Raw genomic sequence first — 127,500 nt, forward strand, 5'->3', positions numbered from 1 at the left:
GGAGACCTTGAGGGAGACGAGAGGGAGACCGAGAGGGAGACGAGAGGGAGACCTTGAGGGAGACGAGAGGGAGACGAGAGGGAGACGAGAGGGAGAGAGGAAGAGACAGATAGGGAGAATCTTAAGCACGTCATCATGTAACAATGTACAAATGTGCATTGAAGACAACAGTATATATATCACGTTGTAGTGACAACAAGTATCACAACATGCCAAGGCAGTAGAGAGGGTATACTCTTTAGTTTTCCTCACTCATAGTAACCTCACTTCTAAACTGCTCTCCTGAACGTGATGAGTATTATACATGGAACTGGGGAATGGGAGTTTCTAGCCACCCCTCTCCTCAACATGTCTGGAGGAAAGTATGTTTCTACTGTTTTTTAGTCCTAATTTAACATGACTGTTCCCTTTTCTTTTCCCTGTAGTCCAGAGTGATGGATGAAGGCCGGTCCTGAGTTTCACGCTGACAATAGTGGGCCTGAGAGACATGGTGTGTGTCACGAATGGCACCCTATTCCCTACATAGTGCACTACTTTGGTGAAACGTAGTGCTCTGTGCATGGAATAGGGTGTCATTTGGGAGCTGAGGATCATGTTCTGTTCAAACACGGTTTATTCATGGATGCCAGGCTTCCCCAAGTATTTCACCAATAAAAAAATACAAATTCTAAAATAATTTATCTTTCGTCTCTCTCTGTGTTTTCATAATTTTCCATCAATTCGCAAGTGGCTTAATTGCACCGGAGAAATCATCCGAGCAAGGGAAACAGCTCCTCTCTGTCTCAGTATGTGTCCTATGTATCTGATGCTGTCTGGACCAAAAGAGTATGACATGATGCCGCCGTAGCATTTGATTGATTGAGGCCAGCAAGAATTTGGCCTCCTTTGACAACAAAAAGTATAAAATAATTAGCCCATCAGCGCTGATCTGAGCTCAACTGTGGTTTGTCCTGGTGCAACAAAAACGACCCCCAAGGGAGGCCAGTTTGATTTGGCTTCAGACCAATCAAATCACTTCCTAAGCAAAACGTAATTTTCAGAAAAACTTGTTTGTTTCTGGTCTGCTTGAGTTGATGGCCTGCAGTAGCTAGCTTGTTAAATCAGCCATGGATGGAGATGGGGATTTGGACTTCTCTGTACAGGCCAGTGATTACGGCGGGGATTCTGATCTAACCATGAATTCATCTTTTTTATTTTATTATTTTACCAGGTAAGTTGACTGAGAACACATTCTCATGTACAGCAACGACCTGGGGAATATTTACAGGGGAGAGGAGGGGGAACACTATAAACCCTATAAACACTATAAACCCTATAAACACTATAAACACTATAAACAATATAAACACTATAAACACTATAAACCCTATAAACACTATAAACACTATAAACCCTATAAACACTATAAACACTATAAACACTATAAACCCTATAAACCCTATAAACCCTATAAACCCTATAAACCCTATAAACCCTATAAACACTATAAACCTTATAACCCCTATAAACCTATAAACACTATAAACCTTATAACCCCTATAACCCCTATAAACACTATAAACCCTATAAACACTATAAACCCTATAAACACTATAAACACTATAAACAATATAAACACTATAAACACTATAAACCCTATAAACACTATAAACCTTATAAACCCTATAAACCTTATAACCCCTATAAACCCTATAAACCTTATAACCCCTATAAACCCTATAAACCTTATAACCCCTATAACCCCTATAAACACTATAAACACTATAACCCCTATAAACACTATAAACCCTATAAACACTATAAACACTATAAACACAATGCACCCTACTCACCCAACTCTGACTGCCCTAGAAAAAGCTTTTCCAACATGAATAGTGTGGATGATATAGACTCACAGAGGGGACCCGGGCGTGTGTGCTGGGCCCACGAAGAACCACAGAGAAGTTATTATTACGTATGTACCAGCCGGCTGCACAAAAACAACAACTATCACTCCATCTCGTTCGGCTTGGGTGACACAAATGATTTAGCAGGTTGAGAAAACACACTGGTGTTACGGGATCCCAAAGCCTTCGTGTGCGTGTTTTCCCAGAAAACGAGTACAGTATAACAACAGAACGGGGCTGGGGGACAAGGGAATGAGGGACAGTTAAAGACACATGGGTGGGAGACGGGTCAGAGGTCACACAAAGATGTTATAAGAGATTACATAACAGAGCAATAATGCAGATCAGGAGGTGGAGGAGGAGGGGAGGAGGTGGAGGTGGAGGAGAGGGAGGTGGAGGTGGAGGAGGTGGAGGTGGAGGAGGTAGAGGTGGAGGGGGAGGTGGAGGAGGTAGAGGTGGAGGAGGAGGTGGAGAAGGAGGGGGAGGAGGAGGAGGTGGAGGTGGAGGAGAATGGGGAGGAGGAGGTGGAGGAGGTGGAGGAGGTGGGGGAGGTGGAGGAGGAGGGGGAGGAGGAGGTGGAGTAGGTGGAGGTGGAGGAGGAGGTGGAGGAGGAGGAGAATGGGGAGGTGGAGGAGGAGGGGGAGGTGGAGGAGGAGGTGGAGGAGGAGGTGGTGGAGGAGGTGGAGGTGGAGGAGGGGAGGAGATGGAGGAGGTGGAGGTGGAGGAGGTGGAGGAGGAGGTGGAGGGGGAGGAGGTGGAGGAGGTGGAGGGGAGGAGGAGGAGGTGGAGGAGGAGGGGGAGGTGGTGGAGGAGGTGGAGGTGGAGGAGGGGAGGAGATGGAGGAGGTGGAGGTGGAGGAGGGGAGGAGGACGTGGTGGGGAGGAGAGGAGGAGGTGGAGGGGAGGAGGAGATGGAGGAGGAGGAGGAGGTGGTGGTGGAGGAGGTGGAGGAGGGGAGGAGATGGAGGAGGTGGACGAGGTGGAGGAGGAGGTGGGGGGGGAGGTGGTGGAGGAGGTGGAGGGGAGGAGAGGAGGAGGTGGAGGAGGTGGAGGAGGAGGGAGAGAAGGAGGAGGAGGAGGAGGAGGGGGAGAAGGAGGAGGAGGAGGTGGAGGAGGTGGAGGAGGTGGAGGGGAGGAGGACGAGGAGGTGGTGGAGGAGTAGGTGGGGGGAGGAGGGGAGGAGATGGAGGAGGTGGAGGTGGAGAAGGAGGGGGGGAGGAGGAGGAGAAGGTGGTGGAGGTGGAGGAGGTGGAGGTGGAGAAGGAGGGGGAGGAGGAGGTGGTGGAGGTGGAGGAGGTGGAGGAGGAGGTGGGTGGAGGGGAGGAGGAGGTGGAGGAGGTGGAGGGGAGGAGGACGTGGTGGGGAGGAGAGGAGGAGGTGGAGGAGGAGGAGGAGGTGTGGAGGAGGAGGTGGAGGAGGAGGTGGAGGGGGAGGGGGAGTAGGAGGTGGAGGAGGTGGTGGTGGATGTGGAGGAGGAGGTGGGGGAGGAGAGGAGGAGGTGGAGGAGGTGGAAGAGGAGGAATGAAGAAAGGCCCTGTGATTCTCTAGCCTCAGCTTCCCACTCGTTTCCTCTCAGCTCTGGGTTCCCATCAGGCCCTGGCTGCCATGACAGAGACAGAGACAGACAGAGACAGACAGAGACAGACAAAGAGACAGAGAGAGAGAGAGAGAGAGAGAGAGAGAGAGAGAGAGAGAGAGAGAGAGAGAGAGAGAGAGAGAGATTTGCTTCCTCAAGGGAGAATCCTGGCATCTGGATCACGTTAGAAGGAATCTGTGTTGATCTGGCGTAGAGAACGAGGTGGAAAAAACAGGCCAACTGACTGAGCGCAAGGCGAGCTGGTGCTGATGGACCAGGGTCTGGGATGGGAGGCCACAGGGGTGAGGGGGTGGAGGGTTAGGAGGGATAACAGCGTCGGGGGAATCCGTCTCTTCTCCGTCTCTTCTGCCAATTGTTCATAAAAAGCTAGACATTGTTTCCAGGCTGGTGTGAGAAAGCGGGTTCAGGCAGGGCTTGCCAGCGGGTCAAAACAACGGCACCACCACTCCGTGTAGGAGGAGCTAGGGAAAATTGGGCCTAAGCCGGGTACAGTTGATCTCTCCCCAGAGTCACTGGAAACACTGACGAAGCTGCCGCCGGCTCGCTCCCAGGAACATGAGAGCGCCTGATAGTGGGAGATGGTGACAGATCACATTTATCATCCTCAATGTTTTGGTAACCTATTTCATCGGGTTAGCCAACGACAAAAGCTTTGTTATTACTGTTTCCATTGTTTATGTATATAAATACATAAATCAAGTTCATAAATTCACTGCCCACAATAGCATCTACATCAATGTAGGTTTGTCTTTTGTATAATTTAGCTAGCTAGTTGCTCAATATTAATCCCGGCTATGGAACCCAGACCTGTTCGCCGGACGTGCTACCTGTCCCAGACCTGCTGTTTTCAACTCTCTAGAGACAGCAGGAGAAGGAAATAGATACTCTGAATGATCGGCTATGAAAAGCCAACTGACATTTACTCCTGAGGTGCTGACCTGTTGCACCCTCGACAACCACTGTGGTTATTATTATTTGACCATGCTGGTCATTTATGAACATTTGAACATCTTGGCCATGTTCTGTTATAATCTCCACCCGGCACAGCCAGAATAGGACTGGCCACCCCTCATAGCCTGGTTCCTCTCTAGGTTTCTTCCTAGGTTTTGGCCTTTCTAGGGAGTTTTTCCTAGCCACCGTGCTTCTACACCTGCATTGCTTACTGTTTGGGGTTTTAGGCTAGGTTTCTGTACAGCACTTTGAGATATCAGCTGATGTAAGAAGGGCTATATAAATACATTTGATTTGATTTTGATTTGATTAACATTTGTCATGACCTGATTAGGTCAGGCTACCTGATTTGGTCGGGGTGCATTGTGGTTAAGCCTTACTCTGACTCTTTTCCTAACCTTAACCTAATTCTCCTAACCTGCCACGTGAATTCACCTGACCTGCTACGTTACTTACCTTAACCTGCCAATTTAGTCATCCTAACCTGTAATTCACCTAACCTGCGACTGGGGCAGACAGAACCGTTGCTAACAGTGGAGTCCAACCAAATCGGGTAGCTCGATCTGATTGGGTAGTCACACATTAATCCCTAATTCTTCCTGACTTGTGTGGAATTTTTCACTGACTCTCTGTCACATTATTCTCAGAGTAACTGTCAACTTATTTAAATACCTTATTTTCAAATACAGATGATAAGTGCACAGAGGTAATTTGTACATTTTGTTTTCTACAATCTACATACACTATCCCATAATAACGAAAACAGGTTTTAGAACATTTTGCAAATATATTAAAAATAAAAAACAGAAATACCTTATTTAGATACAGTTGAAGTCAGAGGTTTACATACACTTAGGTTGGAGTCATTAAAACCCTTTTTTCAACCACTCCACAAATTTCTTGTTAACAAACTATAGTTTTGGCAAGTCAGTTAGGACATCTACTTTTTGCATGACACAAGTAATTTTTCCAACAATTGTTTACAGACAGATTATTTCACTTATAATTCACTGTATCACAATTCCAGGGGGTCAGAAGTTTACATACACTAAGTTGATTGTGCCTTTAAACAGCTTGGAAAATTCCTGAAAATTATGTCATGGCTTTAGAAGCTTCTGATAGGCTAATTGACATCATTTGAGTCAATTGGAGGTGTACCTGTGGATGTATTTCAAGGCCTACCTTCAAACTCAGTGCCTCTTTGCTTGACATCATGGAAAAATCTAAAGAAATCAGTCAAGACCTCAGAAAAAGAATTGTAGACCTCCACAAGTCAGGTTCATCCTTGGGAGCAATTTACAAACGCCTGAAGGTACCTCGTTCATCTGTACAAACAATAGTAAACACCATGGGACCACACAGCCGTCATACTGCTCAGGAAGGAGACGCGTTCTGTCTCCTAGAGATTAACGTACTTTGGTGTGAAAAGTGCAAATCAATCCCAGAACAACAGCAAAGGACCTTGTGAAGATGCTGGAGGAAACAGGTACAAGGTATCCATATCCACAGTAAAACGAGTCCTATATCCACATAACCTGAAAGGCCCCTCAGCAAGGAAGAAGCCACTGCTCCAAAACCTCCATAAAAAAGCCAGACTACGGTTTGCAACTGCACATGGGGACAAAGATTGTACTTTTTGAAGAAATGTCCTCTGGTCTGATGAAACAAAAATAGAGCAGTTTGGCCATAATGACCATCGCTATGTTTGGAGGAAAAAGGGGGAGGCTTGCAAGCCGAAGAGCACCATCAGCAGCATCATGTTGTGGAGGTGCTTTGCTGCAGGAGGACTGGTGCACTGCACAAAATATCATGAAGAAGGAAAATTGTGTGCATATATTGAAGCAACATCTCAATACATCAGTCAGGAAGTTAAAGCTTGGTCGCAAATGGGTCTTCCAAATGGACAATGACCCCAAGCATACATCCAAAATTGTGGCAAAATTGCCCCCTCCTGCTGTTCAAAGACCATTCACTGGCATTTTCTACAAGAAATCTGCCTCCAGAAATAAAATCTTCTTCCAAGTGGGTGTGACACACACCTAGTCCCATTGCTTGCTGCACTGCTGCTTGGATTCCACCTGGCAATCTGTTCACCGTCTGCCCTGGCCTGTCTCCCCCTGTCTGGTACAGGTACCTTCACCACACTCACCCCTCTCTGTTCACTGTCTGCCCTGGCCTGTCTCCCCCTGTCTGGTACAGGTACCTCCACCACACTCACCCCTCTCTGTTCACCGTCTGCCCTGGCCTGTCTCCCCCTGACTGGTACAGGTACCTCCACCACACTCACCCCTCTCTGTTCACCGTCTGCCCTGGCCTGTCTCCTCCTGACTGGTACAGGTACCCCCACCACACTCATCCCTCTCTGTTCACCGTCTGCCCTGGCCTGTCTCCCCCTGTCTGGTACAGGTACCTCCACCACACTCACCCCTCTCTGTTCACCGTCTGCCCTGGCCTGTCTCCCCCTGACTGGTACAGGTACCTTCACCACACTCACCCCTCTCTCCCGAGCTTTCACTCGCCTCCAGCACGCACTCCATGTTGGGGCAAGTGAATCTGAACTTACAATGGCTAGGCCCTAGTCGTTTTATATATATATATATATTTATTATTATTATTATTATTATTATTTATTTATTTTTTTTTGCATTTTGCTATTTGTCTCATGACTCCTGCATACTTTGTTGACTACAAACGTTCTTTACCCAATCGTGGGACAGAATGTGTTTGTTCCCACACTCGGGACTCTGACTCTCTATAGTTACACAGACTCCTATTCTAACCACCTCTCGCCAGCTTTGTATTCATGTTACTTAAAACCTGGGTTTTCTGCATGTTAACACTAGAAGCTTATTATCTAAAATGGATCAATTGAAAATGTGGGTTCACAGCTCCAATCCAGATGTGTTGGTCATTACTGAGACGTGGTTAAGGAAGAGTGTTTTGAATACTGATGTTAACCTTTCTGGTTATAACCTTTTTCGACAAGACAGATCTTCCAAAGTTAGGGGAGTGGCAATCTTTACCCAGGATCACCTTCAGTGCTCGGTTGTCTCCACCAAGTCTGTCCCCAAACAATTTGATTTGCTGTTTTTTATTTATTTATTTACCTTTATTTAACTAGGCAAGTCAGTTAAGAACAAATTCTTATTTTCAATGACGGCCTAGGAACAGTGGGTTAACTGCCTTGTTCAGGGGCAGAACGACAGATTTTTACCTTGTCAGCTCAGGGATTTGATCTTGCAACCTTTCGGTTTCTAGTCCAACACTCTAACCACTAGGCTACCTGCTGCCCCAAATAGCTCTTTGTTGACTGTTGCTGGGTGTTATCGTCCTCCATCAGCACCGGCCTGTACCCTACCTGCCTTAAGCTCTCCTGGCCCCTTACACTAAGTCTGAATTTGTCCTGCTAGGTGACCTAAACTGGGACATGCTTAATCCACCTGACCAAGTCCTAAAGCAATAGGACTCCCTAAATATTTCTCAGATTATTACCAATCCCACAAGGTATGACTTCAAACACCCAGAAAAGGCTACTCTCCTCGATGTTATCCTCACAAATAATCCTGATAGGAATCAGTCTGGTGTTTTCTGTAATGACCTTAGTGATCACTGTTTTACAGCCTGTGTTCATAATGGCTGCTCAGTGAAACGACCTGTCTTGATTTGTCATAGACGCTTGCTAAAAAACTTTAATGAGCAAGCCTTCCTTCCTGAACTGGCCTCTGTAAAATGGTATAGAATCAGTTTGATCCCCTCTGTAAAATGGTATAGAATCAGTTTGATCCCCTCTGTAAAATGGTATAGAATCAGCTTGATCCCCTCTGTAAAATGGTATAGAATCAGCTTGATCCCCTCTGTTAAATGGTATAGAATCAGTTTGATCCCCTCTGTAAAATGGTAAAGAATCAGCTTGATCCCCTCTGTTAAATGGTATAGAATCAGCTTGATCCCCTCTGTTAAATGGTATAGAATCAGTTTGATCCCCTCTGTAAAATGGTAAAGAATCAGCTTGATCCCCTCTGTTAAATGGTATAGAATCAGTTTGATCCCCTCTGTAAAATGGTATAGAATCAGCTTGATCCCCTCTGTTAAATGGTATAGAATCAGCTGGATCCCCTCTGTTAAATGGTATAGAATCAGCTTGATCCCCTCTGTTAAATGGTATAGAATCAGTTTGATCCCCTCTGTTAAATGGTATAGAATCAGCTTGATCCCCTCTGTTAAATGGTATAGAATCAGCTGGATCCCCTCTGTTAAATGGTATAGAATCAGTTTGATCCCCTCTGTAAAATGGTATAGAATCAGCTTGATCCCCTCTGTCGAAGACGCTTGGACCTTCTTCTTTGATATTTTCAGTGGTATTGTTAACAAACACTCCCCCATAAAGAAAATGAGAATTAAAAACAGGTTCAGCCCCTGGTTCGACCGTGATCTGGCAGAGTTACTCCACCTCAAGAATTGCATGTGGCGAAAGGCTCGGCACACGCATAGGCAAGCTGATTGGCTATCGTTCAGGCAAATGAGAAATAAGTGTACTCAGGCTATCCGGAAGGCCAAAGTTAGTTACTTTAAGGAGCAGTTCTCTCTCTGTGGGTCTAACCCCAAGAAGTTCTGGAAAACGGTTAAAGACCTGGAGAATAAACCCTCCTCCTCACAGCTGTCCATGTCCTTAATGTTGATGATGTGGTTGTTACTGACAAGAAGCACATGGCTGAGCTCTTTAATCACCACTTCATTAAGTCAGGATTCCTATTTGACTCAGCCATGCCTTCTTGCCCGTCCAACATTTCCTCATCTCCCACCCCTTTTAATGCGACTATCCCAAATGTTTCTCCCTGCAGGCAGTTACTGAGTCTGAGGTGCTAAAGGAGCTCCTTAAACTTTACCCCAAAAAACCATCTGGGTCAGATAGTTTAGACCCTTTCTTCTTTAAGGTTGCTGCCCCTATCATCGCCAAGCCTATCTCCAACCTTTTTAACCTGCCTCTCCTTTCTGGGGAGGTTCCCATTGCTTGGAAGGCAGCCATGGTTCATCCTTTATTTAAAGGGGGAGATCAAGCTGATCCTAACTGTTATAGGCCTATTTCTATTTTGCCCTGTTTATCAAAAGTGTTGGAAAAACTTGTCAATAATTAACTGACTGGCTTTCTTGATGTCTATAGTATTCTCTCTGGTCTGCAATCTGGTTTCCGCTCAGGTTATGGATGTGTCACCGCAACCTAAAGGTCCTCAATGATGTCACCAATGCCTTTGATTCTAAGCAATGTTGTGCTGCTATTTTTATTGACTTGGCCAAAGCTTTTGATACAATAGACCATTCCATTCTCATGGGCCGGCTAAGGAGTATTGGTGTCTCTGAGGGGTCTTTGGCCTGGTTTGCTAGCTACCTCTCTCAAAGAGTGCAGTGTATAAAGTCAGAAAATCTGCTGTCTCAGCCACTGCCTGTCACCAAGGGAGTACCCCAAGGCTCAATCCTAGGCCCAACGCTCTTCTCAATTTACATCAACAACATAGCTCAGGCAGTAGGAAGTTCTCTCATCCATTTATATGCAGATGATACGGTCTTATACTCAGCTGGCCCCTCCCCGGATTTTGTGTTGTAATTTTGTTGTCTCTCTTGTTATGATGTGTTTTGTCCTGTATTTATATTGTATTTATTTTATATATTTTTTTAATCCCAGGCCCATGTCCCCGCAGGAGGCCTTTTGCTTTTTGGTAGGTCGTCACTGTAAATAAGAATTTGTTCTTAACTGACTTGCCTAGTTAAATAAATAAAAATATTCAAAAATAACCAATAAGATATGAGGCTGTAATCGCTGCCAAAGGTGCTTCAACAAAGTACTGAGTATAGAGTCTGAATACTTATGTAAATTTGACATTTGTCATTATGAGGTATTGTGTGTAGATTGATTAATATATATTTTTTAATCTATTTTTAAAAAATGTGGGAAAAGTCAAAGGGTCTGAATACTTTCCAAATGCGCTGTATGTCAATATATTACATTTCGGTATGGGAATAGCAACTTGTGATAAGTTATTTCACAAGGTTTACAGTTGAAACTTCATACTTCATAGTTGGAGGAGTTAAGTATTGATGTTGTAATTGTATGAGATTTACAGATCTGCTGATATCCCAGCTGAAAGATGCAGTGACCGTTTGGATGGAGCAGAAAAGCCAAAAAGCTGCATTGAGAAGTGACAAAGTGCTAGCTATTACAACAGTAAGGGAGTTGAGGGAAAAGAAGGGGACAAGTCTCACCGAGCTGGATGAATATCAACCCACTCTGGGTACGTCCCCAATGACACACTATAGCCTTATAGGCCCTGGACAAAAATAGTCCACTAAACAAGGAATAGGGTGCCATTTGGGACGAGGTTGATATTTATCCAGCTTTGTCAAATTTCTCCTGAGACCCTGGGTGGAGCTGATGACAGAATTTCTAGCTGAACGTAAAATGAAAAATGTATCCCTTATTCCCACACAACTAAAAACTAAATCCATACTTATTGTCATCTAGAAAGTAGCCAGAGAGACTAGAGACCTATACAGAACTACCTAGGGATGGTGTTGACTGTATTATATCAGCAGTGAAGTAAAGAAAAGGAGGAGGATGTTGAGTTTAGAGTTGAGGGGGTTTTAAGGCTTGATCTGTGTCCCAAATGGCACCCTATTCCCTGTGTAGTGCATTACTTTTAAACAGAGCCTTATGCGCTCTGGTCAGAAGTAGTGCCCTATATAGGGAATAGGGTGCAATTTAGGACACACACTTGATCTGAGGTTCCAGGCGGGAACAAGAGATAGCAGAGCCAGAGTGCAGTTAACTAGTGGAGCCAGCTAGGGCGTTGTCCCATTCACTAGGGATGTGTCCTAAATAGCACCCTATTCCCTATGTAGTGCACAACTCTGTTAAGAGGTTTGAAGACAAGCCTGTACTGAGACTCTTAGCCCTGACATGGGGCCTTCAGAGACTGAGCCAGGCCCTTAGCCTTGACATGGGGCCTTCAGAGACTGAGCCAGGCTCTTAGCCCTGACATGGAACACCCAGACTGAGCCAGGCCCTTAGCCTTGACATGGGGCCTTCAGAGACTGAGCCAGGCTCTTAGCCTTGACATGGGGCCTTCAGAGACTGAGCCAGGCTCTTAGCCTTGACATGGGGCATCCAGAGACTGAACCAGGCTCTTAGCCTTGACATGGGGCCTTCAGAGACTGAACCAGGCTCTTAGCCTTGACATGGGGCATCCAGACTGAGCCAGGCTCTTAGCCTTGACATGGGGCATCCAGAGACTGAACCAGGCTCTTAGCCTTGACATGGGGCATCCAGAGACTGAACCAGGCTCTTAGCCCTGACATGGAACACCCAGACTGAGCCAGGCTCTTAGCCTTGACATGGGGCCTCCAGAGACTGAACCAGGCTCTTAGCCTTGACTTGGGACACCCAGAGACTGAGCCAGGCTCTTAGCCTTGACATGGGGCCTCCAGAGACTGAGCCAGGCTCTTAGCCTTGACATGGGGCCTTCAGAGACTGAACCAGGCTCTTAGCCTTGACTTGGGACACCCAGAGGCCCTAGCCGGTCTGTACGGGCCAATGCTCCATCATCACCAACCGTGACCGACATCTGCAACCCATTACACCCCTTAATTATCCTCAGGTGAACCTCATGGAAAATGTGACACAAGCCATTGGAATGTAAATACATAACCCAATGGAACGCCCATTGATGTTCATTCTTTTGTATATATGCAGTAGAGGCATTAGAAGCTGTTCTGGCTCTTGTTGGCCCAATGCCGTATTAAGACACTTTATGTTGGTGTTTCCTTTATTTTGGCAGTTACCTGTAGATCTTTTCAGTTGGCATGTCTCTCTGTTATTAAACATGTTTAAAGTTGACATTTTAGTCATTTAGTAGACGCTCTTATCCCAGAGAGACTTACAGTTAGTGCGTCCATCTAAACACATCTAGGTGGGACAACCACATACCACAGTCATAGTAAATACATTTTTCCTCAAAGTTTCTATCAGCAAGGTGGGGGGGGGGGGATCCAGTGTGAGTGTTAGTTCACAAAATTCTTTTTTGGGGTGGTGCGAGGTGGTGTGCTGTGGGATTATCTACAATACTCTTTGAAGAGGTAGGGTTTCAGATGTTTTCAGAAGATGGACGGGGACTCTGCTGTTCTAGCTTCAGGGGGAGGTTGGTTGCACCATTGGGGTGCCAGGACAGAGAAGAGCTTGGACTGGGCTGAGCTGGAGCTCCACTCCCATAGGGGTGGGAGAGCCAAGACCAGAGGTGGCAGAACAGAGTACTCAGGTTGGGGTGTAGGGTTTCAGCATAGCCTGAAGGTAGGGAGGGGCAGTTCCTCTTGCTGCTCCGTAGGCAGGTACCATGGTCTCGCAGTAAATGCAATCTTCAACTGGAAGCTAGTGGAGTGTACGGAGGAGCGGTGTGAGATGGGAGAAGTTAGGAAAACACCTGGATTAGGACTTGCGCCGCTTCCTGTGTGAGGTAGGGTCGTACTCTACGAATGTTGTAGAGTATGAACAAGTCACTGCTTTGATGTTTTCCGTGAACAACAGGGTGATGTCCAGTGTCACACCAAGGTTCTTGGAAACGTGGAGTTTTCAACAATGCTGGAGAGGTTTTGGAGCGGTCAGGCCTTCCCGGTAGGAAGAGCAGCTCCGAATTGTTGAGCTGGTAGGCCAACATCCAAGCTGAGATATCTGCCAGGTACGCAGAGATTACATTTTAGTCATTTAGCAGACACTCTTATCCAGAGCAACTTACAGTAGTGAGTGCATACATTTTCATACTTTTTTTTTCATACTGGGCCCCAGTGGGACTACAAGTGTCGCCACCTGGGTGTCGTCCACATAGCAATGATAGGAGAGACCATGTGAGGATATCACGGGCAGAGTGACTTGGTGTATAGAGAGAAGAGGAGAGGGCCTAGAACCGAGCCCTGGGGGACATCAGTAGTGAGAGTACGTGGTGCAGACACAGATCCTCTCCACGTCACCTGGAGCAACCTGCCAGATAGGAAGAGATCCAAGAGTGTGCAGAGCCTGAGACGCCCACCCCTGAGAGGGTGGAGAGGAGAATCTAATGGTTCACAGGCAGCAGACAGATCTATGAGGATGAGAAAAGAAGAAAGAGAGTCAGCTTTGGTAGTGCGGAGAGCCTCCGTGACACAGTGAAGAGCAGTCTTGTTTGAGTGACCCGTCTTGAAGCCTGACTGGTTAGGGTCCAGAAAATCGTTCTGAGAGAAATAGCGAGAGAGTCGGTCAGAGACAGAATGCTCAAGTGTTTAGGAAAGAAAAGAAAGAAGGGATACAGGTCTGTAGTTTTTGACGTCAGAGGAGTCGAGTGTTAGTTTCTTGAAGAGTGGAGTGACTCTGGCCATTTTGAAGTCAACTTGATTTTTGCAAGCGTCACATTTCGGTGTGTGGCGCTGCCTTGTCATGCAAAACAGACATAAGGAGCATATTCCACTCTGATTTTGTGGCCTGTTTGTTCATGGTACACCAACTGTAAAATAATAAGGCAACCACAAAAGCAAACACGTGCATGTGCACACATGGGCACAATAGCAAATTTCACCAAACCTGCAGTACAGCTGTACTGGTCTGTGTCCCAAATGGCACCCTATTCTCTGGTCAGAAGTAACACACTTGGTCTAAAGTAGTGCACTATATAGGGAATAGGATGCATTTGAACGTATCCCTGGTAATGTTGGAACATGGCACATGCCTTCCCCATTGCAAAAAAGCTACTGATTTCCAAACCACTGCCAGAATCTTCCTGGCAGCCAAAAACAAGCCATTCCACTGCCAGAATCTTCCCGGCATCCAAAACAAGCCATTCTAGAGGAATGTGCACAACACAACAATTCCAAATGCTGAAACAATTATGGTGAGTCATCAGAGCCTGCCTGTATACCCAGGCCAGTGATAAAACCTGTTCAAGCGTTCAGACAGACAGGGAAGAGAGTGTACAGTACAGTACAGTGGTGGGCCTCTGCTACACATACCAGGCACGCCAAACACAACATGTGCAAAGAGACTGGTTAAAGACTGAAGTACAGGAGGTGAACAAGTCCTAGTAAGGGCTTCCCATGATTATGGTGTAGGTCTAATGTGTAAGAGCAGAAATCTAACCAGGTAGGGGTCTGATGTGTAAGAGCAGAAATCTAACCAGGTAGGGGTCTGATGTGTAAGAGCAGAAATCTAACCAGGTGGGGGTCTGATGTGTAAGAGCAGAAATCTAACCAGGTAGGGGTCTGATGTGTAAGAGCAGAAACACAACCAGGTAGGGGTCTGATGTGTAAGAGCAGAAACACAACCAGGTAGGGGTCTGATGTGTAAGAGCAGAACCAGGTACTGTAGGTACCTGCACATTTATATAAACTACTGGTCAAAAGTTTTACAAGTTTGGACACACCTACTCATTCAAGGGTTTTTCTTTATTTTTACTCTTTTCTACATTATAGAATAATAATGAAGTCATTAAAACTAGGAAATAACACATACGGAATCATGTAGTAACCAAAAAAGTGTTAAACAAATCCAAATATATTTGAGATTTGAGATTCCATATGTGTGAAAGTGTAACAATTGTCGTCTGGAATGGAGGACCAAAACGCAGCAGGAATGTGGATGCTCATCTTGTAGTTTATTTTAAAATAAAGTGAACACCAAAATAACAAAATGAAGAACGAACGACCGATCAACAAAACAGTCTTGTCATGCTCACACACGCAAAACAAGAAACAATCTCCCACAAACACTAACCCAAACACATACCCATATATAGGACTCCCAATCAGAGGCAACGAGAAAACACCTGCCTCCAATTGAGAGTCCAACCCCAATAAACCAGACATAGAAATACAAAAGACCAGAGACCACATAGAAATACAAACATAGAACATTACCCAAAAACCCGGAAATAATAAATCAAACGCCCTACTAAATAAACCACTACCCCGAACCACATAAAACAAATAACCTCTGCCACGTCCTGACCAAACTACAATAACAAATAACCCTTATACTGGTCAGGACGTGACAGAAAGCTTGCATGATTCCATATGTGTTATTTCATAGTTTTGATGTCTTCACTATTATTCTACAATGTAGAAAATAGTGAAAATAAATAAAAATCCTTGAATGAGTAGGTGTGTCCAAACTTTTGACTGGTACTGTAAATGTGCTCTGTTTTCACTGCCAATTAGTTTGTCTGCTGTTTGATTTGTTGTCCTATTTTCACACATTGAGTCTAACTTTCCTCTTCGTTTTCTTGGCTGACTCACAGAACAGCTGATGGCAGAACAGCTAATGGCAGAACCGCTAATGGCAGAACCGCTAATGGCAGAACCGCTAATAGCAGAACCGCTAATAGCAGAACCGCTAATAGCAGAACAGCTAATGGCAGCTTCTTATTGCTGCCAGCTTGAATCATCCATTTGTCTTTCTGCAGCAACGGGGTGCATGAGAAGGAAGATAAAAAGGGCTCGAGTGTCCTGCTGTATTTAGTCAGTGGACGTCTTGATGTGGATGTTTGTGTGCGTCTGTATGTTGTCGTTTGGATGTGGATGTTTTGTATTGTAAAGAAAAAAAGAAAAAAAAAGTCTACCAACAACATTTTCCGTGATATAGCAACGCCTGATAAACTTGGATAGCTGAAAGGCAGCGAGTGAGTTTCCCGTTTGGAGAAGTTAAGAATTTATCCTACCATTTCTAGCGGTGTAGCAGGTTGTGAATCATGCTTTGAAAAGTTTCCACTCGGAGAATGAGATGGTCAATGACTCTAATTAATACATGCATTAACAGAAATGAATAAAATCAAATGAAATTATATTTGTCACATGCTTACTTACTAGCCCTTAACCAACAATGCAGTTTTAAGAAAATACCCCCCCCAAAAAGTAAGAGATAAGAATAACAAATAATTAATGAGCAGCAGTAAATAACAATAGCGAGGCTATATACAGGGGGTACCGGTACAGAGTCAATGTGCGGGGCCACCGGTGTCAAGGTAATTGAGGTAATATGTACATGTAAGTAGATTTATTAAAGTGACTATGCATAGATCATAACAGAGAGTAATGCAAATTGTCTTGTCTGGGTAGCCATTTGATTAGCTGTTCAGGAGTCTTATGGCTTGGGGGTAGAAGCTGTTTAGAACCCTCTTGAACCTAGACTTGGCGTTCCGGTGCAACTTGCCGTGCGGTAGAAGAGAGAACAATCTATGACTAGGGTGGCTGGAGTCTTTGACAATTTTTAGGGTCTTCCTCTGACACCGCCTGGTATAGAGGTTTTGGACGGCAAGAAGCCTGGCCCCGGTGTTGTACTAGGCCGTACGCACTACCTTTGTAGTGCCTTGTGGTCGGAGGCCGAGCAGTTGCCATTCCAGGACGGTTGCTCTTGATGGTGCAGCTGTAGAACTGTTTTAGGATCTGAGGACCCATGCCAAATCTTTTCAGTCTCCTGAGGGGGAATAGATTTTGTTGTGCCCTCTTCACAACTGTCTTGGTGTGCTTGGACCATGTTAGTTAGTTGGTGATGTGGACACCAAGGAACTTGAAGCTCTCAACCTGTTCCACTACAGCCCCGTCGTTGAGAATGGGGGCGTGCTCGGTCCTCCTTTTCCTGTAGTCCACAATCATCTCCTTTGTCTTGATTACGTTGAGGGAGATGTTGTTGTCCTTGCACCACATGGTCTTGTCTCTGACCTCCTCCCTATAGTCCGTCTCATCGTTGTTGGTGATCAGGCCTACCACTGTTGTGTCATCAGCAAACTTAATGATGGTGTTGGAGTCGTGCTTGGCCGTGCAGTCATGAGTGAACAGGGAGTACAAGAGGGGACTGAGCACGCACCCCTGAGGGGCCCCCGTGTTGAAGATCAGCGTGGCGGATATGTTGTTACCTAACCTTACCACCTGGGGGCGGCCGTCAGGAAGTCCAGGATCCAGTTGCAGAGGGAGGTGTTTAGTCCCAGTGTCCTTAGTGTTTAACGCTGAGCTGTAGTCAATGAATAGCATTCTCACATAGGTGTTCCTTTTGTCCAGGTGTGAAAGGGCAGTGTGGAGTGCAATAGAGATTGTATCTTCTATGGATCTGTTGGTGCGGTATGCAAATTGGAGTGGGTCTAGGGTTTCTAGGATAATGGTGTTGATGTAAGCCATGACCAGCTTTTCAAAGCATTTCATGGCTACAGACGTGAGTGCTACGGGTCGATAGTCATTTAGGCAGGTTACCTTAGTGTTCTTGGGCACAAGGACTATGGTGGCCTTCTTGAATCATGTTGGTATTACAGAGTCAGAGGTTGAAAATGTCAGTGAAGACACTTGCCAGTTGATCAGCGCATGCTCGGGAGTACACGTCCTGGTAATCCGTCTGGCCCTGCGGCCTTGTGAATGTTGAAGTGTTTAAAGGTCAGCGTGGCAGAGGTGATGTTGCGTACCCTCACCATCTGGGTTCGGCCAATCAGGAAGTCCAGGATCTAGTCCTAAACTTGGTGACAAGCTTGGAGGAGACTAGGGTGTTGAACGCTGATCTGTAGTCAATTAACAGCATTCTCACACAGGTATTCTTCTTTTCTAGGTGGGTGTGGAATGGAATTGAAATTGCAGCATCTATGCATGTGTTGGGGCGGTATGCAAATTGGAGTGGCTCTAGAGACAGCAAGAATGGTAGAGATACTCTGAATGATTGACTATGAAAAGCCAACTGACATTTACTCCTGAGGTGCTGACCTGTTGCACCCTCGACAACCACTGTGGTTATTATTATTTGACCCTGCTGGTCATCTATGAACATTTGAACATCTTGGCCATGTTCTGTTATAATCTCCACACGGCACAGCCAGAAGAGGACTGTTTCATTACCAGCCTTTCAACGCGCTTTTTGAAAAATGTTAACCTTTATTTAACAAGGCAAGTCAGTTAAGAACAAATTCTTATTTACAACGACAGCCTACCCGGACGCTGGGCCAATTGTGCACCGCCTTATGGGACTCCCAATTACCGCCGAATGTGATGCAGCCTGGATTCAAACCAGGGACTGCAGTGACGCCTCTTACACTGTGATGCAGTGCCTTAGACCACTGCGCCACTCAGGAGCCCTTAGTAGTCATTGTGGCATGAAGCCTTAGAGTTCTTAAGAACAGGAATGATGGTGGTCAGTTAAAGACGTGAGGATTACAGACTGGGACAAGGAGAGGTTGAAAACGACAGTGATCTGCGCATGCTCTGAGAACGCGCCCTGGAATTTAGTCCGCCTTGCGAGTGTTTACCTGTTTTAAGACCTTACTCATATCGGCCTCGGAGAGCGAGATCACCCAGTCCTCTGGTTCGATGGGGGCCCTCATGCATGGCACGGTATTGTTATTGTTGAAGCGTATATAAAATGCATTGAGTTTGTCTGGTAGAGAGGCATCGTTGGGCAGATCACGGCTGGGTCTTCCTTTGTAAGCCGTAATGGACTGTAGCCCTTTGCCACCATAAAGGGCAATGGGTTCTATAACCGATTCAAGTATTTTTTTGTTGTTGCCAGATCCTAATTGGGATGTCAAATGTTATGTTCCTTTTGATGGCGTAGAAGGCCCTTCTTGCCTTGTCTTTCAGATTGTTCACAGCTTCGTGGAAGTTACCTGTGGTGCTTAAGTCACCCTCAGAGTTTAGTTTAGGAACCCGTGACAACGGAAGGCCCTCTGAGCGAGTTGGTAGAGGCGAGGGGGGGGGGGGGGGGGGGTTGGAATTCACCGCCTGTCTGGTGTTCTGTCTGGAGTGTTGGATGTAAAGGGTCTGAATGTATGGCAAGTGACTCAGCTGGAGGTTTCAGAGCCAGTAGAAGCAGATGTGAGAATCAATTACTTGGGCCATGTTCATCGTCTGTTTTAATGAAACATGCAAACGCCAGGGAATCATCCCACTCTGAAAGGACGGGATCTAACAGAACATACTTGTGACACTGTATAGACAGACTGTGAAGACTGCTTCTGCTGATACAAATGGGTGTCTTACCTACTTGTCAACTAAATGTGCCTGTGCATCCACGCGCAAGCTATAAACCACGGCATAAATTTCAACTTGTTTCATTGGTAATTAAATAATTAAACTCTACTCCATTCTTTTTGCCATTCAGTGTGAATCTACGTAGATGCAGTGCATCTGAACCAGATGGTTGAAATCAGCAGTTTGCAGCTCTTCCATGAACATTACATCTTTACCCTCAGCCTGTATTCAGAGCTGCACTGACACCTGCTGGCCACCATATCCCACCTCCCACATATCCCACCTCCTACAGGACTAGTGTGTTTTGTATTTTACCTTCACCGTACAAAACAAACCAAAGGTGACGCACACACACACTGAAATGTTTGTGTTAATCTTTCATCCCCAGTAAAAAAAAAAAAGAAGTAAAAGAAATCAATAAAAAAAACAAGTAGCTTTAAAACTGTGGTTGCATTTAACTGATTTTTTTTTGTTTTACCTGGAAAACATTCAGAATGATTTATAGTCCAAGATTTTGTTATATATATACACACAGTTGAAGTCGGAAGTTTACATACACTTAGGTTGGAGTCATTAAAACTTTAACCACTCCACATATTTCTTGTTATCAAACTATAGTTCTGGCAAGTCAGTTAGGACATTTACTTTGTGCATGACACAAGTAATTTTTACAACAATTGTTTACAGATTATTTAACTTATAATTCACTGTGTCACAATTCCAGTGGGTCAGAAGTTTACATACAATAAGTTGACCATGCCTTTAAACAGCTCGGAAAATTCCAGAAAATGTCATGGCTTTAGAAGCTTCTGATAGGCTAATTGACATCATTTGAGTCAATTGGAGGTGTACCTGTGGATGTATTTCAAGGCCTACCTTCAAACTCAGTGCCTCTTTGCATGACAGCATGGGAAAATCAAAAGAAATCAGCCAAGACCTCAGAAAAAATTGTAGACCTCCACAAGTCTGGTTCATCCTTGGGAGCAATTTACAAACACTTGAAGGTACCACGTTCATCTGTACAAACAATAGTACGCAAGTATAAACACCATGGGACCACGCAGCCATCATACCTCTCAGGAAGGAGATGCGTTCTGTCTCCTAGAGATGAACGTACTTTGGTGCGAAAAGTGCAAATCAATCCCAGAACAACAGCAAACGCCCTTGTGAAAATGCTGGAGGAAACAGGTACAAAAGTATCTACATCCACAGTAAAACAAGTCTTATATCGACATAACCTGAAAGGCCCCTCAGCAATGAAGAAGCCACTGCTCCAAAACAGCCATAAAAAAGCCAGACTACAGTTTGCAACTGCACATGGGGACAAAGATCGTACTTTCTGGAGAAATGTCCTCTGGTCTGATGAAACAAAAATAGAACTGTTTGGCCATAATGACCATCGTTATGTTTGGAGGAAAAAGGGGGAGGCTTGCAAGCCGAAGAGCACCATCCCAACCGTAAAGCACGGGGGTGGCAGCATCATGTTGTGGGGGTGCTTTGCTGCAGGAGGGACTCGTGCACTTCACAAAATAGATGGCATCATGAGGAAAGAAAATTATGTGGATATATTGAAGCAACATCTCAAGACATCAGTCAGAAAGTTAAAGCTTGGTCGCAAATGGGTCTTCCAAATGGACTATGACCTCAAGCATACTTCCAAAGTTGTGGCAAAATGGCTTAAGGACAACAAAGTAAAGGTATTGGAGTGGCCATCACAAAGCCCTGACCTCAATCCTATAGAGAATTTGTGGGCAGAACTGAAAAAGCATGTGCGAGCAAGGAGGCCTAAAAACCTGACTCAGTTACACCAGCTCTGTCAGGAGGAATGGTCCAAAATTCACCCAACTTATTGTGGGAAGCTTGTGGAAGGCTACCCGAAACGTTTGACCCAAGTTAAACAATTTAAAGGCAATGCTATCAAATACTAATTGACTGTATGTAAACTTCTGACCCACTGAGAATGTGATGAAAGAAATAAAAGCTGAAATAAATAAATCTATTATTCTGACATTTCACATTCTTAAAATAAAGTGGTGATCCTAACTGACCTAAAACAGGTATTTTTTACTAGGATTAAATGTCAGGAATTGTGAAAAACTGAGTTTAAATGTATTTGGCTAAGGTGCATGTAAACTTCCGACTTCAACTGTATACACACACACAGAGTTGCATCATAATGAGAATATCAGTGATAAATACAGTTTAACAGCACATATACAACTATGATTATATCCAGCCCTCACCACTATAATGTCCCTGTTCCTCACCACTATAAAGTCCCTGTTCCTCACCACTATAATGTCCCTGTTCTTCACCACTATAAAGTCCCTGTTCCTCACCACTATAATGTCCCTGTTCTTCACCACTATAAAGTCCCTGTTCCTCACCACTATAATGTCCCTGTTCCTCACCACTATAAAGTCCCTGTTCCTCACTACTATAAAGTCCCTGTTCCTCACCACTATAATGTCCCTGTTCCTCACCACTATAAAGTCCCTGTTCCTCACCACTATAAAGTCCCTGTTCCTCACCACTATAAAGTCCCTGTTCCTCACCACTATAAAGTCCCTGTTCCTCACCACTATAAAGTCCCTGTTCCTCACCACTATAAAGTCCCTGTTCCTCACCACTATAATGTCCCTGTTCCTCACTACTATAATGTCCCTGTTCCTCACCACTATAAAGTCCCTGTTCCTCACCACTATAAAGTCCCTGTTCCTCACCACTATAAAGTCCCTGTTCCTCACCACTATAAAGTCCCTGTTCCTCTAACATGTTCTTAAAACAGGGAGGAACCATAAAGAATAAAAAGTTGCATTACATAATACTACTGCAAGGGCTCGTTGCCCTGACAAAGATTATACCTAGTCCTGTACTAAAAAAATAAACATTCCGGCAACTGGTTTGCTCATGCAACAGTGTTATTGAATGTATTTATTACAACCATAGTTTGTTATTATCATCATGTATACAGTTGGATAAAACAGCGTTTGCATCAGAAAGTCATCTCACCTAAGCAATATAAGAACTATGGTGTGGTTTCCTCAACACAGATTAAGGCTAGTCCTGGACAACAACAACAAAACAAGCTCAATGGAGAATCTCCATGGAAAATATATATTTTAGTCGAGGACCAGGTTTAATGTGTGTTGGGGGAAAACCTCTCCTATAACTTCAATGGAGTGTGACACTAAACTGTTTACACACCGAAAAGGTGCCAGAAATGTACAGGTTACAAAAATCATTGACACCCCTACAATAATAACAATTATTCTGCTTTTGTAAATACAATGAATGTTCGTGTTAGTGCAGTAATATCACAAACAGATAAGAGTCTATTTTTATTAAATCCACGCTCCAATCTTACTCCAAGACTCTCCTTCATTTGAATAGAAATACTACTGCGTTTTCTCAGAGGTTAGCTGGAGGCCTTGAGCTCAGGGGGGGGGGGGGGGGGTCAGGTAACAGGTAAGGTTACATCCCAGACCCAACCCTTTGCCCTGATGCCATGTCCCCTGACCCCTGACAACAGTGAGCTAGCCGGGAATCCCTTTCTCAAACCACTCCAGGGATCCACCCGGGGCTAGTGTTTCAGGTTGGGGGTTAAAACAAATAAAGAAGTGAAAGAGGACGGTTGGGTGCGGTCTCTCTTCTCATTGGGTGGCTTGCCAGATGATGATGCCCAGTATGGTCAGTACTATGGACAGGACCACGGCCAAGATGCACATCTTCTTACGGGACTTTTGCTGAGGGGAGAGACAGAGCAGAGGGATGGGTGGGTTGGTGACAGTTGAGATGCAGAAACAGCATGGAAACAAAACTGTTGCGACCAGACTGTTATACTGCTCAGTTTATACACTTTCAACACCTTGCAGAGTCCATGCCCTGATGAATTGAGACTGTTCGGAGGGCAAAGGGATCAACTGCCAATCCAGTAGTCTGAAAGCTACAGTGACAGGCAGGGGCCCTGTCACTTGGTCAATCGCTCCATGATTTAACAGAATGTTCAGCTTTCCCCAACTTAAATGTAAATTCGGTTCACACTTTGTTCCCCTCGCTCTCACCTGGCTCAGTTTCCCCTCCCACGCTCTCACCTGGCTCAGTTCCCCCTCCCTCCCTCCCTCCCTCGCTCTCACCTGGCTCAGTTCCCACTCCCTCGCTCTCACCTGGCTCAGTTCCCCCTCCCTCCCTCCCTCCCTTGCTCGCTCTCACCTGGCTCAGTTCCCCCTCCCTCCCTCGCTCGCTCTCACCTGGCTCAGTTCCCCCTCCCTCCCTCCCTCCCTCTCACCTGGCTCAGTTCCCCCTCCCTCCCTCCCTCGCTCGCTCTCACCTGGCTCAGTTCCCCCTCCCTCCCTCCCTCCCTCGCTCTCACCTGGCTCAGTTCCCCCTCCCTCCCTCGCTCTCACCTGGCTCAGTTCCCCCTCCCTCCCTCGCTCTCACCTGGCTCAGTTCCCCCTCCCTCCCTCCCTCCCTCTCACCTGGCTCAGTTCCCCCTCCCTCCCTCCCTCGCTCTCACCTGGCTCAGTTCCCCCTCCCTCCCTCCCTCGCTCTCACCTGGCTCAGTTCCCCCTCCCTCCCTCGCTCGCTCTCACCTGGCTCAGTTCCCCCTCCCTCCCTCGCTCGCTCTCACCTGGCTCAGTTCCCCCTCCCTCGCTCTCACCTGGCTCAGTTCCCCCCTCCCTCGCTCTCACCTGGCTCAGTTCCCCCTCCCTCCCTCCCTCCCACACTCTCCCCTGGCTCAGTTTCCCCTCCCACGCTCTCACCTGGCTCAGTTCCCCCTCCCTCCCTCCCTCGCTCTCACCTGGCTCAGTTCCCCTCCCTCTCTCCCTCCCTCGCTCTCACCTGGCTCAGTTCCCCCTCCCTCGCCTCCCTCCGCTCTCACCTGGCTCAGTTCCCCTCCCTCCCTCCCTCCCTCGCTCTCACCTGGCTCAGTTCCCCCTCCCTCCCTCCCTCGCTCTCACCTGGCTCAGTTCCCCCTCCTCCCTCGCTCTCACCTGGCTCAGTTCCCCCTCCCTCCCTCCCTCGCTCTCACCTGGCTCAGTTCCCCCTCCCTCCCTCCCTCGCTCTCACCTGGCTCAGTTCCCCCCCCTCCCTCCCTCGCTCTCACCTGGCTCAGTTCCCCCTCCCTCCCTCCCTCGCTCTCACCTGGCTCAGTTCCCCCTCCCTCCCTCCCTCGCTCTCACCTGGCTCAGTTCCCCCTCCCTCCCTCCCTCGCTCTCACCTGGCTCAGTTCCCCCCTCCCTCCCTCGCTCTCACCTGGCTCAGTTCCCCCTCCCTCCCTCGCTCTCACCTGGCTCAGTTCCCCCTCCCTCCCTCGCTCTCACCTGGCTCAGTTCCCCCTCCCTCCCTCCCTCGCTCTCACCTGGCTCAGTTCCCCCTCCCTCCCTCGCTCTCACCTGGCTCAGTTCCCTCCCTCCCTCCCTCGCTCTCACCTGGCTCAGTTCCCCCTCCCTCCCTCGCTCTCACCTGGCTCAGTTCCCCCTCCCTCCCTCCCTCGCTCTCACCTGGCTCAGTTCCCCCTCCCTCCTCCTCGCTCGCTCTCACCTGGCTCAGTTCCCCCCTCCCTCGCTCGCTCTCACCTGGCTCAGTTCCCCCTCCTCCTCCTCGCTCGCTCTCACCTGGCTCAGTTCCCCCTCCCTCCCACCCTCCCTCGCTCTCACCTGGCTCAGTTCCCCCTCCCTCCCTCCTCGCTCTCACCTGGCTCAGTTCCCCCCCTCGCTCTCACCTGGCTCAGTTCCCCCCTCCCTCCCTCGCTCTCACCTGGCTCAGTTCCCCCTCCCTCCCTCGCTCTCACCTGGCTCAGTTCCCCCTCCCTCCCTCCCTCGCTCTCACCTGGCTCAGTTCCCCCTCCCTCCCTCCCTCGCTCTCACCTGGCTCAGTTCCCCCCTCCCTCGCTCGCTCTCACCTGGCTCAGTTCCCCCCTCCCTCCCTCCCTCGCTCTCACCTGGCTCAGTTCCCCCTCCCTCCCTCCCTCCCTCGCTCTCACCTGGCTCAGTTCCCCCTCCCTCCCTCGCTCTCACCTGGCTCAGTTCCCCCCCCTCGCTCTCACCTGGCTCAGTTCCCCCCTCCCTCCCTCGCTCTCACCTGGCTCAGTTCCCCCCTCCCTCCCTCGCTCTCACCTGGCTCAGTTCCCCCCTCCCTCCCTCGCTCTCACCTGGCTCAGTTCCCCCTCCCTCCCACCCTCCCTCGCTCTCACCTGGCTCAGTTCCCCCCTCCCTCCCTCGCTCTCACCTGGCTCAGTTCCCCCCTCCCTCCCTCGCTCTCACCTGGCTCAGTTCCCCCCTCCCTCCCTCGCTCTCACCTGGCTCAGTTCCCCCCCCCCCTCCCTCCCTCGCTCTCACCTGGCTCAGTTCCCCCTCCCTCCCTCCCTCGCTCTCACCTGGCTCAGTTCCCCCTCCCTCGCTCGCTCTCACCTGGCTCAGTTCCCCCCTCCCTCCCTCGCTCCCACCTGGCTCAGTTCCCCCCTCCCTCCCTCCCTCGCTCTCACCTGGCTCAGTTCCCCCTCCCTCCCTCCCTCCCTCGCTCTCACCTGGCTCAGTTCCCCCTCCCTCCCTCCCTCCCTCGCTCTCACCTGGCTCAGTTCCCCCTCCCTCCCTCCCTCGCTCTCACCTGGCTCAGTTCCCCCTCCCTCCCTCCCTCCCTCCCTCGCTCTCACCTGGCTCAGTTCCCCCTCCCTCCCTCGCTCGCTCTCACCTGGCTCAGTTCCCCCCCCCTCGCTCGCTCTCACCTGGCTCAGTTCCCCCCCCTCCTCGCTCTCACCTGGCTCAGTTCCCCCTCGCTCCCCCCTCCCTCGCTCGCTCTCACCTGGCTCAGTTCCCCCTCCCTCCCTCCCTCCTCTCACCTGGCTCAGTTCCCCCCCTCGCTCTCACCTGGCTCAGTTCCCCCTCCCTCCCTCCCTCCCTCCCTCGCTCTCACCTGGCTCAGTTCCCCCCTCCCTCCCTCGCTCTCACCTGGCTCAGTTCCCCCTCCCTCCCTCGCTCTCACCTGGCTCAGTTCCCCCTCCCTCCCTCCCTCCCTCGCTCTCACCTGGCTCAGTTCCCCTCCCTCCCTCCCTCCCTCGCTCTCACCTGGCTCAGTTCCCCCTCCCTCCCACCCTCCCTCGCTCTCACCTGGCTCAGTTCCCCCTCCCTCCCTCCCTCGCTCGCTCTCACCTGGCTCAGTTCCTCCCTCCCTCCCTCCCTCCCTCGCTCTCACCTGGCTCAGTTCCCCCTCCCTCCCTCCCTCCCTCGCTCTCACCTGGCTCAGTTCCCCCTCCCTCCCTCCCTCGCTCTCACCTGGCTCAGTTCCCCTCCCTCCCTCCCTCCCTCGCTCTCACCTGGCTCAGTTCCCCCTCCCTCCCTCCCTCGCTCTCACCTGGCTCAGTTCCCCCTCCCTCCCTCCCTCCCTCGCTCTCACCTGGCTCAGTTCCCCCTCCCTCCCTCCCTCGCTCTCACCTGGCTCAGTTCCCCCTCCCTCCCTCCCTCGCTCTCACCTGGCTCAGTTCCCCCTCCCTCCCTCGCTCGCTCTCACCTGGCTCAGTTCCCCCTCCCTCCCTCGCTCTCACCTGGCTCAGTTCCCCCTCCCTCTCACCTGGCTCAGTTCCCCCTCCCTCTCACCTGGCTCAGTTCCCCCTCCCTCCCACCTGGCTCAGTTCCCCCTCCCTCCCACCTGGCTCAGTTCCCCCTCCCTCCCACCTGGCTCAGTTCCCCCTCGCTCTCACCTGGCTCAGTTCCCCCTCGCTCTCACCTGGCTCAGTTCCCCCTCCCTCCCTCGCTCTCACCTGGCTCAGTTCCCCCTCCCTCCCTCGCTCTCACCTGGCTCAGTTCCCCCTCCCTCCCTCCCTCCCTCGCTCTCACCTGGCTCAGTTCCCCCTCCCTCCCTCCCTCCCTCCCTCGCTCTCACCTGGCTCAGTTCCCCCTCCCTCCCTCCCTCCCTCCCTCCCTCCCTCGCTCTCACCTGGCTCAGTTCCCCCTCCCTCCCTCTCCTCCCTCGCTCTCACCTGGCTCAGTTCCCCCTCCCTCCCTCCCTCGCTCTCACCTGGCTCAGTTCCCCCTCCCTCCCTCCCTCGCTCTCACCTGGCTCAGTTCCCCCCTCCCTCCCTCGCTCGCTCTCACCTGGCTCAGTTCCCCCTCCCTCCCTCCCTCCCTCGCTCGCTCTCACCTGGCTCAGTTCCCCCTCCCTCCCCCCCCCTCCCTCGCTCTCACCTGGCTCAGTTCCCCCTCCCTCCCTCCCTCGCCCTCTCACCTGGCTCAGTTCCCCCTCCCTCCCTCCCTCCCTCGCTCTCACCTGGCTCAGTTCCCCCTCCCTCCCTCCCTCCCTCGCTCTCACCTGGCTCAGTTCCCCCTCCCTCCCTCCCTCGCTCTCACCTGGCTCAGTTCCCCCTCCCTCCCTCCGCTCGCTCTCACCTGGCTCAGTTCCCCCTCCCTCCCTCCCTCGCTCTCACCTGGCTCAGTTCCCCCTCCCTCCCTCCCTCGCTCTCACCTGGCTCAGTTCCCCCTCCCTCCCTCCCTCCCTCCTCGCTCTCACCTGGCTCAGTTCCCCCTCCCTCCCTCCCTCCCTCGCTCTCACCTGGCTCAGTTCCCCCTCCCTCCCTCCCTCCCTCGCTCTCACCTGGCTCAGTTCCCCCTCCCTCCCTCCCTCCGCTCGCTCTCACCTGGCTCAGTTCCCCCTCCCTCCCTCCCTCGCTCGCTCTCACCTGGCTCAGTTCCCCCTCCCTCCCTCCCTCGCTCGCTCTCACCTGGCTCAGTTCCCCCTCCCTCCCTCCCTCGCTCGCTCTCACCTGGCTCAGTTCCCCTCCTCCCTCCCTCGCTCGCTCTCACCTGGCTCAGTTCCCCCTCCCTCCCTCGCTCGCTCTCACCTGGCTCAGTTCCCCCTCCCTCTCACCTGGCTCAGTTCCCCCTCCCTCCCACCTGGCTCAGTTCCCCCTCCCTCCCACCTGGCTCAGTTCCCCCTCCCTCCCACCTGGCTCAGTTCCCCCTCCCTCCCACCTGGCTCAGTTCCCCCTCCCTCCCACCTGGCTCAGTTCCCCCTCCCTCTCACCTGGCTCAGTTCCCCCTCCCTCCCTCGCTCTCACCTGGCTCAGTTCCCCCTCCCTCTCACCTGGCTCAGTTCCCCCTCCCTCCCACCTGGCTCAGTTCCCCCTCCCTCCCACCTGGCTCAGTTCCCCCTCCCTCCCTCGCTCTCACCTGGCTCAGTTCCCCCTCCCTCCCTCGCTCTCACCTGGCTCAGTTCCCCCTCCCTCCCTCGCTCTCACCTGGCTCAGTTCCCCCTCCCTCCCTCGCTCTCACCTGGCTCAGTTCCCCCCCCTCCCTCCCCCCCTCGCTCTCACCTGGCTCAGTTCCCCCTCCCTCCCTCCCTCCCTCGCTCGCTCTCACCTGGCTCAGTTCCCCCTCCCTCCCTCCCGCCCTCCCTCGCTCTCACCTGGCTCAGTTCCCCCTCCCTCCCTCCCTCCCTCGCTCTCACCTGGCTCAGTTCCCCCTCCCTCCCTCCCTCCCTCCCTCGCTCTCACCTGGCTCAGTTCCCCCTCCCTCCCTCCCTCGCTCTCACCTGGCTCAGTTCCCCCTCCCTCCCTCCCTCGCTCTCACCTGGCTCAGTTCCCCCTCCCTCCCTCGCTCTCACCTGGCTCAGTTCCCCCTCCCTCCCTCCCTCCCTCGCTCTCACCTGGCTCAGTTCCCCCTCCCTCCCTCGCTCTCACCTGGCTCAGTTCCCCCTCCCTCCCTCGCTCTCACCTGGCTCAGTTCCCCCTCCCTCCCTCGCTCTCACCTGGCTCAGTTCCCCCTCCCTCCCTCCCTCCCTCGCTCTCACCTGGCTCAGTTCCCCCTCCCTCCCTCCCTCCCTCGCTCTCACCTGGCTCAGTTCCCCCTCCCTCCCTCCCTCCCTCGCTCTCACCTGGCTCAGTTCCCCCTCCCTCCCTCCCTCCCTCGCTCTCACCTGGCTCAGTTCCCCCTCCCTCCCTCCCTCCCTCGCTCTCACCTGGCTCAGTTCCCCCTCCCTCCCTCCCTCCCTCGCTCTCACCTGGCTCAGTTCCCCCTCCCTCCCTCCCTCGCTCGCTCTCACCTGGCTCAGTTCCCCCTCCCTCCCTCCCTCGCTCGCTCTCACCTGGCTCAGTTCCCCCTCCCTCCCTCCCTCGCTCGCTCTCACCTGGCTCAGTTCCCCCTCCCTCCCTCCCTCGCTCGCTCTCACCTGGCTCAGTTCCCCCTCCCTCCCTCCCTCGCTCGCTCTCACCTGGCTCAGTTCCCCCTCCCTCCCTCCCTCGCTCGCTCTCACCTGGCTCAGTTCCCCCTCCCTCCCTCCCTCGCTCGCTCTCACCTGGCTCAGTTCCCCCTCCCTCCCTCCCTCGCTCGCTCTCACCTGGCTCAGTTCCCCCTCCCTCCCTCCCTCGCTCGCTCTCACCTGGCTCAGTTCCCCCTCCCTCCCTCCCTCGCTCGCTCTCACCTGGCTCAGTTCCCCCTCCCTCCCTCCCTCGCTCGCTCTCACCTGGCTCAGTTCCCCCTCCCTCCCTCCCTCGCTCGCTCTCACCTGGCTCAGTTCCCCCTCCCTCCCTCCCTCGCTCGCTCTCACCTGGCTCAGTTCCCCCTCCCTCCCTCCCTCGCTCGCTCTCACCTGGCTCAGTTCCCCCTCCCTCCCTCGCTCGCTCTCACCTGGCTCAGTTCCCCCTCCCTCCCTCGCTCGCTCTCACCTGGCTCAGTTCCCCCTCCCTCCCTCGCTCGCTCTCACCTGGCTCAGTTCCCCCTCCCTCCCTCGCTCGCTCTCACCTGGCTCAGTTCCCCCTCCCTCCCTCGCTCGCTCTCACCTGGCTCAGTTCCCCCTCCCTCCTCGCTCGCTCTCACCTGGCTCAGTTCCCCCTCCCTCCCTCGCTCGCTCTCACCTGGCTCAGTTCCCCCTCCCTCCCTCGCTCTCACCGGCTCAGTTCCCCCTCCCTCCCCGCTCTGACCTGGCTCAGTTCCCCCTCCCTCCCTCGCTCTGACCTGGCTCAGTTCCCCCTCCCTCCCTCGCTCTCACCTGGCTCAGTTCGGCACGAGACAATCCTACTGAAAATGAATGGGATTCCTCATTTTAAAATCGTCAGCCATCACTAGCTAGCAGGGTCTTACTTGTTTATTTAAAAAAAATATTGAACCTTTATTTAACTAGGCAAGTCAGTTATGAACAAATTCTTATTTACAATGACGGCCTATCCCAGCCTAACCCGGACAACTGTGCGCCGCCCTATGGGACTCCCAATCACGGCCGGTGGCGATACAGCCTGGAATCGAACCAGAGTCTGTAGTGACACCTCAAGCACTGAGATGCAGTGCCTTCGACCGCTGCACCACTCGGGAGTAGAGTCTTACTCTGCAGCAGTGATATTTCCTCTTACCTGGAAGTAGGCGGCTCTCTGAAGCTGTTCTGTCCCTCGGTCTACGTGGACCTCGGCACTCTCCACGTTGGCCTCTATGCTGTCTGTCATGTAAACATACACAGAGAGAGAAGGGTCAGACAACCTGGCTCAGCTTGTCACTGCCTTATGGTGGGTGAGCTTCTCTTTAAAAACACATACACTACCGGTCAAAAGTTTTACAACACCTACTCATTCACATATAGTGTAGATGCATTTTCATTTCAAACAAGACAAATCAGCAGAGTTGTTCCAATAACACACGTGTTGTTGGGTCTGCTGTGTACCTGGAAGCATGTGAGTCGAGGGAAATCTAATCATAGAGAGAGTTAAAACCATGTTTTAGAGTGGTGGGTTTTTATGAAGGAAGTAACAGATTGGGGTTCTGTACTTCAGTACTACAACAGTGATGGGACTCACCAATCATCTCTCCCTGATCATGGATCATCACGGCTAGATCCTTGAAGATCTGGTTCACATCCAAGATGTCCGACTGAAATAACAACACAACTGAATGAGAAAGGTAACGCTGAAATAACAACACAACTGAATGAGAAAGGTAACGCTGAAATAACAACACAACTGAATGAGAAAGGTAACGCTGAAATAACAACACAACTGAATGAGAAAGGTAACGCTGAAATAACAACACAACAGAATGAGAAAGGTAACGCTGAAATAACAACACAACTGAATGAGAAAGGTAACGCTGAAATAACAACACAACTGAATGAGAAAGGTAACGCTGAAATAACAACACAACTGAATGAGAAAGGTAACGCTGAAATAACAACATAACTGAATGAGAAAGGTAACGCTGAAATAACATCATAACAGAATGAGAAAGGTAACGCTGAAATAACAACACAACTGAATGAGAAAGGTAACGCTGAAATAACAACATAACTGAATGAGAAAGGTAACGCTGAAATAACATCATAACAGAATGAGAAAGGTAACGCTGAAATAACATCATAACAGAATGAGAAAGGTAACGCTGAAATAACAACATAACTGAATGAGAAAGGTAACGCTGAAATAACAACACAACTGAATGAGAAAGGTAACGCTGAAATAACAACACAACAGAATGAGAAAGGTAACGCTGAAATAACTCAAGTGAGAAAGATAATGCATTCCTGTTTATACCACGTGATGAACATAGGCATTGGTCTGGTCCCCAGGCGCTGCCTGAATCCTAAAATCAGGATTTCTTTCTGGATCAAAATGGAGGTTAGGTGGTGGATGTGGCAGGGGCGTGGCCCCTTGCTGAACATTGTAGAGGCCCGCCCGTTGGTCTCAGGGACAGAGAGCTATACACTGAGTGTACAAAATATTAGGAACACCTGCTATTTCCATGACATATACTGACCAGGTGAAAGCTATGATCCCTTATTGATGTTACTTGTTAAATCCACTTCAAATCAGTGTAGATGAAGTGGAGGAGACAGGTTAAAGAAGGATTTTTAAGCCTTGAGACATGGATTGTGTATGTGTTGTATTCAGAGGGTGAATGGGCAAGTCAAAATATCTAAGTGCCTTTGAACAGGGTATGGTAGTAGGTGCCAGGCGCACTGGTTTGTGTCAAGAACTGCAACGCTGCTGAGGTTTCACACTCAACAGTTTCCCTGTTTGTATCAAGAATGGTCCACCACCCAAAGGACATCCAGCCAACCTGACACAACTGTGGGAAGCATTGGAGTCAACATGGGCCAGCATCCCTGTAGAACGCTTTCAACACCTTGTAGAGTCCATGACCTGACGAATTGAGGCTGTTCTGAGGGTATAAGGGGGTGCAAGTCCATATGAGGAAGGTGCTCCTAATGTTTTAGAATACAGAGAGATACAGAGATGGAGGGAGTGTGTGAGAGAGTTTTACCTCTAGCTGTCTGATGTTGGTCTCTCTCTCCTTGATAAGCACCAAGTCCTCTTCTGTTATGGCCTCCTCTGTTGTCTGTGTGGTTGTCTGAGCCCAATCATCTTGGCTGGAGAAAAGAAAGGTGAGTGAGAAAACACATTTTGGAGAGAAGGAGATATTTAAGAGACCAGGAACCATATCCTGAAGTAGATGACTATCAAAATACACTCCTTTGAGCGAGAGAGAGAGAGAAGCTTGAACCTACTTATCAAAAGACACCAGCTGTTCCTCAGAGGCGCCATCTTCAGCCTGACAGAGAGGAGCCAGACATTACATAAGCAAAACATCCACTTGAAGGTTTGACAATAGAAAACCTGCCAATGGTAATGAAATTCAGCATTCTATCCATTTTCAGAGCCTTACTGAGAGACGGGAACCAGCTCGGGCTCTGGCTACAGACTGCTTCTCCTTCTGTGCTGCCTGGCGCTGTATGGCCTGGAAGTTGTTGAGGGCAGCGGAGAAATCATTCATCAGTCGGTCTTTCTGGATCTTCTGTTGCCTCTGTGGGTTGAGCAAAGAAGAAATGAGTCATTCAAAACGTATTGTCACGGTCAGTGAGTGGTGTAAGGTGAAGTTACCCCTAGACATTGATCTTGGGTCCGTTTTGCATTTACCCCAGTAATGGTTAAAGTTAGGATTGAGGGGGAGAGGAAGCTGATGCTAGATCAGTATCTATGGGACACTTGAACCTGGAGCTATTCAAAACACAAAGGGTTACCCAATGTCATTGTTGAGGACTCAGTCACACACAAACTCATTGGAAAAGACACTGACCTGCTCTGACGGTGCTGAAGATGGTGAGACGGAGCCCAGGTCTTTCAGGTGCTTGTTGGTCTCCTTGGCCAGCTGGTTGGTAAAGTGCTGTATCTGCTGTCTGAATGAACATGAACCCATGTCCAAAGTCAATAAGGGAGATAGCAGACTCTCAGGGAGTAACAGAAAACACACACACACACACACACACACGGTCTGTTCTGTGTTCGGCGCATTAATACGGTTGTCAGTGTACGTACAAGCGAAACAACGAGAATACTTACAGACTGTCCCTCAGTTCGCTGGTGTCTTGTCCCGTCCCCAGCTGATTCACCATGCTCTTTATCTGGGCAGCTGGGAAGTGTGAAAACATACATCCTCTAATCTATAGGAAACATCTAACATTGTAATAATCTAAGTCTTGACTTTTATGAATGAATCTTAAATGACTAAAATCTTCTACCCTTGGTTTGACCCACTCTCTGCAGCAATACTTACTGTTCTGTGTGATCTTCTGGATGTTGGAACTGCATGTCTGGATGAGGGTGTTGGAGTCCCGTGGCTGGCTGAGATAGCGGTCTGCTTTACCAGAAGACATTGCTTCCTGTGCGGTTTGCTCGTAGGCAGGGTGAAGACTGTTGGGGGCTGGGTGGCAGGTATATTGGGAACGTATGTATACTACCGTTTAAAAGTTTGGGGTCACTTTAAAAAAATGTCCTTGTTTTCCATGAAAACATACATGAAATGAGTTGCAAAATTAATAGGAAATATAGTCAAGACTAGGGTTGCAAAGGGTCGGAAACTTTTCGGTAAATTTCCATGGGAAGTTCAGCCCTGGAATTCTGGGAATTTTGCTTAAATTCATATTTTTTTTTTTATGTTAAGCTAACAGTGAACTTTTTTTGTGGAATACACATGAGGCAATTCTAGGTCTTGTGGTATATTTTGGTTAAACTATCCCCAATTCAATGGAATTGTAACCCTCTGCATGCACAGTGCATTCTTCCATCACATGTACAGCTGATTCTCAAGATCTTTCACACTAATGAGATGCTATTGAGCCCACACTACTACACTGTCTGAGCCAAGGACTACATGCTTTCTGGTAAGTTTTGATTACAATACTGGTTGAGGTGAATATATTTGATATGACACACATGATTTTTTAGTTTACTAGTAAATAGTAGCCTACAGCAAAGTGTGGATAAATTATTTCTAACTTGTTAACAATTTCTGCTAGATAGTTTTAGGTTGCTTGAGCCTGCTAACTGAGGAGTGTAAATTCACCTGTTCCCATACATGTTTCATTTAAAACATTTATCTTACAAAGGAGTTGTTTAATCTGACTGCTTAACTATCTGTACATGGAATTGTATTCGTTTTTTTTTTAAACAAATTTTATTCTAATCTCTACAGGAAAATGCCACGGGCACTATCTGATGTGTGGAGACATTTCACTGCAGCTAATGTAGAAGGAAAAGCTGTGTACATTTATAAATACTGCAAATACTGTGTCAAATCATATGTGAAGAATGCAACAAAGATCCAGAATCATCTGGCCAAGTGCATAAAGTTCCCTCAGCGCTCACAACAAGCAACCTCTGACAAAAGTCCCTCTACTTCTATTTGAGGTGAAATGATGAATCAGACCCCTTATCGATAGCAACAGCGCATTGTCCTCCTGGAATCAGAAGTGTTTTTTTACTCAATGGAAGAACGAACGTAATCACAGAGATGCTGATGAATGTCTTGCTCGAGCTGTGTATGCAACTGGTTCACCTCTGATGCTCACAGGCAATGTGTATTGGAAGACATTTCTGAATGTTCTTCGCCCAGCATACACCCCTCCAACCAGACATGCTTCATCTACTCATTTGCTGGATGCAGAGTTCAACAGAGTTCAAGTGAAGGACAAGCAAATCATAGAGAAAGCAGACTGTATTGCAATCATCTCTGATGGGTGGTCGAATGTTCGTGGGCAAGGAATAATTAACTACATCATCTCCACCCCTCAACCAGTATTCTACAAGAGCACAGACACGAGGGACAACAGACACACCGGTCTCTACATTGCAGATGAGCTGAAGGCAGTCATCCATGACCTTGGACCACAGAAGGTATTTGCACTGGTGACAGACAATGCTGCGAACATGAAGGCTGCTTGGTCTAAAGTGGAGGAGTCCTACCCTCACATCACACCCATTGGCTGTGCTGCTCATGCATTGAATCTAGCCTTCCCTGTAGCTCAGTTGGTAGAGCATGGTGTTTGCAACACCAGGGTTGTGGGTTTGATTCCCACGGGGGGCCAGCACAGGAAAAAAAAAAAAAAAATGTATGAAATTGTATGAAATGTATGCATTCTCTACTGTAAGTCGCTCTGGATAAGAGCGTCTGCTAAATGACTAAAATGTAAAAAATGTAAAAATGAATCTGCTCCTCAAGGACATCATGGCACTGAAAACAATGGACACACTCTACAAGAGAGCTAAGGAAATGGTTAGGCATGGGAAGGGTCATCAAGTTATAGCAGCAATCTACCACACCAAGCAAAGTGAGAAGAATAAGAGCACCACATTGAAGCTGCCCAGCAACACCCGTTGGGGTGGTGTTGTCATCATGTTTGACAGTCTCCTGGAGGGGAAGGAGTCTCTCCAAGAAATGGCCATATCACAGTCTGCCGATATGGACAGCCACATCAAGAGGATCCTCCTGGATTACGTATTTAGGGAGAGGGGGGTAAGCAGCGGCCCTGACCAAGCGTGCCTGCCGGATGGGGGCTGCCATCCTGTCTGATGTTCAGACTTGCAGATGTAAGAGAAGAAATCCGTACCGCCCTGCCCACACTGTTGCTCCAAGCAGAGGAAACTGCAGTTCTGAAATATATCAAAAAGCGTGAAGACTTCTGCCTGAAGCCCATACATGCTGCAGCGTACATGTTGGACCCCAATTACGCTGGCAAGAGCATCCTGTCTGGTGCAGATATCAACAAGGCCTATGGTGTCATCACTACCGTGTCTCGCCACCTTGGCCTGGATGAGGGCAAGGTTCTTGGCAGTCTGGTGAAGTACACTTCCAAGCAAGGGTTTTGGGATGGAGATGCAATATGGCAGTCGTGCCAACATATCTCATCAGCCACCTGGTGGAAGGGACTTTGTGGATCTGAGGCTCTTTCCCCTGTTCTCTCCATCATCCTCCAAATCCCACCAACATCAGCCTCCTCAGAGCACAACTGGTCCTTGTTTGGGACACACACACACACACACACACACACACACACACACACACACACACACACACACACACACACACACACACACACACACACACACACACACACACACACACACACACACCAGGCTGACCAATACAAGGGTTGAACAATTGGTGGCCATCCGGGAAAATTTGAGGCTTTTTGAGCCTGACAATGAGCCATCCTTAACAAGGTTGGAAAGTGACAGTGAAGATGAGGGCTCAGAGTCTGATGTTTAAGAGGTGGACATTGAGGAGGTCCAGGGAGAAGACATGGAAGCCTGAGAGGAAGACAACCAAAGCTTTAGTTTCTAGACTATCATTTTACAGATGTGTTGAAAACGTTTTTGGGAGATGTGATGGATCATTCCAATATTACCTTTATGTTGTTGTTTAGTGAAATCATCCCATGTGAAGAGTCAACTCAGTTAAATTCGTAAAATAATTATTTTTATTTATTTTCTATTGGAAGGATTTAATCATTTGCAATTATGTCTACTTATGATAAAAGGTTTTATGTTTCTGTCTCCATATGATATAGTAAATATATCCAATGCAAAAAACATCTACATTTAAACAGTATTAATATTACATTTGCATATATTTCCGTTAATTCCCATATATTCCTGTTAATTCCCACAAAGTTTCCATCTCTGAATATTCCCCAAAATGTGCAACCCTAGTGAAGACGTTGACAAGGTTATAGATAATGATTTTTAAATGAAATAATAATTGTGTCCTTCAAACTTTGCTTTCGTCAAAGAATCCTCCATTTGCAGCAATTACAGCCTTGCAGACCGTCGGCATTCTAGTTGTCAATTTGTTGAGGTAATCTGAAGAGATTTCACCCCATGCTTCCTGAAGCACATCCCACAAGTTGGATTGGCTTGATGGGCACTTCTTACGTACCATACGGTCAAGCTGCTCCCACAACAGCTCAATAGGGTTGAGATCCGGTGACTGTTCTGGCCACTCCATTATAGACAGAATACCAGCTGACTGATTCTCCCCTAAATAGCTCTTGCATAGTTTGGAGCTATGCTTTGGGTCATTGTCTTGTTGTAGGAGGAAATTGGCTCCAATTAAGCTCTGTCCACAGGGTATGGCATGGTGTTGCAAAATGGTGTGATAGCCTTCCTTCTTCAAGATCCCTTTTACCCTGTACAAATCTCCCACTTTACCACCACCAAAGCACCCCCAGACCATCACATTGCCTCCACCATGCTTGACAGAAGGCGTCAAGCACTCCTCCTGCATCTTTTCATTTTTTCTGCGTCTCACGAATGTTCTTTGTGATCCGAACACCTCAAACTTATATTCGTCTGTCCATAACACTTTTTTCCAATCTTCCTCTGTCCAGTGTCTGTGTTCTTTTGCCCATCTTAATCTTTTATTTTTATTGGCCAGTCTGAGATATGGCTTTTTCTTTACAACTCTGCCTAGAAGGCCAGCATCCCGGAGTCGCCTCTTCACTGTTGACGTTGAGACTGGTGTTTTAAGGGTACTATTTAATGAAGCTGCCAGTTGAGGACCTGTGAGCCGTCTGTTTCTCAAACTAGACACTCTAATGTACTTGTCCTCTTGCTCAGTTGTGCACCGGGGCCTCCCACTCCTGTTTCTGTTCTGGTTTGAGCCAGTTTGCGCTGTTCTGTGAACGGAGTAGTACACAGCGTTGTACGAGATCTTCAGTTTCTTGGCAATTTCTCGCATGGAATAGCCTTCATTTCTCAGAACAAGAATAGACTGACGAGTTTCAGAAGAAAGTTCTTTGTTTCTGGCCATTTTGAGCCTGTAATCGAACCCACAAATGCTGATGCTCCAGATACTCAACTAGTCTAAAGAAGGCCAGTTTTATTGCTTCTTTAAAATCAGCACAACAGTTTTGAGCTGTGCTAACATAATTGCAAAAGTATTTTTTTATGATCAATTAGCCTTTTAAAATGATAAACTTGGATTAGCTAACACAACGTACCATTGGAACACAGGAGTGATGGTTGCTGATAATGGGCCTATGTAGATATTCCATTAAAAAAATCTAAATCTGCCGTTTCCACCTACAATAGTCATTCACAACATTAACAATGTCTACACTGATCAATTTGATGTTATTTTAATGGACAAAAAAAAAACAAGGACGTTTCTAAGTGACCCCAAACTTTTGAACGGTCGTGTAGGTAGGTGGGTGAAAACTCTGGGGGAGGAGAAAGTATAAACTCGTTTTTTGTTTTGCTATCAATACATCACTGTGAGTACAGAGATAATGTTATCAAACAAGTTTATCCTAAAATAGGCCTAATACATATGTCACAAGTTACATAACAGCTAAATAAATGCATAATTCTAACTGGAGAGAAGTGCTGTCATAGATTCATAACGAAGTGTGTAGCATGATTTGACATTAAAATAGCATCTGTTAAAAGTAATGACTACACACACTTTTGCAATCCGTCTGGGTCACTTCAACAAAAGCTTTTCTTAGTAAGGGTATCTAGGATAACGTCAATTAGCTAGTGGTTATGTTCATCACAATCCATTAGACAGGAGAGGGGGGGTCCAAGAAACACAGACGGTGGCAGTGAAGAGCAGATACTCACTCCCAAAATATCAAGACTGCCACATGCCTCCTCAATCTCTGGCTAGCTTGCTCAAAGTGGGACACAAGCAAGAGTTAGCCCTAGTTCCTTCATAATGTAGCTAGTCTAACGTTAGGTAAATCAAATTATTTACAGCTAGCCTTATTAAAACGTTAGATAACTAACCAGATTGAACTAATATAGCAAGCTACCTAACTCAGGTTATCCATAAAACCAAATAACTGTTATGTTTATTAGCACGTAGTTAGCCATCTAAGGATGAGTGCTCTAATATATATAATTTAAATGACTGTGATTGCCGACAGGCATCCGAGTCTGAAACTGCTGTAAATATCAGTTAGTTAGCATCGTTAGTTAGCATCGTTAGTTAGCACAGAAACATCAGGTGAGGAAGATAAACCCCCACAACGAATTGGTGAACGGTGTCAACAAAACTAGCCCTTTTTTTAAATTCACCATGAGCTAGCTATACATTAACGTAGTTGGCTTGAAACGGAAAATAATAATAATAATAATACAGTCATACTTGTTTAGCTGGCTGTAGCAAAGATCCGCTTTGCACCTTCGTCAACAAAAAAACAAAAAAAGCCACCCTCACAACACCAATGATGTGTATAAACCCTGGATAACTGACAAGATAAATGTCTCTCCTCCCCAAAACAATGATGTGTATAAACCCTGGATAACTGACAACAAGATGTTGGATATATAAACTGACAAGATAAATGTCTCTCCTCCCCCAAAACAATGGGAGTCGCTGTCTAGCTCCCGCCTTTCCTTTCACCGGATTGGTGGATACGTCTCATACAGTTTTACATATTCGATCATCGTTAGACGTCGACAGCTTGTATTCAAATTAAGACGTCATGAATATGCATAGCCATCTTCAGACAACGCCCATGTGCTTTTTCCTCAAAGTTGCCCGGGTATTGTAACGTATCATACTTATCAGTTCACTCGTTGTAATTTACGCATTACGAAACTTATATTTGATCAAATAATACCTCACGTAGGAAATAAGCAATTGTTTTGTTTACCAAATGGCGAGAACTGGTTGGGAAAAAATGCCACCTGCTTGAGGGAGACAGATTTCCACCGAGTTGAATCCCCTCTTTTCCTCTCTGTTCAGACAGGGAACGCTTCGTTTAAAGCCACCGCGCAGCCATCTTTTTATTTATTTAACTAGGCAAGTCAGTTAAGAACACTTATTTACAATGACCCCGTCCATACCCGGACGACGCTGGGCCAATTATGCACCGCCCTATAGGACTCCCAATCACGGCCGGTTGTGATACAGCCAGGAATCGAACCAAAGATGCATTGCCTTAGACCGCTGCGGCACTCGGGAGCCCTAAAATCTGTTTGGTACTCCGTTGTAAAACATTTTGTAAGCTGTAGAAATGCCTTTATTAATATCTACATTGGTTTTTGACACGTTTATTCTATTACACCATAATGCATACAAGTTATGAGATCAATGTAAAAAAGGTGTGTATATATATATACACACACACACATACACTTTTTCTTCATGTAACCTTTAACTAGGCAAGTCATTTTTTTAATCCTTCAAATATTTTTGTTGTTGAGAATAAATGTTACTGTCCCCACTACAAAAAAAAACTTCAAATACATGTAATTTTGTCCTTGAAACATTTAATTGAAATACAGTAGAATTCCATTAATTCCTATGGAGGACTTCTTCCACTGGGGAGTGCCAATATGGCCGACCGGTGTCTTCAACGCCTCTCAACTGCCAATACATAGCTTCAGTAATCCAGTGTGTAATGCAGCATTCAAGTGCCAGTCGGAACTAGGAAATGTACGACTTGCTATCTGGTTATAGTTCTACACATGCACCCAGTTACCAAGGCAGATATTTCATAGTTTCCTAGTTCTGACTAGCACATGAACACTGCATTATATACGTCATTGTCCAAAACTCATCTGTTATTGCATACAGGCCTTGGTTGTGAGGTAAGGCGTATGGTAATGAAGTAGATAGTCAATCGAATCAGTTTATAAAAAGGGTTTTAAAAAAAAGGTACCGTAATTTTGTTAAAAACAATATGTACATAGATAAGTCAAATAAAAAGGAGGAAGAAGTCTCTCACAACTGCAGAAGAGGTTTACAAAAAGGAATTCAAACTAAAAACACACAAACTCAGAGTAGACCTAATCATGCAAAATAATCTCAAATCCTGTCCAGCATGGGATTCATTCAATAGAGGTCCCTCTGGCTATGGTAGCCCATGCCTCCCCTTCAGTCACTGGGAAACCTTGCGACTGTCATGTGGTTTTCTGTTGATTGAACCGGCCATGCGGAGCCCTCTCACTCAAGAGGCCGGGGCACATTAAGCAGTGTACAATGTTTTGGAACATTGAGATACATTTTTTTTTTCTTCGAAGAATCACCTCAGTATTTCTACCTGACAACATGATACATATGTTTATTCTTACTTTACAAACACATATGGAAACAGACAGAAGGCAGTGTAACACTGCAGATTACTCAATCACTTACTCCTCAATTGGGAAGGGAAAATACAATAAAAAAAACATTTAAAAACACTGAAATGGCTCTCTAATTCCCTATATAGTGCACTACTTTTGACCAGTGACCTTCGGGCCCTGTCAAAAAAAAGCTATGCTGCACTTAATAGTGAATAGAGGGCCATTTGGGATACGGGCATCTTTGCGGTTTAACAAAGCATAAGACATGTGGTCCCGTGTGGCTCAGTTGGTAGAGTATGGTGTTTGCAACACCAGGGTTGTGGGTTCGATTCCCACGGGGGACCATTACGGGGAAAAAAAAAGAAATGCATGCATTCACTACTGTAAGTCGCTCTGGATAAGAGCATCTGCTAAATGACTAAAATGTAAATGTAAAAATGACATGAAAATGGGATGCTATTCTTCGGTACAGGACAGGCCAGGTGTCCACTGTTTACTTTAAAAAAAGAAATAAAATATGTTAATAGATGCGCAAATGTCAGTTATGGTCAAGGACTGGGGATATGTTTTTAGCCTACAGAATATAATATGAAATGGCAAGAGGATATTGCCTCAACAGTAGACAGGTTCTGGAAGGGTACTCGGGGTTCCAAAGGTTTGTTCCGAGGATTCCAAGGGTTGCCAGTGGCACTCGATAAGGGCGTCATACAATTCCTCACTGTGTTCCATAAACTTCCTGTTGGCTTCCACCACATCCAGCTCTGGGTTAGGATCTACAATGGAGGGAAAGGTTACCACAGTGATTATTTGATCCCTGCTGCTGTCACGGGTGGGATCTGAACCCTAGTCTCTCTAAAGGGGAAACCAATGCCTTTAACCATTAGATCTAGGAGGAAATTCCCCCTTGGGCCGAGGGAGACAAATGATTCTGAAGTTGCAGGCACCTCTACCTCATCACAAAAGCATGAGTCCGACTCACCTCCGCTAAATTACATGTACTGTTAAATCCTCTGAACATGCAGGATATCAATCTATGTCCATTATGAACCACCTAAAATTCCCCAAGAATCTTTTAGCTCATCGTCCACACTAGTCTGGTGAAAAACAAGTAGGGAAAACAAAACTCCACCAACCTTCCAGACCATCATCTTCAAAAGCTTCATTTTCCTGAAATGTTAAGAGTTTAATAAAATAATTACATGAAGAAAAACACAAGGCATGAAGGTGTTAATATTGTATGTCTAAGAACAAGTGACGTCGAGCTACGTAACACATCACCGGTAAAGGGGACGTCGAGCTACGTAACACATCACCGGTAAAGGGGACGTCGAGCTACGTAACACATCACCGGTAAAGGGGACGTCGAGCTACGTAACACATCACCGGTAAAGGGGACGTCGAGCTACGTAACACATCACCGGTAAAGGGGACGTCGAGCTACGTAACACATCACCGGTAAAGGGGACGTCGAGCTACGTAACATCACCGGTAAAGGGGACGTCGAGCTACGTAACACATCACCGGTAAAGGGGACGTTGAGCTACGTAACACATCACCGGTAAAGGTGACGTTGAGCTACGTTACACATCACCGGTAAAGGGGAAGCCAGGCAGAAATCTTACCTGTGCAGGATTCTGTGAGTAATCATACTGGCTGTAGTTGTAGCCACCGTAGTTGCCTCCATTTTGGTCGTAGCCCCAAGAGCCCCAGCCACTACCGTACGGCTGTTGATTGTGCTGATTGTATTGGTTCTGGTTGTGTCTGTAGCCTCCTCCGTGTGACCCCCAGCCCCTGTTGTCTGATTGATTGTGTCGAGTTCTAAAAAGGAGAAGGAGAGCAGAAAGATGTGTGACCTGTTGCCACAAGAAAAGGGCAACCAGTGAAGAACAAACACCATTGTAAATACAACCTATAATTATATTTATTTGTACTTTAATAACTGTTTGCACATCGTTACTACACTGTATGTAGACATAATATGACATTTGTAATGTCTTTATACTTTTGGAACTTTTGTGAGTGTAATGTTTACTGTTTATTATCTACTTCACTTGCTTTGGCAATGTTAACATATGTTTCCCCGTGACAATAAAGCCCTTAAATTGAAATTGAATTGAGAGAGAGAGCACATTATGGGTAACCCGAGGAATCGGACAATGATTAAACCCACATCTTTATGAGTTAAAAAAAAAGATACTCTGCTCAGGTCTTCTTGAGAGCTTTGCAAAAGACTGACGAGGGGAATAGTCAAACAATACGCTGGACATACATACAGACACAGCTAAGCATACACTATATAAACAAGTATGTGGACACCCCTTCAAATGAGTGGATAAAGCCATTTCAGCCACACCCGTTGCTGACAGGTGTATAAAATCTCCATAGATAAACATTGGCAGTAGAATGGCCTTACTGAAGAGCTCAGTGACTTTCAACGTGGCACCGTCATAGGATGCCACCTTTTCAACAAGTCAGTTGGTCAAATTTCTGCCCCGCTAGAGCTGCCCCGGTCAACTGTAAGAGCTGTTATTGTGAAGTGGAAACGTCTAGGAGCAACAACGGCTCAGCCACAAAGTGTTGCAACACTCACTCCCAAGTTCCAAACTGCCTCTGGAAGGAACGTCAGCACAAAAACTGTTCGTTGGGAGCGTCATGAAAATGGGTTTCCATGGCAGAGCAGCCATACACAAGCCTAAGATCACCATGTGCAAACGCCAAGTGTCGGCTGGAGTGGTGTAAAGCTCGCCACCATTGGACTCTGAAGCAGTGGAAACGTGTTCTCTGGAGTGATGAATCACACTTCAGCATCTGGCAGTCCGACAGACGAATCTGGGTTTGGCTGATGCCAGGAGAACACTCACCTGCTCCAATGCATAGTGCCAACTGTAAAGTTCAGTAGAGGAGGAATAATGGTCTGGGGCTGTTCTTCATGGTTTGGGCACCTTAGTTTCAGTGAAGGGAAAGCTCAACGCTACAGCATACAACGACATTCTAGACAGTTCTGTGCTTCCAACATTGTGGCAACAGTTTGAGGAAGGCCCTTTCCTGTTTCAGCATGACAATGTCCCAGTGCACAAAGCAAGGTCCATACTAAACTGGTTTGTTAAGATCAGTGTGGAAGAACTTGACAGCACAGAGCCCTGACCTCAACCCCATCAAGCACCTTTGAGATGGATTGGAACGCTGACTGTGAGCCAGGCCTAATTACGCCACATCAGTGCCCCACCTCACTAATGCTCTTGTGGCTGAATGGAAGCAAATCCCCGCAGCAATGTTCCAACATCTAGCAGAAAGCCTTCCCAGAAGAGTGGAGGCTGTTATAGCAGCAAAGGGTGGACCAACTCAATATTAATGCTCATGATTTTGGAATGAGATGTTTGACGAGAAGGTGTCTTATGGTCATGCAAAGGTGGTTTGGAAAACTAATGGGTTATGCTATACAACCCTGGTTTTACAAATGAAGAACGTGAGTTCTTACTACGCTACGGTATATAAACCATGTCTGGAGACGGCTTATAGAATTTTAACGCAGTAAGAAATGAAGTATAACTCACTTGTTAGCAGCTAGGCTCAGTCGTAAGGGCTTGCTCCCGAGTCCCACTGCTCCCTGACACTCCTCCAGCGCCAGCTTCTGAAGCCTCTGGTCTGGGAACTGGACAAACCCACAACCCCTGGAAACATTCAAACAAAGCAAGTAAATAACTAGAAAGCTTGAGCTGAAGACTTTTTTTGGTACATGTAGTGGAAGAACTTTAGACATTTAAACTGTTAGTGTAGAACAGGGGTGGGCAACTCCAGTCCTCGAGGGCCTGATTGGTGTCTCACTGTTTCTCCATCCCTAGAAAACACAGCCGATTAATCAAACTGCATTCTAAACTAAAGATCGTGATTAGGTGGATTATTGGAGTCAGGTGTGTTAGCTGGGGCAAAACTGTGACACCAATCAGGACCACCAAACAACTGGAACTGCCCAGGCCTGGTGTAGAAGTAGTGACCGTATTATAATATTCTTTAGTGTACTAGCAACAGTAGATGTTGTGGAAATAACCTTGTCATGCCATCTACTTGACGTTATGTATCGTCTTCTCTACTTTGTGCTGTCGTCTATGTCTGTACCCTGTGCTGTCGTCGTGTTGTGTTGCTACCGCGCTGTGTTGTCATGTGTTGCTGCTATGCTGTGTTGTCATCTTAGGTCTCTATGTAGTGTTGTCTCTCTATGTAGTGTTGTCTCTCTATGTAGTGTTGTCTCTCTATGTAGTGTTGTCTCTCTATGTAGTGTTGTCTCTCTATGTAGTGTTGTCTCTCTATGTAGTGTTGTCTTTTGTCCTATAGTTTTATTTGATTCATTTTGGTAGGTCGTCACTGTAAATAAGAATTTGTTCTTAACAGACTTGACTAGTAAAATAAAAGGTTAAATAAATAAAAAATTATCACATAAATCTGGATGTATGGAAACCCAGCATAGTGATTATAACATCCTGCTGGACTCACTTGGAGTTCCCCGTGCCATCCAGCACCACCTTCCCCCCACGACAGGAAGGGTAGCGGTTGTAGAAGAACTCGTACAGCATCCCGTCATCTACTTCAGGTGTGAGATCTCCAACAAACAGAGAATAGAGTGGACTGCAGCAGAGAGAAGGGGGGAAAAAAGGAGTTTTGCCGTTAATTTCCAATGTTTCTATACGGCATCTCATGACATACAGTTTGACTTACAATCAAGCTGGTTGATATACCCGCTTTCTCCTTGCTTCCCAAAGGTGGCCCGGTTTAACTTGAATCTTCTAGGCTGTTAAGTACAAAAAGGCGTCCTTTAAAAAAAAATTGCATTTACGATATGATGACAATATGCATTAACCTATTACAAAATCTAAAATGTGGCTAATTGCATACAGATCTTGTGTTTGACTCAAGTCACCAAAAGGGAGCATTAATAAACTGTTACAATTTAGGTCTGCCTCCCATTGGACTCTGGTCAAAAGTAGTGAACTATATAGGGGATAGGGTGCTTTTCGGGATGCTTACTAGAATCCATAACATCCGAGTAGCCTTGTTAAACGGTATATTTACCGGTGTGGCTCCTGGTAGTGCTTTTCCATTGACTTTACGAAGACACCGCTCAGCTGTGGCTTCATCTGTCAGCTCCACGAAGCAGTAGCCTGCTGCACCCCTACTGATGAGCAACACAGAGAAGGCATATCGGTCCAATGTTGCATTCAAAAGGATGGCTTCTTTTAGCGGGGTTTTGTGTGTAGCTATAGCCTGGGTACCAGTCGGTTTGTGCCATCGTGCCACTCCTTGTAGGGAGGTCAAACATTCAGCCTGCTGCACAGACCCGATGGACGCTCAAGTCTAGAGTACCTGGTTAAATTATGCTCAGGAGCATTTTTAAACTGTTAAAGTAGGAAGAATTAGATGTAATTGTTGTAAAAATGTGTGTGTTTCATTTACTATCATATATTGAATTACTTTGACATTTAAATTATGTTATAGTACGCTAATTTCCCTATGGCAGACAGAACGTCTAATTACATCACACAGACTAATGTTTTCACTACACAAGAATTACAGGAAATACAAATCCTTTTTACCTCAGATCGGTGATGTTAGCATAAAAGGTCATAGTGATCACGATCTCACAAAAATCGATTAGTATTAAAGCAAAGATATTAATCTGTTTATTTTGATCGGTGTTTGTTGTCCCCCCCCCCCCCCCCCAAATACTCAATCCAGTCTGTAGTGGAACTTAAGCCTTATTCATATTACCCATAAACACTCAGTTACACAGAAATGTCATTAACCATCACAATAAAGTAAAACAGGAATGGTACTCACTTAAAGGAATGGGTCATTGTTTACAAGTTACTAGCAATCCAATAGTCAAAAACCACATCTTTTCATCTACTTCTGTAGTTTGGTAACTTCCTGTTCTCTGACAGACAGACCAGTCTGAAGAAGACTGAGTTTGGGAAAAAATTCAAAGTACGCCGCGCCAGTCTCGCAACGGAGCCTTCAATTGCAACGGAGTACTTATGGTAAGGGGGGGGGGGGGGGGGGCTGCTCCTATAAAAGTCTCTGGTCTCACATGAATTCATGGATTTGAGAGTTAAACTATCATTTCAAAGAAACCTAACCCCTGCCTCTATTTAGAAACTGATGTGAGGTGGTTATTCGTTTAAATTATCCAGTCAAAAAAAAAAATGTTGCTTTTCCTATTCCGTATTGTCCATCTACCAAAAATAATCTTCTCAGATATAGAACTTGATAAATGGCTATTACAGGTTGTCATCTATAAACAGATAGATGTAGTACACCCAAGTTCATTGCATTTAGGTCATTTAGCAGAAGCTGTTATCCAGAGCGTCTTACAGCCGACATACAAATCCTTGCTCAAGGGCACAGAGATTTTTAACCTAGTCGCCTCTGGGGTTTGAACCAGAGACCTTTCCGGTTACTGGCCCAATGCTCTTAACCGCTAGAAGAGCACAAAAAGGTACATGTTGCTGCTGTTATTGTCCCAGTTCTATTGACTTCAAGACAATATCGTTGTGAGTGACTCATTTGCATGCGCTATTGATTACAGTAGAACAAGCTAATCAATTCCAGTCTTGAGTGACCACTTCGTAAATAGTGATGGGTGTGCAGTTTAGAAGGTACAAATTTAGCAAAATACAAGTAATCTGAACAAAAAAGTGTGACGTGTGTAGGGAGGAATTGATGTATTGGTAACAATTTATTTCAGCATAGTGATTATGAATTTGTACAGCTAAACCGGTGTTTTGACACTCCGCCAGAAATCAAAAAAAGCCATGACAACAGGAAGCAGCTAAATGATCATTTTCAATGTATATTTAGCAATATAAACATTTTTTCAACAGGAATCTACTTTATCAGGTAAAAATGACTGAATGAGCCATAAACGTGCTCTCGACTAAATCAGTGAAATTGTTCAAATATGTTTGTCCTGGCTACGTCTTGTCACGTCAACAGATTGGTGTGGCTATTTACTGTATTTAACATTACTAGAAAATACTCACCCAGTCATCTTGTTGCGTATAATCCGTACACTCACCACCAACTCCCCCATGGTGCCGAAGGCTCGGGTAATGAACTTCTCGTCCATGTAGGGCTCTAACTACCACAACAAAACACAGTAAAACCTTATCATAACATAACTACCACACGTCACCTGCAAATATTATAAAAATACTGTGTTTAGCTACTAATTAGGTGTCAAAATGTACCATCTGCATCAAGCTTTAGCTTAGCACTAATAAACCAAGTCAGTTAGCTAACGTTAGCCACTTAACGTTATTTATGTAGCCACTAACGTTAGCTAGCTAACCAAATATCCTCAGTATGCTGGCAAATAAGCAGTATTACAAAAAATATCAACTGAAAATGGTTCGATACTCACGTTTCCCATCCATAGTGTGCTCATGTTTTGGATTTCAAATGATAAAAAGCTTTCTTTACATAGATTTACAGTTGTAAACCTTTTAAATGAAACACAAACCCGTTGTACGTGTCGTATCGGAATTACGTTTCTGCGCATGCGCAGAACAACTCCAGCCTGGTCCCAGATCTGGTACCATCTTCTTGTTATGCGCCCCCAAAATATATTTCAATAAATAGCAACTTCAGCACAAATCCATAAACCTCTTACGTGGAATCAAACAAGTGGGGAATAATGTGTTAGTTAACAGTTTAATTTAAATTTAGAGCAAGGTTATTACCTAGTCCTAGGACATTGGGGAAAAGTTAGCCCTTGATCATGATTCAGTTCAGTTACATTCCACATCAGGATCATTGGAGAAAAGGAGTCTTCCGTAGGGGGGAGTTAAGAACCGCGACGCTCGGTCTGAACATTAACGTGGATCACTTGCAATATGGTTTTGGAAGCATAAGGACCTTATCTTTCATATCAGCGAGAAATAATTGTCAAAACAACTAAAACGGTTGAATTGATAGCTTTACAGGATTAGGGTTCATACTGGCCATGTTACAGCTCACATATGGAAGACAGAGTGGACTGTGCTAATTAGCTATCTGCGTTTCCCAACACCTGTGTGTAAACGGAAGACAGACGCCACAAACTTGTCACTGAAAATTACTGTTTGCTGCAACTGTGTTAAAACCGGCTAAAAAACAATCTACAGTACGTGTTAATTTTAAATTTGTTTAAATGATTTTTGATGTGATATGAAAAAGTCGAGTGATTTGTTTCTACAACCGTACCGCAATTGTGAATCGATTCAGGTTTAGAGGGAGTATTTGGCTGTTTTGGCATCCATAGCCAATTCGACCTTTAAAACAGAACATGTTAGGTCCTTGAACTAAGCCTAAGGAGTGATGTTAAGCTCCTTTAGTCCAATATTGGGCTAGGGATAGGTAGGATGGCCTATTCATGATGAAATAGCACAACAGCCAATGACATTGCGAGTTAGATCTTACATCATTCACTATAGTGTTGTTTACTTCATTCAATCTGCTTGGATATAAGTATAATCATTTGACGTCAAGTTTCACAATCAAAATTACTGTAGCAAGCTACTGATCCTGTCATACCCCTAAACCACTCAGTAACATGTCCTTGCCAGTACTTGGATATTTTCATTCAATAGTCGTTTCTATGATCTTTCAGCGCACCTACCGGAAACATGGCCTTTCTGGTAAACCAATCAAGATCGAGAACTAGTTTCATAGTAAAACAGCCCACCACTTATAAAATGTAAAAGTCTACAACTAACCTCAGTCAGTTGATATAGTGGCCAGGGTCTTCGTAGCTATCCTGGGTTCCAGTCTCTCTGTGACATCATGCCAACTCCATGTCACTCATTGATTTGTCATGACAAGGAATGGCATGATGGTACAAACACATCTGAGACCAGGCTACATCACAACCCAGTTACATGTATTATGGTCATATGGGAATGTTCAGGGTTTTGAATACCAACAAAGGAATGGTGATATGGGAGGGGGGGAAAAAAATGGGTTTGAAAAAATTAAATCATCTACTATCAATGCATTCACAAAAACAACCATATTCCAAAATACATCTAATATTCTGAGAACAGTGGAAGCTGCTGAGGGGGAGGTAGGCTCATCATAATGGTTTGGAATGGAGCAAATGGAAAGGCATTAAAACACTTGGAAATGTGTTTTGTACCATTACCCTCATAACAACAAGCCCGTCCTCCCTAATTAAGGTGCTACCAACCTCCAGTGTCTGAGATAAATATTCAAAACATAAGCCCAAGATTCTTTCCAAACCCCATATAAGCAAAACTATTCACAAGGCAAATCATACACCTTTAAATGTGGTTGTTGACTCACAAAAGATCACTAAGTTCTCAACCCGATAAAAACAACAAAAAAAATCACTGCTTGATCTTTACATTTAGTATAGACTCTGCAAATAAGTGCTCAGCATACAATCTCATTGTAAAATATACAGTATATATAATTACAAGGATATGTTCATGGAAACCCATAACAGTCGACAAGCTTGAGTTGGTCCTCCCTCCTTTGTAGTTACCACTGCCCAGCTAGAAGAAATATTAGTTCTAGCATATTAACTAATACATTCTAATTTAGCTTTAAAATGTAGTAAATCACTGGCAGATTACGATACATTCTAAAAAGGAACAATGGAATTGTACTGATGTTATAAAATATTTTAACGCCGTGACCTCTTCTTCTGTATTTAGAATAAGTGCTCAACACTGCAAATGCAAGATGGAAATCCTTAGAACAGGAAAGTAGACACACAAAGGCATAGCAACAAACTGTCCACAAAACAAATCTACTGAATAGAGAAAAATCCTCAAAACCATTAAGACGAGAAATCATATTCACGATAACAAGGAATGGTTATGTTCACTCCCTCAAATCATGGAGAGGAGAGCAAGCTTGTAAGGCAGGTCTAAAGTGTGGTTTTAAATTCAAATTGTAATTAAATTCTGTGTATCTGGAGCATAACAATCCCAAAATACTGTGAGAGGTAAACTAGAAAACACTGACAAGTCAAGGTTATGACAGAACTATGGTATAGAGACTACCCTATAACCAACATCTCCCACCGCTCACAGAACTATGGTATAGAGACTACCCTATAACCAACATCTCCCACCGCTCACAGAACTATGGTATAGAGACTACCCTATAACCAACATCTCCCACCGCTCACATCACATACTATGTGCAACTTATTTCATGTTCACCCAAAATGCAAAACATAAGAGATGGTAAGCTTAAGCAAGAAACCCTTACTGAAAAATAGAATCAACATAAGAGATGGTAAGAGCTGGTAAGCAAGAAACCCTTACTGAAAAATAGAATCAAATATTTTTTCATGATTAATGTTCGTAGTAGGAATACATTCTCCGCCCCAATCCCCACGTCATTCGTCTCCAGGAGAACTAGCTAGTTTATGTATGTATGTATGTATGTATGTATGTATGTATGTATGTATGTATATATATATGTGTGTGTGTTTGTGTGTTCTTTAAACTAGTAGTATAGTAAGGCTTATTACATTCAAGAGAACAACCGAAACGTTATCTTTCTAAACAATGTACCCCAGTCATTCTAGTGCATGTTAAAGTGCCAACCATTTCTCTGTAGTTCCCTATAGTTTAAAAATACATTGCATTCGAATTACAGTAAACAGAAAAGTTAAACCAAAAAGAAACCATTCATTAATGTACAACAAGAATATTGAATATCGTCTTGTTTTAAAAAAAAGTTGCTTTCGTGAAAAATGAAGAATTACACTGCAATTCAATAAAGTGCCATCAAAATGTTTTCTGAGACCTCTGTAATAGCCATTACCGTGTGGTGCCTTTCAAAGTGGTTAAACCATCACCGAGGTTGACCGACTGTACACCAGCCTTGTCCAACACAGAGAAATTAAACACAATAGAAAAAGGTCAGTATACACCATGATCTAAGGAATGTGGGATAGGAAGGAAGAAGGAGGACAGAGTCTGATAGGAGACTGTAGAGTTCAGAGCGGCTTCAGTAGATATGCTGACTGATAAACAAGAGTTCTGGGTCAGAGTAGAAAACCCTATAGAAAAACCCCTGTAGAAACTATAGGGGCTACGTCCCAAATGGAACCCTATTCCAGTGCACTATATAGGGAATAATGTGCCATTTGGGACACACCCTAGGAGGACAGTGTGGAGTGCAGGTCAGTACAGTGTCCGAGCCTCAAGCAGCCGGGAGGAAGAAGAGTTGGATGAAGAGGTATAGGAGTACGCTGGGCCGAGCTGCTTTCCACACACACACGTTCAGTCCATCTTCTCTTTCTGCACCAGTTTGGGGGAGTCCACGAAGTCACGGCCGTTGAAGACGATGACGGCAGCGGTGACGGCAGCAGCAGTGCCCCAGAACAACACATAGGCCAGGGTCTCAGTCCACGTGTCACCTGAGAAAGAGAGAGGGACACCACTCGTCAGAGAACGACAAATATCAAGGATACAAAGATGGAGAGAGAGGGAAACTTGTCAGAGACCATAAATATATACATTTTTTTGTGACCAGAGATCACAACAAATTGTTTAGGACAGAAACAGAACTAGCATGCCCTTGTGTCCTGAGAGCTAAAAGTTAAAAGGCTAGAATGTTCTTTTAGACAAGTGGTCGTCAGATGGGGTTTTCTTACCAGCCATGAGGAGGCAGATGATACACATGGAGAATGCTACCACCATGATGATGGGCAGCTGCAAGACAAAAGACACCAAAAAGACATTACTCATAGTTTGGGGTGGAAAGCAGAACTCAGTATTAGATATTTATTTATTTATTAAAAATGGAGGAGAGGACCAGAGACGTAGTCATGTAAAGTGAATCACAAAACATGACGATCAGTCTGGACATCCTGACTGGTGGCAGGACATCCCAAAAAGGCCCCACTTCTGACCATGAAACATCCCCATTACTCCTGTGAGATGGAGGCAACTGACCGTGATGAACTTCCAGTCTTTCTGGATGCGGAGTGGAGGTGGTCCGTCTGTTTCATCAACAGCGTAGTTTCCAAGGAACAAATCAATGGAATCCTGGCGACAAGAAAACACACATTCCCTTTTATTGCTTAAAAAAGGACTGACAACAAAAACACAGCGAAATAACTACGTGTTTCTCTAAAACACATGGATGAAGAATTATGTTCAGTTTTTGTAAAATTATGATTTGAGGAAAACAATATTGGTCTTAAGCAGGAAATTGATCCAACTACACAGCAGATCTGACAGTAATACATTATTCCTACCTTATGTAGTTCAAAATGTGTGATTTTTCTAGGTCTTTTAAAATTGAAAAAAATCAGACGTACTTGTCTGAAGCCGTCAGAGAAGTTATTCTTGTAGTAGCGGATGGCAGAGTTCACGCCGTCCATCACCAGACCCATCTGGGTCCTCTTCCCTGTCCTGATGAAGGACAGGAACACACACACACACACACACACTGTCAACACATTCAACTCTCCCAACAAGGACGAGTGATACAGTCACCAACAAGCAAGTAGTCAGACTGTCTACCATCATGTCCACGTAACAATACTAATGACAGGTGAAGGAGAAATAACCCCCATTAACATCTCATGGCCATACAGACATTATCTACCAACCAGATAGTACCTAGACAGTTTACAAAGAAATTAAAGAAAAGGTGACCTCAAAATTGAAGCCACACAACCAACAGTTGACCTCCAACTAAACAAGCAGAGTCTCTGGAGACATGCAGGCCTGTATATATTTCAGCAGCACACCGACATGCAGGCCTGTATATATTTCAGCAGCACACCGACATGCAGGCCTGTATATATTTCAGCAGCACACCGACATGCAGGCCTGTATATATTCCAGATGTCAGCAGCACACCGACATGCAGGCCTGTATATATTCCAGATGTCAGCAGCACACCGACATGCAGGCCTGTATATATTCCAGATGTCAGCAGCACACCGACATGCAGGCCTGTATATATTCCAGATGTCAGCAGCACACCGACATGCAGGCCTGTATATATTCCAGATGTCAGCAGCACACCGACATGCAGGCCTGTATATATTCCAGATGTCAGCAGCACACCGACATGCAGGCCTGTATATATTCCAGATGTCAGCAGCACACCGACATGCAGGCCTGTATATATTCCAGATGTCAGCAGCCCACCGACATGCAGGCCTGTATATATTCCAGATGTCAGCAGCACACCGACATGCAGACCTGTATATATTTCAGATGTCAGCAGCAGGCCTGTATATATTCCAGATGTCAGCAGCACACCGACATGCAGGCCTGTATATAGTGCCTTCAGAAAGTATTCATACTCCTTGACTTATTCCACATTTTGTTGCGTTACAGCCTGAATTCTGAAAGGATTAAATATATGTTTTTATCTCACCCATCTACACACACCAGCCCATAAGGACAAAGTGAAAACATGTATTTTTTTATTTATTTTTTATGTTTGCAAATGCATTGAAAATGAAATACAGAAATATCACATTTACATAAGCGTTCACACCCAAGTCAATACTTTGTAGAATCACCTTTGGCAGCAATTACAGCTGTGAGTGTTTCTGGGTAAGTCTAAGAGCTTTCCACACCTGGATTGTGCAACATTTTCTCATTATTTTCAAAATTCTTCAAGCTCTGTTAAATTGGTTGTTGATCATTGCTAGACAACCATTTTCAGGTCTTGCCATAGATTTAAGTCAAAACTGTAACTCGGCCACTCAGGAACATTCCCTGTCTTCTTGGTAAGCAACTCCAGTGTAGATTTGGCTTTGTGTTTTAGGTTATTGACCTGCTGAAAGGTGAATTCATCTCCCAGTGTCTGATAGAAAGCAGACAACCAGGTTTTGCCTGTGCTTAGCTCCATTCCATTTATTTATTATCCTGAAAAACTCCCCAGTCCTTAACGATTACAAGCATTCCCATAACATGATGCAGCCACCAATATGATTGAAAAGAATGGAGTGGTACTCTGTAATGCGTTTTATTAAATTTGCCCCAAACATAATACTTTGTATTCAGGACATAGATGATTTCTTTGCCATATTTTTTGCAGTATTACTTTAGTGCCTAGTTGCAAACAGGATGCATGTTTTGGAATATATTTTTTCTGTACAGGCTTCCTTTTCACTCTGTCCATCCTCAGTTCTCTCATATCACAACCATTCAACTTTGTAACTGTTTTAAATTCACCACTGGCCTCATGTTGAAATCCCTAAGCGGTTTCCTTCCTCTCCAGCAACTGAGTTAGGAAGGACGCCTGTATCTTTGTAGTGACTGGGTGTATTGATACACCATCCAAAGTGTAATTAATAACTTCACCATGCTCAAAGGGATATTCAATGTCTGCTTTTTTCTTTACACATCTACCAATTGGTGCCGAGGGATCTTACAGATAATTGTATGTGTGGGGTACAGAGATGAGGTAGTCATGAAAAAAATCATGTTAACCATTATTGCACACAGAGTGAGTCCATGCAACTTATTATGTGACTTGTTAAGAAAAATGTTGACTCCTGAACCTATTTAGGCTTGCCATAAAAAAGGGGTTGAATACTTGACATTTCAGCTGTTCATTTTTTTTTTTTACAAATTTGTAAAAATTTCAACAAAAAAATCATCAATTTTGACATTATGGGTTACTGTGTGTAGGCTAGTAACACAAAATCTCAATTTAATCAATTTGAAATTCAGGCTGTAACAACAAAATGTGGAAAAAGTCAAAGGGGTGTATAAAATATCTGAAGGCACTGTATAGTTCAGAGGTCAGCAGCTCATCCACACCCATTTCTATACCTGGTGAAGTCAGTCTTCAGGGCTCCTGTACCAGCATACTGTTTGGCGCATGCGTTGGCATTGTCAGCCCAAGCTATCACAGAAAACAGACAAGACATTGTTAGTGAGCAGAGCAGTGTGACAGACTAGACAGATCAACCTCATATGACACTTAAAAGCTGCTTTCACACACTGACAATCCTCCTTAGCCCTGGGCTGAGTTTAACCCAGGGTTAGTGGTAGCCCTGGGCTGAGTTTAACCCAGGGTTAGTGGTAGCCCTGGGCTTAGTTTAACCCAGGGTTACTAGTAGCCCTGGGCAGTGTTTAACCCAGGGTTAGTGGTAGCCCTGGGCTGAGTTTAACCCAGGGTTAGTGGTAGCCCTGGGCTGAGTTTAACCCAGGGTTAGTGGTAGCCCTGGGCTGAGTTTAACCCAGGGTTAGTGGTAGCCCTGGGCTGAGTTTAACCCAGGGTTAGTGGTAGCCCTGGGCTGAGTTTAACCCAGGGTTAGTGGTAGCCCTGGGCTGAGTTTAACCCAGGGTTAGTGGTAGCCCTGGGCTGAGTTTAACCCAGGGTTAGTGGTAGCCCTGGGCTGAGTTTAACCCAGGGTTAGTGGTAGCCCTGGACTGAGTTTAACCCAGGGTTAGTGGTAGCCCTGGACTGAGTTTAACCCAGGGTTAGTGGTAGCCCTGGGCTGAATTTAACCCACGGTTAGTGGTAGCCCTGGGCAGTGTTTAACCCAGGGTTAGTGGTAGCCCTGGGCTGAATTTAACCCAGGGTTAGTGGTAGCCCTGGGCAGTGTTTAACCCAGGGTTAGTGGTAGCCCTGGGCAGTGTTTAACCCAGGGTTAGTGGTAGCCCTGGGCAGTGTTTAACCCAGGGTTAGTGGTAGCCCTGGGCAGTGTTTAACCCAGGGTTAGTGGTAGTGTGAAAAGGCCTAAAGTAGCTGCCACTGATGGCCTATAGAGGGACGGGGACCACTTACCATTCTTGTAGATCTTCTCAAAATCGTCCTGTTCCTCAATCCGCTGGGCTACATGCAGGACACCCATCCTCTGTGGACAACCACCAAACAAGCATAGATAAGTCCATTTAGAAGGGGGTAGGGAACTAGGGCAGTGCTCAGTCATTCAGCTTGTTCTCTAAAATAAAATAAAAACTGTCAATAGTCAAGTTATTCAACTGTGGGAAACAGTAGCTAGTTGTCTTTGTTCAACCCTTGGTTCAACTCTCTGCCTCCTACCTCTAACTTTCTTAAGTTGCTTCTCTTGTGTAACTGTCAGAATGATAACTCCCACAGTTTGAGGTACTCTGCCTGGTCGCTGAGTATCTGTCAAGTGATAATGAGTTGTGAATACTACTGCAGAGCGGTGGGCAGGTTTTTATTTTCTTCAAGTGATAATGAGTGCAACCCTCCTAGTTCCTACCTGTAGCTGGGACTGTATGGCGCGGCGGGCAAGCTCTGGAGGACTTCCTACCTGTAGCTGGGACTGTATGGAGCGGCGGGCCAGCTCTGGAAGACTTCCTACCTGTAGCTGGGACTGTATGGAGCGGCTGGGCAAGCTCTGGAGGACTTCCTACCTGTAGCTGGGACTGTATGGAGCGGCTGGGCCAGCTCTGGAGGACTTCCTACCTGTAGCTGGGACTGTATGGAGCGGCTGGGCCAGCTCTGGAGGACTTCCTACCTGTAGCTGGGACTGTATGGAGCGGCGGGCCAGCTCTGGAGGACTTCCTACCTGTAGCTGGGACTGTATGGAGCGGCGGGCCAGCTCTGGAGGACTTCCTACCTGTAGCTGGGACTGTATGGAGCGGCGGGCAAGCTCTGGAGGACTTCCTACCTGTAGCTGGGACTGTACGGAGCGGCTGGGCCAGCTCAGGAGGACTTCCTACCTGTAGCTGGGACTGTATGGAGCGGCGGGCCAGCATGCTCTGAATGACGTTGGTGCGGTCCAGACAGTCCATGCAGTTACTGCGGAACGTCCCCTTCTGCTGGGACAACACCTTCCCCTCCGTGTCTACCATGAAGTAGCTGCAGAGAGACAACAAAGGAGTCAGGAGAACACATATCCACAGAGCCAGTAACAGCACTGTAATGTTGGGACACCACCTACCCCTCCGCTGCAGGGAGACAGAAGGTTTATCATCATAAGACAAGGTTAGGGGTGAATCCCAAATGCACTACACCGGCTCCGACGCTCGTCGGATGTGGCAGGGCTTGCAAACTATTACAGACTACAAAGGGAAGCACAGCCGCGAGCTGCCCAGTGACACAAGCTAAATTACTTCTGTGCTCGCTTCGAGGCAAGTAACGCTGAAACATGCAGGAGAGCATCAGCTGTTCCGGACGACTGTGTGATGCGAGTAAGACCTTGAAACAGGTCAACATTCACAAAGCCGCAGGGCCAGATGGATTACCAGGACGTGTGCTCCGGGCATGTGCAGACCAACTGGCAAGTGTCTTCACTGACATTTTCAACATGTCCCTGACCGAGTCTGTAATACCAACATGTTTCAAGCAGACCACCATAGTCCCTGTGCCCAAGAACATCAAGGTAACCTGCCTAAATGACTACCGACCCATATGACTCACGTCTGTAGCCATGAAATGTTTTGAAAGGCTGGTCATGGCTCACAACACATACACCCACTCCAATTTGCATACCGCCCCAACAGATCCACAGATGATGCAATCTCTATTGCACTCCACACTGCCCTTTCCCACCTGGACAAAAGGAACACCTATGTGAGAATTCTATTCATTGACTACAGCTCAGCGTTCAACACCATAGTGCCCTCAAAGCTCATCACTTAGCTAAGGATCCTGGGACTAAACACCTCCCTCTGCAACTGGATCCTGGACTTCCTGACGGGCCGCCCCCAGGTGGTGAGGGTAGGTAACATATCCGCCACGCTGATCCTCAACACAGGGGCCCCTCAGGGGTGCGTGCTCAGTCCCCTCCTGTACTCCCTGTTCACTCATGACTGCACAGCCAGGCATGACTCCAACACCACCAATAAGTTTGCTGATGACACAGTGGAGACCGGGCCGTGAGGTGCCAGGACAACAACCTCTCCTTCAACGTGATCAAGACAAAGGAGATGATTGTGGACTACAGGAAAAGGAGGACCGAGCACGTCCCCATTTTCAACGACGGGGCTGTAGTGGAACAGGTTGAGAGCTTCAAGTTCCTTGGTGTCCACATCACCAACTAACTAACATGGTCCAAGCACACCAAGACAGTCATGAAGAGGGCACGACAAAACCTACTCCCCCTCAGGAGACTGAAAAGATTTGGCATGGGTCCTCAGATCCTCAAAAGGTTCTACAGCTGCACCATCGAGGGCATCCTGACTAGATGCATCACTGCCTGGTACGGCAACTGCTCGGCCTCCGACCACAAGGCACTACAAAGGGTAGCGTGTGCGGCCCAGTACATCACTGGGGCCAAGCTTCCTGCCATCCAGGACCTCTACACCAGGCGGTGTCAGAGGAAGGCCCTAAAAATTGTCAAAGACTCCAGCCACCCTAGTCATAGACTGTTCTCTCTGCAACCACACGGCAAGTGGTACCAGAGCGCCAAGTCTAGGTCCAAGAGACTTCTAAACAGCTTCTACCCCCAAGCCATAAGACTCATGAACATCTAATCAAATGGCTACCCAGAATATTTGCATTGCATTGCACTACTCTGTTATTATCTATGCATAGTCACTTTAATAATTAAAGTGGAAACATATTACCTGAATACCGGTGCCCCCGCACATTGACTCTGTAACAGTACCCCCTGTATATAGCCTCCACATTGACTCTGTACCGGTAACCCCTGTATAAAGCCTCCACATTGACTTGGTACCAGTACCCCCTGTATAAAGCCTCCACATTGACTTGGTACCAGTACCCCCTGTATATAGCCTCCACATTGACCCTGTACCGGTACCCCCTGTATATAGCCTCCACATTGACTCTGTACCGGTACCCCCTGTATATAGCCTCCACATTGACTCTGTACCGGTACCCCCCTGTATATAGCCTCCACATTGACTCTGTACCGGTAACCCCTGTATATAGCCTCCACATTAACTCTGTTCCGGTACCCCCTGTATATAGCCTCCACATTGACTCTGTACCGGTACCCCCTGTATATAGCCTCCACATTGACTCTGTACCGGTACCCCCCTGTATATAGCCTCCACATTGACTCTGTACCGTAACACCCTGTATATAGCCTCCACATTGACTCTGTACCGTAACACCCTGTATATAGCCTCCACATTGACTCTGTACCGTAACACCCTGTATATAGCCTCCACATTGACTCTGTACCGTAACACCCTGTATATAGCCTCCACATTGACTCTGTACCGTAACACCCTGTATATAGCCTCCACATTGACTCTGTACCGTAACACCCTGTATATAGCCTCCACATTGACTCTGTACCGTAACACCCTGTATATAGCCTCCACATTGACTCTGTACCGTAACACCCTGTATATAGCCTCCACATTGACTCTGTACCGTAACACCCTGTATATAGCCTCCACATTGACTCTGTACCGTAACACCCTGTATATAGCCTCCACATTGACTCTGTACCGTAACACCCTGTATATAGTCTTGCTATTGTTATTTTACTGCTGCTCTTTAATTATTTGTTGCCTTTATTTCTTTTTGTGAAAGTCAGCATTTCACTGTAAGGTCTACTACACCTGTTGTAATCGGCGCATGTGACGAACACAATTTGATTTGAAATGGCACCCTATATAGTGCACTGTCTACTTGGGCCCTGGTCAAAAGTAGTGCACCATTTGGGATGCAAACCTGAACACATTTGCCCAGAGGTTAATCCAGACGTCACTGACCGACTACTGTAATGTACTCACTGGTATTTTACCCTGAAGACAGACCAGAGATAAAAAGGGTAGAAAGGAAGCAAATTAGCCTCTCTATGTTCGTATGCCTATCCTCTTGCTAAGTGTTAGATTCTGGGTTAACCTTGGAACATTGTTATACTCAGAAGTATAGTATATGGGGTGAAAGAGACTGTTTTTTACATCAGAAGGTAATGGTTATCTGTAGGAGCCAGATGGCTTTGGAATGTGCTGGGTCGACGGGAGGAAGTCACAGGGTTGATATAGTGGAAACGGATGGACATCTGTGGATTAGGCGAATGAGGGGGTTGAGGTCAGGACAGATCCCCCGAAGGGAGAAATTATGGTTTATTCCTTTATTCCCGTCGAAACATAATGATGTAAGGATTGGAGAGGAGGAGGAGTGCCTAAATTGGAGTCAGACAGGACAGGACAGGACAGACAGACAGACAGAGCATGAGACAGACAGACAGACAGACAGACAGACAGACAGACAGACAGACAGACAGACAGACAGACAGACAGACAGACAGACAGACAGACAGACAGACAGACAGACAGACAGACAGACAGACAGACAGACAGACAGACAGACAGACAGACAGACAGACAGACAGACAGACAGACAGACAGACAGACAGACAGACAGACAGACAGACAGACAGACAGACAGACAGACAGACAGACAGACAGACAGACAGACAGACAGACAGACAGACAGACAGACAGACAGACAGACAGACAGACAGACAGACAGACAGACAGACAGACAGACAGACAGACAGACAGACAGACAGACAGACAGACAGACAGACAGACAGACAGACAGACAGACAGACAGACAGACAGACAGAAACTTGTGGTGGAGGAAACATGTGACGTCTGAACGCGCTGTATCGACCATTTGGGAAGAATTAAACGTGGTTAAGCTTATCTAGTGTCCGTTGAGTTATTTACTCTGAGAATTAGAACCTAACGTCTTGTATGGTTGTGGGTGTAGACTAGCAGCTATTCATAAAGGATATGGAGAGTAAAATACCTGTATTCATCTTGTGTCTCAGCCACATTGTCCACCAGGATACACAGACGATCCCATCTCATCCTGCTGCACTCCTTGTGGAAGTCAAATGCTACGTACCTGCAGCCAATAGAAGAAACAGCATGGCTGTGTGAGTGGATGTGCTAGATCCATCTAAAAACAGGCCTGGGTCGTTCCAGTCCTCACCGGGCCTTTTTTTATGTCACCATTATTTAACCAGGTAGGCCAGTTGAGAACAAGTTCTCATTTACAACTGCGACCTGGCCACGATAAAGCAAAGCAGTTCGACACAAACAACAACAGAGTTACACATGGAGTAAACAAACATACAGTCAATAATACAATAGAAAAATCTATATACAGTGTGTGCAAATGTAGTAAGATTAGGGAGGTAAGGCAATAAATAGGCCATAGCGGCGAAATAATTAAAATTTAGCATTAACACTGGAGTGATAGATGTGCAGATGATAAGTATAGATACTGGGGTGCAAAAGAGCAATAAAATAAAATAACAATATGGGGTGTCACAATTTCCCCCCCCCCCATCCCTATCAAACACAGCTGATTTAAAACTAATTACATTCTAAACTGAAGATCGTGATTAGGTGATTATTGGAGTCAGGTGTGTTAACTGAGGCTGAGGCAAAACTGACATCAAATCAGGCCCCCCGAGGACTGGAATCGCCCAGGCCTGGTCTAAAAGGTATAAATCACTGAAATGATAAGCCAGACGGGTGTTCAGGAGAGGAGCGGTTAGTTCTCACTTGATCATGCCGTTCTCCATGTCAGTCACCATCTTGGCAAAGGCTTGTTCCAGTGGCTCCTCTGAACCCTTCTGGTTGACCTAGAAGAACAGCACCATCTTATATCCATCTCTCACAATGCTGTGATGTTGTAGCCATTGTGAGGTTTAAATAATGGAAGGGACCTACCAGGTTCAGAACGGTCTGCTTTCCATAGATGAGGACCTGGGAGTCAAAATGTCTCTGGAAGCCATCCATCTAGGAAGCAGTTGAGAGAACAATTTTTTTTTTGAATTTATTTTATTTAACAAGGCAATTGGTGATTTGGTAAACAAAAGAGCCACAGAGTGGGTTTACCTGACCTTCGACCTGTTGTACTGACAATAGAACAGAAAGGTGGAAAGAGGCAGAAGATGTAAAAGCCCTTACGTGATTGGTGTTGTTGCTGATCAGTGGTTTGGGCTTGTATTTCAGGTTGGGCCTCTGAGACCAGAAGAAGGGCATGGAGCCTCGCGTCTATGGAGGGAAACAGACATTTTCAGGAAAAATATATATTAAATAAATAAATAAAAAAGGCTTGCGCCTAATCAATAACGACTACTACCCTGTCCACCACCACCACCGTCTTCTCCTTTTTCAAACTCACCTGTACGAATGAAGCCCTCCCACCATTGTACAGGACTATTTGCTCCGTCTCCACAAAGTTAGCAGCGTGGCCCTCAGAATCGATACCTGAGGATAAACAAATAATGATGAGGACTACATATGTCCACTGGGCCATTAATGATTCAACATGCCAGTAATGCTGTACAGTACTAGGTCTGCATCCCAAATGGCACCCTATTCCCTATATAGTCCACTACATAGGGAATAGGGTGCCTATATTGTCCACTACATAGGGAATAGGGTGCCTATATAGTTGACTACATAGGGAATAGGGTGCCATTTGAGACGCCTGCCTGTGTCTTACCTCTGACGTAGTATCTGACCCCAGCCCTGAAGCAGCTCCTCCTGGATATGAGGATCCATTCAAAGATCTTCCCGTTGATTCGGCACGGCTTCATCACGACGACTGGATCCGGGACGTCAAGGACCTCACCTAATACACTGCTACAGCACAGGGCCAAGTAGTACCTAAGACTGTGTCCCAAATGGTACCCTAGTCCCTATTTAGAACACTACTTTAGACTAGGACACATAGGGCTCTGGTCAAAAGTAGAGCACTATATAAAGGACAGGGTGCCATTTGAGACGTACACTAAGTAGAGGATGTTGTTGTACTTGTCCTCTAAGTAGAGGATGTTGTTGTACTTGTCCTCTAAGTAGAGGATGTTGTTGTACTTGTCCTCTAAGTAGAGGATGTTGTTGTACTTGTCCTCTAAGTAGAGGATGTTGTTGTACTTGTCCTCTAAGTAGAGGATGTTGTTGTACTTGTCCTCTAAGTAGAGGATGTTGTTGTACTTGTCCTCTAAGTAGAGGATGTTGTTGTACTTGTCCTCTAAGTGGAGGATGTTGTTGTACTTGTCCTCTAAGTGGAGGATGTTGTTGTACTTGTCCTCTAAGTAGAGGATGTTGTTGTACTTGTCCTCTAAGTAGAGGATGTTGTTGTACTTGTCCTCTAAGTAGAGGATGTTGTTGTACTTGTCCTCTAAGTAGAGGATGTTGTTGTACTTGTCCTCTAAGTAGAGGATGTTGTTGTACTTGTCCTCTAAGTGGAGGATGTTGTTGTACTTGTCCTCTAAGTGGAGGATGTTGTTGTACTTGTCCTCTAAGTGGAGGATGTTGTTGTACTTGTCCTCTAAGTGGAGGATGTTGTTGTACTTGTCCTCTAAGTAGAGGATGTTGTTGTACTTGTCCTCTAAGTAGAGGATGTTGTTGTACTTGTCCTCTAAGTAGAGGATGTTGTTGTACTTGTCCTCTAAGTGGAGGATGTTGTTGTACTTGTCCTTGTCCTCTAAGTGGAGGATGTTGTTGTACTTGTCCTTGTCCTCTAAGTGGAGGATGTTGTTGTACTTGTCCTCTAAGTGGAGGATGTTGTTGTACTTGTCCTCTAAGTGGAGGATGTTGTTGTACTTGTCCTCTAAGTAGAGGATGTTGTTGTACTTGTCCTCTAAGTAGAGGATGTTGTTGTACTTGTCCTCTAAGTAGAGGATGTTGTTGTACTTGTCCTCTAAGTAGAGGATGTTGTTGTACTTGTACTCTAAGTAGAGGATGTTGTTGTACTTGTACTCTAAGTGGAGGATGTTGTGATTTCTCTCCTGGTAATGACTTTCTAAAGTGTCCCTGAGGGAATGATTTCAGTTGAAATTGGTTCTTGAGAACACTCAGAGGCCCATTTAAACTCTTGTAGTGATGTTGGCCCACTGATTATTACTACACTCAGATCAGTGTGAGCAAAGCAAAACCATGAAAAAGGATACATCCATGGACAACAGGGATCGCAAACTTGTGGAGCTGAAAAGGAATACAATTATTACATTTAAAACGGGATACATTAGAACAAGAAAGAAAGAAAAAAATACTGTGGTCATCTAGTTACTGTTCAAACATAGTTCATTTCTGAGGGGGGTAAGATTCATGTTATATTGTCCATATTCTAATACCTTTACCTCCGGTACATTAGATTAAGTAACAAAGAACGAAGACTGTGGACATGTGTAATGTGTTGTGATGTCATCTTCATATCACTCACCTCTGGCTGTGCAAGGAACTCTCTCAGAAGGCTTCCGTTCCACACAAACCTCTGATCTGCCTAGAAACAGGAGAACCAACCCATAAATCAAACCCTCAATCTACTGTGCCTTGGGAAAAAGTTTTCACAATCCTTCTGTTGTGCTACAAAGTGGGATTAAAATTTCAATTTGTCAATGATCTACAAAACAAACAAAGTAAAACATTTTTTTTTTTTACAAAAAATAACATTGTGTAATTAATTAATGGGGGAAAAAACCCCCACTAATCTCTTGATTAGATAAGTATTCAACCGCTTGAGTCAATACATGTTAGAATCACCTTTGGCAGTGATTACAGCTGTGAGTCTTCCTGGGTAAGTCTCTAAGAGCTTTCCACACCTGGATTGTGCAACATTTGCCCATTATTCTTAAAAAAAAAAAAAAAAAAAATTCTTCAAGCTCTGTCAAGTTGATTGTTGATCATTGCTAGACAGCCATTTCCAAGTCTTGCCATAGATATTCAAGTAGATTTATGTGGAAACTGTAACTAGGCCACTCAGGAACATTCAATGTCTTCTTGGTAAGTAACTCGTATATAATTGGCCTTGCGTTTTAGGTTGTTGTCCTGCTGGAAGGTGAAATTGTCTCCCAGTGTCTGATAGAAAGCAGACAACCAGGGTTTTCCTCTAGGATTTTGCCTGTGCTTAGCTCTATTCCGTTTCTTTTATCCTAAAGAACTCCCTAGTCCTTGCCGATGACAAGCATACCCATAACATGATGCAACCACCACCATGTTTAAAAATATGAAGAGTGGTACTCAGTGATGTGTTGGATTTGCCCCAAACATAAAGCTTTGTATTCAGGACATACAGTTAATTTCTTTGCCACATGTTCTGCAGTATTACTTTTGTGCCTTATTGCAAACAGAATGCTTGTTTTGGAATATTTTTTTATTTTGTGAAGGCTTCCTTCTGTCACTGTAAATAAGAATAAGTTCTTAACTGACTTGCCTAATTAAATAAATACAAAAATTCAAATAACAAATACAAAAACCAGCCTGCAGTAAATACATCTCCATCAGTTTGTGCAGTGGCACCCTGTTCCCTATACAGAACACTACTTTAGACCAGGGCCAATGGAATGACAGTATGGACACAGCACTACTTTAGACCAGGGCCAATGGAATGACAGTATGGACACAGCACTACTTTAGACCAGGGCCAATGGAATGACAGTATGGACACAGCACTACTTTAGACCAGGGCCAATGGAATGACAGTATGGACACAGCACTACTTTAGACCAGGGCCAATGTAATGACAGTATGGACACAGCACTACTTTAGACCAGGGCCAATGGAATGACAGTATGGACACAGCACTACTTTAGACCAGGGCCAATGTAATGACAGTATGGACAGACAGTTTTGAATTGGAACAGGCGTTAACATGTCACACGTTCTTCTCACCATTAAAACCAGTCAGACAAGGTTTCAGTACAGGAGAAAGTGAAGATATACTGTACATCATGGTACTACATGGTACTACACACACTCAGCACTACAGAGTAATGCCTCAGATGAGACAGCGGGCGAAAAGGTCCATCTGTTTGTGTATGTTTACATGAGTAAATGCATCTGTGTGCGTGCGTGCGTGCGTGCGTGCGTGCGTGCGTGCGTGCGTGCGTACGAGGGCAAGGTGACTAGTGTGGTTTACATGAATGGCAGGAGCCCAAACACCACAGTGACACTCCTCTAATATAGATGAGGGATATCATCCTCATCTAATGGGATGATAATCTCTGAGCTCAGTCTTTATGGTCGACTAGCTCGGTGCGCAATAGGAGAGAACTCTGGCCCTGTCCAGAAACAACTGTTATGCTCCTAAAACCTTCACTTCATGTAGATTTGAAAGATTCCGGTTAGTTATAAGCAATATGGTGGTAGCTCCACCTTGTCCTCTGATAGAGGTAGACAGTTTGCCATACTGCTCAGATCTAATCTTTCCAGGTCTACACAAGAGCCTAGAGGGAGAGGTAGGGTCTAGGATTGGTCTTTATTACAGAGAACAATAGTCATCTCTCCCCTCCCCCACACCCAGTCTCTCCTCCTCTCTTACCCTCTTCCACAGCCCTCTCTCCCCTACCAACTCCCACACCCCCTCTATCCTACCCTCTTCCACACCCCTCTCCCCACTACCAACTCCCACACCCCCTCTATCCTACCCTCTTCCACACCCCTCTCCCCACTACCAACTCCCACACCCCCTCTCTCCTACCCTCTGCCAAACCCCTACCAACTCCCACACCCCCTCTATCCTACCCTCTTCCACACCCCTCTCTCCCCTACCAACTCCCACACCCCCTCTATCCTACCCTCTTCCACACCCCTCTCCCCACTACCAACTCCCACACCCCCTCTCTCCTACCCTCTGCCAAACCCCTACCAACTCCCACACCCCCTCTAGCCTACCCTCTTCCACACCCCTCTCTCCCCTACCAACTCCCACACCCCCTCTATCCTACCCTCTTCCACACCCCTCTCTCCCCTACCAACTCCCACACCCCCTCTATCCTACCCTCTTCCAAACCCCTCTCCCCACTACCAACTCCCACCCCCTCTCTCCTACCCTCTTCCACACCCCCTCTATCCTACCCTCTTCCACACCCTCTCTCTCAAATCCCTCTCCCCCTACCCTCTTCCAAACCCCTCTCTCCCCTACCAACTCCCACCACCCCCCCCCCCCCCCCCTCCTCCTCCTCACCCTCTCCAACAGGCTCATCTCCTGGAAGTCGTGGCTGACGTTGGCCAGTCTCTGGAGGGTGTGGGTCAGGTCATAGTCAGTGCAGAAGTAGAATCCATCTGTTGTCAGCACGTTGTTAATCATGGACAGGAATGTCTTGTTGTCTTGTGTCTGGAGAGAGGGAGGGGAGAGAATTGATTTTAGCTGGCTGGGCACCAATCATGACAGTGCAGTTTTGTAGTAGGAGGTTGTGTGTGTGAAATGTGAGAAAAGAGGCTGTTAAACCAGGGACTTTTCATATGAAATTAAACAGTGAATCTTACTAGGTGACCAATAAACACATTTTTTATTTAATCAGGCAAGTCAGTTAAGAACAAATTATTATTTACAATGACTGCCTACACCGGCCAAACCCGGACGACGCTGGGCCAATTGTGCGCCGCCCTATGGGACTCCCAATCATGGCCGGTTGCGATACAGCCTGGAATCGACCCAGGGTCTATAGTGACGCCTCTAGCGCTGAGATGCAGTGCCTTAGACCGTTGCGCCACTCAGGAGCCCAAAATTAAATACATCTGAATCAGATTGGCAGATGTTCTGAAGTGGTATTACAGCTTCAAGTGACTCCAGTGGTTTCAAAAATGGATGAAATCATCTCTTACATATTACAATAGCCCTCCGAGTCGATGTGTTTCATTCTAAACCTTGTCCACTTCACCTCCCTCCCAGAGTTTACTGCATATAGAGGTCGGGGTGCACAACCTCCAATGATCTGCGTCCCAAATGACAGCATCCCCTTATGATGCATTTTGGGTGTGTGAGAGAGCGAGAGAACGAGAGAAGCTGCATTTCAAACACTTAAAAAAGACACACCCTCATCCACTTATCACCTTATGCCCTTGGGGGAATGAATCCCTGTCGCCATCTTGGCAGGTGGTCCAAACTATTAGCCAAACAAGGGAAGTTCGAAACGTAAGCCCCTCAAGCCCTCGTTTTTGATCAAGTTTGCGAGTGTACAATTATGTTCAGTCCGAGGCCTGAAACTCGCCATAATTCAATTCGCGACGATTGTACATCTGCTAAGAAAAGACGAAAAACTTCCAACATGGTGCAATCAAGTGTAATTAAAAACGAATGCAAATAAGTTAGAAATGTTGCTACTATGTAAAAAGTAAATATGTTTTTGTTTGGTTATCTTTTGGAAATTGTAGAAATAAAACATTTTCCTTCTACAGAAGTTCCAGCTAGGCAGGCTAACGTTAGTTAGCTAATACATTTTCTAGCTATCAAACAGTTGGCGTATATTAATAATTTATATATTTTATATAAGTAGACATGCAATCAGACTGTAGCGCATATAAAGTACCAACAAACTACAGGTGTCTGAAAACACAATCTTCACGGGATGAACGAGTGACGAGTTTCCGGCCAAGGATGGTCCATTTAAAATTCCTCCCTCCCTCCCTCCCTCCCTCCCTCCCTCCCTCTGCAAGTGTATACTCGTCAGAAGTGTCCACTTAATTTGAGGGCTGAGGGGATAGGGTGTGTCTTTTAAGTGTTTGGACCACAGCCAGAGAGAGACAAGACAGACATGAATGACTCTACGTCTAAGTCCACAATTTCTCTTTAATCCTGAAGTGCGCACTTCTCAATGTGTCTTTCTGCTCATCTCTTTCACAACAGTATTGGAGGTTAAGGTTCAAGGTTCCTCCCCTCTTATGTCAGAATTTGCACAGTCTCTCTGCACATTCACACGGCCCTACACACTCACACAAACTCCATTTTCACTCACACAAACTCCATTTTCACTCACACATAATACGCAGATAATCAGTATAAATCTATCTTATATCCTGTTGCCGAGACAACTTACCCCTATACATACAGTGCATTCAGGAAAGTATTCAAACCCTTCGACTTTTTCCACATTTTGTTACGTTACAGCCCCATTCTAAAATGGATTCAAATAATTGTTTTCCTCATCAATCTACACACAATACCCCATAATGACAAAGTGAAAAAAGGTTACAAAATTGTCACGAAATGTATTCAAACTTAAAAACAGAAATACCTTACAGAGGTATTCAAGTGCATCCTGTTTCCATTGATCATCTTTGAGATGTTTCTACAACTTGGAGTCCACCTGTGGTAAATTCAATTGATTTGACATGATTTGGAAAGGCACACACCTGTCTATATAAGGTCCCACAGTTGACAGTGCATGTCAGAGCAAAAACCAAGCCATGAGGTCGAAGGAATTGTCTGTCGAGCTTCGAGACAGGATTGTGTCAAGGCACAGATCTGGGGAAGGGTACCAACACATTTATGTTGCATTTTTAGGTTCCCAAGAACACAGTGGCCTCCATCATTCTTAAATGGAAGAAGTTTGGAACATCCAAGACTCTTCCTAGAGCCTGCCGCCCGGCCAAACTGAGCAATCGGGGGAGAAGGGCCGTGGTCAGGGAGGTGACCAAGAATAAGATGGTCGCTCTGACAGAGCTCCAGAGTTCCTCTGTGGAGATGGGAGAACCTTCCAGAAGGACAACCATCTCTGCAGCATTCCAGCAAATAAGGCCTTTATGGTAGAGTGGCCAGACGGCAGCCCCCTCAATAAAAGGCACATGACAGCACGCTTGGCGTTTGCCAAAAGGCACCTAAAGGACTCTCAGACCATGAGAAACAAGATTCTCTGGTCTGATGAAACCAACATTGAACTATTTGGCCTGAATGCCAAGCATCGCATCTGGAGGAAACCTGGCACCATCCCTATGGTGAAGCATGGTGGTGGCAGCATCATGCTGTGGAGATGTTTTTCAGCAGCAGGGACCGGGAGACTAGTCAGGACCGAGAGAAAGATGAACAGAGCAAAGTACAGACAGATCCTTGATGAAAACCTGCCCCAGAGTGCTCAGGACCTCAGACTGGGGCGAAGGTTTACCTTCCGACAGGACAACGACCCTAAGCACACAGCCAAGACAACGCAGGAGTGGCTTCAGAAACTCCCCAAATACAGGTGTGCCAAGCTTGTAGTGTCATACCCAAGACGACTCGATGCTGTAATCGCTGTCAAAGGTGCCTCAACAAAGTACTGAGTAAAGGGTCTGAAAGTAAAATGTCATAATTCTGTAGTTTTTTTACAAATAAAAATGTTGCTTTATTATTATGGGCTATTGTGTGTACATTGAGGGGGAAAAAAACAATTTAACTAATTTTAGAATAAGGCTGTAACGTAAAATGTGGAAAAAGTCAAGGGGTCTGAATACTTTCCGAATGCACTGCATCTACCTCCATCACTCCAGTATCCCAGTTCCCTTCCCCCTATACATATCTACCTCCATCACTCCAGTATCCCTGTTCCCTTCCCCCTATACATATCTACCTCCATCACTCCAGTATCCCAGTCTCCCTTCCCCCTATACATATCTACCTCCATCACTCCAGTATCCCTGTCCCCTTCCCCCTATACATATCTACCTCCATCACTCCAGTATCCCTGTCCCCTGACCCCTATACATATCTACCTCCATCACTCCAGTATCCCTGTACATTGTTAATATGGTACTGACCCTGTATATAGTCACCTTACCCCTATACATATCTACCTCCATCACTCCAGTATCCCTGTACATTGTTAATATGGTACTGACCCTGTATATAGTCACCTTACCCCTATACATATCTCCCTCCATCACTCCAGTATCCCTGTACATTGTTAATATGGTACTGACCCTGTATATAGTCACCTTCCCCCTATACATATCTACCTCCATCACTCCAGTATCCAAGTTCCCTTCCCCCTATACATATCTACCTCCATCACTCCAGTATCCCTGTCCCCTTCCCCCTATACATATCTACCTCCATCACTCCAGTATCCCTGCACATTGTTAATATGGTACTGACCCTGTATATAGTCACCTTCCCCCTATACATATCTACCTCCATCACTCCAGTTTCCCTGCACATGTAAATATGGTATTGGAACTGACTTTTTAAATATGTCCTATATATAGTATGCTTTCTTACTTAGTCGAGTTAATATTTCTTATTTCTCGTGTTATTTTTTTTCTAGTAATACATTGTTATTAATTGTTGCATTGTTGTGTTTTGAGTTTGCGATTCAGGCCCTTCACTGTACTTGTGACATTACACTTTGAAACTCATGTCTTCTCCAATGTGTTCTGAAGGCAAGGAGAGAGAGGATGCAAGGAATTAAAGGAAAAACAAATGAGATTGACTCTTTACCTCCTCCCTACGAGGCCGCAGCTGCTTCCCTGCATTATGTCAGCACTTTATTTCCCCGTTTTTGCCAATGAACGTAGTCCCTCTCTCTCTGGTTGACTGACGGCCAAATACATTCAATTCAAGCCTCGTGTCCCAAACGGTTCCCTATTTCCTTGGTAGCGCACTACCTTTGGGCTGGTCACTGTATAAGAAATAGGGAGCCATTTTTAAAATTACACATGGTTTCTAAACACCTCCAAGTGAATTTCCGCTGCACCACAGACGCGCCCGCTGCACCACAGACGCGCCCGCTGCACCACAGACGCGCCCGCTGCACCACAGACGCGCCCGCTGAACCACAATAAGTACTTGAAGCATTTAGACCAAAAACCGTCACTAATAATTCTATTAAGAAAAAGTATTTCTTTTTACGTATCAAGTAGAGAGCGTGACAGCTTCCGTTTTCCATAATAAAAGGCAATCCACTGTGACCTTTAGTCAGCCGTGCTGCAAGCCAGCGTTGTTCTGGCTGGGTGCTGTGGTGCATCTCTAAACTCCCTGGGGTCAGTTACAATGACTTTGGCTAAGTCCCAAATGAAACCCTATTCCCTTTATAGTGCACTACTTATGCACATTTGCCAGTTACAGTAAAGCACTTAGTATCAAACATTGACTAGAGGATTTGTTTTTAAATCATTTTAACAATTGGTACATTTCCAGTTTAGCCAGGCTGTCTGAGCAGTCACATGATCAGACTGAACACCTGAAGGAATTGAATTTGGAATTTTTTGAATTGTTGAGGATAATATCGAATTGGGAATTCAATTCCTGGAATTTACCTAAGATTGGATTTGACACTACTTACTGTCTGTTAGCTGTACCATAGTTACTGTAACTAGGTCCCCTCTAGTTCAACACTACTGTCTGTTAGCTGTACCATAGTTACTGTAACTAGGTCCCCTCTAGATCAACACTACTGTCTGTTAGCTGTACCATAGTTACTGTAACTAGGTCCCCTCTAGTTCAACACTACTGTCTGTTAGCTGTACCATAGTTACTGTAACTAGGTCCCCTCTAGTTCAACACTACTGTCTGTTAGCTGTACCATAGTTACTGTAACTAGGTCTCCTCTAGTTCAACACTACTGTCTGTTAGCTGTACCATAGTTACTGTAACTAGGTCCCCTCTAGTTCAACACTACTGTCTGTTAGCTGTACCATAGTTACTGTAACTAGGTCCCCTCTAGTTCAACACTACTGTCTGTTAGCTGTACCATAGTTACTGTAACTAGGTCCCCTCTAGATCAACACTACTGTCTGTTAGCTGTACCATAGTTACTGTAACTAGGTCCCCTCTAGTTCAACACTACTGTCTGTTAGCTGTACCATAGTTACTGTAACTAGGTCCCCTCTAGATCAACACTACTGTCTGTTAGCTGTACCATAGTTACTGTAACTAGGTCCCCTCTAGTTCAACACTACTGTCTGTTAGCTGTACCATAGTTACTGTAACTAGGTCCCCTCTAGTTCAACACTACTGTCTGTTAGCTGTACCATAGTTACTGTAACTAGGTCCCCTCTAGTTCAACACTACTGTCTGTTAGCTGTACCATAGTTACTGTAACTAGGTCCCCTCTAGTTCAACACTACTGTCTGTTAGCTGTACCATAGTTACTGTAACTAGGTCCCCTCTAGTTCAACACTACTGTCTGTTAGCTGTACCATAGTTACTGTAACTAGGTCCCCTCTAGTTCAACACTACTGTCTGTTAGCTGTACCATAGTTACTGTAACTAGGTCCCCTCTAGTTCAACACTACTGTCTGTTAGCTGTACCATAGTTACTGTAACTAGGTCCCCTCTAGTTCAACACTACTGTCTGTTAGCTGTACCATAGTTACTGTAACTAGGTCCCCTCTAGTTCAACACTACTGTCTGTTAGCTGTACCATAGTTACTGTAACTAGGTCCCCTCTAGTTCAACACTACTGTCTGTTAGCTGTACCATAGTTACTGTAACTAGGTCCCCTCTAGTTCAACACTACTGTCTGTTAGCTGTACCATAGTTACTGTAACTAGGTCCCCTCTAGTTCAACACTACTGTCTGTTAGCTGTACCATAGTTACTGTAACTAGGTCCCCTCTAGATCAACACTACTGTCTGTTAGCTGTACCATAGTTACTGTAACTAGGTCCCCTCTAGATCAACACTACTGTCTGTTAGCTGTACCATAGTTACTGTAACTAGGTCCCCTCTAGTTCAACACTACTGTCTGTTAGCTGTACCATAGTTACTGTAACTAGGTCCCCTCTAGTTCAACACTACTGTCTGTTAGCTGTACCATAGTTACTGTAACTAGGTCCCCTCTAGTTCAACACTACTGTCTGTTAGCTGTACCATAGTTACTGTAACTAGGTCCCCTCTAGTTCAACACTACTGTCTGTTAGCTGTACCATAGTTACTGTAACTAGGTCCCCTCTAGTTCAACACTACTGTCTGTTAGCTGTACCATAGTTACTGTAACTAGGTCCCCTCTAGTTCAACACTACTGTCTGTTAGCTGTACCATAGTTACTGTAACTAGGTCCCCTCTAGTTCAACACTACTGTCTGTTAGCTGTACCATAGTTACTGTAACTAGGTCCCCTCTAGTTCAACACTACTGTCTGTTAGCTGTACCATAGTTACTGTAACTAGGTCCCCTCTAGTTCAACACTACTGTCTGTTAGCTGTACCATAGTTACTGTAACTAGGTCCCCTCTAGTTCAACACTACTGTCTGTTAGCTGTACCATAGTTACTGTAACTAGGTCTCCTCTAGTTCAACACTACTGTCTGTTAGCTGTACCATAGTTACTGTAACTAGGTCCCCTCTAGATCAACACTACTGTCTGTTAGCTGTACCATAGTTACTGTAACCAGGAAGAGGTTGAACCAGAACCAGCAGACTGGATTGAGTATTAGAATAGGGAGTGTAAAACTTGTAAGAACACCCCCCTAGTGGAGAACCCGTTGTCGAGTGGCAACGCTCCCGGCTGGTCACATTCCCCACCAGAGACTGGGTTCAAACCCCACATCCACTCTTCCTACTGTTCTCTCATTACATTCCCCACCAGAGACTGGGTTCAAACCCAACATCCACTCTTCCTACTGTTCTCTCATTACATTCCCCACCAGAGACTGGGTTCAAACCCCACATCCACTCTTCCTACTGTTCTCTCATTACATTCCCCACCAGAGACTGGGTTCAAACCCAACATCCACTCTTCCTACTGTTCTCTCATTACATTCCCCACCAGAGACTGGGTTCAATCCCAACATCCACTCTTCCTACTGTTCTCTCATTACATTCCCCACCAGAGACTGGGTTCAAACCCAACATCCACTCTTCCTACTGTTCTCTCATTACATTCCCCACCAGAGACTGGGTTCAAACCCAACATCCACTCTTCCTACTGTTCTCTCATTACATTCCCCACCAGAGACTGGGTTCAAACCCAACATCCACTCTTCCTACTGTTCTCTCATTACATTCCCCACCAGAGACTGGGTTCAAACCCAACATCCACTCTTCCTACTGTTCTCTCATTACATTCCCCACCAGAGACTGGGTTCAAACCCAACATCCACTCTTCCTACTGTTCTCTCATTACATTCCCCACCAGAGACTGGGTTCAAACCCAACATCCACTCTTCCTACTGTTCTCTCATTACATTCCCCACCAGAGACTGGGTTCAATCCCCACATCCACTCTTCTCTCATTTGCCTGTCTCCACCAATGTATTTTTTATATCCCAAAAGAGTATGAGTGTGTTTGTTTGTCACCTGGTCCTCGGTGAGGTGAAGCACAGTCTTTTTGTAGGAAATGACATCAAAATCCACTGCCTTCCACACAGCGTGACCCAGGAGGCTGCCCACATTCCTCTTCTTGGTAATGACAATCAGGTACATCCCTGTGAAAAGGGGGAACCACAGTGAACATGTCAGCACAACATATAAAACAGTAACGTGTTAGTTACAGGGGTACATCCTGAAGGACAAGATAGGGGTTATGTCCAAATAATCTCTCCTTTCTCCCCAAGTGTGCACTTGTTCAATTCCCTTCACTGATCTGAATGTCACTCTGGCTCCACAACATACCTGTACTTTTGGTATCTGATGCTCCCTGACTGTCGAGCTTTCAAGTCTGTGATTATTAGCGCGAGAGAGATAATGAAGTCAACAAACTGTATGAATGTAGGTTTGTTATGATTTATACACAGTTTATTTTTTACTCAAACCTCCCTCAGACCGTATGTTTGACACCCCTGCTCTAGCCCGTACATAAACCAATCCCAATGCTTTTAGATTTGCGGGAATCAGTGAACGAGTCCACACTTCGGGAGAAAGGCGATATTGTCGGGATGCACCGAGTGGTAGGCCTACATCCTGTGATAAGGATCAGTCCAGTGTTGGGTCAGGCTGTGGACCTACCTGCCACCAAGCGGACGGTCCCCATGATGCCACAGATGGGTCTGGTGTTGGCTGACGGAGGAACATCCTTCTTCCCTAAAGAAACAAGATGGAGGACAAACACTCTATAAATCACAATGGTTAACACACAGCCAGCTCCTGTATTGACCCGCACACAGCCGGCTCCTGTATTGACCCGCACACAGCCGGCTCCTGTATTGACCCGCACACAGCCGGCTCCTGTATTGACCCGCACACAGCCGGCTCCTGTATTGACCCGCACACAGCCGGCTCCTGTATTGACCCGCACACAGCCGGCTCCTGTATTGACCCGCACACAGCCGGCTCCTGTATTGACCCGCACACAGCCGGCTCCTGTACTTATCCACATGATTAGGCCAAGCAAATTCTGTAAGTGATCTTCAGTTGTAGACCTAGATATTTTTTCTGCACTTCAGAGTAGTGGGCAAAAACATTGCCAGCATTTTATGCAGTTGTAGGTTTTAAAACCACATGAATTATTCACAACTTACACAGTTCAGTTACTCCATCAGGAAGCTATAAAGCCTCCCTGGGAACATATCTGAATTCATCCAATAACAAATGCTTGTTGTTGTTTCCCGTTACAAAACGTTTTGCTACGGTGTTCACGGAATCTTACCAGTCAGGGTCATCTCATTGGACACCCTGTCGATGGCCAGGACTGCATCGGCCCCATCATCACAGGCCTCAATGTAGAACTTCTCTGGGCTGGTGTGCCTGTGGGGGGGTAGAAAAATAATGGAGAGGTTCAGGTATGTTGTGAAGTAAGGTGAAGTTTCCCTTAGACGCTGATCTTGGGTCACCCCGGAGCATGTCACAGATAACGTCCAGTGACAAGAACAGCAATCTGGGAACACAATGTACAGAAAGGCAAATCTGCCACCTGAGATGCAGCACATTACAGCGATGAGACAATAATCCTGAGGTTTATTACAGGCAGACAATAAAATGTAGATAATGACAACTGTGCCGTTGTGGACTTGAGCAATGCACTTAACCACCCACAACGTACGATATAGCTATATCAATCGTAAAAAGAAATAGATGACAATGGTGGTCACGTCAACAGGTATTTTTTCCCCAAACCGCTATGACTGATTTGTGGCGCTGTCCGCTAAAAACAGTTGCCTCATAGTTTAATGAATGCCAATTCTCATCCCACATCGTGCAGCAGCCTGGTCTCATCGACTAGACGCAACTGCCTCGCCTGGTTCACCAACTACTTCTCTGATAGAGTTCAGTGTGTCAAATCGGAGGGCCTGTTGTCCGGACCTCTGGTAGCTCTATGGGGGTGCCACAGGGTTCAATTCTCGGGCCGACTCTCTTCTCTGTATACATCAATGATGTTGCTCTTGCTGCTGGTGATTCTCTGATCCACCTCTACACAGACGACACCATTCTGTATACTTCTGGCCCTTCTTTGGACACTGTGTTAACAAACCTCCAGACGAGCTTCAATGCCATGCAACTCTCCTTCCGTGGCCTCCAACTGCTCTTAAATACAAGTAAAACTAAATGCATGCTCTTCAACCGATCGCTGCACGCACCCGCCCGGCTAGCAACAAAGCATCCTTCACTCCTGCTGCCACACATACCCTCGTAAAACTGTCTATCCTACCGATCCTTGACTTCGGCGATGTCATTTACAAAATTGCCTCCAACACTCTACTCAGCAAATTGGATGCAGTCTATCACAGTGCCATACGTCTTGTCACCAAAGCCCCATATACTACCCACCACTGCAACCTGTACGCTCTCGTTGGCTGGCCTTCGCTTCATATTTGTTGCCAAACCCACAAGCTCCAGGTCATCTACAAGTCTTTTCTAGGTAAAGCCCCGCCTTATCTCAGCTCACTGGTCACCATAGCAGCACCCACCCGTAGCACACGTTCCAGTAGGTACATTTCACTGGTCACCCCCAAAGCCAATTCTTCCTTCGGCCGCCTTTCCTTCCAGTTCTCCGCTGCCAATGACTGGAACAAAATGCTTTTTTTTTTTTTTTTTTTTAATCACTGAAGCTTGAGACTCATGCCTACGTCACTAACTTTAAGCATCAGCTGTCAGAGCAGCTTGCCGATCATTGCACCTGTACATAGCCCATCTGTAAATATCCCACCCAACTACCTCATCCTCATATTGTTATTTATTTTTTTGCTCCTTTGCACCCCAGTATCTCTATTTGCACATCTATCGCTCCAGTGTTTAATTGCTAAATGGTAATTATTTCGCCACTATGGCCTATTTATTGCCTTACCTCCCTAATCTTACTTCATTTGCACACACTGTATATAGACTTTTCTATTGTGTTATTGACTGTACGTTTGTTTATTTCATGTGTAACTCTGTTGTTGTTTGTGTCGCACTGCTTTGCTCTATCTTGGCCATGTCGAAGTTGTAAATGAGAACTTGTTCTCAAATGGCCTACCTGGTTAAATAAAGGTGAAATAAAATACATTAAAAAAAAAATTGGTTAACATAAATCCAGGCCACTCGAATTAGTATGATGTGTTACATTGGGTATGGTTACATAAGACAGAATGTTACTTAAGGCAAAACCCGAAAGGAAGGTGGTTGGTTAGGGTGGATTGGTAGGCGTATAACACGAACATCTAGCAACCCAAAGGTTGTGTGTTCAAATCTCATCACGGACAACTTCAGTAACTTCACAACTACTTAGGATGTTAGCTAACCCTTCCAACCTAACTACTAACCTTAACCCAGCTAGCTGTTAGCAACAACAAACTGGAATTCATAACATATCATACATTTTTGTCATATAGCTGACGCTCTTATTCAGAGCAACATAAATTAGCAAATAGGGCTAAGTGCCTTGCTTTTTCACCTAGTCGGCTCAGGATTTGAACCAGTGACCTTTCGGTTACTGGTCCAACGCTCTTAACAGCTAGGCTTCCTGCCACACCTAACATATGATACACATTGTAACGTTCACAAATTAACACATACCATACAAAATGTATCATGCTGTATCAAACTAAATGAAGCGTCTGGGATTTATGTACAGAATAATATGAAATGCTTTGAGGACAGGTTGGGGGCAGATTTTTTTACCTTTATTTATAATATTCATCCTGTGCCCACACTTCTAATTCTGAAAAGTGAAAGAATACCTGTGAGAAGGGTCACCCTGATAGTGGTTATAGGTTTTTAATACAGTACCCAATAACAATCTGAGTTAATTTGACCATTGAAAAAAAAGTGCTATTGGGTAATTACTGCACTGCGGGTTGGATTGAATTGAGCCCCTTATCTTCATTTTCAAGGTGATGATTGCACTTTTCTTCCCAACAGAATTACGTAATAAATGCGAGTCCACATTTCAAAGATTTGTTTTGCGCCCAAACTTACACCCCAATGGCAATAGATGTCAAGAACTTGGTGCCTTACCACTGTCAGCCAACTGTCCTGAGCCTGACAGTTTACTTCAGGTAGTATGCTTTAGTAAGAAAGTGTTGGGATAAGGTAGAACTACGTTTAACCACCCCAAAAATTTATATTTATGAGTAACTCTCCCACCCACAACTTCTCACTTGAATGCATTTCACATTTGAAGGGATTGTTGACTTAGCTAACATTCAGCCAGCTTGCTAATGACAACCCGACTTTTGACAATCATTGACAAGATTATGACAAATGTCCATCTCTGCAGTTGAAAACGTCGACTTGATATTCCTTATACTTGATTGGTGTCGTTTAAATACATTTAAAAGTGAAGCGCAATACTTACAAATTGAACCTCTCGTAGGCTATCGCCATCTTCACTTCTTATAGCGACCTGAGCTGCTGCTGCTGCTGCTGCTTCTTCCTTCCTTCTTCTTCTTCTTCTTCTTCTACGACATAATGGCGGTCCGGAAACAAACGTTTAAGAAGCATGCCGCCACCTACCGTGCTGGAGTGTGTGGTCAATCATGGTTTACAACATGAGCTCCACGTTGCTAAATCCTTCTTCTTCTTGGATGAGGTTTAACAGCGGTTGGCATCCAATAAATGTTGCATTACCGCCACCTACTAGACTGGAGTATAACTCAAATCAAATCACATTTTATTTGTCACATGCGCTGAATACAACAGGAGTAATGCTTACTTACAAGCCCTTAACCAACAATGTCGTTTTTAGGGGGGGGGGGGGAAGTGTTAATAAAGTATTTACTCAAATAAACTGAAGTAAAAAATAATAATACTTTGCTTGAAAAAAAAAAACAAGAAATAAATGAAACAAAATACTATCTAACGCTACACTCACAAAAAAATATACATCAAATAAATAAACAGCATACTCCACTATTTAAATCTATTTAGCCCTACTTCAGGCCAACAGTCTGAAAGGATGGGACACCAACACCTAATACACCCTGTAACTCTTCTGACGTCAAATCTCGCACACCCAAATACCTCTCTGCAGCTGCCCAGCACAACCTCTATTTTCTGCGACTTACGTTCCATCCCTGCAGTATTTTTTTAATTTAACTAGGCAAGTCAGTTAAGAACACATGTTTTATTTACAGTGACGGCCTAGGAACTGTGGGTTAACTGCCTTGTTCAGGGGCAGAACAACAGATTTTTATCTTGCCAGCTCAGGGATTCGATATAGCAACCTTTCAGTTACTGGCCCAACACTCTAACCACTAGGCTACCTGCCGGCCCAGTACAGTTGATAACCATTGCTATAAATGCCAAAAATCCAATCTTACTGAAACATATATCACTTGTTGGCCTGTCCCTCTGTTCTGGTACAGATCTACTCCACGCTCACACCACTCCTCCCAGGATCCCTCCCTTTGACCCATCTTCCTCTACTTTATTCACTGCCTCAGCGTATGACAACTACTTCTACTCTAACCCTGGGAGCCTCAACCTGTCCTCTCTCGCACGGGATATTTCTGATTCCCAGCCCCATGGGTACCCCTACATTTAACACACACCACTACTTTCCCCAATGCTATACATTCGTTTGTCTCATGTCCTTCTGCAGACTTCTCACACCTAGGAACCTCCCTCCAACAACACTGCCACATGCCCATAAGCTTGACACATGTAACAACAATGTATTCGGCACAAAAGCTTGTACAGGATAACTTATATATCCTAAACATCACTTTGTCGGGCAAAGACTCAACATCAAAACAAAAAAAAAACAGACAATAACTCTTGTGTTTCACCGCTCACGTCACCCTGTCTGCGTCGCACCAAACGACGAGTATCACAAACACCGGGAATCTTCCCCTTCGGTTGGTCAGCTTTCACATTTACAGTTTACAGTTACCCCAGTTATCATTCCGTTCAATGGCGCCCTTTTCTTGGGAGCAAAACAATTCACATCTCTTTCCCCCATTTGTTTAACACGGAGTGCCTGCTGTCTCTGACCAGCAGAAACACAAACAGTTATCACAAGACCACTTCTGATTACCCTCACCGATTCCACAGCCGCCCAACTCTGTTTTCACCCACCCTGAAACCACAAATGGATCAGCCAAAAGACAACGTTTCACTTTTTTCCAAAAACTTCACTCCTACTGTCACAGAAACATCTTTACCCTGACCCTCGGAGCAAGCCTCGGGCTCTGAGAACTTCACCACAGATACTTCACCCTCATTCACTTCCATTTCTCCTCCTGTCTTCAACTCACTCTGCTTACACTTTCTACCATTCTTCTTTAACAAACCATCTCCCTTTTTATCCGCCATTTTTATCCGACTCTAGCTCACCCATTTCAAACAAGCGCGCTCTCTTTGTCCTGGATTCCTCCTGGCACACCAGCTACCAAGCTAGCATGTCTCATTTCTAAATCCTCTAACCTAACTCAGTAGAACCCTACTAACTCCTAAAGGACCCTCCGCAAAAATCACTTCCAAACCTCACTAACCCCATCCAACCTCAATGGCCCTACACTTCAATCTTTTCCTCTCTTACAACAATATAATTTCCATACTTACAACATCATAACAACACACGCTTCACCGTTTCATCGATCATTCACTCCAGACATAATCCATTCACATGCTTGCAAACCAGATGTAATGACGAGTTCAATGTGCAATGTCCTAGGCACAATCGACCTAATCTGACCTTTGAATGTTGGTCCACTGACCTTTCTTTGGAGGGCATATGCCGGCCCTTGTGCCCTTCTGCTCAGAGTACCATCTCTTCTGCCACACATCTATCAAAATAGCTCTGATCTTACATTTGGCCTCATCTTTATCCAGTGGAACATGAATATCAATTAAATCTCGTTTTTTAAAGCACTTTTTGCTATCTGGTCTACAATTTAATTCCCTTCCACACCCGAATGGGTTTGGACTAGGCCTGTGGCATTCATGACATTTTGTCAGTCGGTGATTGTCAAGCAAATAACTGCCGGTCTCACGGTAATTGACTGTTAATTAACATAAAAACATAAAAACATTCAGCATCTCCTGGCTTCACCGCATAGCCTACAACACACTAATGCAGACATTTGGAACATCTACATTTTGGAACATCTACATTACACACAGGTGTAAAGAAACATGATATGAAGGAAATCTAGTGTATTTCAGAAGAACAGAATAGCATCCTCTGAGTTGTCCTTAGGTTAGTTCCTGATGTGGCTATGCCATATGGCTGTGGGCTACACTAGTTCATTTAGCAGACAAGATTTGCTTAGAATTCCGTGCCATTATTTTATATTATTTTATAGTATGAAGAATACAATTGAACAAAGCTGACTAAAATAGAAAGGATATTTGTTCCAAGTGCGCACATGCGGCTATTCTGTGTTGAGTGGTTAACAAAGAAATAGGTACTCCTATATGCTTCATTTAGAGCTTGTTTATGTAACTTTAGTTGTGACACTCATGTTGGGCTATATGTTTTGATTTTTAATACATTCTGAGGCTGCATGATGCCAAAGCCAAGCTATGAGGCCGAAGGAATTGTCCGTAGAGCTCTGAGAGAGGATTGTGTCGAGGCACAGATCTGGGGAAAGGTACCAAAAAATGTCTGCAGAATTGAAGGTCCCCTAAGAACACATTGGCCTCCATCATTCTAAGAATAAATCCACGATAATTGATAATTTCAGTAAGCATTTTTCTACGGCTGGCCATGCTTTCCACCTGGCTACCCTACCCCGGTCAACAGCCCTGTACCCCCCACCGCAACTCGCACAAGCCTCCCCCATTTCTCCTTCACCCAAATCCAGATAGCTGTGGTTCTGAAAAAGCTGCAAAATCTGGACCCCTACAGATCAGCCGGGCTAGACAATCTGGACCCTCTCTTTCTAAAATGATCTGCCGAAATTGTTGCAACCGCTATTACTAGCCTGTTCAACCTCTCTTTCGTGTCGTCTGAGATTCCCAAAGATTGGAAAGCTGCCGCGGTCATCCCCCTCTTCAAAGGGGGAGACACTCTAGACCCAAACTGCTACAGACCTATATCTATCCTACCCTGCCTTTCTAAGGTCTTCCAAAGCCAAGTCCACAAACAGACTACCGACCATTTCGAATCCCACCGTACCTTCTCCGCTATGCAATCTGGTTTCAGAGCTGGTCATGGGTGCACCTCAGCCACGCTCAAGGTCCTAAATGATATCATAACCGCTATCGATAAGAGACAATACTGTGCAGCTGTATTCATCGACCTGGCCAAGGCTTTCGACTCTGTCAATCACCATATTCTTATCGGCAGACTCAACAGCCTTGGTTTCTCTGATAGAGTTCAGTGTGTCAAATCGGAGGGCCTGTTATCCGGACTTCTGGCAGTCTCTATGGGGGTGCCACAGAGTTCAATTCTCGGGCCGACTCTCTTCTCTGTATACATTAATGATGTCGCTCTTGCTGCTGGTGATTCTCTGATCCACCTCTACACAGACGACACCATTCTGTATACTTCTGGCCCTTCTTTGGACACTGTGTTAACAACCCTCCAGACGAGCTTCAATGCCATACAAATCTCCTTCAGATGCCTCCAACTGCTCTTAAATGCAAGTAAAACTAAATGCATGCTCTTCAACCAATCGCTGCCCGCACCTGCCCGCCCATCCAGCATCACTACTCTGGACGGTTCTGACTTAGAATATGTGGACAACTACAAATACCTAGGTGTGTGGTTAGACTTGTAAACTCTCCTTCCAAACTCACATTAAGCATCTCCAATCCAAAATTAAATCTAGAATCAGCTTCCTATTTCGCAACAAAGCATCCTTCACTCATGCTGCCAAACATAGCCTTGTAAAACTGACCATCCTACCGATCCTTGACTTTGGCGATGTCATTTACAAAATAGCCTCTACTCAACAAAGAGGATGCAGTCTATCACAGTGCCATCCGTTTTGTCACCAAAGCCCTATACACTACCCACCACTGCGACCTGTACGCTCTCGTTGGCTGGCCCTCGCTTCATACTCGTCGCCAAACCCACTGGCTCCAGGTCATCTACAAGTCTTTTCTAGGTAAAGTCCCGCCTTATCTCAGCTCACTGGTCACCATAGCAGCACCCACCCGTAGCACGCACTCCAGCAGGTATATTTCACTGGTCACCCCCAAAGCCAATTCATCCTTTGGCCGCCTTTCCTTCCGGTTCTCTGCTGCCAGTGACTGGTACGAACTGCAAAAATCACTGAAGCTGGAGACTCATATCTCCCTCACTAACTTTAAGCACCAGCTGTCAGAGCAGCTCACAGATCACTGCACCTGTACATAGCCCAACAACTACCTCATCCCCATACTGTATTTATTTATTTATTTTGCTCCTTTGCACCCCAGTATCTCTACTTGCACATTCATCTTCTGCACGTCTATCACTCCAGTGTTTAATTGCTATATTGTAATTACTTCGTCACTATGGCCTATTTATTACCATACCTCCCTTATCTTACCTCATTTGCACACACTGCATATAGACTTTCTACTGTACTATTGACTGTATGTTTGTTTATTCCATGTGCAACTCTGTGTTGTTGTGTGTGTCGAACTGCTTTGCTTTGTCTTGGCCAGGTTGCTTTTGTAAATGAGAACTTGTTCTCAACTAGCCTACCTGGTTAAATAAAGGTGAAATAAATAAAATAAATGAAAAATAAAAATCTTAAATGGAAGAAGTTGGAAACCAGATAGACTCTTCCTAGAGCCTGCCGCCCGGCCAAACTGAGCAATCGGGGGCGAAGGGTCTTGGTCAGGGAGGTGACCAAGAACCCAATGATCACTCTGACAAAGCTCCAGAGTTCCTCTGTGGAGATGGGAGGACCTTCCAGAAGGACAACCATCTCTGCAGCACTCCACCAATCAGGTATTTATGGAAGAGTGGCCAGACGCAAGCCACTCCTCAGTAAAAGGCACACGACAGCCTGCTTGGAGTTTGCCAAAAGGCCCCTAAAGGATTCAGACCATGAGAAACAAGATTCTCTGGTCTGATGAAACCAAGATGGTCTGAATGCCAAGTGTCATGTCTGGAGGAAACCTGACAACATCTGTACGGTGAAGCATGGTGGTAGCAGCATCATGCTGTGGGGGTGTTTTACAGTGGCAGGGACTGGGAGACTAGTCAGGATCGAGGGAAAGATGAACGGAGCAAAGTACAGAGAAATAGTTGATGAAAACCTGCTCCAGAGCACTCAGGACAACGACCCTAATCACACAGCCAAGACAACACAGGAGAGGCTTCGGGACAAGTCTCTGAATGTCCTTGAGTTGCCCAACCAGAGCCCAGACTTGAACCCAATCGATCATCTCTGGAGAGACCTGAAAATAGCTGTGAGGCTATGTTGTTGCTAATGTTAGCGTCTCCCTTTTCAAGAATAACTTTCAAAAATAAGTTAAGTTTCAAATGAGCATCATCTGGTGAGTGGAACAGTGTTTTTATTGCAGCGCCTGCTGTTAGACGTCTCTTTGAAAATAAACACTGTGTGTGAAACATTTTTGGAACTGAAAGCCTTTTAGGAAAACGAAATCTCATTCAAATCTGTTCATATACACCCTCAGGAAGAATATGACACTTCAACAACAAAAACCTTTTTCTGACAAGCGACCACTTAGATATGGTAATTTTCACGTTTTCATAAATTCTTAGAATGTTTGGGAATTACATATTCTAATGCATTTGTGATAATTCTATAGTGATGTAGAGTGGGAAAGTGGCCGTGCGTGTGGACAATTAATATATACTGCAGTAAATAAAACTGAATAAAAACATCTGTCTTGTCCAGGGTTGGAGTCTACACAGACCTATAAAGGGAAAGGGGGGATACCTAGTCAGTTGTACAACTGAATGCATTCAACTGAAACGTGTCTTCCGCATTTAACCCAACCCCTCTGAATCAGAGAGGTGTGGGGGTGGCTGCCTTAATCGACATCCACGTCTTCGGCTCCCGGGGAACAGTGGGTTAACTGCCTTGTTCAGGGGCAGAACGACAGATTTTTACCTTGTCATAGCCAATCAGTAGGCCTCTATACAAACAAGCCATTTGCCAGACGAGCGTGGTGTCATTCACTTTGAACTGGACTGTGTGTTTATAGGCAGTAGCAACGGGACAACTGTAGATCAATAGAACACATTCACCTATCCAGTGGTGTAGTGGTGCCTGGAGAAGTGGGTATACTCTAACTTTGCCATAAAGTTCCCAAACGGCTCGCCCAGCGAAGGAAAGGCTGAAAAAGTATATATATTTTTTCTCTATGTTCTTTTTTTAATTGGGTGGGCCTGGCTCCCCAGTGGGTGGGCCTCTGTCCACCCAGGCCCATGCATGTCTACGCCCCTGATGCAAACTGAGCATGATGACAATTGCTGCATCACAAATAGCCTACTAATCAACACTTCGGACAAAAACGTTTTCAATACCAACTTTGCATTTACTGGTATATCATAAGTTGAAATGTCTTCCCTACCCTACAGGCTACCGATGTCATTCTTCTGTGAGCTGCTCCATGCTAAAACCAGTTGAGAGCTGCACACTCTTGCTGTCTGCAGATGATATTCCACTGAAACTAGACTATGTGTGGAGGTTCACCACTGAAGGTTTATAGGTTCACCACTGAAGGTCTACAGGTTCACCACTGAAGGTCTATAGGTTCACCACTGAAGGTCTATAGGTTCACCACTGAAGGTCTATAGGTTCACCACTGAAGGTCTATATGTTCACCACTGAAGGTCTATAGGTTCACCACTGAAGGTCTACAGGTTCACCACTGAAGGTCTATAGGTTCACCACTGAAGGTCTATAGGTTCACCACTGAAGGTCTATAGGTTCACCACTGAAGGTCTATATGTTCACCACTGAAGGTCTATAGGTTCACCACTGAAGGTCTACAGGTTCACCACTGAAGGTCTATAGGTTCACCACTGAAGGTCTATAGGTTCACCACTGAAGGTCTACAGGTTCACCACTGAAGGTCTATAGGTTCACCACTGAAGGTCTATATGTTCACCACTGAAGGTCTACAGGTTCACCACTGAAGGTTTATAGGTTCACCACTGAAGGTCTATAGGTTCGTCATTGAAGGCCTACAGGTTTGTCACTGCGCAAACATGTCTATAATAGATATAAAGGCTGTTGAGATATTCATGTTTCCAGAAAGGAGTGTGTATATATATATACATATATATATATGTGTGGCCTGGCGAAGTTGTTTTATGCGTTGACTGACTGGAAGCTGATAATTATGCTAAAAAAAAATTACTCTGCTGGTCTCGGGAATAAATTACGAGTCCTCACTGTCCAAGACCGAGTACAAATGTATTTGAAACTCTATACGTGGTCTCGAGACCAAGTACTACAACACTGACTGATACATAATGTATTTTGCAGCAAAATTGTATATTGCAGCAGTCATGTCTTCGGTCACATTGACGTGGGTCGAACAAAAACACTCTAATGATTGGTTGACAATAGAGCCTCCCACAATGCAGGGGATGGCTGCAGGATGAAGTTGTTGAAGAGCAACTGTAGTTGACTTCAGTCAAAACTTCATGACCTTTGATCACATTATTTTTGTAAAGTTCATGTCATCGACCTGTAGGTGCAAATTAAGACAATTTGTGTCCTCATAATAAAACACACTTTGAAAGGCGGGAATGATAGCTTGGGAAAAATACGCGACCTAATGTACGGTCCAAACACTTAAAAGACACACCCTATCACCTCAGCCCTCAAATTAAGTGGACACTTCTGACTAGTATACACTTGCAGGGTGAGGGAGGAAGGAATGGTTTTTACGTGGTCCACCCTTGGCCGGAAATTCGTCACTCGTTCATCACGTGATGATTGTGTTTTCAGACACCTGTAGCTTGTTGATGCTTTATATGCGCTACAGTCTATGATTGCATTGTTTGTTTGGCTAATAGTTTGGACCACCCGCCAAGATGGCAACAGGGATTCCCCCAAGGGCATAAGGCGATAAGTGGATGAGGGTGTGTCTTTTAAGTGTTTGGACCGAAAGTAAATATGTTTATGTTTGATTATTTTTTTTGAAATTGTAGAAATAAAACATTTTCCATCTACAGAAGTTCCAGCTAGGCAGACTAACTTTAGTTAGCTAATTAATTTACAAGCTTTCAAACAGTAAGCGTATATTAATAATTGTATATATTTTAATATAAGTAGACATGCAATCATAATTGACTGAAGCGCATGTAAAGCACCCATAAACTACCGGTGGCTGAAAACACAATCATTTCCGGCCAAGGGCGGCCCATTTAAACTCATTCCTTCCTCGGCCTGCAAGTGTATGATAGGTCATCAGAAGTGTCCACTTAATTTGAGGGCGGAGGGGATAGGGTGTGTCTTTTTTAAGTGTTTGGACCGTGAACTAGTGCCCGTAATGAGTAATTTTGTCGGATGTGTAGAAATCTCAGAAATTGTCTATATTTTCCCGTTTCTTTCTGTCACGTTGTAAATATTTTCCACCAATCCAAACCTGTAAATATAGACAATACTATAAAGACCACAATATTATGTATATAAACATCATTACGGGATATGTATGAAGGGAAATATAAAAACAGGCATTATCTATGCTAGCCATAAAGTTGTAAGGACCCAGCAGTATAAATTGAACGCACCCTCGTTCCTGAGGTCTTTCTCCTGTCAAGACGCTAGCGTGAGCGGGTGAAGAAGATAAGCGCAAGATGAACGGCATTAAATGTTTTATGTCGGTAAAAGTACAACCCAGATGGGCTGGCAATACGTGTTGTAAAGAGCGCGAATGTGGTTGAGAGGTTGCCCAAGTCACAAGAAGTTTGTAAGGTAAGTTTAGCAACTACTTGGCTACCTAGCAGAAATACCATGTGCGCATGCGGTATATATATAAAAAAAATATATATATATATATATATATATTTTTTGCCTGCATAAATCATACCAGGGCAATGCAGTTTATAGATAGATGCACATTACTGCATGTATGGTGCTGGTACACATTAAACTGTTTTGGCATTACATTAATATTACCCCCCCCACACTTCTCTTCCAGACTGATGCATCAGCCAACATTGAAATGCGTCCAGCAAGCAGTCTAGGATCGGGAATTTGGTGTAATCAAGGTGAGATTGTTAACTAGCACTGAAATAATGAAATGAGACGGGCGTGTTTATGATGATTTACTAGACTAGAGTCTCTGATTTACAGTGATGTTCTTTCACAGTGCACTGCACACACACTGCCCCCAATGTTTAATTAACGTTACCTATTACTTTCATTTTATATTAAACGAAACTAATGTAACACGTTGGGGGGGTTTCTCTTTTCAGGAAAATGGAGGGCAGTTCCAAACTGGCGTCTAGCGTTTGGTGAGTTCTTGTGGCATCTGGAGGGAGACAAATAATACAGTCTTGGGAATTTGGTTCCATTAATTCAGTGGATCCCAACCGGGGATACTAGACCCATCCACAGGCTGTACTGGAGGACTCATGAGACCATAGACTTACTGGTAAAATGCACATGATGGGGTACTCTGGGTAGAGCAGAGTTCAGTTGGAACAGTAACTACAAGTTTGACCCCCTGCATTAGGTGGTCATCAGTATGAGTAACGATCAACAGAGTTATGGGTTAAATATGATGATTATGAGAATGGTTTCGCAAACTACGCTGACATTTTGTGATGTCATGTTTCTCTTGGCTATCTGATTTAACCTCTGTTCACACTAGACACATTTTAAGTTTGACTGTTACATTGTTATACAAAAGGTAATGTTAACTCTATCCATGCTCACAGCATGTTCCCGAAGAGGCTTGCTTCCAACGTTCTGCCCTGTGTGAAGAAGAGATGGCAAACTCATGTAAGTATTCAGCTAATTGATGGGAGAAGAGCAGATACAAAGCCGTCATGGAAGCTAGCTCCATCAGTGTGTGCATTAATGATGATTTCCTAGACTAGAGTCTCTGAATATAACATGAAGTTAACTTCACAGTGCACTGAAAATGCATGCTGGGTATCCTACCATTTAGGAAGTGGAAGTTCCTATTGAGTTCTAATGCTTTTCATTACTTTGTAGACTGAGAATGATGGATGGACGATGGGTACATTCTGTTACTAGACTCCAACTCTTCGATGTCAAATGATACTTGGTAAGCATAAATAATCTTAAAATATTTATGCCTGTATGCATCAGCGTACCTGTGGCTGTGAAGCTGCAATGTGATTAGTATCTTCAGTGTCTATGATGATTGCGATTTCGGTTCCTGAATTATACTGATGCTTTCTCGCAGCGCACTGAGACACTTGCATGAGTTGTGAAGAGTTAGCGAGTCAAGTCATTTTTTAAATATTTTTATTCCTGTTCTCATATTGAGAACATAACTAATTAAGAAGGGTGTGTTTTTGTCTCTTTCAGGGTAATGGACAAGATGGCGTCCAAGTGGTGTGCTTCTAAAACCGTCCGTTGATGGTGAGTCCTGACATCTCTGGACGGAGAAGAGTTCCCAGCCATTTACTTCATTAGCCAGCTGGTTACTGGATTTGTACATTGTGGCATTATATCAACAAGGTGCTGAGCGATCAACTGAAATGTCAGTAGTTTTTAAACTAGTTTATCGATGTCTGTTTCATTTCACTTGTTTTTTTTCTGTGCGCTCAATGCTTCCAGTACACTGCAGTTCCTCTAGAGACGTCAGCTCAATCTGTTCTGTGATGTAGCTGGCCAATGTTTTACGTAGTTTAGAGCAAGAAACATGCTAATTAACTACAATGATCATAATCCATTGCACGGTTATTTGTCTGGTCTGTTACTATTTTACACCTGTTACGTAAGATACTGAAGAATGTGATCAAAGGGGGGGGGGGGGGTTACATAGCGGGGAAATTGGTTTTCTGCAGTCATAAGTCTGCCTTTACTTCGAAACAACTACTAAAATAGGACTTATCTGACCGCATGGACAACAGCTCTGTAGAGATGAGATGACTTGGACTGTAAATAGTTGTCATCAAAGAAAACATATGGAATATACAACAGCTGAACAATGTTATTAAAGTGAAGTTAGTAAATGATAAGCGGTCATGGTCAGTCACTACCATCATGGGACTTTGGTTTTATTCTGTTTACAACATTCAATCCACATGATGCGTCGTTTGTTTAATGATTTTTATAAGAAAGCGCTAACCGCTCAGCACTAGTAATGGATGACATTTCCATGTCCGGCTGACTCCTAGCTCAGTAACGGATGACATTTCCATGTCCGGCTGACTCCTAGCTCAGTAACGGATGACATTTCCATGTCCGGCTGACTCCTAGCTCAGTAACGGATGACATTTCCGTGTCCGGCTGACTCCTAGCTCAGTAACGGATGACATTCTCATGTCCGGCTGACTCCTAGCTCAGTAACGGATGACATTCTCATGTCCGGCTGACTCCTAGCTCAGTAACGGATGACATTCCCATGTCCGGCTGACTCCTAGCTCAGTAACGGATGACATTCCCATGTCCGGCTGACTCCTAGCTCAGTAACGGATGACATTCCCATGTCCGGCTGACTCCTAGCTCAGATGCATTAGGTGGTCATCAGTATGACTAACGATCAACAGAGTTATGGGTTAAATATGATGATTCTGAGAATGGTTTCGCAAACTACGCTGACATTTGTGATGTCATGTTTCTCTTGGCTATCTGATTTAACCTCTGTTCACACTAGACATTCAAGTTCAACTTCACAGTGCACTGAAAATGCATGCTGGGTATCCTACCATTTAGAAAGTCGAAGTTCCTATTGAGTTCTAATGCTTTTCATTACTTTGCAGACTGAGAATGATGGATATATTCTGTCGTAAGACTCCAACCCATTGACGACCAAAGGTATACTTGGTGAGCATTAAATTATTTAGCTGTTTGTGACAATATGCTTCAGATTATAAGTGGCTGTGATGCAATAATGCCATTAGTATCTTCAGTGTCTATGATGATTGCGATTTCGGTTCCTGAATTAAACTGATGCTTTCTCGCAGCGCACTGAGACACTGACGTGAGAAATGTCGAGAGTAAAGGAATTGAGTCGTCTTGAAGATATATTCCTGTTCTCATATTGTGAACGTCACATTCAAGATGTCAATTGGTTTGTCTTTCAGGATAATGGACAAGATGGCGTCCCAATGGTGTGCATCTCAAACTGCATCGTGATGGTGAGTTCTGACATCTCTGGGTGGGAAAATAGTTCCCAGGCACTTGCTTTATGGTTGCCAGCTGGTTACTCGTGTTGAGAGATTCAGTTTGTCAAACATAGCAATTTGTCTGGATGGTATTTGATGACATTACCATGAATAGTTGACTCCTAGCACAGATGCATTAGGTGGTCATCAGTATGACTAACGATCAACAGAGTTATGGGTTAAATATGATGATTCTGAGAATGGTTTCGCAAACTACGCTGACATTTGTGATGTCATGTTTCTCTTGGCTATCTGATTTAACCTCTGTTCACACTAGACATTCAAGTTAGATGGTTATACATATTGTCATGTGCTGACTCTTTCCATCTCTATCACAGCGTGCTCCGTCTCCCAGAGAGACTTTCTTCCAGCGTCCTGCCCTGAGGGATGAGATGGCAAACTCCTGTAAGTTTTCAGATAACTGATGGGAGAAGAGTAATACAAAAGCCGTCATGGAAGTTAGCTCCATCAGTGTGTGCATTAATGATGATTTCCTAGACTAGAGTCTCTGAATACAACATGAAGTTAACTTCACAGTGCACTGAAAAATGCATGCTGGGTATCCTAACATGCACGAATTCAAAGTTTCTATTTATTCTAATGATTTTCATTACTTTGTAGACAGAAAGTGGGATGGAAGATGGATACATTCTGTTGCAAGGCTCCAACCCCCTTGATATTTGGTGAGCATTAAAGTAATCGCCTTTGAGGTTTAGTGACTTCATGCCTCAGCGTACCATTAGCCGTGAAGCAATAATTCCCTAAACCGTAAATAAATGTATTTATCAAAGTACATATTTTTTTGCTTGTCAGTGATGTTTACCACAGTAACGTGTTTGAGTTTAACGACCATGAGAATACTTTACATGCACTACCATCTGAGACATAAAGCAACCTCGTTGAATCAGCTGAAACCCCGGGTTGTGGCAGTTGTTTGACTTGGATGTGTTTCTTACCTTCCCAGGTCCTGCTGGCGGATGTTAACCTACTGGGCCGTCTTGCTGCCATTGTGGCAAAGCAAGTTCTGCTGGGTGAGTGAAGGCCTATATATTTCCAATTAATACCCATCTTTTGACTGATCAAGGAGTACATCATCACTTTTTTTTTTAGGGCTGTTAAACAATTTAATTATTAATCACATGATTTTCTTCAGATTATTTTATTAAAAAGCAGTGTCTTGAGTTACAATCCATGTATAGTAAGCCTTTATGGGACAAACACAATATAATCAATCAGAAACCAAATGCTACCAATGTTTAAGTAGGCCTACTCTTATAAATGTTGAGTGTTACACTTTCTGGGCGTGTTCCCATACTCTAGTACTGTTAAAGCTTCAGGCGTTCTCAAGGAGTGTTCTCCTAATTTCTAATTGGGTGGACTACGGGGGGAATACAAAGAGCTTTTAAAACCTGTCAAACAATGCTATGAATTCCACAAGACCAGCCAGGCCAAAATAACATCAATGTTTTTCAAATTTAGGATTTAGGTTTTTGAAAAATACAAATTTCGGAATGTTTTTTTGGTGCATGAACCTAGGATGGACACTTCTAATGGGGCTTTGTCCATTCTGATTGGATTTATATGAAACGTCAAACAAAAGTTGGACTGTAGTGGGTACTTTTAAATGCAGTGTTAGAAATGATAATGAATTAAAAAGCCGGGGAGGGGTTATTGTGACAGGGTTGGTGTGGACCCTAATGTTGCATAACATTTATCCTACTCTGGCTTTGTACTGAACATATTCATGCGTCACCTATTCTTCTGATTTTAGATGATGTTACACAAACATGCTAATCTAGGCCAGGACTAGTACCAGGCTGGATTAGCTAGCTACGTTTGCTTTGACTAAACCAGCTAACCAGGGATTAGCATTAGCGGCTAACAATAGATATTTTAGCCAACTTGCTAAGAGAAGACAAACTAGATGTTTGCAAACAGATATAAACTAATAGTGTAATTGGGCTAAGTGGAGGGGGGAGGGGAAGAGGAGGAGAGTATTGGGAATAAGTGTTGCTGAGAAGCACTCTAATTAGTCTAATTTAGCCCATTGTAGGGCATGGGAATTGTTCTGACGATCAGCTATTGTGAAAGATTAAACCAATAACTAAATCTGAATACAAAATGACAGCCTAAACCTGCCCTACTTTACACAACCCAAAATATTGTGTCCCCCCAATAGAATCCATTTTACATTTGGTTTCATAATCTGTTTAATGCAGTTACCAAAATTCATGCTGTATGCTGCCTTAATATTCAATGCGTGAGAAATAATCTGGTGTGAAATGCGAGTTGGTGTCAATCAGTAGCCCAGACAGGCAGTGTTGCTGTGTGGGGTGGGCTAGTGATAATGTTAGATTCATATTTGTGCAAAACCCAGATATGAAACAAAATGGCTGAACCACTTACTGCTGCATCCATTTAGCTATAAATCACAACTCATGGCCCACTTCTGACTATTTTTATGAAATGCTCTCACTGTAGCGTGTTGTGTGAACACCTGCCAACGTGGCTCGTTAAATTAGCTGTTTTTATGTTTGGTCCCTATCTGGATAGCTTTTGGTTAGCCTTTTAGCAGTCTTACGGCTTGGCGGTGGAAGCTGTTCAGAGCGTTGTCTATGACTGCTATTTCGGTTCCTTAATTATTTACTTATTTTTGTGGCGCAGACACTGACATGAGATGTTAATTAACACTACTGGATATGCTTAACTCAAAAGATTACAGTTGTCATTGATAACCTCCCCTTAATGATTAGCAATGGAAAGACAGGACTTGGTTACGTTTTAGGCATCTGTTTCTTAAGGGAGGGGTTGATGAATTTTTCCATATGTACTTTGTAACGGTACTAATTGCTGCAATTTTACTTGCAGGTTTGCGACGTTGAGGTATTCCCCTGCGGAGACTACAGATGACACCAGGATCACTTGAGGATGTTGACAGGTCAGTCAGAACTCTCTTTTGTACTGTCTTGTAGCTGTGCTGTGGCTTTTGTGATGAATATACTGGAGTCCCTGATTTACTATGAAGCTCTTTCACAGTGCACTGACACATTGCAATTTGTCATAAATTATTCATATGCTATGTGATTGTAACGTTGTGAAAATGTTTCTTAGGACTTGAGGATGATGCCGACACTTGTTGAAGAGCTTCAATCATGAAAAGACCTGCTCGCCAGGAGGCATTTCGTTGTGTGGACTGTGTATCCTTGGCTGTATTTTGTGCCAATGACAAATTAACTTTGATTTGGTCGCCAAGAGTCAAGTAATGTTAGTGGTATTCTTGGTGTTGTCCCTGGACCCCCTCCTACTACAGTTCCCCAAAGTAAAGTATTTTGACAACTGCTGATGTAAAAAAATAATAAAAAAAATTGGATAATGAAGTTCAAATTGCCACCAATAAAGCAATTTGTGATTGCAGCATTTCAGTAAAGAATGAATGGTCATCCTTGTACTATTTTGTGTGGGGACATGGTTGTGGGTTGCGCTTACAAATTGTTAAGTATATTTTACCAACAAGGGGGAATCAGAGGGGTAACAGGTACAAAGGAATGCATATAAAGGTTCCCCCCTCAGTCCATGTGCCTGCATCATCCAATTTCCTTATGGGAGCAGTTAAGTGACGGGTGAAGTTACAAAGCTTGTTTTGGCGTGCATGAATTTACATGCTTTGCGTTTCTTAGTGATCGCTGCTTGAATCTCATAAGATTACTGCTGGAAGGCAGCAATGCTGTGATTTAATTTTTATTGTAGAAACCACCTACATTTTAAGAAGTGGCTACAGTTCCTGTTAGATGTTAACAGAATTATCGACAGCGAGAATGGATGGTAGTAGTCAAAGAGAAATTGAGGCCTGGACAAATGTGCTCGACTGTCAAGAACGATCTCGGTTAAAATCCCACAGACTAGTTGCTTTCAGGTCCACATGGAAGGGGTGGTCTCGAAAGTGACCTTAAGAATATGCAACCAGTTTTATATTTTAATTGAAAGGTTGCCTTCTAAGTGGTTTTTGAGGGAAACGTCTGGACGTTTAACACAGACAATACAGCTATACCGAATGTGTATTAGGTTCCTACCAGCTTTAAGGAATAACCCTTACTACAGACTGGTTTTCACACAAGGTACAGTAGACACTATTTAATCAGAGGATAGAATGGGCTTGGATAACCCTTACTACAGACTGGTTTTCACACAAGGTACAGTAGACACTATTTAAGCAGAGGATAGAATGGGCTTGGATAGCCTTTACTACAGACTGGTTTTCACACAAGGTACAGTAGACACTATTTAAGCAGAGGATAGAATGGGCTTGGATAACCCTTACTACAGACTGGTTTTCACACAAGGTACAGTAGACACTATTTAATCAGAGGATAGAATGGGCTTGGATAGCCTTTACTACAGACTGGTTTTCACACAAGGTACAGTAGACACTATTTAAGCAGAGGATAGAATGGGCTTGGATAACCCTTACTACAGACTGGTTTTCACACAAGGTACAGTAGACACTATTTAAGCAGAGGATAGAATGGGCTTGGATAGCCCTTACTACAGACTGGTTTTCACACAAGGTACAGTAGACAGTTATTTAAGCAGAGGATAGAATGGGCTTGGATAGCCTTTACTACAGACTGGTTTTCACACAAGGTACAGTAGACACTATTTAAGCAGAGGATAGAATGGGCTTGGATAGCCTTTACTACAGACTGGTTTTCACACAAGGTACAGTAGACACTATTTAAGCAGAGGATAGAATGGGCTTGGATAACCCTTACTACAGACTGGTTTTCACACAAGGTACAGTAGACACAGTTATTTAAGCAGAGGATAGAATGGGCTTGGATAGCCTTTACTACAGACTGGTTTTCACACAAGGTACAGTAGACACTATTTAAGCAGAGGATAGAATGGGCTTGGATAGCCCTTACTACAGACTGGTTTTCACACAAGGTACAGTAGACACTATTTAAGCAGAGGATAGAATGGGCTTGGATAGCCCTTACTACAGACTGGTTTTCACACAAGGTACAGTAGACAGTTATTTAAGCAGAGGATAGAATGGGCTTGGATAACCCTTACTACAGACTGGTTTTCACACAAGGTACAGTAGACACTATTTAAGCAGAGGATAGAATGGGCTTGGATAGCCTTTACTACAGACTGGTTTTCACACAAGGTACAGTAGACAGTTATTTAAGCAGAGGATAGAATGGGCTTGGATAACCCTTACTACAGACTGGTTTTCACACAAGGTACAGTAGACACTATTTAAGCAGAGGATAGAATGGGCTTGGATAACCCTTACTACAGACTGGTTTTCACACAAGGTACAGTAGACACTATTTAAGCAGAGGATAGAATGGGCTTGGATAACCCTTACTACAGACTGGTTTTCACACAAGGTACAGTAGACAGTTATTTAAGCAGGGGATAGAATGGGCTTGGATAGCCCTTACTACAGACTGGTTTTCACACAAGGTACAGTAGACACAGTTATTTAATCAGAGGATAGAATGGGCTTGGATAGCCCTTACTACAGACTGGTTTTCACACAAGGTACAGTAGACACTATTTAAGCAGAGGATAGAATGGGCTTGGATAGCCTTTACTACAGACTGGTTTTCACACAAGGTACAGTAGACACTATTTAAGCAGAGGATAGAATGGGCTTGGATAGCCCTTACTACAGACTGGTTTTCACACAAGGTACAGTAGACACAGTTATTTAATCAGAGGATAGAATGGGCTTGGATAACCCTTACCACAGACTGGTTTTCACACAAGGTACAGTAGACACTATTTAAGCAGAGGATAGAATGGGCTTGGATAGCCTTTACTACAGACTGGTTTTCACACAAGGTACAGTAGACAGTTATTTAATCAGAGGATAGAATGGGCTTGGATAACCCTTACTACAGACTGGTTTTCTGGTTTTCACACAAGGTACAGTAGACACTATTTAAGCAGAGGATAGAATGGGCTTGGATAGCCCTTACTACAGACTGGTTTTCACACAAGGTACAGTAGACACAGTTATTTAATCAGAGGATAGAATGGGCTTGGATAACCCTTACCACAGACTGGTTTTCACACAAGGTACAGTAGACACTATTTAAGCAGAGGATAGAATGGGCTTGGATAGCCTTTACTACAGACTGGTTTTCTGGTTTTCACACAAGGTGCAGTAGACACTATTTAAGCAGAGGATAGAATGGGCTTGGATAACCCTTACTACAGACTGGTTTTCACACAAGGTACAGTAGACACTATTTAAGCAGAGGATAGAATGGGCTTGGATAGCCTTTACTACAGACTGGTTTTCACACAAGGTACAGTAGACACTATTTAATCAGAGGATAGAATGGGCTTGGATAACCCTTACTACAGACTGGTTTTCACACAAGGTACAGTAGACACTATTTAAGCAGAGGATAGAATGGGCTTGGATAGCCTTTACTACAGACTGGTTTTCACACAAGGTACAGTAGACACTATTTAAGCAGAGGATAGAATGGGCTTGGATAGCCTTTACTACAGACTGGTTTTCACACAAGGTACAGTAGACACTATTTAAGCAGGGGATAGAATGGGCTTGGATAGCCTTTACTACAGACTGGTTTTCACACAAGGTACAGTAGACACTATTTAAGCAGAGGATAGAATGGGCTTGGATAGCCTTTACTACAGACTGGTTTTCACACAAGGTACAGTAGACACTATTTAAGCAGAGGATAGAATGGGCTTGGATAGCCTTTACTACAGACTGGTTTTCACACAAGGTACAGTAGACACTATTTAAGCAGAGGATAGAATGGGCTTGGATAACCCTTACTACATACTGGTTTTCACACAAGGTACAGTAGACACAGTTATTTAATCAGAGGATAGAATGGGCTTGGATAGCCTTTACTACAGACTGGTTTTCACACAAGGTACAGTAGACAGTTATTTAATCAGAGGATAGAATGGGCTTGAATAGCCCTTACCACAGACTGGTTTTCACACAAGGTACAGTAGACACAGTTATTTAAGCAGAGGATAGAATGGGCTTGGATAACCCTTACTACAGACTGGTTTTCACACAAGGTACAGTAGACACTATTTAAGCAGAGGATAGAATGGGCTTGGATAGCCCTTACCACAGACTGGTTTTCACACAAGGTACAGTAGACACAGTTATTTAAGCAGAGGATAGAATGGGCTTGGATAGCCCTTACTACAGACTGGTTTTCACACAAGGTACAGTAGACACAGTTATTTAAGCAGAGGATAGAATGGGCTTGGATAGCCCTTACTACAGACTGGTTTTCACACAAGGTACAGTAGACACTATTTAATCAGAGGATAGAATGGGCTTGGATAACCCTTACTACAGACTGGTTTTCACACAAGGTACAGTAGACACTATTTAAGCAGAGGATAGAATGGGCTTGGATAGCCTTTACTACAGACTGGTTTTCACACAAGGTACAGTAGACACTATTTAAGCAGAGGATAGAATGGGCTTGGATAGCCTTTACTACAGACTGGTTTTCACACAAGGTACAGTAGACACTATTTAAGCAGGGGATAGAATGGGCTTGGATAGCCTTTACTACAGACTGGTTTTCACACAAGGTACAGTAGACACTATTTAAGCAGAGGATAGAATGGGCTTGGATAGCCTTTACTACAGACTGGTTTTCACACAAGGTACAGTAGACACTATTTAAGCAGAGGATAGAATGGGCTTGGATAGCCTTTACTACAGACTGGTTTTCACACAAGGTACAGTAGACACTATTTAAGCAGAGGATAGAATGGGCTTGGATAACCCTTACTACATACTGGTTTTCACACAAGGTACAGTAGACACAGTTATTTAATCAGAGGATAGAATGGGCTTGGATAGCCTTTACTACAGACTGGTTTTCACACAAGGTACAGTAGACAGTTATTTAATCAGAGGATAGAATGGGCTTGAATAGCCCTTACCACAGACTGGTTTTCACACAAGGTACAGTAGACACTATTTAAGCAGAGGATAGAATGGGCTTGGATAGCCCTTACCACAGACTGGTTTTCACACAAGGTACAGTAGACACAGTTATTTAAGCAGAGGATAGAATGGGCTTGGATAGCCCTTACTACAGACTGGTTTTCACACAAGGTACAGTAGACACAGTTATTTAAGCAGAGGATAGAATGGGCTTGGATAGCCCTTACTACAGACTGGTTTTCACACAAGGTACAGTAGACAGTTATTTAATCAGAGGATAGAATGGGCTTGGATAGCCCTTACTACAGACTGGTTTTCACACAAGGTACAGTAGACACTATTTAAGCAGGGGATAGAATGGGCTTGGATAGCCTTTACTACAGACTGGTTTTCACACAAGGTACAGTAGACAGTTATTTAAGCAGAGGATAGAATGGGCTTGGATAGCCTTTACTACAGACTGGTTTTCACACAAGGTACAGTAGACACTATTTAAGCAGAGGATAGAATGGGCTTGGATAACCCTTACTACAGACTGGTTTTCACACAAGGTACAGTAGACACTATTTAAGCAGAGGATAGAATGGGCTTGGATAACCCTTACTACATACTGGTTTTCACGCAAGGTACAGTAGACACTATTTAAGCAGAGGATAGAATGGGCTTTGATAGCCTTTACTACAGACTGGTTTTCACACAAGGTACAGTAGACACTATTTAATCAGAGGATAGAATGGGCTTGGATAACCCTTACTACAGACTGGTTTTCACACAAGGTACAGTAGACACTATTTAAGCAGAGGATAGAATGGGTTCGGAGTAAACTACACTGAAAAAGACGAGCAGTCAACTTGGCCCTTTCTTTTGTTTCTGTCATCTCGGAAGTACGGAAGCTGTTTCCGGTTTCAGGTTCTATTGTAGCTAGCGTCATTTACCAGCTAGCTATGCACATAACCAGTATGCGACTTGGCCGGTTTGACGTAAAAGGTTTGTTAGGTACTTAGCTAATGTCGTATGGACACCTGTAAACTATCCCAGTGGATTCTTTGGATGACTCCACAACGTTAAGATACTTATTTGATTTGTCATGTTCTTTCGATAGCTAACGTTTACGTGGTGGAGGTCTTTGCTAGCTAACTAGGCTAGCCTCAAACTGTCTAAAGAGACCAAGGTGAGTGCCGCTTTTTCCAACTCACGACTTGATTTAACTGACAACTGAATAATTTAATTTAAGAAGACTAGTTGTCAAACTTTTGCCAGATGTTTCTTTTTATGTGTGCAAAGATTTTCTAGCTCCTATACCAGGCTAATGTCAGGAAAAAGTACCAAGTTATAGTACCTAGCTGGTTAGCGGTGGATTTGTGAATTAACTTAGCTATCTAATTATCTTAGGAAGAGCTATAACTTTTATAATTTATCGACTCATATTGTAATGTTTCCCCTCCCCAGACCAAGAACTGGAAAAGAGACTACACGCAGTTAAATTTGAAGATAAATATGTTCTGCTTTTCGTTAGATTGAGGAACTCCAGAAAAACATTCATTGTCAAGAGTTGGAAGATTTGCTTGTTGCGTTCCTCGACTAAACAATAGTCTTGACCCTGTAATGTTAGCTGGCCATGTACTTTATAAAGAACCTTAACATATTATACATAAATGGCTAAGTATATTTATGTGTAGACTAGGCCTACTAAACTAGCCATTAGCTACATGTCCGGGTATTAGGGATTCTAAACTATTTCTATCACTCCTAAACCAAAGGTAATCATTTGGTATGGTTTATTTGTTTGACGTTAGCATTAAGCCCTCACTGTTATAAGAGCAACATTAGGTAAAGCAAGGTGAAAGTCTTGGGGACGACATGTAGCTAGTGAGTATCCTCATTGGAATTTTCCGTTGGGCGTTAGTGTTGTGCTTTGTAGGAACAGTGGTTGGTTTCAATTTAACACCAACAGGTGTGACTTGTCCTGTGGTTCACACTTTGCCTCTTATCATTCCCAGTGATCTCACGGCAAGGAGAGTTAATTTGACTCATTCATCTAATGTACAATAGCTAGGCTATAGTCTAACAAAACCTCCAACAAAATCCTAAAACGGAAAGAAATTATATATCAAGTTTAACCCATTATTGCGTTCTCAATAACTCGTCATTGCAGTCTCTAAGTCCTTTAGTCTAAAATCCAGACATAATTAAGGGCGCCGAACTAAGGGAGCTGACATGACAGCTGTAGTAGGAAGAGTTTGGGGGTGGGTGCGTCCAGCTATCTCCTACCGGCCCTGGGGCAGCAAAGAAGGACCTGACAAAACCATGAGGGACAAGCCAGTGACGGACGAGCAGCAGGCGAGAGGCAGCTGGGGCTTGGGGGGGTTAACAACCTGGGTTTGGGGAGCCGGACAGAAAAGACAAACCAGTGAACAAACATTGATTGACGAGTACTTGGAAGCAAGTGAGGAGAAAATCCAGTCCAGGGAAATTGAAGCGCTGGGTGCGAGAAAGCAGGAGGCTGAGGGGAAAGCAGAACATGGTGACTCCAGATGGTGGAATAAGGTTCTGTCATCCTCACACTTATTCTGGCCTAGAACAGCTGATCCTGGTGGCCTAAGTCAGAAGAAATGTGTCGGTGGAGGATGGGACTCTGACAACGATGGGGACTATTCTGACTATGGAACCCCTCCACCATCTCCCACACCGAGCTCCTCATCAGCCTTCCGGTTCTTTGCACTCGCCTGGAATGGGGAGATAGTTCCGGAACACTATGAGATCTGCTTCAACCTCCTTCGCCACCTGTTTGACCTGTTGGTGGTGGGCTTCCTGTGGACTGTGTCCCCCCCTGCCAAGTTGGTCCTTGAGGTTCTAGGGGTCCAAGGAGGACTGAAGTTGTGGCTTCATGGAATGGCCATGTTTTCTGTCTCTACTGTTGGAATGGCAGGACTGCTTTGGTTGGTCCAAGAGTATCTTCTACAATTTGCTCTGTTGTATGGCATCGTGCAAGCACTGGTCATCTCTGTCAGCATCCAGCAGAGTGTGATCCTAGGAGAGGGTGATGAGGTGGAGGACGTGGAAGTGAGAGACGATGGGGAAGTTACAGAGATGTACCTGACTACAAAAAGGAAAGATGATCCTTGAGTGAAAGTTTGTTTTGGTAAGTTCTGTCAATCTCTTCTCCCTCTCTCTCTCCGTTGGATTTTCTGGTCTCTCACTGTCCTGATGTGCACAGTTTTCCTGACTGTACTACAGCCTAAATGTACCTAGCATGTACAAGGACTCCACTCCTAACCTCATGATTGTATTTGTATTTTTTTGTTCACCACTCATTATGTACCTGTTTGTTGTAGTTCATATTAAGAAAGGGAGAAAAAAAGCTTATGCTTATACACTGAACTAAAATATTAACACAACATGTAAAGTGTTGGTCCCATGTTTCATGAGCTGAAATAAAAGATCCCAGAAATGTTGCATATGCACAAAACTCTTTTATTTCTCTCATATTTTGTGTACAGATTTGTTTACATCCCTGTTAGTGAGCATTTCTTCTTTGTCAAGATAATCCATCCACCTGCCAGGTGTGGCATATCAAGAAGCTGATTAAACAGCATGATCATTACACAGGTCCACCTTGTGCTGGGGACGATAAAAGGCCACTCTAAAATGTGCAGTTTTGTAGCACAACACAATGCCACGGATGTCTCTTTCGGGGAGCGTGCAATTGGCATGTTGACTGTAGGAATGTCCACCAGAGCTGTTGCCAGAGAATGTAATGTTAATTTCTCTACCATAAGCTGCCTCCAACGTGGTTTTAGAGAATTTGGTAGTATGTCCAACCCGGCCTCACAACCGCAGACCAGGACCTCCACATCTGGCTTCTTCACCTGCAGGATTGTCAGAGAGGGGAGGGGGATTTCTGTCTTTATTCAAGCCCTTTTGTGGGGAAAAACTCATTGTGATTGGCTGGCCACGCCCCTTCCCAGTCATGTGAAATCCATAGATTTGGGCTTCATACATTTATTTCAATTGACTGGTTTCCTTATATGAGCTGTAATTCAGCAAAATCTTTGAAATTGTTTGCGTTTTTATATTTTTGTTCAGTATAGAACTGACGTAGTTTCATGAGGTTATATTATTGTGGTTTCCACGGTTATTCAACTGTACAGACTATGCAGACTGTTCTTGTCTAGGTTGGCAATGTTCCCACTGCCACAAACACCTCTGCTTGAAGATATTTTAATCTACAGCCAACCACAAACACCTCTGCTTGAAGATATTTTAATCTACAGCCAACCACAAACTGCTCCGCTTGGAGCTATTTTTAATCTTGAAACCAGCTTGAACTAATGAAATATCAAAAGGCTTTTTTTGGAATGCATATCATTACAGTTTACATAGAGAGAGCAGTGCTGTATGAAGGAAGGATGGGGTTTTATTTGCCTGAAGGGGTGCTGCAATAACAACCACAAGCAACAGCAGGCCAAAATTACAGGCCCACTGTTTTTTGTCCTGCTGTTGTCATCCTAATCACTTTCCCATGTGATTTTTGTCATGTTTAACTTGAGGCTATTTAAAGCATTTGAACCACAAACTGTTTACTGATCATTAGCTTTTTTTCCCCCCACAGACAATCATCTGACATGGAGGGAAGTTGGAGGGAAGAGGGATATTTTGAAAGCCTGACATGCAGGGATTGAGGGAAGTTGTTTCCAGAGCCTACCAATGCAAAGACAAAGACGCATGAAGAGAGCTGAGCCCAGCTGACACTGCAATGAGGAACGGCAGAGGCTGGAGGACTTTAGGCTTATATTTCACCTCACTACTGTGATATTCAGTGGCGCTGAAGCAAAGCACATCCACTACAATCTTGGTCATGTAGGTCCAATGATACCACTGTTGTCGCCTGGGGCCCAGTGATACCACTGTCGTCGCCTGGGGCCCAGTGATACCACTGTCGTCGCCTGGGGCCCAGTGATACCACTGTCGTCGCCTGGGGCCCAGTGATACCACTGTCGTCGCCTGGGGCCCAGTGATACCACTGTCGTCGCCTGGGGCCCAGTGATACCACTGTCGTCGCCTGGGGCCCAGTGATACCACTGTCGTCGCCTGGGGCCCAGTGATACCACTGTCGTCGCCTGGGGCCCAGTGATACCACTGTCGTCGCCTGGGGCCCAGTGATACCACTGTCGTCGCCTGGGGCCCAGTGATACCACTGTCGTCGCCTGGGGCCCAGTGATACCACTGTCGTCGCCTGGGGCCCAGTTCTATTGTTACAGAATCCGGTTTCCCTCTAGTTAGGCTCTTTTATATTCATTTTGTTTTGTTCAGATGAACTTCTGAATATCTACTTGACAGATACCAGCACCTTTTTTTCCCCCCAGGTTTCTTTCAAAGCTTATTCCAAGCAGATTGTTGTGTTGCTGTTAGTTTTGGGACATAAGGTTTATTTGCCTTGTATTTCATTTCCTGTGCCTTTAATAATTTCATGTGTAGTAGTATGCCTTAGTATATTATCCCTGTCTTTCTCCATCATAATCATAGTGTTATTTTCATTGTAAGTAAACTACACATTAAACATGTATTTATCTGTCTTATCACACGTATGTTCCTGTTTTGAAAGGTACGCTACAGCCTTAGAAACACAACTGTTTAAAAAAAAATATATATATATATATATATGTGTAAGATATATATATATATATCTTACAATTGTCCAGTAGCAAGTTTTTGCACAATCACATACAACCAACAGTGATGCTCAGGAACACTAATTCTACCTGCAAGATTTTTGTCTCTCAGCATGTCACAATCTACAGTATGCATGTGTAAGAAGAGGGTTCTCACCAGTGGAGGCTGGTGGGAGGAGCTGTAGGAGGACAGGCTCATTCAAATGGAACATATAGAAACCACGTTTGACTCCATTCCACAATTCCATTTCAGCCATTACAATGAGCCCGTCCTCCTAGAGCTCCTCCCACCAGCCTCCACTGGTTCTCACCCACAATGCCCCTGTATTATATAAGCTTTGAAGAACATTTCTAGTTTCTACAATGGCCTTTTCCAGATATTTTTGTATTTGTAGCAAAACATACAGCTATCATAACTTCACAGGGATGCAGAAAGTTCTGATATACTCATTGTGTACTGATAATGGGACCTTTAAACAGTGATGCCACATCGGTGATTCCTCTCTGCCTTTTATCTCGTGTGTTTTAGTGTCACGTTTTGACTTGTTACTCCACGTGTTGTTTATAAAGAAAGATGTCTTGTAATGAGAGTGTGCAAATGCCCCCCCCCCCCCCAAGACAAGTGGATCACTGTCGAAACAGTGATAAGGCAGCAACACTACAACATTCAGTTGATCAAACGTTGCAGATAGAAATGTGACAAATAGAACTGCCATGACTCCTTGTTCTACGTTTCAGAGAGGCATGTTTGTTCTACATGTATTTCTATCGTAAAGTTCCACAACGGGGTCATTCTGAATCCATGTCGTGTTTTGTAAGGGAATGGATGTGTAATGTATACAAGGTGTTGAGAAAATAAACTTCGGACCTGATACTGTCCTTCTAGATGTCTATACCCATTGCTGTACTGTACACTGACTCAGCCTGAAATATTTCCACTGGGTAAATAAATAAAGATGTGCCATTTTTTTTTAAATGTTGCATCGCTGAATCTGAGAATTTATTTCATTGGCCATGCCATGTGTGTGCTAATTTAGCTTTTAATACGCATGGTACTCATTACATAACACATTCGTAACCATTGAGATCTATCTAATAACAAGGTGTACGTCCCAAAAGACACCTATATAGTGCACCAGAGACCTGCTCAAAAGTAGTGCACAATAGGGAATATGGTGCTATTTGTGATACACTATAGGGAATATGGTGCTATTTGGTATAAACTATAGGGAATAGGGTGCTATTTGGGATACACTATAGGGAATATGGTTCTATTTGGGATACACTATAGGAAATAGGGTGCTATTTGGGATACACTATAGGAAATAGGGTGCTATTTGGGATACAATATAGGGAATAGGGTGCTATTTGGGATACACTATAGGAAATAGGGTGCTATTTGGGATACACTATAGGAAATAGGGTGCTATTTGGGATACAGTATAGGGAATAGGGTGCTATTTGGGATACAGTATAGGGAATAGGGTGCTATTTGGGATGGATCCAAGGCCATGTGTCAATAGGATTCATGCTTTTCGCAGCAGGACAGAGAAACACCGGAATAACCTCACTGATGCCATCAGAGCAGGTCCCTGAATTTGACCTGATTATTTTAGTTATTTTTATTACTGTCTCCATGACCACCAACCACTAAATCAGTCTTCCTCTGTGTTGACCTACTTTGTGAACTACAGTGAGATGAAGTAACTAAGGTACAGTACTGGAAACCTGACCTATCTTGTAGGTGGGGTTTATGGGAGATTTATTCATTAGTGCGCATTATAGCAAAACATTTTGCAATGAAAATTAGCATTTCTTATTGAACATGCTCTGGTAGTCTCTCCCCCATTCAGACTGTTTGCTCCTATTTGGTTCCTAGTGAATATACCCCTGGCCTGAAATATCCCAGTACTGTAGGTGGGGTTGTTGGGAAAAGGTCCACAACTAATAGAATAATAAACCCAATGTTGACATTTCCATGCAGCCTTGAAGAATCTATAACATGCACATACATCTCGTGTTCATCTCACGTAAGACACTTGGACAAAGCGATTTCAACACAGTTCAAACCTTTTTTTATTCACATTAAATCTGCTCTCATATGATTAATTTTATGTACAGAAAGGTGTTTCACCAATACAGTAACATTGTACGTGTGTATCTGTTATAGAAAATGGTGGCTGTGGTGGGATAGTGTGTAATGCTTTATACATAGGTTATGTTGTCACAGATCAAGCACAGTAGTAGTAGTAGTAGTAGTAGTATCGTGTTTAGAACAACGGAGGATGAAGCCCTACACAGTGAAATGTTGTCAGTTGAGACACTCATGAACACAGCCTGAGCGAGCAATTCATCATGCACCTTCTACCTATTCAATAAAATACTATCTCTGCCATGCCTTTAGTTGAACTGTCTGATCCGGACTACTGTATACAGGGTTCTCCAATATGTTATCATTTAAGGGCATGTTTTGTTCTTGATTGCAGGAAATGGCAGTTACAGGTGTTCAACAAAAAAACAAACGTACTCAGCAGCACCACTTTGTTAAAAGAATCCTGGGGAGAACCTTGACTGTATACCATGTGTTGTCTGACTTAATATATGTTCAGTGTACAACGGAATGTACGCCGCAGCACCAAATAAATTCAATTTATCTCATCTCATGGAAAAAAAAGAATTTTCTTCTGCTGATCACAGCAGATAAAGCGCAATAGGTATGATGCAAAGCCTATAATTTCCAAAGGCAACTTTCTTTCCATAACTAATCAGCATGCAGCTTTAGTTAGTGCCAACGTTGCCCTAGTGCATTCCTTCTCAGAGGGGGGATAATTCATTAAATGACCAAAAAGGATGTGTGATTTGTGAGCTTTTTCTGATTCTTAGAAGTTGACATATCTCATCTCAACCTCATAAATACAAAATAAAATGTTATCCTTTCAACATCTTCTCTGAACCATTTTTAGAATATTTGACATCTCAGAATATAAGGCAATTTGTCACCAATTCTATTTTTATTTGAAGTGCTGAGACGTGCTCAACACTCCTGAGGATTGTCTGTAAAGGATGGACAGTGTATTCTGCTTCAACACATTTCCACTGCACTCAACTAAAAGGTGATATGTAATGACTACAGCAATTTAAACGTGAAAATAAGAAAAACAAGACCAGCTTATCTCAAAACTTCTCCTTAAAACAGTGTCCCACAAAAAACATATACAAAAATAAAAACTGTCCTAAATACTCCCTTAAACATCTTTAATGTTTACCGATAGACTACTGTTTATGTAAAACAACGTGTCCATAAAACAAGAAGTGTTTGCTGTTTAAGTATTAATGGAGGTTTTTAAAATCATTACTTTGAAACAGAGAAAAAAACAACAACGGAAGCTTAAGACCCAAACGGCAGTCTATTCCCTATAAAGTGCACTACTTTTGACCAGGGCCTTATACAGTGGCTGGCGAAAGTATTCCTCCCCTTGGCATTTTTCCTATTTTGTTGCCTTACAACCTGGAATTAAAATAGATTGAGGGGTTTGTATCATTTGATTTACACAACATGCAAAATATTTTTTGGGGGGTGAAACAAACAAGAAATATGACAAAAAAAAAACAGAAAACTTGAGCGTGCAAAACTATTCACCCCCCAAAGTCAATACTTTTAGAGCCACCTTTTGCAGCAATTACAGCTGCAAGTCTCTTGGAGTATGTTTCTATAAGCTTGGCACATCTAGCCACTGGGATTTTTGCCCATTCTTCCAAGGCAAAACTGCTCCAGCTCCTTCAAGTTGGATGGGTTCCGCTGGTGTACAGCAATCTTTCAGTCATACCACAGATTCTCAATTGGATTGAGGTCTGGGCTTTGACAAGACATTTAAATGTTTCCCCTTAAACCACTCGAGTGTTGCTTTAGCAGTATGCTTAGGGTCATTGTCCTCCTGGATGGTGAACCTCCGTCCCAGTCTCAAACCTCTGGAAGACAAACAGATTTCCCTCAAGAATTTCCCTGTATTTAGCGCCATCCATCATTCCTTCAATTCTGGCCAGTTTCCCAGTCCCTGCCGATGAAAATCATCCCCACAGCAGGATGCTGCCACCACCATGCTTCACTGGGATGTTGTTCTCGGGGTGATGAGAGGTGTTGGGTTTGCGCAAGACATAGCGTTTTCTTTGATGGCCAGAGTACCTTCTTCCATATGTTTGGGGAGTCTCCCACATGACTTTTGGTGAACACCAAACTTGTTTGCTTATTTTTTTCTTTAAGCAATGGCTTTTTTCTGGCCACTCTTCCGTAAAGCCCAACTCTGTGGAGTGTATGGCTTAAAGTGGTCCTATGGACAGATACTCCAAACTCCACTGTGGAGCTTTGCAGCTCCTTCAGGGTTATCTTTGGTCTCTTTGTTGCCTCTGATTAATGCCCTCCTTGCCTGGTCTGAGAGTGTTGGCGGGCAGCCCTCTCTTGACAGGTTTGTTGTGGTGCCATATTCTTGCCATTTTTTTATAATGATTTTAATGGTGCTCCGTGGGATGTTCAACGTTTCTGATATTTTTTTTGTTAACCCAAACCAGATCTGTACTTCTCCACAACTTTGTCCCTGACCTGTTTGGAGAGCTCCTTAGTCTTCATGGTGCCCCTTGCTTAGTGGTGTTGCAGACTCTGGGGCCTTCAGAACAGGTGTATGATCTCAGCAGATCATGTGACAGATCATGTGACACTTAGATTGCACACAGGTGGACTTTATTTAACAAATGATGTGACTTCTGAAGGTAATTGGTTGCACCAGATCTTATTCAGAGGCTTCATAGCAAAGGGGGTGAATACATATGAACGCACCACTTTTTACGTTTTCTTTTTGTTGAAACAAGTAATTTTTTTCATTTCACTTCATCAATTTGGACTATTTTGTGTATGTCTATTACATGAAATCCAAATAAAAATCCATTTAAATGACAGGTTGTAATGGAACAAAATAGGAAAAAATGACAAGAAGGGTGAATACTTTTGACCAGGGACTTATATAGGTAACAGGGTGTCATTTGGGACACAGACCTAGTGGTAGCCTGGGTACTAGACTATTTATGCGCTCTACAACGTTACATAATCATCTTTCCAAATCCTTGTTTGACAAGAAGGAACACTGTCTGGCACTCAGGCTAAAATACTGCCACATAATTAAGTAAAATCAAGTATTACGACAAATCAATAAATAAGGAAAAGTATTATTTATAAAAATAAGGAAAATGATTGTACCCCTTTTTCTTATCATACTGACAGAAATATAGGCTCTCTCCCCCCCTCATTTTTATGTCTCGTCCTTTTCCTCTCAGTACTGCAGTGACTGAACTAAATGAGAGCGTGTGTGTAGCAGTATAATGTGTCATTGTCATCGACTGAAGAACCCCTACACTCCATTCCTCCCTCAGCACCATACCTAATCATTAGTGGGCATGTGATCCCCCAGAGCTCGGAGGCACCGTACTCCCCCCACCCCCTCCTCTGTGTCCATGCCTGCCGTCTTTCCCATGTCCTAGAATACAGTGTGCACTTCCACAGCCCTCGTCGCCATCATCTCCCTCGCTTTCAGAGGAGGACTCCCCAAACTGTTTGGGCTTCTCGTAGACGCAGCAACCTGGGGGGGGGTGTCAAGAATACTCAGTCATCAGCCACCAATAATATCTAGAACTGCAACATGCACAGGTTTATGTGTAGATAACATCACCCCCTGGTATCTATCGCAGAGAGCCAGCTGGGACGAATACAGAACAGATGACTGCATCTAAACCGTCGGGAAACAGGTGGGAAATGGACACTCACACTTGGAGGACCTCCTTCCCAGATGCTCGTTGTCCACTGTGTCGCTGGACCACTCCACCTTCTTGTCAGTCTTTCTCTTCCTCAGCTTGATGGTCAGGCTACGTCCCTCCTGAGAGACACGCAGAGAGGAGCCTGTGTTTGTGATTCACCTTCATACACATAACAGGCATTGGGTGTTTCTCTTATCAACAGGGTCATGTAACCAGTCAACATCACATTTGCGTGTACTACTGGCAATGTACTAAACTTGACAGCTAGGCTAGATCAAGTGAAGTAAGATCAAATCATTTCGCCATGATTCTAGCTAGTTAACGGTTATTATGTCTGTGGTGCTAATGGTAACTAGCTAACTGTAGTTAGTTAAAATACCTAGCTAACGTTAGCTCCAATCTTTGGTGCGGCCACATGATGCATATCAACCTAGTTGTTATCTTTCTTCATCATATCATTCGCTAATTATAGCCGTTTCTCTAGCTAGCTTACCTGCTGGGGCGGGGGCGGTGTGTCAACTTGAACGGTCTCCGTTATCGTCTCGCTAGAAGTACCTGGCGCCTCCGCCATCCTGATATTAACCTGTCGGTTTTGAGCTCGCACCAGCTGTCAACAAGCGAAATGTCAACTGACGTTATTTTATCAACAACAATCACTCTGTTTCTTTAATCCGACACGATGAGTCGAATTAAACGTGATCAACCCTGTCGAGATACTCTGACTGCTCGTTGGATGTTCGACGAGAAGATTTTTGGGGAAGGAATTCCCAGACGGACCACTTCCGGTTGTTCTCCGCACAAACGAGTCCGGTGGGAAACATAGAGCTTGTTGCACTTTTGCTATGGTTGTGACACGAAAGACATAGATAGTCAATGAGAAACTGTAAAATCTGTTTAGGTTATCAGTTCAACATAATTCATAAAGTTTTTGATAAAGTGTCAAAAAATTACAATTAAGATATAGTGAACAAATGAGTTCATTCTCCGTTAGGTCGTAGTTGAAAGGTCGCAGCTAGTTAAACATGTCGGCGCCCAAGAGCACATCATCTTGAAGGTAGAGCACATTTTATTTATCATTCACTGGAATAATGTAGTCAACAGCGCTCAATCACCATATATTATTATGGCTATAAAACAGCAACGTAGCAAAGTGACAGAAGTCTCTGAAGAGGTGCATTTAAAATATTCTCTTGAGTCTATTTTACCCCAATGTATCACCTAGCTACAATTTTCATTCATGCACTTATCCAGGCAGCGTAATTAGCAAACAGAAAGCAAATGCCTAGACCCATGGAATGTTTGAAATGGATGATTGGAATGGATTTCAAAATGTCGTTCAAAATTTTCCAATGAAGGGGCTCATAGACTCATGTGGTCTATGGGAAATCAGTGGCTGCCTTATTTGCTTTACTTTCATTTTCTCTTGATTTGTTTTGCAGGAGATGTGGAGGTCCGCTTGTGGCCTCTCTGTGAGGGCAGCAGAGAGGGCAATACACAGAAAATGTTTACGTAGGCTCTATTCTCACAATGCAGCAAAACCTCCAAAATCAACTCCTGCTCTCCGGACCCAGGCTGAGAAAGAGAGACGGAGGAGAGATAAGGAGAAGGCCATACTGAGCAGTCAACACAATGTAGGTGACCTCACTCCTAGTTAGTGAACTCTTACGCATAACAAACCAAGACATGGACTTGTTTGTTTTACATGACAGTTAAATCCATTTTCAGAATGTTGAAGATCAAGGAATGAAATGGAGTGAGAAAGAGAGGATAGTGTACAGTGTTTCAACACCTCCTGGGGAGAAGAAAGGTAATGAATGTCCTTAAGATTTTATTGATGGAGGGAAACAATTGATACAGTTACATATCGGGATATTATTTTTGAAAATATATATTGTATCGTTTTGACAATATCGCAATAATATTTTTGCGCTAGTTGGCAAAACTCCAGTATTTTTCCTTCATAGCTTGTTCTCCATCTTCTTTTTAAATCGGGAGCCAATGTGTTTTCAGCACTTTTATTTCCGTGACTGATCAAAACTCGTTCTCATGTCTCTGTCTTGTCCAAACACAGCAGACATATGGTGAGAAATATGTTTGTAACATCAAATCTCAATAAAAATCACAGTATCGAATTGCAATACATATAGAATCAGGAGAATCGCAATACATATCGTATCGGCACCAAGGTATCATGATAATATCGTATCGGCACCAAGGTATCATGATAATATCGTTTCGGCACCAAAGTATCATGATAATATCGTACCGGCACCAAGGTATCGTGATAATATCGTATCGGCACCAACGTATCGTGATAATATCATATCGGCACCAAGGTATCGTGATAATATTGTATCGGCACCAAGGTATCGTGATAATATTGTATCGGCACCAAGGTATCATGATAATATCGTTTCGGCACCAAGGTATTGTGATAATATCGTTTCGGCACCAAGGTATCGTGATAATATTGTATCGTGAGGTCCCTGGCAATTCCTATTCATAAAATACTTACACCCTAGTCCTGTCATGAATGCAGAGATCAGGCTGGTTTCACTGGAATAATACAGCAAGTAGTCTTTTAAAGCACTCGCTTGCTCCCGTTGCACACTCTCTCGCTAAATAAATTCCTCTCTCCTTATTCACCCTGACCATCCCTTGTTTAGACACCACCGTGCCTTTCCCTTCGTCCTACAGTCCTGAGTATGTGGAGACCAGTTGGTACCAGTGGTGGGAGAAAGAAGGCTTCTTCACCCCAGAGATCAATGTAAGAGAATAGAGCATTATAATAAGCCATATTTAAAACTGCCTGTTGATGCTCCCATGTAAGGAACAATACATCCAGATAACCCAGATCTAATAACAATGTATGTGATAGCGCTTTAATAGTTAGATTTAGTCTAATGCCCATGTTTTTTTTGTTGAATCAACGTTTAGGACAGACTGCCACATGCTGTGAATCACTCCTTCTCCATGTGTATCCCTCCGCCTAATGTGACAGGCACGCTGCACCTCGGCCATGCACTCACAGTGGCCATAGAGGATGCTTTGGTCCGCTGGTAACTATTTCTCACCGACAGTAATACAATCAGTCGGATAGAGATGTTTCTTTTTTTGGCTGAAATGAAATGGCATCACATCAAATTCCTATCCGTCGTATGAGAACTCTCAGAGCTGAAATGTGTTGCTTTTTGAATGTATTTGACATGTTTTAGGAGATCTGATGAAATGTATTGTTGTACTGGTTGAATGTGTGTTGTATCAGGAGGAGGATGAAGGGCTACAAAGTTCTCTGGGTACCAGGCTGTGACCATGCAGGCATCGCTACACAGGTATGTCTCCCTGACCTGGCTATCCATGTTATCTTTCACATTCGCTTCTCTTTCAAGCTAAATATAAAAGCTGTGTCCAACCTTCTGGTCTTAATCTCAGACGGTGGTGGAGAGGAGGTTGTTTAGGGAACGAGGGAAGCGAAGACAGGACCTCAGCAGGGAGGACTTTCTAAAGGAGGTGTGGACGTGGAAGAAAGAGTGAGTATGAGATCCCTTTCTGTCCTCCCTTTTTCTCTCTCTCTCCTCTGCCTGCTGTTCTGTCTGACACTGCTTTCCACTGTCATTAGTAGAATCCTACAACTATCCATCTTCTTAATGAGATAAAGCAAGATGATTCTATTTTCATATTGGGTTCTGTCTGTGTGTTCCAGTAAGGATTCTGTCTGTTCTAGTAAGGGTTCTGTCTCTGTGTTCCAGTAAGGGTTCTGTCTGTGTTCTAGTATGGGTTCTGTCTCTGTGTTCTAGTATGGGTTCTGTCTCTGTGTTCTAGTATGGGTTCTGTCTCTGTGTTCTAGTATGGGTTCTGTCTCTGTGTTCTAGTATGGGTTCTGTCTCTGTGTTCTAGTATGGGTTCTGTCTCTGTGTTCTAGTATGGGTTCTGTCTCTGTGTTCTAGTATGGGTTCTGTCTCTGTGTTCTAGTATGGGTTCTGTCTCTGTGTTCTAGTATGGGTTCTGTCTCTGTGTTCTAGTATGGGTTCTGTCTCTGTGTTCCAGTAAGGGTTCTGTCTGTGTGTTCTAGTAAGGGTTCTGTCTGTGTGTTCTAGTAAGGATTCTGTAAGGGTTCTGTTTGTGTGTTCTAGTACGGGTTCTGTCTCTGTGTTCCAGTAAGGATTCTGTAAGGGTTCTGTTTGTGTGTTCCAGTAAGCGTTCTGTTTGTGTGTTCCAGTAAGCGTTCTGTTTGTGTGTTCCAGTAAGGGTTCTGTCTGTCTGTGTATTCCGGTACGGGTTCTGTCTGTCTGTGTGTTCCGGTACGGGTTCTGTCTGTCTGTGTGTTCCAGTAAGGGTTCTGTCTGTCTGTGTGTTCCGGTACGGGTTCTGTCTGTCTGTGTGTTCCAGTAAGGGTTCTGTCTGTCTGTGTGTTCCAGTAAGGGTTCTGTCTGTCTGTGTGTTCCAGTATGGGTTCTGTCTGTCTGTGTGTTCCAGTATGGGTTCTGTCTGTCTGTGTGTTCTAGTACGGGTTCTGTCTGTCTGTGTGTTCTAGTACGGGTTCTGTCTGTCTGTGTGTTCCAGTAAGGGTTCTGTCTGTGTTCCAGTATGGGCTCTGTCTGTGTGTTCCAGTAAGGGTTCTGTCTGTGTTCCAGGAAGGGAGAGGAGATCTATCACCAGCTGAGGGAACTTGGTGCGTCTCTGGACTGGAGCAGAGCCTGCTTCACCATGGATCCAGTAAGACAGTACTATTACACTACATCATCACACACTCACTGGCCTTGTGGTTACAATGTCCGCCCTGAGATTGGATGGTTGGGAGTTCGATCCCCGGCCAAGTCTTACCAGAGACTGTAAACATGGCACCCTATGAGTCTCTGCTCAGCATTAAGGAAATAGATTGTAGATACGGCCCTGCGATGCACTAGTGTTCTGTCCAGGGGGTGTACTGTACATACAGAAACAGGAGATAGACTAGTGTTCTGTCCAGGGGGTGTACATGTTACAGAAACAGGACATAGACTAGTGTTCTGTCCAGGGGGTGTACTGTACATACAGAAACAGGAGATAGACTAGTGTTCTGTCCAGGGGGTGTACTGTACATACAGAAACAGGACATAGACTAGTGTTCTGTCCAGGGGGTGTACATGTTACAGAAACAGGACATAGACTAGTGTTCTGTCCAGGGGGTGTACTGTACATACAGAAACAGGAGATAGACTAGTGTTCTGTCCAGGGGGTGTACATGTTACAGAAACAGGACATAGACTAGTGTTCTGTCCAGGGGGTGTACTGTACATACAGAAACAGGAGATAGACTAGTGTTCTGTCCAGGGGGTGTACATGTTACAGAAACAGGACATAGACTAGTGTTCTGTCCAGGGGGTGTACTGTACATACAGAAACAGGAGATAGACTAGTGTTCTGTCCAGGGGGTGTACATGTTACAGAAACAGGACATAGACTAGTGTTCTGTCCAGGGGGTGTACTGTACATACAGAAACAGGAGATAGACTAGTGTTCTGTCCAGGGGGTGTACTGTACATACAGAAACAGGAGATAGACTAGTGTTCTGTCCAGGGGGTGTACATGTTACAGAAACAGGACATAGACTAGTGTTCTGTCCAGGGGGTGTACATGTTACAGAAACAGGACATAGACTAGTGTTCTGTCCAGGGGGTGTACATGTTACAGAAACAGGACATAGACTAGTGTTCTGTCCAGGGGGTGTACTGTACATACAGAAACAGGAGATAGACTAGTGTTCTGTCCAGGGGGTGTACTGTACATACAGAAACAGGACATAGACTAGTGTTCTGTCCAGGGGGTGTACATGTTACAGAAACAGGACATAGACTAGTGTTCTGTCCAGGGGGTGTACTGTACATACAGAAACAGGAGATAGACTAGTGTTCTGTCCAGGGGGTGTACTGTACATACAGAAACAGGAGATAGACTAGTGTTCTGTCCAGGGGGTGTACATGTTACAGAAACAGGACATAGACTAGTGTTCTGTCCAGGGGGTGTACTGTACATACAGAAACAGGACATAGACTAGTGTTCTGTCCAGGGGGTGTACATGTTACAGAAACAGGACATAGACTAGTGTTCTGTCCAGGGGGTGTACATGTTACAGAAACAGGACATAGACTAGTGTTCTGTCCAGGGGGTGTACATGTTACAGAAACAGGACATAGACTAGTGTTCTGTCCAGGGGGTGTACATGTTACAGAAACAGGACATAGACTAGTGTTCTGTCCAGGGGGTGTACATGTTACAGAAACAGGACATAGACTAGTGTTCTGTCCAGGGGGTGTACTGTACATACAGAAACAGGACATAGACTAGTGTTCTGTCCAGGGGGTGTACTGTACATACAGAAACAGGAGATAGACTAGTGTTCTGTCCAGGGGGTGTACTGTACATACAGAAACAGGACATAGACTAGTGTTCTGTCCAGGGGGTGTACTGTACATACAGAAACAGGAGATAGACTAGTGTTCTGTCCAGGGGGTGTACATGTTACAGAAACAGGACATAGACTAGTGTTCTGTCCAGGGGGTGTACTGTACATACAGAAACAGGAGATAGACTAGTGTTCTGTCCAGGGGGTGTACATGTTACAGAAACAGGACATAGACTAGTGTTCTGTCCAGGGGGTGTACTGTACATACAGAAACAGGAGATAGACTAGTGTTCTGTCCAGGGGGTGTACATGTTACAGAAACAGGACATAGACTAGTGTTCTGTCCAGGGGGTGTACTGTACATACAGAAACAGGAGATAGACTAGTGTTCTGTCCAGGGGGTGTACATGTTACAGAAACAGGACATAGACTAGTGTTCTGTCCAGGGGGTGTACTGTACATACAGAAACAGGAGATAGACTAGTGTTCTGTCCAGGGGGTGTACATGTTACAGAAACAGGACATAGACTAGTGTTCTGTCCAGGGGGTGTACTGTACATACAGAAACAGGAGATAGACTAGTGTTCTGTCCAGGGGGTGTACTGTACATACAGAAACAGGAGATAGACTAGTGTTCTGTCCAGGGGGTGTACATGTTACAGAAACAGGACATAGACTAGTGTTCTGTCCAGGGGGTGTACATGTTACAGAAACAGGACATAGACTAGTGTTCTGTCCAGGGGGTGTACATGTTACAGAAACAGGACATAGACTAGTGTTCTGTCCAGGGGGTGTACTGTACATACAGAAACAGGAGATAGACTAGTGTTCTGTCCAGGGGGTGTACTGTACATACAGAAACAGGACATAGACTAGTGTTCTGTCCAGGGGGTGTACATGTTACAGAAACAGGACATAGACTAGTGTTCTGTCCAGGGGGTGTACTGTACATACAGAAACAGGACATAGACTAGTGTTCTGTCCAGGGGGTGTACTGTACATACAGAAACAGGAGATAGACTAGTGTTCTGTCCAGGGGGTGTACTGTACATACAGAAACAGGAGATAGACTAGTGTTCTGTCCAGGGGGTGTACTGTACATACAGAAACAGGACATAGACTAGTGTTCTGTCCAGGGGGTGTACTGTACATACAGAAACAGGACATAGACTAGTGTTCTGTCCAGGGGGTGTACATGTTACAGAAACAGGACATAGACTAGTGTTCTGTCCAGGGGGTGTACATGTTACAGAAACAGGACATAGACTAGTGTTCTGTCCAGGGGGTGTACATGTTACAGAAACAGGACATAGACTAGTGTTCTGTCCAGGGGGTGTACATGTTACAGAAACAGGACATAGACTAGTGTTCTGTCCAGGGGGTGTACTGTACATACAGAAACAGGACATAGACTAGTGTTCTGTCCAGGGGGTGTACTGTACATACAGAAACAGGAGATAGACTAGTGTTCTGTCCAGGGGGTGTACTGTACATACAGAAACAGGACATAGACTAGTGTTCTGTCCAGGGGGTGTACTGTACATACAGAAACAGGAGATAGACTAGTGTTCTGTCCAGGGGGTGTACATGTTACAGAAACAGGACATAGACTAGTGTTCTGTCCAGGGGGTGTACTGTACATACAGAAACAGGAGATAGACTAGTGTTCTGTCCAGGGGGTGTACATGTTACAGAAACAGGACATAGACTAGTGTTCTGTCCAGGGGGTGTACTGTACATACAGAAACAGGAGATGGACAGAACACTAGTCTAGGGGGTGTACATGTTACAGAAACAGGACATAGACTAGTGTTCTGTCCAGGGGGTGTACATGTTACAGAAACAGGACATAGACTAGTGTTCTGTCCAGGGGGTGTACTGTACATACAGAAACAGGAGATAGACTAGTGTTCTGTCCAGGGGGTGTACTGTACATACAGAAACAGGAGATAGACTAGTGTTCTGTCCAGGGGGTGTACTGTACATACAGAAACAGGACATAGACTAGTGTTCTGTCCAGGGGGTGTACTGTACATACAGAAACAGGACATAGACTAGTGTTCTGTCCAGGGGGTGTACATGTTACAGAAACAGGACATAGACTAGTGTTCTGTCCAGGGGGTGTACTGTACATACAGAAACAGGACATAGACTAGTGTTCTGTCCAGGGGGTGTACATGTTACAGAAACAGGACATAGACTAGTGTTCTGTCCAGGGGGTGTACTGTACATACAGAAACAGGACATAGACTAGTGTTCTGTCCAGGGGGTGTACATGTTACAGAAACAGGAGATAGACTAGTGTTCTGTCCAGGGGGTGTACTGTACATACAGAAACAGGACATAGACTAGTGTTCTGTCCAGGGGGTGTACTGTACATACAGAAACAGGAGATAGACTAGTGTTCTGTCCAGGGGGTGTACTGTACATACAGAAACAGGACATAGACTAGTGTTCTGTCCAGGGGGTGTACATGTTACAGAAACAGGACATAGACTAGTGTTCTGTCCAGGGGGTGTACATGTTACAGAAACATGAGATAGACTAGTGTTCTGTCCAGGGGTGTACATGTTACAGAAACAGGACATAGACTAGTGTTCTGTCCAGGGGGTGTACATGTTACAGAAACAGGACATAGACTAGTGTTCTGTCCAGGGGGTGTACATGTTACAGAAACAGGACATAGACTAGTGTTCTGTCCAGGGGGTGTACATGTTACAGAAACAGGACATAGACTAGTGTTCTGTCCAGGGGGTGTACTGTACATACAGAAACAGGACATAGACTAGTGTTCTGTCCAGGGGGTGTACTGTACATACAGAAACAGGAGATAGACTAGTGTTCTGTCCAGGGGGTGTACATGTTACAGAAACAGGACATAGACTAGTGTTCTGTCCAGGGGGTGTACTGTACATACAGAAACAGGAGATAGACTAGTGTTCTGTCCAGGGGGTGTACATGTTACAGAAACAGGACATAGACTAGTGTTCTGTCCAGGGGGTGTACTGTACATACAGAAACAGGACATAGACTAGTGTTCTGTCCAGGGGGTGTACATGTTACAGAAACAGGACATAGACTAGTGTTCTGTCCAGGGGGTGTACATGTTACAGAAACAGGAGATAGACTAGTGTTCTGTCCAGGGGGTGTACATGTTACAGAAACAGGACATAGACTAGTGTTCTGTCCAGGGGGTGTACTGTACATACAGAAACAGGACATAGACTAGTGTTCTGTCCAGGGGGTGTACATGTTACAGAAACAGGACATAGACTAGTGTTCTGTCCAGGGGGTGTACTGTACATACAGAAACAGGAGATAGACTAGTGTTCTGTCCAGGGGGTGTACTGTACATACAGAAACAGGACATAGACTAGTGTTCTGTCCAGGGGGTGTACATGTTACAGAAACAGGACATAGACTAGTGTTCTGTCCAGGGGGTGTACATGTTACAGAAACAGGACATAGACTAGTGTTCTGTCCAGGGGGTGTACTGTACATACAGAAACAGGACATAGACTAGTGTTCTGTCCAGGGGGTGTACATGTTACAGAAACAGGACATAGACTAGTGTTCTGTCCAGCGGGTGTACTGTACATACAGAAACAGGAGATAGACTAGTGTTCTGTCCAGGGGGTGTACTGTATATACAGAAACAGGACATAGACTAGTGTTCTGTCCAGGGGGTGTACATGTTACAGAAACAGGACATAGACTAGTGTTCTGTCCAGGGGGTGTACATGTTACAGAAACAGGACATAGACTAGTGTTCTGTCCAGGGGGTGTACTGTACATACAGAAACAGGAGATAGACTAGTGTTCTGTCCAGGGGATGTACATGTTACAGAAACAGGACATAGACTAGTGTTCTGTCCAGGGGGTGTACATGTTACAGAAACAGGACATAGACTAGTGTTCTGTCCAGGGGGTGTACATGTTACAGAAACAGGACATAGACTAGTGTTCTGTCCAGGGGGTGTACATGTTACAGAAACAGGACATAGACTAGTGTTCTGTCTAGGGGGTGTACTGTACATACAGAAACAGGACATAGACTAGTGTTCTGTCCAGGGGGTGTACATGTTACAGAAACAGGAGATAGACTAGTGTTCTGTCCAGGGGGTGTACTGTACATACAGAAACAGGACATAGACTAGTGTTCTGTCCAGGGGGTGTACATGTTACAGAAACAGGACATAGACTAGTGTTCTGTCCAGGGGTGTACATGTTACAGAAACAGGAGATAGACTAGTGTTCTGTCCAGGGGTGTACATGTTACAGAAACAGGACATAGACTAGTGTTCTGTCCAGGGGGTGTACATGTTACAGAAACAGGACATAGACTAGTGTTCTGTCCAGGGGGTGTACTGTACATACAGAAACAGGAGATAGACTAGTGTTCTGTCCAGGGGGTGTACTGTACATACAGAAACAGGAGATAGACTAGTGTTCTGTCCAGGGGGTGTACATGTTACAGAAACAGGACATAGACTAGTGTTCTGTCCAGGGGGTGTACTGTACATACAGAAACAGGACATAGACTAGTGTTCTGTCCAGGGGGTGTACTGTACATACAGAAACAGGACATAGACTAGTGTTCTGTCCAGGGGGTGTACATGTTACAGAAACAGGAGATAGACTAGTGTTCTGTCCAGGGGGTGTACTGTACATACAGAAACAGGACATAGACTAGTGTTCTGTCCAGGGGGTGTACTGTACATACAGAAACAGGAGATAGACTAGTGTTCTGTCCAGGGGGTGTACTGTACATACAGAAACAGGACATAGACTAGTGTTCTGTCCAGGGGGTGTACATGTTACAGAAACAGGACATAGACTAGTGTTCTGTCCAGGGGGTGTACATGTTACAGAAACAGGAGATAGACTAGTGTTCTGTCCAGGGGTGTACATGTTACAGAAACAGGACATAGACTAGTGTTCTGTCCAGGGGGTGTACATGTTACAGAAACAGGACATAGACTAGTGTTCTGTCCAGGGGGTGTACTGTACATACAGAAACAGGACATAGACTAGTGTTCTGTCCAGGGGGTGTACATGTTACAGAAACAGGACATAGACTAGTGTTCTGTCCAGGGGGTGTACATGTTACAGAAACAGGAGATAGACTAGTGTTCTGTCCAGGGGGTGTACTGTACATACAGAAACAGGACATAGACTAGTGTTCTGTCCAGGGGGTGTACATGTTACAGAAACAGGAGATAGACTAGTGTTCTGTCCAGGGGGTGTACTGTACATACAGAAACAGGACATAGACTAGTGTTCTGTCCAGGGGGTGTACTGTACATACAGAAACAGGAGATAGACTAGTGTTCTGTCCAGGGGGTGTACTGTACATACAGAAACAGGACATAGACTAGTGTTCTGTCCAGGGGGTGTACATGTTACAGAAACAGGACATAGACTAGTGTTCTGTCCAGGGGGTGTACTGTACATACAGAAACAGGACATAGACTAGTGTTCTGTCCAGGGGGTGTACTGTACATACAGAAACAGGAGATAGACTAGTGTTCTGTCCAGGGGGTGTACTGTACATACAGAAACAGGACATAGACTAGTGTTCTGTCCAGGGGGTGTACATGTTACAGAAACAGGACATAGACTAGTGTTCTGTCCAGGGGGTGTACATGTTACAGAAACATGAGATAGACTAGTGTTCTGTCCAGGGGTGTACATGTTACAGAAACAGGACATAGACTAGTGTTCTGTCCAGGGGGTGTACATGTTACAGAAACAGGACATAGACTAGTGTTCTGTCCAGGGGGTGTACTGTACATACAGAAACAGGACATAGACTAGTGTTCTGTCCAGGGGGTGTACTGTACATACAGAAACAGGAGATAGACTAGTGTTCTGTCCAGGGGGTGTACTGTACATACAGAAACAGGACATAGACTAGTGTTCTGTCCAGGGGGTGTACATGTTACAGAAACAGGAGATAGACTAGTGTTCTGTCCAGGGGGTGTACATGTTACAGAAACAGGAGATAGACTAGTGTTCTGTCCAGGGGGTGTACATGTTACAGAAACAGGACATAGACTAGTGTTCTGTCCAGGGGGTGTACTGTACATGTTACAGAAACAGGACATAGACTAGTGTTCTGTCCAGGGGGTGTACATGTTACAGAAACAGGACATAGACTAGTGTTCTGTCCAGGGGGTGTACTGTACATACAGAAACAGGAGATAGACTAGTGTTCTGTCCAGGGGGTGTACTGTACATACAGAAACAGGACATAGACTAGTGTTCTGTCCAGGGGGTGTACTGTACATACAGAAACAGGACATAGACTAGTGTTCTGTCCAGGGGGTGTACATGTTACAGAAACAGGACATAGACTAGTGTTCTGTCCAGGGGGTGTACATGTTACAGAAACAGGACATAGACTAGTGTTCTGTCCAGGGGGTGTACTGTACATACAGAAACAGGACATAGACTAGTGTTCTGTCCAGGGGGTGTACATGTTACAGAAACAGGACATAGACTAGTGTTCTGTCCAGGGGGTGTACATGTTACAGAAACAGGACATAGACTAGTGTTCTGTCCAGGGGGTGTACTGTACATACAGAAACAGGAGATAGACTAGTGTTCTGTCCAGGGGGTGTACATGTTACAGAAACAGGACATAGACTAGTGTTCTGTCCAGGGGGTGTACATGTTACAGAAACAGGACATAGACTAGTGTTCTGTCCAGGGGGTGTACATGTTACAGAAACAGGACATAGACTAGTGTTCTGTCCAGGGGGTGTACTGTACATACAGAAACAGGACATAGACTAGTGTTCTGTCCAGGGGGTGTACATGTTACAGAAACAGGACATAGACTAGTGTTCTGTCCAGGGGGTGTACATGTTACAGAAACAGGAGATAGACTAGTGTTCTGTCCAGGGGTGTACATGTTACAGAAACAGGACATAGACTAGTGTTCTGTCCAGGGGGTGTACATGTTACAGAAACAGGACATAGACTAGTGTTCTGTCCAGGGGGTGTACTGTACATACAGAAACAGGACATAGACTAGTGTTCTGTCCAGGGGGTGTACATGTTACAGAAACAGGACATAGACTAGTGTTCTGTCCAGGGGGTGTACATGTTACAGAAACAGGACATAGACTAGTGTTCTGTCCAGGGGGTGTACTGTACATACAGAAACAGGAGATAGACTAGTGTTCTGTCCAGGGGGTGTACATGTTACAGAAACAGGACATAGACTAGTGTTCTGTCCAGGGGGTGTACTGTACATACAGAAACAGGAGATAGACTAGTGTTCTGTCCAGGGGGTGTACTGTACATACAGAAACAGGAGATAGACTAGTGTTCTGTCCAGGGGGTGTACATGTTACAGAAACAGGACATAGACTAGTGTTCTGTCCAGGGGGTGTACTGTACATACAGAAACAGGACATAGACTAGTGTTCTGTCCAGGGGGTGTACTGTACATACAGAAACAGGACATAGACTAGTGTTCTGTCCAGGGGGTGTACATGTTACAGAAACAGGACATAGACTAGTGTTCTGTCCAGGGGGTGTACTGTACATACAGAAACAGGACATAGACTAGTGTTCTGTCCAGGGGGTGTACTGTACATACAGAAACAGGACATAGACTAGTGTTCTGTCCAGGGGGTGTACATGTTACAGAAACAGGAGATAGACTAGTGTTCTGTCCAGGGGGTGTACATGTTACAGAAACAGG

At 44.9% G+C, this 127,500-nt stretch overlaps 6 protein-coding genes, 1 long non-coding RNA gene and 6 other non-coding genes across 23 annotated transcripts in view; 9 read left to right on the forward strand and 4 right to left on the reverse strand.

Moving 5' to 3' along the window:
* Window positions 1–22,361: 22,361 nt before the first annotated feature.
* On the reverse strand, window positions 22,362–40,369 carry LOC106589043 (syntaxin-12). 4 transcript variants are annotated; one of them, XM_014178707.3, is made up of 10 exons: window positions 40,350–40,369; window positions 33,968–34,114; window positions 33,754–33,823; window positions 33,491–33,590; window positions 33,080–33,217; window positions 32,922–32,965; window positions 32,678–32,783; window positions 31,219–31,291; window positions 30,781–30,863; window positions 22,362–23,188 (listed from the first exon to the last, which is right to left on the reverse strand). In XM_014178707.3, the coding sequence occupies exons 2-10, from the start codon at window positions 34,065–34,067 to the stop codon at window positions 23,096–23,098; spliced, it is 807 nt and encodes a 268-aa protein (XP_014034182.1). In that variant the 5' UTR covers window positions 34,068–34,114; window positions 40,350–40,369; the 3' UTR covers window positions 22,362–23,095. The 4 variants fall into 4 exon arrangements, with proteins under 4 accessions (XP_014034182.1, XP_014034181.1, XP_014034183.1 ...); XM_014178706.3 differs by lacking the exon at window positions 40,350–40,369 and adding an exon at window positions 39,839–40,069; XM_014178708.3 differs by lacking the exon at window positions 40,350–40,369 and having other exon boundaries at window positions 33,754–33,854; window positions 33,968–35,712.
* A 579-nt stretch (window positions 40,370–40,948) lies between these two features.
* LOC106589045 (tRNA selenocysteine 1-associated protein 1) lies at window positions 40,949–49,346 on the reverse strand. 4 transcript variants are annotated; one of them, XM_045709740.2, is made up of 9 exons: window positions 49,181–49,346; window positions 48,801–48,894; window positions 46,834–46,933; window positions 46,500–46,552; window positions 46,258–46,389; window positions 45,321–45,437; window positions 43,389–43,584; window positions 42,900–42,933; window positions 40,949–42,539 (listed from the first exon to the last, which is right to left on the reverse strand). In XM_045709740.2, exons 1-9 carry the CDS (start codon window positions 49,191–49,193, stop codon window positions 42,379–42,381), a joined length of 900 nt encoding a protein of 299 aa, XP_045565696.1. In that variant the 5' UTR covers window positions 49,194–49,346; the 3' UTR covers window positions 40,949–42,378. The 4 variants fall into 4 exon arrangements, with proteins under 4 accessions (XP_045565696.1, XP_014034187.1, XP_014034188.1 ...); XM_014178712.3 differs by having other exon boundaries at window positions 48,801–48,898; window positions 49,181–49,345; XM_014178713.3 differs by having other exon boundaries at window positions 46,834–46,936; window positions 49,181–49,344.
* A 1,797-nt stretch (window positions 49,347–51,143) lies between these two features.
* Window positions 51,144–81,202, reverse strand: LOC106589044 (phosphatidylinositol-3-phosphatase SAC1-A). The gene is made up of 20 exons (XM_014178710.3): window positions 81,080–81,202; window positions 77,954–78,051; window positions 77,314–77,388; window positions 76,666–76,793; window positions 68,644–68,793; window positions 65,902–65,961; window positions 65,630–65,663; window positions 64,180–64,281; window positions 63,856–63,941; window positions 63,639–63,725; window positions 63,399–63,467; window positions 63,231–63,310; window positions 62,467–62,565; window positions 58,449–58,587; window positions 57,544–57,613; window positions 56,583–56,655; window positions 54,101–54,194; window positions 53,733–53,825; window positions 53,432–53,489; window positions 51,144–53,194 (listed from the first exon to the last, which is right to left on the reverse strand). The coding sequence occupies exons 1-20, from the start codon at window positions 81,106–81,108 to the stop codon at window positions 53,058–53,060; spliced, it is 1,761 nt and encodes a 586-aa protein (XP_014034185.2). The 5' UTR covers window positions 81,109–81,202; the 3' UTR covers window positions 51,144–53,057.
* Window positions 81,203–90,402: 9,200 nt separating this feature from the next.
* Window positions 90,403–94,010, forward strand: LOC106589046 (uncharacterized). 5 transcript variants are annotated; one of them, XR_014382960.1, is made up of 8 exons: window positions 90,403–90,563; window positions 90,790–90,859; window positions 91,067–91,105; window positions 91,532–91,595; window positions 91,812–91,884; window positions 92,151–92,325; window positions 93,551–93,614; window positions 93,875–94,010. It is a non-coding gene; the product is annotated as an uncharacterized LOC106589046 (transcript). The 5 variants fall into 5 exon arrangements; XR_014382961.1 differs by having other exon boundaries at window positions 92,151–92,303; XR_014382959.1 differs by having other exon boundaries at window positions 92,151–92,204.
* On the forward strand, window positions 91,367–91,447 carry LOC123731004 (small nucleolar RNA SNORD53/SNORD92). Its single transcript, XR_006762509.1, has one exon. It is a non-coding gene; the product is annotated as a small nucleolar RNA SNORD53/SNORD92 (small nucleolar RNA).
* LOC145864452 (small nucleolar RNA SNORD52) lies at window positions 91,670–91,738 on the forward strand. Its single transcript, XR_014382994.1, has one exon. It is a non-coding gene; the product is annotated as a small nucleolar RNA SNORD52 (small nucleolar RNA).
* Window positions 93,348–93,427, forward strand: LOC123731005 (small nucleolar RNA SNORD53/SNORD92). Its single transcript, XR_006762510.1, has one exon. It is a non-coding gene; the product is annotated as a small nucleolar RNA SNORD53/SNORD92 (small nucleolar RNA).
* Window positions 94,011–94,135: 125 nt separating the features above from the next.
* LOC123731006 (small nucleolar RNA SNORD53/SNORD92) lies at window positions 94,136–94,215 on the forward strand. Its single transcript, XR_006762511.2, has one exon. It is a non-coding gene; the product is annotated as a small nucleolar RNA SNORD53/SNORD92 (small nucleolar RNA).
* LOC145864402 (uncharacterized) lies at window positions 94,152–97,389 on the forward strand. Its single transcript, XR_014382964.1, has 5 exons — window positions 94,152–94,360; window positions 94,577–94,638; window positions 94,920–94,986; window positions 96,824–96,893; window positions 97,067–97,389. It is a non-coding gene; the product is annotated as an uncharacterized LOC145864402 (long non-coding RNA).
* On the forward strand, window positions 94,761–94,843 carry LOC123730997 (small nucleolar RNA Z195/SNORD33/SNORD32 family). Its single transcript, XR_006762503.1, has one exon. It is a non-coding gene; the product is annotated as a small nucleolar RNA Z195/SNORD33/SNORD32 family (small nucleolar RNA).
* A 5,258-nt stretch (window positions 97,390–102,647) lies between the features above and the next one.
* LOC145850181 (uncharacterized) lies at window positions 102,648–108,580 on the forward strand. The gene is made up of 3 exons (XM_082970242.1): window positions 102,648–103,098; window positions 103,377–105,069; window positions 106,540–108,580. The coding sequence occupies exon 2, from the start codon at window positions 104,145–104,147 to the stop codon at window positions 105,051–105,053; it is 909 nt and encodes a 302-aa protein (XP_082826368.1). The 5' UTR covers window positions 102,648–103,098; window positions 103,377–104,144; the 3' UTR covers window positions 105,054–105,069; window positions 106,540–108,580.
* Window positions 108,581–109,651: 1,071 nt separating this feature from the next.
* Window positions 109,652–114,190, reverse strand: LOC106589052 (protein phosphatase 1, regulatory (inhibitor) subunit 11). Its single transcript, XM_014178724.3, has 3 exons — window positions 113,895–114,190; window positions 113,412–113,520; window positions 109,652–113,226 (listed from the first exon to the last, which is right to left on the reverse strand). The coding sequence occupies exons 1-3, from the start codon at window positions 113,970–113,972 to the stop codon at window positions 113,036–113,038; spliced, it is 378 nt and encodes a 125-aa protein (XP_014034199.1). The 5' UTR covers window positions 113,973–114,190; the 3' UTR covers window positions 109,652–113,035.
* A 42-nt stretch (window positions 114,191–114,232) lies between these two features.
* vars2 (valyl-tRNA synthetase 2, mitochondrial) overlaps window positions 114,233–127,500 on the forward strand; it is a 46,213-nt gene continuing 32,945 nt past the window's right edge. The window contains exons 1-8 of the mRNA XM_082970243.1: window positions 114,233–114,455; window positions 114,841–115,032; window positions 115,127–115,208; window positions 116,068–116,168; window positions 116,339–116,460; window positions 116,667–116,733; window positions 116,834–116,931; window positions 118,036–118,117. Coding sequence (XP_082826369.1) covers window positions 114,844–115,032; window positions 115,127–115,208; window positions 116,068–116,168; window positions 116,339–116,460; window positions 116,667–116,733; window positions 116,834–116,931; window positions 118,036–118,117 — 741 coding nt within the window. The 5' untranslated portion in view covers window positions 114,233–114,455; window positions 114,841–114,843. The remainder of the gene's footprint in view (window positions 114,456–114,840; window positions 115,033–115,126; window positions 115,209–116,067; window positions 116,169–116,338; window positions 116,461–116,666; window positions 116,734–116,833; window positions 116,932–118,035; window positions 118,118–127,500) is intronic.

The sequence above is a fragment of the Salmo salar genome, chromosome 27 (assembly GCF_965601325.2).
Source record: "Salmo salar chromosome 27, fSalSal1, whole genome shotgun sequence".
NCBI lineage: Eukaryota > Metazoa > Chordata > Actinopteri > Salmoniformes > Salmonidae > Salmo > Salmo salar.

What these genes read in the sequence shown, in the direction of transcription:
- LOC106589052 (XM_014178724.3), bottom strand. Translation starts at nt 113,972, where the DNA reads ATGGCGGAGGCGCCAGGTACTTCTAGCGAGACGATAACGGAGACCGTT. An exon ending in CACCGCCCCCGCCCCAGCAG is followed by an intron (nt 113,521 to 113,894) that starts GTAAGCTAGCTA and finishes CGTGTCTCTCAG; the next exon opens with GAGGGACGTAGCCTGACCAT. An exon ending in GGGAAGGAGGTCCTCCAAGT is followed by an intron (nt 113,227 to 113,411) that starts GTGAGTGTCCAT and finishes ACCCCCCCCCAG; the next exon opens with GTTGCTGCGTCTACGAGAAG.
- LOC106589045 (XM_014178711.3), bottom strand. Translation starts at nt 49,318, where the DNA reads ATGCGCAGAAACGTAATTCCGATACGACACGTACAACGGGTTTGTGTT. An exon ending in GCACACTATGGATGGGAAAC is followed by an intron (nt 48,899 to 49,180) that starts GTGAGTATCGAA and finishes TTGTTGTGGTAG; the next exon opens with TTAGAGCCCTACATGGACGA. An exon ending in TGAAGATGATGGTCTGGAAG is followed by an intron (nt 42,540 to 42,899) that starts GTTGGTGGAGTT and finishes CCTCCATTGTAG; the next exon opens with ATCCTAACCCAGAGCTGGAT.
- LOC145850181 (XM_082970242.1), top strand. Translation starts at nt 104,145, where the DNA reads ATGACAGCTGTAGTAGGAAGAGTTTGGGGGTGGGTGCGTCCAGCTATC.
- LOC106589044 (XM_014178710.3), bottom strand. Translation starts at nt 81,108, where the DNA reads ATGGCGATAGCCTACGAGAGGTTCAATTT. An exon ending in GCCTACGAGAGGTTCAATTT is followed by an intron (nt 78,052 to 81,079) that starts GTAAGTATTGCG and finishes ACCCCCCCACAG; the next exon opens with GCACACCAGCCCAGAGAAGT. An exon ending in GAGACACAAGATGAATACAG is followed by an intron (nt 58,588 to 62,466) that starts GTATTTTACTCT and finishes GTCTCTCTGCAG; the next exon opens with CTACTTCATGGTAGACACGG.
- LOC106589043 (XM_014178707.3), bottom strand. Translation starts at nt 34,067, where the DNA reads ATGTCTTCTGGTAAAGCAGACCGCTATCTCAGCCAGCCACGGGACTCC. An exon ending in CCAGAAGATCACACAGAACA is followed by an intron (nt 33,824 to 33,967) that starts GTAAGTATTGCT and finishes CACACTTCCCAG; the next exon opens with CTGCCCAGATAAAGAGCATG. An exon ending in TGATCAGGGAGAGATGATTG is followed by an intron (nt 30,864 to 31,218) that starts GTGAGTCCCATC and finishes TTTACATGACAG; the next exon opens with ACAGCATAGAGGCCAACGTG.